This window comes from Cupressus sempervirens, chromosome 9 (genome assembly GCF_028749045.1).
Source record: "Cupressus sempervirens isolate cs-2001-9-10 chromosome 9, ASM2874904v1, whole genome shotgun sequence".
Lineage (NCBI taxonomy): Eukaryota > Viridiplantae > Streptophyta > Pinopsida > Cupressales > Cupressaceae > Cupressus > Cupressus sempervirens.
In genome coordinates, this window is record NC_143126.1 from 9908073 (window position 1) to 10029968 (window position 121896).

At 34.1% G+C, this 121896-nt stretch overlaps 1 protein-coding gene across 3 annotated transcripts; it reads right to left on the reverse strand.

Annotated features, from left to right (window-relative positions):
• Nucleotides 1-57865: 57865 nt before the first annotated feature.
• Nucleotides 57866-97909, reverse strand: CDF1 (cell growth defect factor-like protein (DUF3353)). Of its 3 annotated transcripts, none has more exons than XM_089802870.1 (6): nucleotides 97780-97909; nucleotides 97367-97596; nucleotides 96785-96873; nucleotides 78603-78985; nucleotides 58512-58588; nucleotides 57866-58331 (listed from the first exon to the last, which is right to left on the reverse strand). In XM_089802870.1, the coding sequence occupies exons 2-6, from the start codon at nucleotides 97501-97503 to the stop codon at nucleotides 58193-58195; spliced, it is 825 nt and encodes a 274-aa protein (XP_089658996.1). In that variant the 5' UTR covers nucleotides 97504-97596; nucleotides 97780-97909; the 3' UTR covers nucleotides 57866-58192. The 3 variants fall into 3 exon arrangements, with proteins under 3 accessions (XP_089658996.1, XP_089658995.1, XP_089658994.1); XM_089802869.1 differs by having other exon boundaries at nucleotides 97763-97909; XM_089802868.1 differs by having other exon boundaries at nucleotides 97751-97909.
• Nucleotides 97910-121896: the final 23987 nt, after the last annotated feature.

A 121896-nucleotide genomic window follows, 5' to 3' on the forward strand; every position in this document is an offset into this window, starting at 1 on the left:
TAAGGTCTCGAGGTTCAAAAGTTCATTAGTGTATCTCAAAGTCAAAATGCAGGACCATTGTCAGATCCTCGTGCGTAATGATTCAGAAGTACAGAAGTTCAAGTTCAAGACCTGTCACAACCCAGTCGTTCACATACTGAATAAATCGGTATTGGACTGCCACCTGGACAAAAGCAATTAAATTAATTGCTTAAATTAGAATCAAACAATGACTAATTTTGGTTAAAAGATTTTTTTAAGGAAATAACTTTCTAAACTGTTATAATTTGCATGTATTCACAAGTAACCGTATTTTCCTTTTAAAAATAGAAGAAGAGAAGAATCTTGGTTTGGCAAGCATTAACGATTTGCGAGCTACAGGTTCCTCTCTGTCCCAAATTTTACTTCAAATTTGTAGAAAATGAATGATTAATTCTTCATGAAATGTGCACTTAAATAGTTGAGATAAAAGTCCATTTTTTTATACTACTCTTGGCACGAAATATGGAGTATTCCACCAGTTCAATTGATTTAGTCTTTCAATATTTGTTTCACTTTTCTCCTGTCCTCCTGTTACTGCGTGAATCTCCAGTCCATGCCTAGGCCAGTGGGTGAGTGAAATTATAATGCTTCTTAGAAAACAAGAAAGCCAAAAAAAATACATAACTGTGGTTGATTCAATTCATTATCTAAAATTGAAATTTCTGCCGAGCTTACTTTTATTTTATTTTATTTGAAGCTGACCTGTGAAGCGTATTGCTAAATTAAGAACTCTCTTAAAATGATTTGATGCAATGTAGATTACAGTTTCCTTATGAATGATTGTGATAGGCTATAATTTGTGCACATAGCTATCATCTCTTCTTTATTCTTTTGAGCTGGACAGTGGGGCGACATCATGGTTATCATTTGTTAATTTCAGTTACTTTTTAGATCTGAGATTTAAACTTTTTCTTTTTCTTTTTCAGAACAACATACTGAGAGACATGTAAACGTTCCATTAAAAGTTTTGAAAAATAACCACCACACCTGGATGTTGGAGATTGTTGACATATCATCTCCCTTGTAATTCTTTTGTTGGAAAACTGCTTGTGAATGGTCGTGAATGCCCACCTCTATCCCTCATGGTCTTGTTTGGTATCCAAACTCAAACTAGATCATGTTAATACAATTATGATACCTCGTAATAAAAACAAACTATAGAAAATTGCAAAAACAAACTGATAAAAGAATATAAATGAGCTATCTCACATGAGCAGTGCTTGGATTTGCATGTAGTACTGCAATCCCCCTACACCCACATAAACCAAACAAGGCAATTTGTATCAAAACAATCAAGTTTAATATAATTTGTTGTGAGAAGATAACAAATTGGGCAATAAAGAAGAGAGCAGTAAAGATTAACCATGAGATGGCATAGCAGTTGGGAGACAATATAAACAAAATCAATAACATAACCATAGCAAAGAAGTTTGCGTTGAATGCTTCCATGAAGATCTTTTTTTATCAAGATATAACTGTTATTGCTGGCATGAAATTGTGAGGTCTACATGGTTTTCTTTTATAATGCTTGTAAACCCTTGTCATGTCCAAAATGATAACGAGGTTTGATGCAAATGTGGAATTATTTGTATAAATGCTGCCACTACTTGGCAATATATGTCTACTCAAAATATAATTGACATGATTTAAGTATAGTTTTAATTCTTTGAAATGACTATATAAGTTGACAGCAAAACATAGAATTAAATAGAGTTGTTACAAATGAAATATGGAGTGGTGACCGATAATGAAATATGGCTGTCAGTATTGAGGAATTGCAATATTTTAGATATGACTTTGTCTGATGATAATGTAATATGTGGAAATTTATATTATCTTGTAATAGTTATCCTTGATGATGTGTGAGTATCTATGAAATTATTTTAGGAGAAGTTAGGATGAAATAATAGGTTGGTAGATGTATTTCACTACCTGCTAGTAATATGGTGTTTGAGCTGCTTTGAGCTAAGTTGTTGTTGCATATCTATTTTTCATGCATGGTAAAAGTCCACCTAGATAGCAAGTTCTATAATTCCTTTCCTTATAACATGATTTTGGCTAATGAGTAGACCTTTAAATTAGAGGAAAATATGCAGGTCAAATATTATTTGATGAGTGCATCGTGAGCATTATAGATGCATAATTATGTTAGGTAGTTGACTTGTTTCACGTGAAATAAATAATTGGATTAAGAGCATTGCCTATATTGGATTAGATATCTGGAAATATTGCACATAGAGATAACTAAGTGTTGATATGGAAATATTTAGATCTATTGTACTATTATGAGGTGAAGTCGTTTATTTTTTGGAAAGAGTTTTCCTTAAGGTGTGATATGCCTTCTTGATGGATATATGAGAAGACACCTATTGAGCTTTATAAAATTTCCTATATAATTGATTGAAATATATCATTTTACTTTTGGCTATAAAGATTTATGTTACTTGACTTGCGAAGATGAGTTACTTGTCTGGTTAATTGTAGACTATGTGTTGTACGATTCCATTACTCTTTTAAGTTTTACTTGTTTAGACTATCTCGATGCCGGGTTGGGTATCTTTCATGTTAGGAAAGATTTCGGGGAAGCTTAACAGCTTTGTGGTAGGGTGGAAAAGCACTCTTACAATATTCTTGCCCTTGTGTTCTTAGACAGGTTCTGGAGCTCATTTCAACTTGGTGGTCATGGTTAGACTATTTGGTATCCGGTATCTGGTAATGGTAATCTAGTAACGAAATTATGTTTTCTTAAAAACTTGAGTATATATGTATATGTATCATTTTAGTTAAAGTTAATGATAGTTAATCAACTAATGTTGACTGGTCAATATTCAAAGGACTTTGACTCTCGTTGAAATTTTTGCATTTTATGGAGATTGCTAAAGTGGCATTTGTTTTGCAGGGGCAGTCTTTACATATGGTATTAGAGCTCTTGGTTCCACACTTGGGCCTTGAGTTCACTATGCTAGACATACAATTGTAAGTCAACTTGTTTACTTATGTTGAATGAGTTGATGAGATGGGTTGCATGTTGTGTCTCTCAGTTATGATTATTTTTGACATAGAAGGATATGAAGTTCCTTATGCATGTCATGATTTTGAGTTAAAAAAAATTGCATTCCTTAAAAGATTGTCAAATGGAAAGTTTATGGAATTTATTTCTATTTTATGCCAGATTCATGAAGTTCATTGAGTAACCTAAAATGATAAGTAGGAAGAACATGGATTTCATTTGCAAAAGTATTACATGTTCATTTTGCATTTAGAAATGTGTGATTATCAAGATAAATTGCATGTGATCCATGTGAAGTTTGGTTATGTTCGTAGCGACCCTTGGACACAAGGTGTCGTTAAACATCTACTCCCTCTTGGTGACTAGTGCGAGTCATTGTGCTTTAAGTGAATTGGATTTTTAATTTTATTATATTCGGTTTCATGAACTTGGATGTGATGAAGGACTAGCTTGAGGTTTTATGTTCTTTGTGACCACCAAGCCGCCAATTTATTATGTGAGCTATTTACTTGACTCTTGTTCACTTTTATTTTGGTTTGTATCTCCTTTTTGGACTTTTACTTAAGAATTATGAATCTTGTTTTTAAGATTTCTTTGATCTTGAGGTGGCTAGGGTGTGCGTGCGTATTTTTGATGTTGCTAGTCCTGTGATTTGGAAGTGATTTCATCTATGTTGTTTATTGTGGAACATTGATAGGATGTATAAGGGAGTAGATTGTGAAGAACATGCCATTCTTCCTTTTTGCATTTATCTTATTTATCTTATGCTATTTTTATTATTTTGGAAAGCTTAGCTTCTAGTGTGGGTGCCAAATGTGGACAAACAAAGAAGGTTAGATGCTGTGTATTTTCCTTCATGGAAGGGTGTAATGTAGCAATTATGGGACAGATAGATGGATATCTTCATGTTTTAGTTTCTCTATCTGCCAGTTCTGTAGAATGGATACATGTCTGTTCTTGTTTCTTCTACAGGTAATTCTAGATTTTAAAAGTGCTTGGCCAAGCCATTTTGTTTTCCAGATATTGCAGTTGTACGTGGTTATGCATATTTGGTTTTCCTACTAGGCACATGGTTGCAATGTAGTTTATTTTATTTCCCAGCTACATTCCATGTTTAGACTACTAGGCACATGGTTGCAATGTAGAAATGTTACACGGTCGCACCAGATCCATCCGATCCATCTTGTTCTGGGAAGCTAGACTTCTCGTGCCAGGGTCGAGGAATTCTTCGTGTTAGGAAGAATTTCAGGAAAAATGTCACTCTGTGGTTGGCGAGGTTAAAGCGCCTAGGCCACACTTCCATCTCAAGAAGCAGGTGGGAGACGTCCTACAACTTTGGAGACTGGACTCACTGAAGAACACAATGAAAATGTCATCTCAGTTTGATTGTTTTGCTCATCATTTGAGATGTACTTAATTTCGTCATTATGTGATGATTTAATGGCGTAAAGGCCATACATCACAATAAGTGCTTATATGTTGGTTAAGCACACTATGGTGACAAAATGGGCGTGAGGGCCTAAGGTCACTCAATTGATAAAAATTGGATTAAGTACTAATTCTTGCAGGTGATTGGTGAGCATACCTAGATGATTTACTTAATGGGGCTGATCATATGATAGATGGCACTACACTTGTATGATGTGCTTATTGTTCCATGTTCGACATGTAGGTCGACATTATCTATGATGCCCATTGAGGTATGAAGCTTTACATTATACTTCGTATATTATTAAATCATGCATTTGATGGATGGATTCCTTGGATAATGTCATGTGTTACATTTGAAAATGGATAATTATTGTTAATCCTTGATTATGGCAATGAAATAGATGTTAAGTAATCAAGCTATGGGTTTTCTTATTTATGTGATTCTTGCAAATGATATGTGGCAATTGCTTAGCAGGACATGGTTTTACATACGATAGAATAAAGTTGGACATGTAAGTCAACTTCTTCTGATATTTTCATTTATGGCATAGTCATGTGATGATATAATGTGTTCGACAATTTGGTTGATAATTGGTTATGAAATGTAATATTTATTGCACCTATCATTTCGACATGTAAGTTGGAAAGTAGAATGAGGTTGCAAAATTAAATGGAAGATATTGTATCTACTTGTTGATTCAACTATTTGTAGACGAGTTCGCTAGTTCAAGAGTGCGAGAAGTTCAAAGGTTCACCTTGTCAAGTTTGCAATGCAGTTCAGTGCTGCAAGGATTCATATTTATTTTGATTTCATCATTGATTAAGGTCTTGAGGTTCAAAAGTTCATGAGTGCAGCTCAAAGTCAAAATGTAGGACCATTGTTAGATCCTCGTGCGTAATGATTTAGAAGTACAAAAGTTCAAGTTCAAGACCCTAAATGCAAAATCGGTTCAGAAGCTCAATATAAAGGTTTAGACATTAGTAATTAGAGTTCAGAATATCAGAAGTCTCTCTTTCCCTTCTTAATCCATTTTTAGCAAAGTGTAGTATATAAATGAAATTGGTGTTACAAATGGATATAGAGTATTGCCTTAGATGGTCGAGTGTTGTCTAGTATGTCAATTAGTGATAAGGCACTTGTTAACTGGCAAATCCCCTCACTATGAATCAAGTCACAGTGTTTAAATTAGAACTTTGAAATAAACCATTGAGAACTCATTGCATGGTTGGATGAACATGAGTCAATAGATGATGTTGGGTGGATTACCAAATTGCATTAACACGTGGAATCAACTTGAAGAGACGAGTCAACATGATGGCTTGTTACCTATTTAATCTGCAGTCGGGCTCCTATCTACATAGCTCTATATAATCTTGAGTTGTCTTGCTGTCCCATAGGCTATTTTTAGCCTCGTGGACGTTAAATTTTTATCTATCTATCTATCTATCTATTGAGTGAGAGAAGGTATTGTTAATAATGAGTGCTAAGGCCGTGTATCCATCATCACCGAGGAGCCTCACATATGGGTGGGATTCACCATGAAGTTACAGGCCCATAAAATGCTTGACATGGAATTACACGAAGGAGTTGGTAGGTGCATGACACGTATCAATAAACTGTGTCTCATATCTTAACCCTGCGACTCATTACCAAACTCAAGCCCCTGTTCGGCAGAATGTGAGCATTGCCATGGGAACAACCCAAAAAGTCACAATGATGAAGAGCTTATGTGGATATGATCGATTCTCAATCAGAGAAGATAATCCCGAGAGGCACCGGCTCACATGTTCGTGGTCAATAAATTTGACTCTGCACTAAGGCTTATCACTGAACAGAGTGAGATGCGTGGTTGCAGAGTATCTATTCTCACCATCAAAAGCTATTTCCCAATATGCATTGAATCTGTCATATTGTAATTGTAGTTCCTCAATCCCGAAAACATGCTCGTCTCGGTGACATCGAGAAGAGCTAATTCAAAAGTAATTGCGCTCGGGAGTTTAAGCTTGGGGTGTTCTGGCTGTTATGAAGCACACAAAACCCGCTCATAGGTGGCAATTGGAAAGCTCGGTCGCTATGAACCAGTTTGTCTCATACCCAAGCCATGGAATGTGACCCCATGAGAATGAAGATGTGGAAGCTTACGCGCATCATGCACTCGAACCTCATCTCACATCAACAAGAAGGCGAAAAGAATGAGGAGAACCTGCGGTTACGCCTAGGAACACGGAATGTTCATGGATGTATGTGAACTGTTTGACAGAATGCAGATTGGAAGTGAGGCATGAGCTTCACAGGTATATTTGAACAGTGACCCTGATGGACATCTGCGGTAACAATTCATCTGTTTGGCAAAATGTTTGAATCGTGCAAGAGTCGTCTTAGCATATACCATTAATGGTTATCATGGGAAAAGACGCCTTAACTCATAAGTGCAATAGCTCTGCCATTATTGACCCGAATGGTGAAAGCCCGAAAATCCAAAAACCTTCACATATCGATCCACAGGCTCGAGTTGCAGATATGAGAGTAAAAGTCTTTAAAAAAAGGATGGGAAATAAAAGAGAAGTCCACAATGATCAAAATGAATCACAATGTTAATACATGGCTAGAAGGCATATCAAATAAGATGGCACTTCAATTGTCTCGTGGATTTAATTTGTCATGAACATACCAGATGTCAGGGAGATGTGTTCGACATATGTTAGCAATTTAAAGACAGGTGTGAGCCACTTCTATTTGACAAACCTTTTAATCATCCTTATAAACATTATAAATCATCGTGCTCGAGAAATTAATAAAAGGAGATTATCCTTAAGAGACAGAGGAGCAACCCGATTTAGAAGAATGTGTGAATCCACTTGTCAGAAAGTAAACAGGACAAAAGATTAAGTTTCCATGAAAAATGGGTTTGATTAGTAAATATTTCTCTTCCAACAATAATCAGTTACTAGAACCTTCTAAGAATCAGTTATGGAACCGATTCACGACAAGGAAAGATTATTTATTGCAATATCTCAAAGGAGGGGGTTCTTCTTTCTCAGAAGGGGCAGACTATGTGCTACACGAGAGGGGAAACGTAGAGGGTATAGGGGTTGACAGTTTTTGATGGAGATCATATTATGAACCTTAATCTAGTTTTTAGTTGTTATGCAAATATTTTGAATTCCTAGCATTATACATGAATGTGATTGTTTTTGGATGATTAAAGATTCTATAAATATATTTGAAGATTGTATGCTTTCAATTGTTCTCTTTGGTTTAAGATTGAATTGACATTGAATTGTGGGATCTCTTTTTGCTCTTGGATGCATATATTGTGTATAACTTAGATAATCTATATGCTTGTATTTCTCTTGAATAGTCATTGATGGGAAAAATGTGAATTTCCTTTGTTTATGGAACATTGGATTTACTTTGTTGTTGTTTATTTGATTGTCCCCCTATCTAAGACTAGTGAGGGTAGCCTTCTCTTTCTAGTTAAAAGCATCTATTAAATTCATTCATTGTATATTTAATCAGGGAGTTGTACCCTGCAAAATTCAGAGGAGACTTGCGTAATTCCATTGCAATGCGATCCAACTGTTGGCTCTATTTTGTCTTCAAGTTTGGGCATTTTTGAGTCATCTTGTAAGCTATTTACATGAAGAAAAATCTATCTACCAACACTTGACCAATACATCACCTCAATTGTTGTAAGTTCTTGGTCTATATTACAATGCTCGGTCAATACAAATTGTATTAATGATGCTCAACACTTGATAGTAAAACGTATTTCATTGCCCAATACTTTTCTCAGATTTTCGCTAATGCATCTTGATTCATGTTGATATGGACTTTTAACCATTTACTTGTTAGGAAATGATGAATGATATTTCATTAAGTATAAAGTCCTTGACATACCTTCTTTTGCTCAGTAGATGAGGTGTGATCACTTGATCCATTGGATTTCGTGATATTAACTTTGTTTTCTCCACTGCTTCTAGCTTCCACTATCTCTTTCCATGTTTTCTTTACCTCAATTTTCCCTTTCCCTTTCCCTTTATTGTTTCCATTGTTTGGTCTTGGTGCTCGGGTCCTACAGTTCTTACTAACATGTCCAACCTTAAGACAACTAAAACAAACTAAGTTTCCATTCAACCATTTCTTATAGTTACTTCTGAAATGTGTCTTTATGCAATTCTCTAGAATGTTCCCATACTGTCCACAATAATGACAATTATACCATGTGTTCTAATTCTAATTGTAAGATTTACCTTTCTTAGATGTATGTGTTTGTTTTTTAGATGTTTAGTTAGATTTTGCCTTGGATCTGCATTCATGAGCTCTATGTCCATATTTCTAACAATTATAACAATGTCCTTCAAATCTAGATGTAGTGGGTGCATTACTTTTCTTTTATCAGCATTCATGTACTTGGTGTCCTTGCTTCTTGGAATTAAAACAGTTACCAATAAACTTATGTTTAGGGTTTTGCATACCATTTTTGCTTCTACATATGTTAGTAGTGTGTCCAAGTTTACCACAACGATGTCAAGTAGGTTTGCCTTTGGATTTTGCATTTCTTCATCTCCGTTCTTTGATGACTCTCCTTCCCAGTAGATGAAGAGTGCTTATCATGTCATGCACCATAAGTATCATTGGATGATCTTGGCGATCTCATCATTTCTTCAAAGTATATGATAGCTTCACTTGGTTTGTTCATTCTTTCTAGTAGTTCTTTCTTAGATCTTAACTCATTTCTTAGTTGGTCACTTTATAATCTCAGATTTGTGATCTCCATGTCTTTTTTGCTCAACTTGTGATTTGCCATTAGCAATTGGTTCATGATGTCCAATTGATTGTTTGGGAGCTTTTAGACCTCAAATGATCTTTCTTCAAGTCTGGTAGCCATTTGTTTTTTGTCTTCTTTAGCCATGACTATGTCTTCTTCTACTTTCTTCTTTTGTTCAGTCACTTCACATAATCTTACTAATTGAATTTCTTGTCCTCTCTTGAGTTCTTTGACTTCTTTGTTCAGAATGGTTTTCTTCTCTGGAGTAGATCTACTATTGTTGCATCATTGTCATCAATATTCTCATTGTTAAGCAATCCTTGTGTATCAACTTCCTTGTATAGTGGATCATTTTGTTGAATGACCATTCCTTTTTTCTTAACTCTTATTTTTCTCCTTTAAGTTGTTGGAATATGATTTGGATTTCAATCATCTGGTTCTTAGTGATTTTCCCATCTTGTATTCCTCTATCTTCAAGATCTAATCCTCTCAAGCTACTAGAATTTTCAAGAGAATTGAGCTATGATACTAATTGTTGGAAGTCTTAATGGGTAACAAGATACTGAGAGGGGGGGAGGGGGTGAATCAAGATCTATAATACTTTTCTCCGATAAAACAATTCACACCTAATCTATCTCATATCTCAAATCTTATACTATATAAACATAAACATGTAATCCTAAAATGAAATATATCTAAGCCTGACATCCATATAAAACATCAATCCATAAAACAATGATTTTGGTTACCCATAAACACATCAATATGAAGGTAAAACTGGGGTGGGGATGAAACCCACAAATCTTCACTGTTTCAACAACAACATTAACTTGTTAGGGTTACAATTTTGATCATATCAGATGATCTACCCTATGAGGGATCTACTTTGCTAAAAGCGTTTAAGACTATTAGGTCTTAGCTTGTCAAAGGATTTTACACTTACAATAAAGTAAGGACTCTGTTAGGAGATTTGAAATAGGTCTGTTAGGACCACTTTGTAAGAGATTTGCCCTGACTCAATTTGTTAAAACTGATTCAACACTTGTCATGAGCCCAAATTAGTGTGTACAATTAAAGTATACTTTAAATACACATGCTCTATTTAAATACCTTATTATAATCTTTAATTAATAAATATAGTATTAAACATTAATTTTAATCTATAAATATTAAATAACCTATAATAAGAAAATAAAATATAAACTATTATTATTAAATTAATTATAAATTGAACATTACTACTAACTATTAACATAATGATAAAAGAATATATAATATTATTTAATTAAATATGATATAATATTATATAATATACAATACAAATATCAACATGATATTATATTATAATATAAACTATTTTTTAAGAATTATAAAAAATGATTAATTGGAATGATACAAAATCATAATTAAAATAAGAACATTATAGAGACACTTCCATTTGAACATGACAAGTATATAAAGAATATCAAAAGTATTTCTGGAGATATAGAAGAAGAATAAATAAGATATACATAAAATTCGATAAGATATTTTTATTGTTTATTAGAATGATCTTATTGATATCATCACAGTACCTAACCCTTCAGTTATCTCTGAAAGATTATTACAGATCTCCTCTCTTCAAAATCTCAATTTGATCTCCTTATCTGATACCTCTGTTATATCCTTCACTTCATTGGTTGCACTGTCTGAACTCCTTCATTGTATACTTAGCTTGTTTGCTTCTTCACTTAGCTTCTATTCACATACACACTCCTCTTTATGATTCTAGGGCAGGAACCCTTCTTAAATAGATAATCCTAGAAAGTTATAGATTAGGATCAATGATCCATATTTCATCCTTTTTCCATTTTGCATTCTAATTTTTTGATTGGTTACTCTGCTTTCCTAGGGATTAATACCATCTGAAAAAATGCATAATCTCCTCCTTAATTGTCTCTTCGATCCTTAAATGTCGTGTAGAGGTCGGCTAGAAGGATTTACATAAGTGTTTGTGCAATTACAAACTCATATGTCAATACTAGCTTACTCAGCACTTGAATGTTCTAACGCTTAGTCATAACTAACATTCATTTTGTCACTCAACTTCTACTTGCTCAACATATTCTATTCACTCAACAATAAATGACTTTATGCTTTTTCGGTCTCAACTATCTTACCTTTGACTTGCTTGGCATGTGATGACAAATAAACAAGTCCTTTGTAGCTCAACCTTATCTGGATAGCTCAGTCGTAGTGATGATCCTCCAACACTGGCTTGGAAATGACTCAACTTTAGACACAGATAGACAATTTAGGCTTAGAGATCAATACTAGAATCTCCTGTAAGATATTTTGACAAATAATAGGGGAATCTTGGTTTAGGTTTGAAAGTAGGTTGTAAGTATAGGAGTTAGAATCTGAATACGAGAATGTAGATCTCACAAGTTGGAGGATATTTTTTGTGTCTAAATTAGTGTATTGGCTATAATTTTGAAGACCTCACATCCAGACATGTATGATGATTTTTTAATGAAATAATGAAATATTGATGGTTCTCTCCCCTTTTAGCCATTGTTATGTTGTGATTGCTTCTGTTGTGTGAACTCAACGAGGTTGGATGGTAATTGGGTGAGCCTTGGCCCTAGTTATCATCTCTCCTTGCGTCAAAAATTCATTTTCTTTTTAGTACTTAGAAATGTATCCAAAATTTGAATCTTACATATTAAAACTTTTCCATATTATCTAATCTTCCTTTTATCTGACATGTATTGCATAGGTTGATGAGCTATCTTAAGCTATTCTAAAGCAAGGTATGAATGCTTGTCAAGCTTGGATAATTTCTTTAATAGAAACCCAAAAATTAAGTTTTTTGTGATTGCTCATTTCCAAATTGGGGGAAAGATAGTTATAAAACAAATATTTAGATTATATGATCCACAATATTAAGGCCACTTGATGTTATTCGAGGATTGTTAGGCTCCTTATTCATATTTCTAAAATGTTAGAAAACAAGGATTGAATTTGATGCTCCATAATATAATTATGATGAGATTATTTAAGGATCAAATTGATGTACAATAGTACAATTATTACCCAAAAAATAAATCTGGTTTGTATTTGAATAATTACTTGGAAGAATATTAAACAAAGACAATACTTGGGATCATTCGATCCATAGTTACAATCAAATCAGATAACTTGAAAATCACACACTAAGATTTGATTTCTTAGCTAAAAGTGTTAAATAGTTAAAGTTGACTTATTTTTTTAAGCTTAATATTTTCCTTAGTGTGTGATGTTTAAGGGTGGTCCAATCAGATACATCATAACAAAAATGAAAAGTTGATAAAGAAAGCTAGATAAGAATAAGAAAGTTGTATAAGAAACATAATGATTACTGATAGTTGATCATCAAATTGAAAACAAGAGAGTAATATTCATGCCCGCACCAAGTAATGATGGCAAGTAAAAATATCAAAAAATGTAAAAGATGACTTTCCTTCTTTTCCAAATACAAGAACAACTCCCAATACCAAAATTGTAGAGATCTATTATACAAACAAGAAGGAATAATCCTAACCAAGGTATGAATTCAAAAGAGAACGATATGCAAGGAGTAATTTCCTGCCCTTAGTGGCAAGAGGAGTTTCTCTTTTCACCATTTGGAACCTTCAACATGGTCCTCCATCCACCAAAGACAAACATGAACAACAATATACATACAACTTATACTTGAACTTAACTAAATGTGTATCTATGTAATTGATGTATTTGTGCATAACTAATGCAAACTTACAACTTACATAATTTTAACTCCTCAATCATGTGAAAATGCATACTTCCTTTCATCCAATATCAACATTATGAATGTAACTTTAAATGATTGTTTAGTTCATAATTTTAGGTGCAATGGTCATTTACATATGCATGTAATTGCATTATGCCTTTTTTTAGATAAAATTCACATATATGTTTAAGTGTAGAAATAAATATACATATAACAAATACTCAAATACACATAGCACAACTCAAAAATAAGAATGCACTAGGGTAGTTCACTAAGATCTTTGAGAAGATTCCAATCATAAATTAATCTTTAAGGCTAACTTCTAGTAGAGTTCAAAAGTAACTGACTAAACATCTAAGGTACTATCTCAAACTGGATAATTGGAAACAATTACATCTCTAACTGGGATGACATTCTTGACTTCTACCGTCTATTTGCATAGTCTTATGTTTATGATACTCTTCCCTTGGTCACAATATGGTCCTTCCCGCATCCACTCACATGGAAGGATTAGCTATCATCATCATTGCATTAATATCTTATTAAGATAATGTAATGCCTTGCCTAGAGATCCTTGGAACAAGGATGAAATACAAGACAAGATAAAAAAAATTTGAACAAGTATGAGTGCACATGACAACATCATATGCGGATCTCAAAGTTCACAACAAAAGACTTAACCACCATCCCGAAAACCAGCGAATCTTGAAAGGCCACTACTTAAACAAAATGACTAACCATGGAAAGACACAAAGAAATAAAAATTTGATAACATACCGAATTCAAAATGCAATTCCAAGGCATTCAAGAACACCATAAAGGGTATCCAAAACACCTCCAAAAAGCTTTCAGTCAAAATGAAAAGTGGCCGCTGCCTGCCTGAGCAGGTTTTTCCAAAACCTAGGTTTAAATCAGCACAATATAATACTTTCCAATATCGTACAACCTTTCTAATGACGATGTACAATATAATCAGTGTTTGGGCAATACTTATCAAGAAGGTGTGTGATACTTAACCAATATCGTACGACCTTTCTTCAAGAGGCGTGTGATACAACATAGTGTCGCATGATAAAGTTTACATGGGCATGCAATACTTTCGAGAATCATACGACTCTCCTCCTTTGAGCATGTGATACTTTAATGTATCGCCCAACGTTGATGCGTGGTCGCCCAGTGAAAGAAAGAATTACTCTAAGGGTCCCAAAACAAGGAATAAAACAAGAAATCAAACCTCTACACCAGAGAGTACCAGATCCATAGTTGAGGCAAAGACACTTGAAACAATAGCTACAAGATGGAAACTACATCTAACCATCTAACATAGCAGTGAAGGGAAAGTACAAAAGCTAACATCATAGTAAACTAAAACAACATCACAATGAATAGAACAACCAAACTAAGTACGCAGTTCCTCCCAATTGTAATAGCATCATAAGACCATCATGGGTCCTAGCCATCCCTCACACGTAACATCCCAAACCACCAACTAGATTGTCAAAGCTATCTTATGAGGACATCACTACTAAAATGTGCTACAACATAAGAATAAGGAAATCTAACATGCTAGAAGTAAAGCATAAGATTATCCTACAAATCAAACTCATCATCTATCATGTGCTAAATATCATAATACACAAATGCTAAAAATGAACTAGCATCATCTAACATGATATTCGAGCATTCCAATGAAAGCATAAATCACAAGAAAGCATACTTCGGAACCCAAAGTACCAAGTGAAAACATCTAGATATAGTCGCACTGGGATAGTAGACTATCTCTATACATCGGTCCCCAATAGTGGTGAAGGCAGCTACGCCTCCCAACCATGTGGAACTCATAGTTCCACTCTCATCATGCTGATGGAGATAATGATCTACAAAAACACACAAAAAGAAAACGTCCATGACTAACACTCACACCAAACAATATGATGACTAAAAACAAGAACATAGACAATGCATAAACTACAGATCCTGGTCAGACACTCAATGGGCTACTAAGCAGGGGCTGACATCATGGAGAGTCGCTTGGCATCGACAAGCCCAAACTAGTGTTGGTAGCTTGCACTTTCCTATGAAAGGAGAAAATCTTGAATCATTTTATTATCTTAGTTTTAATACTACCCAATGTTTTTATTTAATTGTCGCTTACATAAAACTTCCTCTGCCAACCCATGGAGTAGTCACTAGGCTGCAAGATAGAAGCCCCTCCATATGCTACCCTACCCTACCCATGCTCATCCAACGATGAGTGCCTGTAGGCATGCATATTTCCAACCCAACCCCAAATAATCATAACTCCAAACGAGAGATTGGGCCTCATAAGTCACTCGATAATGTATATGCATGTACTCGTGTGTGATGTACCACCATAACGAAGATCATAACACAAGGACTAGATAAGAACACAATGCATAAATACACTCAACCGAAAATGGACTCGAGAGGAAAGATGTGACATGCATCCCAAAGCAACATAAAAGTGCAACAATGGTCTAAATGACATCCAAATAGATGATCTAGGTCCACACCCAACATCATGCCAAGAAAACTTCAGAAAATAAGGTGGTTCGCAAAATGAGGTAAAAAATCACAGAATTGGAAAACTTTGAAATTAAAATTCATTTGGTCTTGGGGCAAAAAACCTCAAAAATGCAATAAAATTTGGGTTTGGATACCATATGCAAAAATTTCTAGCATAACAGCACAAAAATGCAAAGCCCCATCCCGAAAACAGAGAATATGTTCATACCTGACCAATCGAGTAGAACCAACAAATAGAAATAGAGGGGAACACTAGTTCTCAGCTTCCTAACAAAATGCTACAAAAAACATAAGCTGAAATGAAGTAGAAACAAGAAAATGGGAAAGCCCTACCTGATAGCCAAAAAGGTTTAAATGGAAAATAGCCAGGTAAAATAAATAAACCGCAAATACTGTCGAAAATAATGACAAAGCAAGGTCTCCCAAAGCTGGATCCAATGAGTCCGTCCTCACGAAGATCCCATGCCCATAGCTCTCACAATGAATAGAAGATTGAGGAATTAAATTCCTCTTTCCATACTTATTCACTTTTCGAGTGAATAATCAATTAGGGCAAATAACTAGCCAACCTAGTTAAACCCCGAATCGACATAAATGAAAACAAGCTATTCCTAGAACTAGGAATTCATCTATGTCAAAGCTTCCAAAAATTAAATTCAATAAAATTTAAAGCTCAAAAACCCAAAATCATAGAAATTTCTTTAACAACTTTCGTGACAATGAAAACCTCTAAATGTACAAACACTCACAAGTCTAATCACATAATGCAAATGAGTTCAGATTTAATTATCACAAAAAGGTTTAATGTAAACAAATAATTAAGGATATGTCGACTATATAGGAACGACATTGGTAAAATATGGATAGCTGAATCACTAACTCCATGTGCCATTGCCAAGGATATAAATCTTGCACATTAAACACATGATCAAGTGCAATTGCATATAATATCATAGCCAAAGAAATAAATGCATTAAATAAATAATTCAATCGTTTATTTAGTTATACCATTTACACCACTCACGTTCGCATAAAGCATAAAGAGATAAGAATGAAGTAAATAATCATAGCATAAAAACCCATCACATAATAGAATCAAAGATATGTCCAAATACCAAATAATCAGATATCATCATATACCTACTATCATCTCAAAATGACATCAACATGCAAATATGATAAACTAAACAACATAGCAGTAAAGCATCTATGGTACTGAAATCAAAGTATAACATCTGACCCTTAGGTCATCTCAAGGTACAAATAAAAAGAGTGTCAAGTATCTTTTGAATCAAAATATAACAAGGTTTAGACTACAAACACAAGAGGCACTACATCCTTTCCCACTAGCATAGACTTACCTCTGGAAGCCAACAAAAATATAGGGGTACAATCCTCTCAGTCGTGTAGCATCTTCCCAAGTCACAAAAGTCTCATCGCTCTACCTGCTCGATGTTCCGACCTCGCAAGGTCAACCTCCACTACTATAGGATACAAATGGGCTCCAAAGTAAGTTGTATGTCCACTACCTATAATGCATCCCAATCAAGAGCATGGGTCACATCTGGATTATACTGTCTCAGAATAGAAACATGAAAAATATTGTGGATGCGCAATAGGCTAGGTGGCAACGCTAGTTGATAAGAAACAAGACCATTCCTCTTGAGGATCTCAAATGGTTCGAAAAAACATGGTGCCAACTTAGAGCCTTTCCCATAATGGATGGGGCTCTTCCTTGGCCATACTCTAAAAAATAACCGGTCACCAACATAAAAGTGGCGATCCAACCTATGGGCATCATCATACTTCTTTTGGCTATCCTGAGCAATAACCAAATGCTCCTTAATACGAACAACCTACTACTCCATATCCTGAAGCATTTTTGGACCCAAAAGAACTTGGTCCTCTAAATGATCCCAATTGAAAAGGTTATGACATAGTCTACTATACAAGATCTAAAAAGGTGACATGCCAAGAAAACTATGATACCCATTGTTGTATACAAACTCAACAAGGTATAAATAATCCTCCCACTTCACTTGCCTGTCCATTACGTACATGAAAAGCATATCCTCCAAAACTTGATTCACTCTCTTAGTCTGACCATCGATCTTTAGGTGATAAGCTCAACTAAAATTAAGCTGCGCGCCCAAAGCATACTAGAGAGACGCCCACAATGCAGAAGTAAATACTGGACCTCTATCTGAAATAATATGATGAGGGACCCCATGCAAACAAATAATATCCTCCAAGAAAACATGCACTACAAAAGAAGTTGTGTAGGATGCTCTCATGGTGACAAATGTGTTACCTTGGACAACTTGTCCACTATCACCATAATACAATCATGTTTACGTGATGATATAGGCAACCTTGTGATAAAATTAACGGATATCGTATCCCATTTCTACTCTGGAATGGTATGCAGCTGCAAAAGACCCACTAGATGTTGATGCTCTACCTTCACTCTTTGGCACTTGAGAAATCGAGCAACAAAATCAATAACATCACACCTCATCCCTGCCCAAAAGTAAAACTATTTAAGATCAACATGCATCTTCTTGACACCAGGATATGTGAAATACAGTGCACAATGTGCTTTCGACAAAACCAAGGCATGAAGATCACCTGACATGGGTACATAGATATGCCCCAAGTGTCGGAGTAGTCCATTAGACTCAAGTAAGTATCCAAAAAATCACCCCAAGGATACGTCCATACTTGATATCTGCCCTCACCTCCTGATACCAAGTGTCAGTAGGCAAAGCCTCTAGGATACGACATCACAAATCCACTCCCAATGACATCACTGATACCTTATGTCACCTCCTACTCAAGTCACTCGTGATGAAATTCTCCTTCCCTTTAATGTAATGCAAATCAAAGTCATACTTGCATAAGTACTCCATCCAACAATGCTGTTGTACATTCAGGTTTGGCTTATAAAGATATACTGCAAGCTCCTATGATCACTATGCAACTCAAACCTGTGTCCTGAAATAAAATGCTTCCATTAGACAAGGGCATGTACTAGGACCGTGAGTTCCAAATCATGAGTGAGGTAGTTAAGATCACAGTCCTTGAGTTTCCTAGACTCATGTGCAATCACTCAACCATCCTGCATCAACACCACACCCACGCCTTCCAACGAAACATCTATGCAAACCATGAAATCACTTACAAGATTAGACACTTCAAGGACTGGTGCACTAGTCAAACACTCCTTAAGAGTATCAAACACTACCTCACACTGATATGATCAAGCATCACACTGATATGATCAAACATACTTCTTCCCTTTTTGGTGAAGAGAAGTGATGGGATGAGCTACTCATGAGAAATTCTTCACGAAGCGACAATAATAACTTGCCAATCCCATTAAACTACAAAGTTATGAGACATTAGTGGGTACCGACCAATCCATGATAGCATGAATCTTCTCTGGATCCATTGTAATTCCATCACTAGTGATGATGTGTCCCAAATACTTCACCTCTGACTGGAAGAATCTACATTTACTCAAGTTTCCATACAACTATTGGTCTCTCAAGCACTGCAATACCTGATGTATATGGACTTCATGCTCCTCCATAATCTTTGAATAAATCAATATGTCATCTAAGAATACATGGCCACACTGATCGAGACAAGTGTGAAATACACCATTTATCAAACTCATAAACACTGATGACGCATTGGTTAACCCAAAGGGTACAACCATGAACTCATAATGCCCATACCATGTACAAAAATTTGTTTGATGAATGTCAACTTCCTAGATATGGAGCTGATGGTATCATGACTTTAGATAAATTTTTGAGAACACTCGTGCTCCCTTCATTTGATCAAACAAGTCATCTATCCTCGGCAAAGGATACCAGTTCTTCACCGTCACCTCATTCAATTGCTAGTAGTCAATGCACAACTGCAAAGATCCATCCTTCTTCTTCATGAAGATGATTGGTGCACCCCATGGGGATACACTAGGACAAATATAGCCCTTGGCCAAAAATTCCTCCAGCTGCAATCTGAGCTCACTCAACTCTTGAGTAGTCATGTGGCAAGGAGCTTGCAAAATTGGCTCTGCTCCTGGTACAAGATCAATCCAAAAATCAATGTCACGTTGTGTTGGTATACTTCAAATCTCATCAGGAAACACATCTGCATACTCACAAAGGAGTGGATGATCATCAAGTGTCACCATACGACTCTCAGCATCCTCAAGGTCACTGATAGAAACAAGAAACAACTGACAACCCTTCCGCACACTCTACTTTAGCAAATTAGCTAAGATCATCCAAAGTGATATTGGTCTCTAAACTCCCAAAAGTTCGACCTGCCCACCTGTGTCATCAATACATTGTACCATCTTATGATGACAATCTATGTTCGCCTAATGGGCAGCTAACCAATCCATGCCCAACACCATGTCATATGATCCTAAAGGTAGGATATGAAGATTCATTGTGGTGGTGAATGTTCCCAAATTCAGAATACAACCACTGACCAAGGAGTCTACAACCACTTTGAAACCTATGGCTAACTCAACCTGCCACCTATCAACTTGATGCACTGCCACTAGCCCACACCATTGAACAAGAGATGGTGAAATGAAAGGATCTGAAGCACTAGAGTTAAACAAAAATGAAGTTGAAATACCATGCAATGTACCTGTAGCCTCAACTACTGTACCTTGATGCTCAGCTTGATGGTTGTCAACCGCCACAAAGACTCGATGATTCCTCCCAACATCTCTGACTGTAGGCTCTGATTTGGTAACTCTCTTACCAGGTTCTGCAGATGGTTAGATAGATGACTCAAAAGATTTATGGACAGGCTAGTCACAAGAATAATAATTTCCCCCATAGTTGGAACCTATTCTGCAACCACCCTGAGTAGCACTAGGATAAAGTGCACTACCCCTACTAGAGTAAACACTCTAAGGAGGATGATCCTACTAAGATTTTTGTCCTTAGCTTTGGTTATCTCCCTTCTTACCTGAGGTACCAAATTTTTTTCCACCTTTGGCCCACGCTCCATGTCGAAACTTATGACAAGACCTACCTTGAGAGGGTGTTGACTAGGTTTGGCCCTTCCCCAAGAACTGAGAATACTATGCATCCTGTCCCTAAGGTTGTGCACTTTGGTTCTGAGAACCAGATTTATTGTTGAACCCCCTGATCACATTACTCTCTATGATCCTTGCCTTCTCCACGACAAGTGCAAGTGTCCTTGGTTGATGAGCACAAACATCCCCAATGATAGAGTCCCTAAGGCCCTAACAAAATGCTGAGTGGTGAGTGCCTCTTCATGCCTATAGCTAGAGTACTATTATAACCCAAGGAAATTCTTCTCATACTGATCTACTATCATGAAACCCTGGTTAAGCTCATGAAACAATAGGAATTTCTCCTTGAACCTCTCCTCAAAGATCTTCCAAGTGAGATCTGCCACATCGATATGAAGCCTATCACTCTCTGAATCCCACCAAATAGAACCATGTTCCCTCAGCTATGTGATAGTACAATAGGCCTTTACATTGGTCCTATAAGGTAGTAAGGAGAAACAATGCGCCATGTCTAGCAACTAGGTCTCAGCCTTGAGTCCTGTCCCCTAGTCATCAAACAACAGTGGTTTGGACCTCTGAAGTTCTTGCATCATTTCCACCTAAGTGAAATCATCATTTTCATTACAACTGCAACCTCTCCATTGGTGCCTTCTACCACTAGGTGGTGTGAGAGAACCTTCCTATTCATACTCCTCCTCTCTATGCTCTAACTGATGGGAATCTCCATTATGAGATCCCTCTTCTTGATTATGATCTTGTTGGTGCTCCTCAACACGAAGGCCTAACCAAGAAAGGATCTCCTATAGCACTGGTGTTAATGTCCTAATGCCATCCTGATTATTGTTACCCTATTCTCCCTCTCCCTCCTATTGTTCCTCTTCCTGGTGTTCTTCTCCATGATAATGGCTATAGGTACCACCCCCACCACCAAGTCTATATCAGGAGGCATCAGTATGGAAGCAATGAGATAAAATAAAAAACATCATTCACAAGCATAAGAGACAAAAACATGAACCAACAAGATATCACAATATCAAACATACAATAGCAATACACAACAAAAATCACAAACATAGTGGAAGCATAACGTAGAGATCCCAATGTTGCAACATGGGCTTTGATACCAGATGTAATGCCCCACTCAAGATCCTTGGAACAAGGATGAAATATAAGCCAATAGATTTTTTTTTTGAACAAGTATGAGTGCACATGACAACATCATATCTGGATCTCAAAGATCGCAATAGAAGACTTAACTACCATCCCAACAACCAACGAATCTCCAAATGCCACTACTTAAAAAAAATGACTAACCATGGAAGGACACAAACAAATACAAATATGATAACATACCAAGTTTGAAATGCAATTCCAAGGCATTCGAAAACACTATACAGGGTATCGAAAACACCTCCGAAAAACTTTCGGTCAAACCGAAAAGTGCCTACTGTCCACTCGAGTAGGTTTTTCAAAAACCCAAGCAATACTTTAAATCAACATAGTGTGATACTTTCCAGTATGGTGTGACCTTTCTAATGAAGGTGTGCGATACAATCAGGGTTTGGAAGATACTTCTCAAGAAGGCATACAATACTTTACCAGTATTGTACAACCTTTCTCCAAGAGGTGTGCGATAAAATAGAGTGTCGCATGATAGAGTTTACATGGGCATGTGATACTTTCTAGTATCATACGATTCTTCTCCTTTGATCATGTGATACTTTAATGTATCACCCAATGCTAATGCATGATCGCCCAGTGAAAGAAAGAATTACTCTAAGGACCAACACAAGGGATAAACAAGAAATCAAATCTCCACACCAAGGAGTATCAAATCCACAGTCGAGGCAAAGACACTTGAAACAATAACTACAAGATGAAAACTACATCTAACCATCTAACATAGCAGTGAAGGGAAAGCACAAAAGGTAACATCGCTGTAAACTGAAACAACATCGCAATGAATAGAACAACCAAACTAAGTATGTGGTTCCTCCCAACTATAATAACATCATAAGACCATCGTGGGTCCTAGCCATCCCTTGCACGTAACATCCCAAACCATTGACCAGATTATCAAAGCTATCTTATGAGGACATCACTACTAAAATGTGCTACAACATAAGAATAAGGAAATCTAACATACTAGAAGTAAAGCATAAGATAATCCTACAAATAAAACTCATCATCTATCATATGCTAAATATCATAATACAAGAATGTGAAAAATAAACTAGCATCATCTAATATGATATCCAAGCATTCCAATGAAAGCATAAATCACAAGAAAGCATACTCTGGAACTCGAAGTACCAAGTGAAAACATCCAGCAACGATTTTAGTGGGATAGTAGATCGTCTCTGTACACCGGTCCCCAGTAGTGGTGAAGGTAGCTATGCCTCCCAACCATGTGGAACCCGTGGGTCCACTGTTACTGTGCTGATGGAGATATTGATCCAACCACAAACTTACATAAAGAAAACATCAATGGCTAACACTCATGCTGGATAGTATGATGACTAAAACCAAGAACATAGACAATGTATAAACTACAAGTCTTGGTCAGACACTCAATGGGCTACTAAGTAGGGGCTGACATCATGGAGAATCACTTGGCATCGACAAGCCCAAGCTAGTGTTGGTAGCTCAAACTTCCCTACGCAAGGAGCACATCCTAAATCTTTTTATTATCTTAGTTTTATAACCACCCAATGTTTTTATTTAGTTATCACTTACTTAAAACTTCCTCTGCCAACCCATGGGAGTAGTCACTGAGCTGCGAGATAGAAGCCCCTCCATATGCTACCCTACTCTACCCATGCTCATCCAACGATGAGTGTCTGTAGGCATGCATATTCCCAACCCAACCCCAAATAATCATAACACCATCAAAGTACAAATGGGAGATCTAGCCTTGTAAGTCACTTGATAATGTATGTGCATGTACTTTTGTGTGGCACACTACCATCACGAAGATCATAACACAATGACTAGATAAGAACACAATGCAAAAATACACTCAATCGAAAATAGACTTGGGAGGAAAGATGTGACACACATTCCAAAGCAAGATAAAAGTGCAACAATGGTTTGACTAACATACAAAAGCATGATCCATTTCCACAACCAACATCATGCCAAAAAAATTGAGAAAACAGGGTGGCACACAAAATGAGGTAAAAACCTCTGAAATTGGAAAACTTAAAACTTAAAACCCATTTGGTCTTGGGGCACAAAAACTTTGAAAATCCAATAAAATTTGGGTTTGAACACTGTATGCAAAAATGGCCAGCATAACGATGCTAAACCCCAAACCCCCAACCCCCATCTCGAAAATAGGGAAAATGTTCATACCCGACCAACTAGGTAGATCCAACAAATAGAAATGGAGGGGAACAATAGTTCTCAGGCTCCTAACAAATTTATACTAGAAATAGAAGCTAAAATGTAGCAAAAAAAAGAAAATAGGAAAGCCCTACCTGACAACGAAAAGGGCTAAAATGGAAAATAACCAGGTAAAATAAATAACCCACAGATACTGCCGAAAGCTACAACAAAGAATGGTCTGCTCGAGTTGGATCCAACAAGTTTGTCCTCGCACAAATCCCATGCCTGTAGCTCTCACAACAAATAGAAGACCAATTCTTCAAAAAAGGTTTCAGAAAAAACTCTCCAATTTCTAAATTGGAAAATTGAAAAGTAAGGAATTAAATTCCTCTTTCCATACTTATTCACTTTTTGAGTGAATAATCAATTACGGAAAATAACTAGCCAAACTAGTTAAACCCCAAATTGACCCAAACAAAAATAGCCTATTCCTAGAAATATGAATTCATCTATGGCAAAGCTACCATAAATGAAATTCAATAAAATTTAAAGCCCAAAAACCCAAAATCACATAAATTTTCTTAACAACTATTGCAACAATGCAAACCTCTAAATGCATAGGCATGCTCATAGGTCTAATCACATAATGCAAATGAGTTCGGATTTAATAATCATTGAAAGGTTTAATTTAAACAATTAATTAAGGATACATCGACCATACAAGGATGACATTGGTAAAATATGAATAGCTGAATCACTAACTCCATATGCCACTGCCAAGGATATAAATCTTGCACACTAAACACATGATCAAGTTCAATTTCATATAATATCATAGCTAAAGATATAAATGCATTAAATAAATAATTTAACCATTTATTTAATTATACATGAATAATCCATTTACATCACTCATGTTCGAATAAAGCATAAAGAGACAAGAATGAAGTAAATAATCATAGCATAAAATCTATCACATAATAGAATCAGAGATATGTCCAAATACTAGATAATCAGAGATCATCATAGACCTATTGTCATCTCAAAATGGCATCAACATGCAAATATGATAAATTGAACAACATAGTAGTAAAGCATCTATGGTACTGAAATCAAAGTATAGCATCCAACCCTCAGGTCATCTCAAGGTACAAATCAATAGAGTATCAAGTATCTCTTGAATCAAAATATAACAAGGTTCAAACAACAAACACGAGAGGCACTACACATAACCTAATATATTAATAATTTATAGTGAATTCTATTATAGCTAACTCCAAATATTTCACATATGAAACTAAACCATCCTTCTAATATTAATTTTATTAATAGAACTAGATATACATAAATAATTCATAACTATAATTTATAAAATTAAAATAACTAAAATTCATATAGTTGTTATCATCACACCTTACTTGAAATAGTTATCATAGTTAGTTAAATAAAAAGGGTCGCAAAAAATAAATGTAACATCTCACTCCCTTGCAAATCATCGTTCACAATGATTGTTCTCATCAATGTACTAATTTAACACCATAAATTTTAGTACACATGTTCAAAGAAAATGAGGAAATCTCTAGAATATATCATCATAATCCTTCTATGTAGCGGTGTTGCCTCCATATTGGTATTTTTGGGCCTTGCAACGAATCACCACATGGTTGTGTAAGTACAACTTATGTACCTTGAGCTCTCTGAGTGGCTTTATCATTACTTCTCTTGGATCTCACACGCACAAGGAGTTTAAATCAATTACACATTCAAAATCTATTTTATATTTATTTAAAGATGAGACATGAAAGACATTGTGCAATTAGATGAGAGATAGAGCAATTCTCTAGGTAACTAGGTCAAGAAATTTCAAAACCTCAAAGGGTCCAACATATTGGGGTGCTAATTTGGACAAGTTTCCAAATTTTATAGAGCTAAAATGGGATTTAACTCTTTGGAGAATATTCTCCCTAATGTCAAATTTATTGGGAATGCATTTTTCGTTAGCATGGATCTTTTGTCTATTGTTAGCGTCAACTAATTTAACTTTAATTAACCACACATATTCTTGCATTTTTGAGAGAAATGACTATTATGTTCTCAAGATTATCCCAATTGATGATTTTTTCTCACCTTCTATCATAGAGTGCTTCAAAGGGTACTGTGTTGATGGTTGATTGATAGGATTTATAATAGGAAAAATCCACTAGAGGAAGATAACCCTCCCATTTATACTACTGATCAATTAGTAGCCTCTAGGCGTATACTCTAAAAATTGGTTTACTTGTTCTCTCTGCCCATATGTATTTGGCTAGTACACTAATCTCATGTTTAATTGACTTCTTGATGCTGTAAAAAAGGTTTTTCCAAAGTCAAGAGGTTATTCTTACATCTCCATCGAAGATTATTTGCTAAGATGCTCCATCCAATAAAAAATTCTCTTGCACAAATTTTATAGTCATTATAGGAACCCCATTTGTCAATTTACCTTGAATAAAAAGACGTATATTTGTTAATTTGTCCACTAAAACCAAAATTGCATTGCTTCTATTCTTGGATATGAGAAGACACTGTAGAGAATCCATACTAATTATTTTCCACCTCTAAGATGGAATGACATGGGGTAGAATCAATCCTTCTTGACATCAATGCTCAAATTTAACTCTTTGGAATTTAAGAAAAGATGCCACAAACCTAGTAATGTCATTTTTCATTCCCTTCTCATTCATTTCCAAAGGTACATTAGTTTAATGCCAATATTTTGGTAACACTAGGATGCGTAAGGCACAAAAAGAGGATTTTCAAGAGCTAGTCATTTTAATTTAGTAAAGTTGGGTACGTACATTCATTATCAATATTTTAAATAGTATCATACTCATATTAGAAACCTTGTATTTGAAATCATGTGAGTCATTCTATAATGCTACTCTTACTTGGTTGTAGTATTGATCTCCTTCTAGGTCTTGAAGGATTCTAGTTCTACAATTGGTACCAACTTTTGTTATCATGGATATGTCTCTTGTGACTTAAGGTATTAATCATCCTATTTTCCTTACCTTAATATTTTTTATTTTGAAGTCATAATAAAATATCAGTTCTAACCATCTCATTTGTTTGACATTAAAGTTAGGTTTAGTAAAAGATATATTTCAAGATTCAGTGATCTGATTTAATCTCAAAGGGTTTGTACAAAAGATAAATTTTCCAGGCTTGAAGATCATGAAAAATAACTACTAATTCTAGAACACAAGGTGCATAATCATGCTCATAATTCTTCACCTCCATTGACTCAAAAGCTATCACTATCCCATCTTACACTAAGAATCCCAATCCTTCTCCAAAGAAATTGAGAACTACCACAAATTATATCAGGTTTAATACTTTGTGTATAGGTATGCTGGTTCCCTGAGATACTTAAAATTTTTTGTGCATGTTATACGAGAGAAGGTCACGCCAGATAATCTATGATCAAAATAATCTATGGTACCTTAATAAACCCATAAAGCTCCTTATTTCCTAGATGTTTTTGGGAGCATGCTATATTATAACTTTGGTCTTGCTTGAATCTACAAGAATATTGAAAATCATATGATCTAGATAGCACAAGTCCTTTTGGAAGAAGGTACAATTTGGATAACTTTCCATATAAATTATGTTCCCTTGGGTATTGAATAATAATCTAAAAATATTGACAATAATCTTGTTCTTTGAGTAAATTAATATGTCATCAAGAAATACTAGTACAAACTTGTTAAAATAGTCTTTAAACATTCTATTTACAAGGTTCATAAATGAAATTGAAGGATTAACAAGTCCAAAGGGTAATACTATAAACATAATGCTTGCAACAAGTTGTGAATTCTATCATATACATACATACATACATGTATGTATCTTTCTCCTTGAGTCTTTCTAATGACAAGATCATAAAGCTATCTTGGAGAAGAGTGTTGTCCCTTTCATCTAATTGAATATAATCAATTCTAGGTCCTAGTTACTATATTTTATTGAAACTTATTTAACATCTTGTAGTTGATACAATGAAAAAGGTTTCCATCCTCCTTTCTTATGAAAATCGTTGGCACTCCCCAAGATGACAAAGTTGGTCTTCTTAATAACTCGGGAAGCAATTTCTATAACTATGTATTGAGTTTCACTAGCCTGATAATAATTGTTTTATATGGTGCTTTATAGATTGTTTATATTTTGAGCATCAGATTAATGGAGAAGCTAAACACCCTCTTTGGAGATAGTCCTTCTAGCTCCTTAAGAAATGCATCCTAAGATTCTTATAGGTAAGGGTATTTTTACACAAGAATATGTCATGCCATGATCTTCTATGGATTAATTTAACATACCACACTTAATTTTATCATTATGATAAACTATCTCCTTAGGTTTTATTTGTTTCTACCATTTCAACTATTAAAATTTGACACCTCATATTTCTTCTAATATTAAGCTACATCTCTGAAATTTGTCAAATCTAAACTTACTATTCCACTTCTTGAGTTTAGAATTTATTTCCTTTTTCATCTAAATTGTCCAAATTTTTGGAAAAAAATCTAATTTCTCTATATGTATCCACAAATAAATCATCCCCACGATTACATTTTCAGGCCCTAAATGTGCTACATATAGATTAATTTTAGTAGATATCTAAGGAAGCTCAATCCTAGCCTTAAACAAACACTACTCCACTCTATCTCCCAACTAGTCAGTGTAAGATATGAAATGTAGTGTAAAGGAACACAAAGTAAACTAAGAAATCAACAAAATAAATCAAAACTACTTAGATTTGGACTACAAATAGAAAGCTCAACAACATTAAAATAAGAAATGCAAATCTTTGCAAGCCCAAGAAGCCTCCTCCTTTGAACATGGATTTGTCCAAAGAGAGAGATATGTAATCAATTTGATAAAGATTCTCAAGCTTCAAGGATGATAGATGGGTTCATCAATAGAAGATGATTGATTTCAAGCTATGAGTGTGTAAGAAAAATTCAACATTATGATGGTATGGAGAATGATTTTGTTCTTTAAAGAAGCATGATGACTTTGTATATTATTGTGGATGATTTGTGAAGGGGAGAGGGCTCAATTTATAGGAAAGGAGAGGATGGAATGGAAGGTCAAGAATAAAACTTTGAAGAATCCTCAAGGATGGTGAAGATGAAAGGAAATGGATGCACATGGATTGTGCTTTCTCAAATGCATAACCTTGTGACAAGTATCACTAAGAAAATGCATGTGAGGGGATTAGGGTTTTAGTGGGGAATGTGACCATTTTGGGGATGTGAAGGATGGTGTAAGAGGTGAATGGAGTGTGTAAGAGAGGTATAATTGCATTTAAGGAATAAATTAATGCATTTGGGTTGAGGAGTGGGGGATTGTGACAAGAGTTGACTTGGGATTTCTTTATCCTCATACTTAAAGTTGTGCAAATGATTAGGATTTCATTAAAATTGGATTTGAGGGTGATAATGATGCAAGTGGAAATGTTAGGAGAAAGAAAATGGGTCACCTAATTAGATGGAATTAATTAGTTAATTAAGTGGGCTTAGTATGAGTGAATGGGTTGGGTTGAGTCTAACCCTGAAGGTTAGGATGGGGTTAAGGATTAGACTAGGGTTAAGATTTATTAAAGGGTATTATTTAATCAAAAGGTTTTGATTTTTAAAACCACTCCTTGTAGAAGGAAGATCTAGTCCTTGTAATAGTAGAGTGAAGATAGGGGAAACTAATACAAATACTGTACACAATTTCATTCTTCTACATTTGATTCGTATGCACTATGAAGAGTTATTTTGTGTAGTTCCTTGAATTGTCTTCTCTACTCGATGACAAGTGGAAGTTTTTCATTTTCAAAAATATTCTTGCTACAGATTCTAAGTCTCGTGAAAGAAGAATAGAAGAAAAAGTTGCAGCTTAATGGATGTCAAAATAGGGTTTTTAGCTGAATAAATATCCCACATTTTTTTGTTGGAAGTATGTAATGGTTTAATAATCATTTCACATGTCCTTTGAGTGGTGTTCCTTGGCTTTATTCATGGAAGTATTTAATGGATTAATAGTCATGGAAGTACAAAATCTCAATTGGAATAAGATGCAATATTTGTGTGCCTTTGTTCTAGGATTTTCTCTTTCCTCAATCTTTTATCATTTCAAAATGATCTTACATATGTCAAAGATTTTTTTTTTTTTATACATGAGGAGAATTTGGAAAATACACATGCTTGTCTTTTATCATTTCAAAATGGTCTTTACACATGTCAAAGATATTTTTTATATACAAGGAGTATTTGGAAAATGTACATGTTTGTATTATTGGAGTCATTCAAGAATGATATGCAAAATAACGATGTGTTTCATTTTTAGAGGCATATAGGGTTCATCATGTGCAATATTGTCATCTTTGTATATATACAAAACATTGCTTATATTTTGTAGGCCTTCTTTGTCCCACCTGACAAGGTTTTCTAGAAATCACATGAAATATTATATAGATAAAGTGTAATAGAACAAAATAGGAGGCTAGAGGCAACGAAAGCAAGAAGGCACTTGTCATCTTAAGTTTGCTTCTCACTCAAAGATGACTATTACATGAGAAAAAAAATTCATGTCCATATAAAGTTGAAGCTCGACAGATCTATCCCTCAAAAGAAGAGGGGTCTGAACTTATTTGCGTCCTTGAAGAGAAGAGGGGACTTTCCATCATGATTGTCCCTTCAAGGAGTGAGGAGGGCATAATTTGGTTGGTGATATGTCAAGCACTGGAGGAGGCGTTAGACACACTTAAATGAGAGGTGGACTTTCAAAGGAAAGATGTCTCATGAGCACACATGTCGGTGGTGATTGTTTCCACAACACTAGAGGAGATATTAGACACACTCATAGGAGATGTGGAATTTCAAAGGAAAGATGTCTCATGTGTAACACTGGAGGAGGCATTAGATACACTCAAAAGAATTATGGAATTTTAGAGGAAATACATCTCATTGTGCAAGGGTAGTGGGAATACATTGGTTATGAAGAGAGCTTGAGGTTTTATGACTAGGAGATCCATTGTTGTGACCAGTTTGGTGTTTCTTGAGAAAACTTGGAGAATGGTGAAGGAAATTCATCAAACTCTCAAGATGGTTGGGTTTGAAACCCTTACAACTTTTACTCTTGTTTGAATCAATGTAATAAGTCAAGAATGTTGGTGTATTACAGTAAAGTAGGTTAGTTTAGGTTAATAAATAAATGTTAATTTATAAATATTAGTTGAGATGTTAAATGGGTCAATTATATTATGGAAAAATATGACTTTATAAAGCCAATGATAAGAGTTGTAACATTAATGAGCTATAAATGAAATATCAATCTATTACTAATCTACTCTTTTTTTTAAAAATAGTGTTATAGAATCTTCAGTGATATGGTTAACTCAAACCACATATGACTTGTTCAACGAATTGCTAATGAAGTGTTTTCTTCTATTGATTTAAGGCTCATTGTAACTAAGTTTCTTGAACATTTGACCACCATGTGATCCGTTACACAATGACTAAAATATAATGTTGTAGAGATTTAGTTAATTCCCTCCACAACTTGATAAAAGTGTACAACAAATGTAAAAACTTTAGCAAATACAACTATTGCTAGGAACACAATTGTGATGCAAACTTCAATGGTGATTTTGGGCCAACCTAATATGCTCCATGTGTTCCTTCAACACCACAAAATTATATTATTCATGACACTCTTTAGTAGACACAAGATTAATAACTAATGAGGGAAAGGAACAAGTTGTAGTTGCCTAGTTCCTCTTGTCAATCCAAATTTGTTTGACTCAAAGATATAGCCGCAAACCATTGTATAGGAATGAATCTATTAATACATGTTGCTTGCATTGAAGTAAAACTATGGTGGTACTACATGGAGTATGTTATTTTCACTACACATAACCAAGACATTCTGATGTGCCCAACTTGAAGATGCTCTCTAACCCATGTTATTTTTAAACCATATTGTTGCGAGCTAGATGGATATATGTTGTCTACATAAGCTATTACTCTATGATAGGAATGAGCTCTTAGAGTCAATTCTTTTTCTAACAACTATAGTTTCACCGCATATTCTCTTCCCAAATATCAAACATTAGTTTTCTCTCTTGAATTTTCTCAATTAAGAGAAACTTGAAACCATTAAGAGATTCTCTATTTTGTTGATGATCTCTGTAGTATTGAAACTTGTCCAAATTCGACTATCATAAGGACATCTTTCAACAATGAAGATAGTATTCTTTTGAAAAATTCTTTTTTTTTTTTCTTTCTTTTTTCCAAAAGTTGAGCCAGCCTAATAATTTACTAATTGTTAATCCTTTCCTTAAAGGCTGGAGACTAAGGTTTTCAATCTTCTATTTCCTATTAATCCTGCTTCAGGAATCACACACATTCCTGAATTTCTTGCTTATGACATGGTCTATTCAAATTTTCTCATTAAATGGTATTTTCTACATTTTATTTTCTATTTTCTTATTGAATGTCTTCCTTTTTCTTGAGAGTCATTTTTTTTTTCTTTCAAAAAATTGAATGAAAATTAGACTCTTTGACATGTGGCATTTTGAATTCCAATTTACACCCAATTTTAGATTTTAGTGTTGGCCAAAATGTGATTATGTGCCCATTTTGTGTTTCTACAATTTGCATGCATGCCTAACATTTATTCTACTTCTTTCTGAATCTACATTTGGTAAGTATGCTTGCACACAGTTGCAAATATGACATTAAAAAACATCCCTCATTCTCTTCCATACTTTGTTTCAATCTTTGTTTATTAGGGTAAATAGAGAAGATTTGAGGAAGCCAAATGTTTGTCCAATTTTTAGGGGTGAAAGTTTTGAGAGAACTTCCTTAAATTTAACTTTTTCCATTTTGACTTGTTAGATGATAGAATGTAAATATACATTTGTATATTTTAGGATTTCATGTAGTAGCTCATATTTGTGTGTCTCGCTTCATTCTATTTTAAAATTTAAACTCAATTCAGCTTGAGGCTGTGCTTATTTTTCTTTGTATGTTAAAGGAATAAACATGCTTGATTTGTTATGGTTATTATAGATAAATTAATAGGCAATGTATTTGTCTTCATGGTTTCACAGTCTCCAAATCTAAAAGGGCACTTTAGAAAATATGTAGGACAAAATTGTTGGAAAAAAGAAATCATATCTTTGAGAACATAGAAGATGCACATAGACACCTTGAACAACTTTTGAACGTAGAAAAATCAACCCATTTTTCTATTCAATTGTATCAATTACCTGTTGTTTTGTTCTAATTTTTTTTTAAAAACAACATATTTTTCAAGATTTCTCGTCTACTAAAGTTGGCAAGCATGTCTATAGTTCAAATCATTTTATCTTAGTTCAAATTTTGATACTGCATTCCATGAACCTCTTCTTTCAATTGTTGAATGATTTTAGGATTACTAAAATTTGATTTTTTAAGAGGTTTTCCTTTGGTCTATGGTTTTAGTTCGATGGATAAAAATATGTCTATCATAGCTTGATTCAAAGTTGAAGAGGTCAATGATAAGTTAGGCGGGGTACAAGATCTTCCTAGATCATCAAAATTTACAAAGATTTTGGTACAAGATTTTGTGGTACCATAGAATCATCAACTTTTACGAAGAAAAATATGGCATGCCATAACCTTTGTAGTTGGATATGAACATTAGACAGGTTCTTATTAGTTCTTGCCAGCAGGAAACTATTGCCATCAATATTTTAAAGAAGTTAAAGAAGATGCTTGAATGTTAAGTGTTGACTGTCCAATGTACATGTTGTCTCATTTCTTATTGCAAGATCAATGCTTTTACAATGATCAAGGCAAGATAAGAGGCAAAGATTGAGGAAATTGTGTTGCCTTTAGCGTTGTATTTAGGGAAACATTGCATTTTTAGTTTTGTATGGATAGCTAACATCTTTTGTCTTTGTTAGTTTTGTTAGCTTTGGACAGCTGTTTGTCCATTTGCTATTATTTAGCAAGTAATTGTTTTGCTAACTAATTGGTTAGATTAGAAACAATATTTGTTAATTAATTGACCACTTTTGGAAACAACTAGAAACCGACTTGGTTAGGGTTGTTAAGTTGTTTTAATCTCAACCGTCGATTGTAAATCAATCTCGGCCGTCGGTTTACCAACAGGAGTAGTATAAAAGGAGGTCAGGGGGGCATTTGGAGAACATGAAGTTTGGAGAAACGTTTGCAGTGTTAGCAAACAGTCTTGCAGTGTTAGCAAGAGCGCAGTGTTAGCGTGGGAATAGCAGTGGGGAATATCAGCGAGATAAATTAGGAGGTTGTTGGAGTTCTGCCAGCGAGAGGCAAGGAATTTTTGTATCTCTTGAATTGCTGAAGTTTAATATAATTCCTCATCTATAGAATTGGTTTTCCCTTAGGGGTTTTTCCAGGGACAATTTGTTCAAAAATATTGTGTTCATTGTGTTGCATATTTCTTTTCGTATTTTATAAGTGAAGTTGCAGTTGTGTTATTTTTCGATATTAGCTGGAAATTTATTTTCAGCAGTTTAATAATCGTTTATGATAGGAGATTAATAATCAGTGACTGCAATAGTTAAATTTTTCACATGGTATCAGAGCATTGTTAAGGGTAGAAGCATTTTGCCCTAGGAAAGAAATTTTGATCTCTTTAGATTTATTATTGCTTTAAACCCTTGAGATGGCTTCAGCTGGTTTGAGAGATCAGGATAGATTGGATGGTGCCTCAAATTTTGGTGTTTGGAAGGCCAGAATTTATTTATTGTTGGAAGAGAATGGTATCAAGGATTATGCTACCAGTGTTGTACCTGTACCAACAGATGCAACACAACTTGCAGCATATAGGAAGGACGATGCCAAAGCGAGAAAGATTATCCTCGATGGTGTCAAGGATCATATTGTTCCACATATTGCAGAGCTAGATACAGAAAAGAAGATGTGGGATGCCATTCTGAATCTATACCAGAATGCTACCACCAATAGGAAGTTGATTCTCAGAGAGAAGCTAAAGAATACCCAGATGAATCAGGGAGAAGACATCACAAGTTACCTCACTAGGCTCAGACTTGTCAAGGATGAGTTAGCAGCTGTTGGAGATAGCCCTAGTGATGATGAGCTAGTGAGAATAACCCTAAATGAGTTTACTAAACAATGGAGTGTCATTGTTCAAGTTGTCAATGGACGAGATACTTTACCGAGTTGGGATCGACTATGGACTGATTTCACTCAAGAGGAGTTTAGACTAAGTCTTGTCAATGGGGCCAACAAGAGTCAGAAAAATGAGGTGGAACAAGAGAACGTTTCCGTAGCGAGTAAAGGGAAAGCAAAGAAGGGATCTAGCGAAGGATCAAATTCACAAAGTGAGAAGAAGAAGAAGGACCTTTCTAAGGTCAAGTGCTTTGGATGTCATGAGTTTGGCCACTATGTCAGTGATTGCCCAGAGAGGAAGAAGGGTAAGAAGCAGGTGGCAGCTTCAGCAAGTGCGGAAGAACTCTCCAGTAGAATGGAAGATGAGTTTGCACTCATAGCTTGTATGGTTAGCTCAACCTCACAGTGTGTTTGGTATATAGATAGTGGGGCGTCATTTCATATGACAGGTGTTAGAGATTACTTCTCCAGTTACAAGGAGGAGGACACCAACATCCAGATTTCTATGGGAAACTTGTCCAAACTCAACCCTGTTGGGAAAGAGACTGTTCAGTTTCAGAGGGAGAATGGAAAGATAATCCCACTTCATGATGTGTTATATGTGCCAGGCTTAGGTATGAATTTGATTTCTGTATCTGTTCTTCAGGATAGGGGGTATAATGTACTCTTTAGAGGGACAAATGTGTTCATTAAGCACAAGGATTGGAAATCAACCATAACTATTGGAGTTAGGAGTGGTCGCCTTTACAGATTGCAGTTTGATACTCCTAAGGCACTCATGAGCAACAGTAATCCTAGAGATCTTGGAGAGCTATGGCATAGGAGGATGGGCCATATTCATCATGGAGCACTCAGATTGCTTCGTGAGACAGTGACAGGTATTCCAAAGGTGAGCACAGAGCATGACGATGTATGTAAGGGATGTGTGTTGGGGAAGTTTGTGAAAGCATCTTTTCTAAGGAGTGACACCAGATCTAAGGGTGTTCTTGATCTAGTACATTTAGATGTTTGTGGACCGATGTCGATGAAATCTCTCAGAGGATATGAGTACTATGTTACTTTTATTGATGATTTTTCTAGAAAGACCTGGATATACTTGAAGACTAAGGATGAGGTTTTCAATTGTTTCCAAGAGTTCAAGGCTCTTGTGGAGAACTCGACAGGAAATAAGATAAAGGTTCTTTGGTCAAACAATGGAGGCGAGTAGAAAGGAAATGTCTTCCAGGAGTTCTGTACTAGAGAAGGAATCAAGAGAGAATGGACTATTCCTTATAATCCATAGCAGAATGGAGTTGCTGAGAGGAAGAACTATTCTATATTGGAGGTAGAAAGAGCTATGCTACATGACCAGGACATGCCCCGTTACTTATGGGCAGAGGCGTGTAATACAATAGTCTACATTCAGAATAGAGTTCCACACAAGGTGCTAGGGAAGATGACACTAGAGGAGGCTTTCACATGGAAGAAGCTAGATGTTAGTCACTTCAGGATATTCGGGAGTTGGGCATATTGCCATATTCCTAGAGATACACGTACAAAGTTAGATCAGACTGCAGAGAGGGGTTATTTTGTTGGGTACAGTGAGACCTCAAAGGCATACAAGATTTTCATTTCGGGGACTAAAAGAATTATTGTCAGATGGGATGTCAAGTTCATGGAGGATAAGACATTCAAGAGATCCAGAGATTTGCCAGCAGATGATCAGAGTGAGCAGCCAACAAAAGCTCTAAGACCAAGTCAAGGGCAACAAAGCTCAAGTACAGTTACCAGTACGAGTGTAGACTCAGTTAGTGAAGATTCACAGAGTATGGAGCAACAGGTGCAATAGAAAATGCATCTAGAAGATTTAGAGGTTGACATTTCATCCTCTACAATTAGCAGCGGGAACCAAGTGGTTCCAGATACACAAAGGGATACTCAGGAGTTTGTGGGAGCTCCTAGGAAGAGTACTAGACAGCGAAGACAACCAGCCAAGTTCAATGACTATGTGACATTAGTTAGTCAGTTGATAGACAGTGAGCCTTCTAGCTATCAGGAAGCTGCAGAACATCAGGTATGGCGAGATGCTATGGTTGAGGAATATTCTTCAATAATGCAGAATGATGTGTGGGAGGTAGTACCTAGACCAACAGATAGGGCTGTAGTTGGATCACGCTGGATCTATAAGATAAAGCATGGTGCAAATGGTAGCATCAAGAAATACAAGTCGAGGTTCGTGGCAAAGGGGTTCTCTCAGAAGGAGGGAATAGACTATGAGGAGACATTTGCTCCAGTTGCCAGGTATACTTCTATACGAGCTGTAATCTCACTTGCAGCACAGATGGGATGGCAAATCCATCAAATGGATGTCAAGACAACATTCCTTAATGGTGAGTTGAAGGAGGAGGTATACATAGAACAACCAGAAGGCTTTATAGCACACAACAAAGAGATCCACGTGTGCAGATTGAAGACAGCATTGTATGGACTTAAGCAGGCTCCTAGAGCGTGGTATGAACACATTAATACATACTTGCAGAAAATGGGCTTTGTGAAGAGTGAAGTAGATGATAACCTCTACTACTTGGTGGTTGGGGGTGAGATTCTCATTCTTGTTCTTTATGTGGACGACCTATTTCTTACAGGTCCACTAGGGCTCATAGTGGATTGCAAGAGGAACCTTGCAGAAGAGTTCGAGATGAAGGATTTAGGACTTATGCACTACTTTCTAGGCATGGAAGTGTGGCAGATAGATGGGGAGATTTTCCTTGGTCAAGGAAAATATTGCATTGAAATCTTGAAGAAATTCGGGATGGAGAATTGCAAAGCCATGTCTACACCCATGATTACAAATTGGAGGAAGGTAGATACATCTAAGGAGAAGGATGTAGATCCCACTTTATATAAATAGTTGATTGGTTTGCTTATGTATTTGGTCAACACTAGGCCAGATATAGCATTTGCAGTTAACTCTCTTAGTCAGTTCATAGTTGAACCAAAGAGAATGCACTGGACAATGGCTAAACATGTGTTACGTTACTTGCATGCTACAGTCGAGTATGGGATCAGATATGTTCGAGGTGAAGGTATCAGGTTGATAGGCTATACTGACGCAGATTGGACATGAAGTACAACAGACAAAAGGAGCACTTCAGGGTGTTGTTTCAGCCTAGGATTAGGAGTTGTATCTTGGTTTAGCAGGAAGCAGAAGTCTGTGGCTCTAAGTTCAGTAGAAGCATAATACATAGCAGCTAGCATGGCAACATGTGAAGCTATATGGCTTCAGAAGTTGTTAGTAGCCTCGTTTGGTCAGAAGGTGGAGACTACTATGATACATTGTGACAATCAGAGTTGCATCAAGTTGTCTGAGAATCCAGTGTTTCATGATAGGTCTAAACATATAGATATTAGATATCACTTCATCATAAATTGTGTACAAAGGGGAGTTGTTCAGCTACAGTACATACCCACAGAGGAGCAAGTAGCAAACATTCTGACTAAGGCATTGGGGAAGGCAAAATTTATCTTCTTTAGAGATAAGTTAGGTGTCCTGCAGAACAACTTCCTCGCTAAGAGGGAGTGTTAGTTTTGTTAGCTTTGGACAGTTGTTTGTCCATTTGCTATTATTTAGCAAGTAATTGTTTTGTTAACTAATTGGTTAGATTAGAAACAAATATTTGTTAATTAATTGACCACTTTTGGAAACAACTAGAAATTGACTTGGTTAGGGTTGTTAAGTTGTTTTAATCTCAACCGTCGATTGTAAATCAATCTCGGCCGTTGGTTTACCAACAGGAGTAGTATAAAAGGAGGTCAGGGGGGCATTTGGAGAACATGAAGTTTGGAGAAATGTTTGCAGTGTTAGCAAACAGTCTTGCAATGTTAGCAAGAGTGCAGTGTTAGTGTGGGAATAGCAGTGGGGAATATCAGTGAGATAAATTAGGAGGTTGTCGGAGTTCTGCCAGTGAGAGGCAAGGAATTTTCGTATCTCTTGAATTGCTGAAGTTTAATATAATTTTTCATCTGTAGAACTGGTTTTCCCTTAGGGGTTTTTCCAGGGACAATTTGTCCGAAAATATTGTGTTCATTGTGTTGCGTATTTCTTTCCGTATTTTATAAGTGAAGTTGCAGTTGTGTTATTTTTCGATATTAGCTGATAATTTATTTTCAGCAGTTTAATAATCGTTTATGATAGGAGATTAATAATCAGTGACTGCAATAGTTAAATTTTTCACAATCTTGATGGGGCCAAATACACTAAGTGGCCATTAAGCTTCTTCCCTTCCATGCATGTGAGACGTGTGGCCAATGTATTATGCACTTGAGACGTGTTTCCTCTCTGCTGTACTCCTTAGTACCAATCTATCCGAGCAGGCTGAAACCGCTTCCTAGAGCAATGTCCCTAAGAGAGCATTGTTTCCTAAAGCAAGCTCTCTAATCTTAGCAAGACCTCCTATGCTATGCTACCATCAATCTCACCAAACAAACAGCTGTCGCTCAAGTCCAAGACTCTAAACTTATCAACCCTCAAATTTTACTCGGAATGCTACCAACTAGAACATTATTGGTAAGGTTCAAAGCTTCCTAAGGCCTTAAGATTCCCAAGATTTGAAGAAATATGACCTTGTAGATTCATATCTAGTAGGATGAGAGAGATCACAATGCTACCCTTGCAGCTCACACCAGTCTAGTCACAAGCAGATAAACTCTCCATTTTCCAGCCTGCAAGTCCTTCGGAGTTTTCAAGAGCTCCCCTGAATGCCTCAAGGGCATCCATATCAGAGTTCCCCAATATCATCATACTCAACAAACATATGGTCATGGAAAACACTAACAGCTTGGAAGATTCCATGGCTTTAAACCTTGGGAAAAAGTGTTGCTAAGTAAAACTGATTTCTAAAGCTTGAAAACTATTCCTACGTAAGCTCTTTATATAACCACCATGAACTCCAAAAACACCATGTTGTGGACTTCAAAAATAAATAAATAAATTCAAATCTCAATGCACCCATAGAAGAATCGGTATATGGACAGACAAAATGTATATGGATTGAAGAATGGCTGAAGAATTGGTATATAGACTCACTAATATATAGATAGAAAAGCATCGAGCAGCCTAGGCAAGGATTGAAGATGATTAAGCTAGTCTGAATGATTTTAGGCACGGCATGCCCTACATCCGATCGATCAATATGATAAGCTACTGATCAATAGTTCAGTCCTCTAATCTAACCAACACGTGTCAACAACAAGAGTTTTCCCAAACAAGGGATCAACTTTGCATGTCCTCCTACATTCTTCCAAACCCATTCAGCTAAAGATTAGTTCAGGCATCTTTACATAGTAGTGCAACAAGCATTACAGCATTTGTAACAGTTCCAGCCAAAATGGAGGCAAGTTTGATAATCATTCCATCAATACCCAGCCCAAGCCGTGCAAAAATTGGTCGACCAGAGAGATTAGTACCAAAGCAGAGAGGTATATCTCGACCACCAATATCATTTAGAAAAAGAGATGTATTTACACAAACCTATCATTGACAGTATGGAGAGCATAAAGATTATAGATATACTAAACACATCATATTTGTGATGTCGAGAGGTATGATCTTTACTTTTATGTTGTCCCCTGAGTCTCTTTTCCTAGTTTTGTAACTTTGATTAGGCTTTCCTCTCCCAACACTGTACAACTCTCGCCTCTTACTACCCTAAAAAAATCTATTGTTGTCATCTATGTGTCAGAAATAACTTACTTTTTCATGGCAATGATTTTTATCAGATGTTTATTAATGCACTATAATTTAGTGCAAAATAGGGCTTTTTCTTTTGGTGCGGGTATTTAATCCTCGAAACTTATAGTAACAGAGGTAAGGTGAGGAGGAGATTCTGTGTACTGAAACATGAACGTGGCATTGCATGGAATGCTACCATTGTTATCAGAGTTATAGCATGCTTTCAACCATTGTAAGATGAGGTAATGTTACCATTGCCAACATCTTGATTTTGGTTGTCAGTTGTAAAAGTTGCAAATCATATGTATTTGGGGTTTTACTCTTTTTCCATGATCTAACCTTTTAAATGCTCTCCAAGCTCAAATGCTCACAATTCTTTTATGTCCTTACGATTATGAAAATTTAGTATTTTGGTTAAAAAATCTAAAGTACATTTTCAGATTATACCACACCTTGCCTACATGACAACCATGAGCCACAACTCTTTAACACATACTTTATATAGAAATAATAAACTATTCATGTCCATTACTCAATATTCATTTCATCATGTCTCTGTAATTATCATCTTTTTGGCTTTCGTAAGAGCGCAAAATCTGTGACCCAGTCTAAATTTTCAATTCTTTGAGTTGTGGCTTCTTCTCTTTAATTTTACTATTCTGCTTTTTTGCTTGACTGTGAGTGTTCCTCTTTTTATCATTTGATGTAGTTCATATCTTGAGAAAGAATGACTCTAGTTTTCTTGGCTTACAATCTGTTTAGAAATGTCTTTTGAATAGAAACCTCTATGATTTTCTACTCCTCCTGTAGCTACTGTGCCTTATTTGGTTGACTCTTGTCTACTTTTATGCAGTAGTTGTGGATTCGTAGCCAATGTTATCTTCTAGCTACCTGGACTTTATCTTTAGCTGATGATACTTTGTGATATTAACAAAAGTGGCCTGAATTGTTGTGATTTTCTTTTATGGTTTTGCTGAGTGGAAAGAATGCTTTTGAACTAATTTCTAGGGCTTCTCTTCTAATATGAACTGCTAATTTGAATCCTTCTGTTCATTGAACATACTATCACATGGCTTACCATCCTCATCTAAAATATAAGGTTACAATTATTTAATCTCAAAGTTCCTTTCCTGAAGCAACTTTCCCTCCTTTTCTTTGCAATTATATGCATATTTTGCATATTTGCAATAATATACTGAAAATCAAATTCATAATGCACCTCAAAGAGGCCTTTTATATTGGGCTTTAGTGATCGCAATTGTTATTTGGTTTGGAAATTCAAATTTTATTGTGCTATGAACCATGTAAAATCATATATTCCTTTATTGTACTTTAGAAAAGTGAAAGTCCAACGTAGGATTGCAGAATACTCCTTTAGATGTTTTTTCAAAGTGAAAATCTAATAGTCAACAATCTGGTTTAAGAATTTAACTATTACTATACATTTAAAGATTTGAATTTTCATTTCCAGAGTTTTCAACATTATTTTAGTTTGAAAGATTGAAAGTCAATATTTATATTCTAGATTGCCAAGTTTATATTCTAGACTACGAACTTGACTTTTGCTTTGAAAGTGTGAAATATTCAGTCACACCCTACTAACAATTTAATGAGATTTGTAGTTCCAAAATTTAAATTACGATCACTATCCTAGTAAGAAAAATGTACAATTGAATTCATATTTTGAAGAGAGTAACACATGGAGATTCATATTTATTGATTGACAATGGTGATTTAGTGCTCATCAACTTTATTTTGTCTTATCAAATATAGATGTAAGATATGAACTCCAATAAACCAACTCAAAGAATCAAAAATTTAGACTGTAATTGCATTTTCCACATCAGTAATAGTGGATTGACAGTTAAATTGTAGATTCACATTTGTGTGAATAAGAAGGATAAACAATCTCTTATACCTTACTAAACAAATCCAGTGTCTCATCCTCTTGTTTAGAAAGAGATATCTTATTAATAAAGACAGACATCATATATACACGAAATTAGATTTATTATAACATCTATATTTCTTTTCTAAATTTTTGTTTCACATGTTGAACAAAATAATTCTATTATTATTTAAATTAATACCTACTTGAGTATTGAAACATGACTGGAAAACCGTTATGCCTCTCGCTCCTGCCTGCACTCTTGCCCAAGGGCGAATTCAAACTGTGACTGCTCCTGCCATGGTCTCTTCGGTCAAGGATGATGTTGTGTCGGTTGTGGTGGGGGGTGATGTGCCGTCCTCTCTTCCTGCTAAGTTCGGTCCTTCTCCTATGGTGAGTGTTGGGTTTACTGGGTTTGGTGCTTCTCACGTGGTGTGTGTTGGGCTTGCCTCAGGGGTTCCTAGTGGGTCTGGGGCCAAGGGGTCAGGGTCTGCTGGTCTTGCTACATATGTAGATGTTGCTGCTTTTCAGGCGGATCTTCATCAATCTATCCCTTCTATTGGTTATTCTTCAAGATCTTCAAAGCAACGTGAGGCTACTCCTGTGAGTGTGACTAAACCCATTCGGGTTTTGTTAGATTTTGATACAGTAGATGAGATTTTCAAACCCGCTGAGGTTTTCTCCTCCCATGCTACTATTTTCCAATTTAGGAGTTTTTGGCCCTCCCTTCCTACCCTTCATGATTGGATTGCCAAGTTTTGGAGGCCAATTTTGTCTGAAGATCTTCAGATTTACCCTGATGCTAAAGGCTTTTTTATTGTCAAGTTTGATAATGCTGAAGATAGAAGGTCTATCTTGTGTGATTACAACTTCTCTTGGGAGGAACGTTTCCCCTGATGGCCAAACCTTGGCATAAGGATTTTGACCCACTTACATAATATTTTAATAAGATAACAGTTTGGGTTAGGCTTTTGAATCTTCCCATGCATCTCTGGTTGGATTCTATTTTGGAATTTTTTGGGGAGGCTCTTGGGGAGTTTCAAATTGTGGATACGGTGACCTCGAATGTTAAGCATTTGACTTTTGCTTGCATCCTAGTTGAGATGGATGTCTCTAAGGGTCTCCATGAGAAGATTTTTCTAGGTTCTTCATGGGGTGTCTAGACTCAAAGCTTGGATTATGAAGGTCTTCCCTTCTGATGTAGGAAATGTCACATGATTGGCCATGTGGTGGCTCGTTGTTCATCTATTAAGGCAAGATCAAAGGGAATGCTTTCCTGGTGGGCAGGTGTTTTTGATAAGCATTATATTGTTACTAAATCTTCATCTATTCATGAGCAAGTCACTGAAGGGTATCTTGCTTTTGATGATTTAGGGGATACTACTGATGTTTTGGCTCAGCCTGTTTTGGAGGAGGTTCCTGTTTCCCGGACTGCTGGTCTTGATGCCTTGAATGTTTCCCTTTTTAGTCTGTTGTCTCTGGTCTTGTTGTTGTCTTTGGACTTGCAGTACACAATGTTTTTGATTTGGAATAGCTGAAAGTGGCCTCTCCTAGGGAGAGTGTTTTGTTGGATGATACTTCTTCTCCGATCTGCCATGTGGACTCCTTCGTTTCTTCAGGGGATTGGCAGAATGATGCGGTTAAGCTAGAGGATGGATGGATAGCGGTAAAAGGAAAGAGATCTAAGTACTCCATCCCTCCTCTAGATAAGAACTTGCGGTCCCACAAGGGAGATTTTAAATCTAAATCTAAATCTTAAGCTCCTTTATTCTGGGTTGATGTCTGTTGTGGTGGGAATTTGTTGGTTTTTCCATATCTTTGCTTGGTGACTCACACTGCTGTATTTGGGCCTTATATTGTTATATCTTTTTATTTGATGTACAAGGTTTTGGGTCATTTCAAAACCTATTTTTACTTAATCAAAACACCTACTTGAATATTGGTTATTTTCACTTGGAGGTTATGACGAATCCTATAGATCCAAATCTAGTTGGTAAGTTTTCAAAATTAATTTATAAGTTTCATGACAAAATTAATGAATTTATTAAGGAAGTAATTAAAGTAATAATAAGATGTTGGTCTGCACCTTTCAAGGACAGTGAAAATAGAGCAGTGCAGGAAGTTACAATGCAGTGTAGGAAACATGTGAGAACGTAATGGAATCTTTAAACTCTTGGACAGAGTAATACATAAATTCAAATCCAATAGGTAAGCTTTCAAAATTAGTTTTGGAGTTTCATGATGACATTGATGAATATATTAAGGAAGTAGTTAAAGTAATAATAAGATGTTGGTCTGTACCTATCAAGGACAGTGAAAACAAAGCAATGCAAGAAGTTACAATGAAGTGCAGGAAACATGTGATAAAGTGATGGAATCTTTACACTCTTGGATAGAGTAATAATACAAGAAAAAAGTTGAACACAGTGATGCTCCTACTTCATAGATTGTCTATCCAAACTATCTGATAATATGACTCATGACTAAATTATAATTTTGTTGTGTATGTGGTATCAAATTGATTTTTTAGTTACTCTTTTACTTTGTTGTCTCTAGATTTCAGTAGTTGTTCATAATTGTAGTTTGTTGTCAACCATTTTTATTTTCTTGAACAACATTAGTATGATTTTGTCAAGCAAAATTAAACTTTTTGGATATGGAATTTGTATTCTATGTTCATGCTTTAGGAGAACAACAACTGAAATTCATACTTATCCTCATATGCTAGGAAGAGATGGTGATTGAAAATCTAATTTTGAATTTTCATTCTTGAATCTTGGCACTGTACCTGAAAGTTGCTCTTGAAAGTTGATACACTTTGTGATTTTTGGGTTTCCATTCTCCTTATCATGACAATATATATGAAGATTGGAACACTTTGTGATTTTTGAACTCTCATTCTCTAGACCATAGTAGTGTACCTTAAGGTTGAAACACTTTGTGATTTTTTTAGCACATGTCAAGGGTAGATGTGGTATCCTTACTAGTTACTGTAGGATTGATTTATGGTTATGAATTGCTTAATATTTGACAATAAATCTGCAAGAGTTTTGAGATTATATGCTTGTGGTTATCTTCAAAGTATTTTTCATAGAAACACATCTTACATATGTCATGTACCATCACTTTATAAATTTGGTGCAAGAGCACCTAGCCATCATATAATTCAAAGAGATCATAATTGATTCTTTAATGATTTATGTTCATTTATATATGTTTCAATGTCATTATATGTGATAGAATCCAATTTAAAAGAAAAGTTGTAAAATGACCCTTGAAAGGATAATAACCATGTAAAAGGTTATTAAATAGTCATTTCAATTTGTCTTTAATGTTTATGCAAAGTCATGGCATCACATTTGTCAAAAGTCTCAAAAGCTTTCAAGAAGGTGAAGAGTTGCAAAAAATGCAACAATGCAAAATTGCATTAAAGTTGTAAAAGGAAGTCCAAAGGTCATGGGTGGTATTTGTAAGGTCTAAAATGAACAAGAAACTATAAAATTAATTTTAAGGTTGAACTAAATCAGAATGGAAGGAATTAGTAACATTTGAAGCAAATTTAGAGTGATTCTAACTTGTTATTTTGATTGGCTTTCTAGTTCTCTTGTTGTTTTTAGGCTTTGTACATCCATGTATAGCATAAAAATGATATATTATCGATATGGTAGCGTAGGAAAATGAATAATCCTTCCATTTCTTTTGGTTTGAGTTTATTTCATGCAGATTTGAGAAAGTTATGAGCATTCTATGGATGATAGTTTTTTCAGATTTTCAAACTATAGTCATATTGAAGCAACATGTATAGATGTTTAATTGTTGTTTCAAGGGATGAAAATTATATTTTTCGAAAGAAGAATGAATCATCTTCATAATGAGATTTATTTGGTACATTTTTGTTACGTTTTGTATAAGTTATGATTGTAACTAATTTTTAACAAGCTTCAACGGAGTCATTGAAAAATGGGTCTCGATGTAGAGACCATAACTTTGGATTCAACCATTGGATATTTCTAATTTTTGAATATGTTGTTTAAAACTAATTGCACCTAATGTGGATGGTTGGATGGAAGAAATAAGATTGGGTTAAAATTTTATGAATCTTTATATGCAAGTCTCGAATGGTAGAATTGAAGTCTATGTTTTCAAGATTGATTTGTCATTTGATGATGGATGATTGTATTGGGAAATATGTATTGATGTCTCTATATTGGTGAATAAATTTTATTTAATATAGAAATACATGACTTATTTGAGGGTTCTTAAAGAGTTTTATTTGATACTTGCATCAAATTGGTAATAAGAGCTCAACAAAAGGTTTGGGAAAAGGTGAGTTATGAGTTTTTGTTTGTTGTGATATGTTGAAGAGAGAACCTGTAGAGTGGCCAAAAGATTAGGTTGAGTGGAGAGAACCTAGATATGAGAAAATGGTCACAAAAGGAGATTTATCTCATGATAAGAGGGTACTATTAGATGCATGGGTTTCATATTGAGATTTTCAAAAAAAGAAGGAAGAGACCAAGAAAAGAAAGGAAGAGAGAAGAAGAAGAAGAAAAGGAAGCTAGAATGAAACAAGAGATGGAAGAGGAAATAAGATTCCAAATAAGGGAACTTAGAAAAGGGGAAGAAAATTTAGAGAGACTAAAAGAGGAATTGAAGAAAAATATGGATAGGGAAAATAGTGATTTGGAGCAACTATTCATTGAAGATACAAAGGTATGTGAAGATGGAATAGAGAACTTGGTTACCAAAGAAGAGAGGAGTTGTCCATTGGAAGGACAAAATGAACAAATTGATGCTGATTTAAAAAGTTTGCAGCAAATAGTTGTTGATAAACCTTATGATAAAAAGGTTCTTGAAGATATAAAAGAGATGGAAGTAGTAGTTGTTGATGAGCCTTATGATGAAAAGGTTCATCAAGATGGAAAAGAGATAGATGTCATGGTTGTTGATGAAAACAAGGGATGGAATTTGGAGTTAAGTAAGAAAGTGGTATGGTCTATCAAAAGGATAATAGTTTTAGCAAGGAAGAAGACTCACGATGAAGCCAAGAGGATAGATATGACTCAAATAGTTATGAATTTTTCTCCAAGCATGGAGATATTGCAACATAAAGATATTGAAAGAAATGATGCAAAGGTTCCTATAGTGAACCAAATTGATGAATTGATATATGAAGAGGTCCCATTTATTTTTCATAATCCATTTATTACAGGTTTGCAGGTGTTCTACTTAAATTATTATGCAGAAGAGGTTTATCAACGTATGAAAATTTACTTGGGTACTTGGCAAGAGTACAAACAAAAAATACTAATGAATTGGAAGACAAAAAAGATGAAGGACAATCCAAGGGACTTTGATTTTATTGTCCCTAGGAGTATGGTGCAAGAGCACCTATAAAAAGAAAGAAAAAGAGGATACATGACGATGAAATAATTTATCTTTTAAATGTATTTTGAATCCATTTGATTCAATATGTAAGGCTAAATAGGGTCATTTGTAATAGATTGTCAAAGTTGTCTAGCATGGTCAAATTATGTAAATAAATCCATGGAAGGGTAAAATGTCATAAAATTGCATATATAGTCTATTTTGATATGTTAGTAGGGGTTTTATAAAGTTAAAAGGTCATTTATGAGAAAATGCAAAAGTTTTCAAATATGTAATAAATTATTGTCACAAAAATTTGACAATATGTAAAGTTGATGTAAAGAGGAAGGTTAAGAGTCATAGGAGGTAGAAAATAAGTTAAAGGAAGTGAAAATGCATTAAAATATCATGTATTGGTCACGATTTTCATAATGTAATGGTTGGAGAAGCTGCAAGAAGAGGTGAAATAAAGAGAAGTTTATTTTTGTGAGTTTTATGATAAATTTTCGAGTTACTTTTCCAAAAATCTAATTGCTATTTGTGTTGGTGTGAGAACATATGAATAGTTATAGACCTACAACTTATATTTTCAGAAATTTTTTTGAGTTATCTTTCTTTTGGTTTTGGTTTGGTTGAATTCTATTAAGTGTTGTAGAAGTTATGATTGTTTTGACGATTGTAGGTCTGAATCTATCCTAGTTTGTTGATTTGGTTAAAAGTTTGCAAAAATGTGTAATATTGCCCTAATAAGTCATGAAGTTGTGATTATGTGGTTTTTGGGTCCTTGTAAACTTTCATAAAATTGGTATTAGATCTAGAAGCTCTTGACAGTGCAAAGGATTCACACCAGGACCTTGTTGGAAAGAAGATGGATATTTGATTCTTGTTCTTGAGTTTTGGTTGTAGGTGCATGTTCACTCGATGCAAAGAGGTGGACATGGAGGTCTACCTAAGGGACCATAGGAGATGTTCCAAGGGCCTTAGAAGAAGGTCCATTTGGTTTCCAAAAGACCCTAGGAGAGAGGCAAGAGAGGACTCCTAGGTGAGGTAAGTTGTTTGTGTGTGATGCAACATGGAGGAGTGAACTTTTGATAGTTATAACACCTTGGAGGCAACCACTTAAATTCCATTGATGAGAATCATAGTTATTGGATAAAAAGAACAACAAAGGCACAAAAGCTAGATGGAGGCAAAGAGACAAAGTTTCTTTTGCAGGTTATCACCACCACATTGCCATTGGACATGGAAAATTTCCAAGCTCAAGAGTATGGTGCAAGAGCACCTAGCCATCATATTATTAAAAGATATCATAATTGATTCTTTAATGATTTATATTCATTCATATATGTTTCAATGTCATTCTATGCAATATAATCCAATTGCAAAGAAAGGATGTAACAAAAATGTAATTGTTTTCCACATTGTCATAGTTAAGGTCCTAAGTGATTTAATATGTAAAAAGTTGTAAAATGACCCTGGAAAGGATAGTAACCATGTAAAAGGTCATTAAATGTTCATTTCAATATGTCTTTAATGTTTATGCAAAGTCATGGCATCACATTTGTCAAAAGTCTCAAAAGCTTTCAAGAAGGTGAAGAGTTGCAAAAAATGCAACAATGTAAAATTGCATCAAAGTTGTAAAAGGAAGTCCAAAGGTCATGGGTGGTATTTTTAAGGTCTAAAATGGCCAAGAAAATATAAAATTGATTGTAAGTTTGAACCAAATCAGAACGAACTGAATTAGTAACATTTGAAGCAAATTTAGAGTGATTCTAACTCGTTATTTTGATTGGCTTTCTAGTTCTCTTGTTGTTTTCAGGCTTTGTACATCCATAATAGAGTAGGATATAGTAGAGTAGGAAAATGAATAATACTTCCATTTCTTTTTGTTTGATTTTATTTCATGCAAATTTGAGAAAGTTATGAGCATTCTATGGATGACAGTTTTTTTAGATTTTCAAATTACAGTCATATTGAAGAAACATCTACAGTTTTTTTTATTGTTGTTTCACGAGATAAAACTTATATTTCTTGAAAGAGGAGTTAATAATATTTCTAATGAAATTTATTTGGTAGATTTTTGTTAAATTTTGTATAAGCTATGACCATTTTAGTGAAAACAAGTTTTTAACAAGCTTCAATGGAGTCACAAAAATGGGTCTCGGTGTGGAGACCATAACTTTGGATTCAACTGTTGGATGTTTTTGATTTTTGGATATGTTGTTTAAAACCTAATTGCACCTAATGTGGACGGTTGGATGGAATAAATAAGATTTGGTTAAAAATTTATGAATTTATGTATGTAGGCCTATCTTGAGTGGCAGAATTGAAGTCTATGTTTTCAAGATTGATTTGTTATTTGATGATGGATGATTGTATCAGGAAATATGTATTGATGCCTCTAGAATCTTGCATAAATTGTATTTAATATGGAAATACATGACTTATTTGAGGGTTCTTGAAAAGTTTGATTTGATACTTGCATCAACATGGCATTAGTAAGATGCATTTCTAAGTCACTTTATACATGACATTTGTAAGATGCATTTCTAAGAAATCTATAGTTACATGACTTACTAGGACTTTCTCAGTGAATTTGAATTTTTAGATACTACATTTCTACTTAAACACCATTATCCTCTTGAAAAATCTTTGTCAATGCAAACACTTCTCCACAAAACCTTTTCTACCTTTTTCTATTTCCCCAAATTATCCTATCAGCAAGGGCAAGAACTATGCTACTCTGCAATCCTTGTTAAATGTTGTTATTTGATTTGTGTCTTTCACATTTGAATTACAAGGATACTAAATTTCGCATGTTTAAAATGTCTATAGATCTAATTTGCATTTTTTTTTTTGGTTGTAAATGTGTTGATTGATTACCTCAATAAAATAGAATGGTTCTTTCTTCATTTTGATCATAGATCATTAAATATTCTTTTTTTATACTATGTAAATTTTAGACAATTTAATCTAAAGACATTTCAATTAAATATGAATAATTATATTTATAGATAAGCATTGTAGTTTGGGGTATCACATTTCAATTTCCCAATATCCATTAGCATTTCAATTCACAATACATCTATAGAAGCAATGATGATCATAATCAATGGTTTAAGCTTAAAGTTTTGTGGTTATCTGTGCTTTTCACTTAAACAATCATTCACATCATGGATGTTGTTGATTCATTTTCCATGCTATCCAGTCTCTAGAAATAGGAAAGTCTTCCAGAGCCATATGGTTAGAGCACTATAGATACAATAGACAAATAGCCAGCCTTTTCCACGTGCAAAAATATTGTATTCATTACCATTGTAATGTTTTGTATGTGAATGGTGTAATAGTCAACCATTTCCAACTCCATAAATATTGTATTGTGTATCATTGCATATTTATATTGCAATGAACATTATTTTTTATGTGAGCGGTGGTGCTAAATTGGAATGAAGATTAGATATCCTAACAACTAAGATGGGTTATCATTTGTGATGATTTTGATTCTGCAATCTTGGTTATGTAAGTTTCTATATATCTATAAGTCTGAAGCATCATGGTAGTCACTTTGAATGTGTATATAATTTAAAACACGCTATTTCTATTATGAAAACAAAGAACCATGAATGTAATGAAGAGAACTGAGAGTTAGAGGTACCAAGTTAAGTGTTTGACCAAATCTTGTGCACTGTAAGCGTGGTTTATGAAGAAATTTTACATCTGAATTAGTAAGGGTTCTTAGAATGATGGAGAACGAATCCCGCTATTTGAGAATATTTTCAATGTGGCAAATGTTGAGGATATTTTTCTACATACTTTATAAATACAACAGAGATAAGACATTTGATGTAGTAAAGGAATGTAGTTTGTAGGCTCGTGGCATTCTATTATCCGAGTAACAATAGTGGTAAAGATTCTTAGATGCTTAAGGTGAGGGAAAGAGATATATTGAGATACACACTCAATTTTGGTAGATTACATTACAAATGGCTCAGCAGTGCAGGATAAAAGGATTTAGAAATTTCCTTATAGGAATAGAGACTAGCTTTATTAAAAAAATACTGCAAACTATGATTTTTAGAGAACTTCATTACGTAGATGTTGTTTGTTGTTGGTTAATAAAGGCACTACTTATGGCTCATTTTTAAAATTCAAACTTGTTTCTAAATTTATCTTGGCCAATCATATGTAATGTAGAATTATAGAATCCACTCCCAAGTGTCTCAACACTTGGCCAATCATATGTAATGTAGAATTATAGAATCCACTCCCAAGTGTCTCAACACTTGGCACATCTTATTGAAGATTTTGAATGCCACTATGGAGCTGAAAAATGCATAGATTTGTTGCAACAAGAAATCAATTTATTATCTAATGTCAGTGGTATAAAATTCATCCAAGGATTATGAATATGGGAAAATTGTACATGATATCAACTAGTACTATCCTAAGGGTTTAAATCCCTCTGGGAAAATTGTACATGGTATCAACCAATACTATCTTAAGAGTTTAAATCCCTCTATGTATACATAGAATATTTTGAGTTATGCACATTTTCTAAAAGTATATGGAGCCTTTCCTAGTTTATATGCACCTGCAACATTATGGGCAATAAATATAGTTTAATTAATATATGGAGTTGTTGTCTTTATTTTTCAATATGGATGCCTCTTTACATTTGAAGATGCATATGCTTAGGGAAGAGCCATTGTTTATCTATTGTCGTGCTTTCTTTTTTATCTTACAAAAGATTTGTTACAACAAGCCATTCCAATGTCTCATTGACATTTTAACTGCTTCAAACATCATTTGATGATCAATAGACTATAATACAACTATATTGTAAATGAATTGCATTGTAGGTACATGCATCAATCATTTTTGCTATCCTATGAATTTTAGGTGATATCTCAAAATGAATTTTAGATGATATCTCAAAATAAATTTTAGATCATAACTCAAAAACCAAAAGTTCTCCATCTTGCTCTTTAGTATGTAGTGTAATATGAGCCTTACCATGGTTGATATAACCATATCATTTATATAACACAATATTGCTTCTCAAACTTTCTAGTAGATGTTACAAATTGCTAAATGGAAAGAGAACATTGAATTGTAGAGAGACAAGGCTGAATGGATCATTTGCATTGATTTTCATGTCGAATAATTGATAATATTAACTACAAAGATAAATAATTGATAATATTGACTACATAGATAAAACTTAGTTTAGAAACGAATTCTAAACTTCATCACCTTTTCAGTGCTAATCATTTTATTCTTTCATTCTTCAGGCAAAATTCTCATCATTTTATTCTCTCACTCTTCAGGTAGGATTACAGGAAACTATGAGCACTTCCAAGAAACTATGACCACTTCCAATAGTAACTGCATTTTTGCTAAATGGAAAGAGAATGTTGAATTGTGGAGAGACAAGGCTGAATTGATCTTTTCCATTGATTTTCATGTGCAATAATTAATAATATTGACTACAAAGATCAATAATTGATAATATAGACTACAAAGATAAAATTTAGTTTAGAACTAATTCTAAATTTTATCACTTTTTTAGTGCTAATCATTTTATTCTCTTTCACTCTTTAGGCAAAAAGCTCATTATTTTATTCACTTTCACTCTTTAGGTAGGATGATAGGAAACTATGAGCACTTCCAATAAACTATGACCACTTCCAATAGTAACTCAAATATTTGTCAAAGTTCTTTTATCCAATCAAGAAGTTCCTCTCCATTGAGGCTTCTAGAGTACATAGAAACCTCTACCTTGGGCTTGGCTCCTATGGTCATGATGGCTCCTACTAATATCTCGTTCTCTCTAGTAAGTTTTGCAATAACTTCATAATTAATTTGGGGTTGTTCTTTCTTATCTACGTTACTACCCTCGTTAGTCACCACACCTTTTCTCTGTGCCCTCTCCATGGCATCTAACCTTGCATTGACATTTTGCAACATTTCATATACTCCCCTATCCTAAATTGTCTTACCACCTCCCCCATTCATTCTTCCCGGAGGCATATTGTCCATTTCTCAAGTTGCCATGATTTTTAAGGTTTTGATACCACTATGATGCCAACCCTATTGTCTGTGAGGTAATGACAGGTAATCAATAACAATCCAATATGATAGCAACCTAACTTGTTAAACAACAAGGAATCAAATGTATATGCAAGGACCTCCTTAATTAACCAAAGAGAGAAAAGTTATCAAAATTTACAAAACAAAATGGAAACCAAGAAAAGACAATGACTAAGCATAGGGACCACTTATTATTCATTTATTTACCATGGCTTTGACATTAGAACTAAATTCAGTCAAACATAGACAAGTGGCACTCAACAACCCCCATTATTTATGCAAATGACTAGAGGAAATTAGAGACTTTGTGGCCTCCATCTTGTTGCACATCCACAAACATATCTTCCCTTAAGTTTGTACTTTCCTCCCTTTCCAAATCGACGTTCTCCAAATAGGTTCAAATCTATGTGGTCCCTCCTCAACATCTAGTATAGCTCGATTCCTCCACTTCCTTCCTCTCTCCAGAAATCAATCCCTCTTAATTTGGTTTCTGATTGCCAACTTAATTTTGGAAGTTAACAACAAAATTCTCATAACTAGTTATTGTCAAACAAGCAACAAGAAAGTTTTGCATAACAAAATCAACATAAAGAAAAATAATGGCAAAAGCAAGTAAAACAAGATTTAAGGGGAAATCAAGCCTCATGTGCATGTGTACCTAACTACATGCATATAGATGTGTGTGCACATGTGTCTATATGCACAAAGAGAGCAGTAGATGTGCACTTTGTCCAATATCGACGAATGACATCTATTTTAAAAAGTTCATAACACTTTCTTGGATCTCTACAAAAGACTTAGACTTGGTCAAGCCAGGTCCCTAAGAGTACTTCCAAACCTTTGCATGCTCAATAGGGTAGTCCACATGCCTAATGAAAACCAAATCTTTTTTGAATATAAGGTGGAAACTTCATTCAAATGACATCTAATGGAAGCAAATTGTACATTACCAAAGCAAATTTTAAATATCCTATATTATTCAAGTCAAATGCAGAAAAATTATTTGGCTAATACAAATGAAAGACCCTTAACTAAATACATGTAAAAGCAACACATTTATGCACAATAAATTTATAAGTCTTTTTAATGATTATCATTAATCACTTGTTAATTCATCCATAGTAATGTTCAACCAGAAGAATAAAATCCCTAAAAAAATCTAAAATGACATATGACAAACAATTTGCAAATTTGTGGTGCGCATTTTACTGTATACTATATGCAGTCCATTAATTTTTTAAGGGAAACTTTATAAAGCTAAATTTAACATTTTATTTTTTTATTGAAGTGACTTCAAGATTAACCAAAAAAAATGCACCTAATAAAATTATAACAATGTTAAATTTTAATTTTAATAATTAGATTAATTGGTGCAATCGTTAAGGTGGTTAGTGAGTCATCAAGAATCCAAGAATGTTAATAACTTGATTAAAACTACATTAAAAGCAATCCCTCTACCACTTTAAATACCGCCAACACACCCTACTCAATGTATACAAAAAATGGAGTTGGAATTGATAAAAAAGGGAGAGATTTAAGGAGGTTTTTTTTTTAATAGCATAATGTAGGAGAGAAAGAAAAGCCCTAATTAAAGCTTGGGCATTTGAAAAAGGTGAAGAGTCAGTTATACGTGTTTTTCTTCTTTGCATTTCTAAAGGGGAACCTGGCAGCCTCAATGGAGAAGACATCACAGCCCAATAATTTCAACAAACCTACTCATCTTTATATAATTCTTTCAACAAACCTACTCATCTTTATATAATTCTTTATACTGTAAAACAACTAAATCAATCCATCACATTAATTAACAATTTAAATAAGTAAAACAATTTAAATAAGTAAAGGACATCTATTTGCATGGTGAATATCAAACCAAATCAATTCATTTCTGCCACCATTTAATCATATTCAATGTCCATAAAATGAAATATATAATAGCCCATAGAACCTATCGAATCTATTGAAGAAGACATGGAAGAAACAAAACGATAAATGGTTCAACAAGTGGAACATTGACTACCAAAAGTACCTAGAAAACAATTCTGAAATTAAAAAATGAGTAGCAAAAAAAATCAAATCTACCGTGTGGGCAAACCAATTAGGTAGAAAAGAAGCCTATTATGTCAAAAAAATTAATCCCACATGCGAACATAACGACAGAAAATATTTAGGAGTTGGGATCAAAGGAAAGACAAAAATCCTAATCGCTCAATTGAGATTTGGTTCCCATCGTTTGAGATGTGAAACTGGAAGATGGAAGACCCCTAAGGAAGAGTGGAAGGACACAATTTATAGATTTTGCAACGAGGGTGTGGTGGAAACATAGTGGCACTATCTGAAAGATTGTACAACATACGAAAACATTTGTAGCCAACACAAAGAAACGTTAAAAGTGAACAACATAAAAGATCTTTTCGAAGGATCAAGACTTCTCAAGGGGGCCATTTTACTTATGTAAATTCACAACAAAAAGAGACAGGTTGGAGAAATCACATTAGACTGACTAGGAATTTTGTGTAGGTTCTTTAGGCTTATGGCCTCGTGGATGTCATTAAAAATCATTCATTCATTCATACAAAAGCCACTAGAAACTGGCATGAGTCATTACATTTCAAGCAACATTCCAACATAGAATAGTCTATCCAATAATTAAATAATATAAATTTTTTATAATTCATAATTCCACTGAGAGGCTTTTTACAGTGCAAGCATTCATCAATATAAACATTTGGTTGTTTTAATCAAATTTGACATTTACTTGAATGTTTTCTAAAATGGTGAGTTAGTAGAATGATGAGTTGACAGGTCACACTTAATTATATTTTAAAAATTAGTAATAATTTATAGTCTATCCATCTATCCATACAACTATAAAGAAGGATGTTTGCTTGCATTTATTTGTGTAACTTCAAATATTGAAGAGCTGCTTGCTAGAACTAATAAAGAAAGATACATAAAGAAACTTCTTACTTTTAAAATTGAAATTGAAGATGTTTCTAAAGTAGTGAAAAACTTTCTTTTTTTCTAATGCGAATATTAGGGGAAAAAAATCATTTAGTAAATACGTAAATAAAAATATAGAACTTATTATTTTTCAATATCTTATTTTTAAAAAGTTTACAAAAGATCTAAAAAAGCTTATAGGAAAATAAGATATTTCTAAATATTTCCATTGCATAATATTTCTAAATTATTTTTTATATACAAGATACAAATTGCTTTAATGTCGAATTAATCTATTGTGCTAAACACATTGCATTGAGAATGCTACTAGCTTATATATATTCAAAGGATATCTCTCGGCTTATTTTATATACATAGAATATGTATTTAAGCTAATTAAATTTTTCTGACCATATTACTTTGAGATTATGAGCCATTACAATGAGGAGAATTAATTATTCAATAAAATTTTGTTAAAAATTTGCATCTATAATCAAGAAAATAACAATGCAAAAGACTAATCTCTGGTTAAGAAAACTGATTAACAACAACCCATTCCTTGCCACGAAGTAACAATAGCTTCGTACAAAAAACGTATCATACAACTTAGGATTCTAATCTATTTGTTTAAAATTATCGTCACGATGCAATAATTGGAATGGAAATTAAGATAAATATGCAACTCAGGCATTTACGAGTGTTCCTCTAAACACCAAGCAATTGTGAAGTCAAAGGAAAGTTGGAGCCGAGAAGAAAGTGAATTATGACATTGATTTGTTTAACCTGAAAATAAATATGATATTATACCCGTATTTCCTCAACTCATTTGGAAAATATGAGCTAAGAAATGCTAAAGACTACTTTACAAAACTCTCTATCAACTCTGATTACCAACTTATGGTTAAGAATACAGGCTCTAAATTCTGTAATAGACACCGTGAATGTCACCAGCTCAATTTTCTATAGTGTGATAAGAAAATTATTACCACGCCAGTTGCAAGATTTCTCACTTCTGTAATCTAATAAAATTTAGGTGAAGATATCTAAGAATGCTTTGACCAAACCCTCATTTTACAAATGTACAGCCCATAAATAGGAAAATGTAAGATATAAGGGAAGTAACAAGTTCAGCCGGCCAGGTCGGTGGGAGTATAAATGAAGGGATAAGTGAGCCGACAAACCACCCAATGACAAACGATCCAAACCTGCCACAAAACCACCCAATGACAAACATTATAAACCATTAGTTTAATAATGCAAATTGTTGACTGCAACAAGGAAATACACTGAGTCCCCTTCAATGTGTGTTTAAATGAAACTGTAATAATTATCTGCATACTTAGACTAGCAGGTTCCAACTTGGGACAGAAAAATGAACTTCTTACCCAATCAAACAAGATCTTCCAATGCTCTTAAGTTTCGTATTCAGCAAAAATATGCAAGTCACCAATGCAACTGCAACCTATAGAAACACCAACAAAATTCGAGTGAGTGACAAGGAATTAACTTTGTCTTAAATCTCATAAACATCAGTAATTTAGCCTACAGCAAAAAGTAAAACCTACTAGAATATCACATACATATCCATCCAGGTTTACAAGCATGTATGTCAGGAATTTCAAGAGAATAAGCTATAAATGCCCCTTTGTGTGAATTAACATACCTCAAGGATATGGATATGTAAAAAAGAACTTGTCAACTTTACCATAGAATGCCAATCCTTCACTGTTACTGGGGTAATCAACAAGAAACTCAGAAAGGTTAAGTGCATTTTTTGTACCTCGAGAGTTGAAAAAGATTAATTTGCTAGGGCAATAAGACGAAAGCCCTCATACAGCAGGAGCTGGAATATATCATTTTCAATCATAACAGAGGATTCAAAGAAGGTTTTCTCCACCTGGGAGCACTAAATGAAGCTGAGTGAACAGCATTGGTGGAAGGGATGAAGCTAAGCAGTGAAGGGAGGTACATGTCATCTTTGCTACCTTGCCTTTCCAGATTTATTAAATGGAAAGAACTAAGAAGTGACTTATTTAAGCCTTTGTTACCAAGCATTTATACCCAAGGCTGAGCATGCACACCAGTATGGGTCTCAGTCCAATACAGATACACAAAAGGTACCGTTTAGTCACACGAGTATGCTCCCAATAAATTATCTTTCCTTGCACCTGGCTCCACCTCTCCATATACTTGTTTCTTTGTTTGATTTTACCATTATCCAACTTGTGCTAAATTTGGGATTAAGCAGTAATATTAAGGAACCTACGATTTCCTCCTGATGAGAGCCATTAATATGGAAGCTAAGTTACCAATTCTGATTCTAACGCTGATGTGGGTACAGGATTCTGATGCATGGATGCGCAATTTTTTCCTGGATTGTGTAATACACACACACAAACACACAAATAAACCGTTCCTGTAACATCCCCTGCTGGGACTGGACTTAGATATTTTTCTATTAAGCTGGTTGCAGACTTAGTTCATAAATATTCTCCATATTCCTCAACTTCTGAATAATTGATTTCACAATGTTAATATTATATATAAAGTTTCCAATTCTTCGAGTCATGTCCTTCCATAAAAGGTATTTATATAAAATAATAATATTAATTATATCCCTTATTAATATATTATAAAAGTAATATATTATGCAATATTTAGTATGATTATAATAAATCATAACTATATTATTATTTATATTATTCTTATTTTATTGATTTATTATTTGTCTATTTTTTATTTGATGGGGATATCACAGTCCTCTCCTCTCAGATTTTGCTTGTCCTCAAGCAAAAAAGTCATCTATAACTTTTCTTGTAGAACCATCAAACAAAACATATAATGCGATGCAAGAAGATTTTTAGTATACATCATAATGCATGAAAACACAAGGCATACACAAAGTAGACATATGAATGCATGAAAACACGAAGCAGACACGATATAGACACATAATACATGTGTTCTTGATTTATGCCTTATAGTTCACTAGAGTAAAGAAGATGATTAACAAAATTTACTTCTTCGATAGAATCCTGCAACCACAAGTGATCATTAGTATCGTGTATATATAAGTTTCAAAGAAAATGTGAGTTGTGATAACTTATAACAAGCCAATCCCATACTTCCACATGAGGTGACCTACTTACCGGAACACTTGTTTTGTTTTACATTTATTATCATTCTTTAGTCGAAAAGAACACTTAGGATGTAAACAGATTGCTTAGGCACCAAACACAACGATCTTCCTCAAGGTTTCTGTGGATCCAATCCCACGATCCCATCTTGGTCAAACCTCAAGACCCAGGCAACTTGATCCCATCTTGGTCAAACTTCAAGGAAACAATAGGAACACTGATCCTACCCATCTCAGAATAACCAATTGGTTGGACTAGTCTGAATACACCTTTGTTCTCTCTTTGTGGCTACCTTTATAGGTAAGTAATAAACTATATGTGAATTAAAAAGGTCATTTTATTCGAATTATGAATTTGGTGTAGAAGGAATGCTAAGATGCAATAGATCGCTTTGACACCAAACTCAACGATCTTCCTCAAGGTTTCTGTGGATCCAAGCCCACGATCCCATCTTGGTCAAACCTCAAGGCAACTATAGGGATGCTGATCCTACCCATCTCGGAATAACCGATTGGTTGGACTTACACAAACCTTTCCCATATTGCATCCCTATTCTTTGTCTTCCAGATAAAATTATAACAGATCTGAGCATGGTATTATTGGAGTAAATTGATGATAGATAACTGGTTATGCACTTACCTCAGAGCTGCATAAGTCTTGTGTTATTAACAGAGTGTTTTTCCTTCTCTGCTGCTGTTATCAATAACTGGATATACCAGATGCAGGCAACTATAGTTGCTTAGTATTTTCTTTGCCAATTATCGGCTGTATAGACCATTGGTGCTGAAAGTGTATATGCTGTTAAGGCAGACAATATATATATATACAGTTCAGGCTAACAATACTCTCCGTTGCCTTCTATCTTGTATATCTTTATCTTTGATAGTATTCATCTGCTTTCTAATGCCTCATGTATAATCTGTACACTTCTCTTATACGTCTGTCCACAAAGCCTATAGTGTTCCAGTATGTTTCCACGAGGATGCTTCATAGGATATAGAGGTTTCTGATTTGAACTTCTTGATGAGTTTTTGGTCAAACAAACTATCCCTCACATGTATGCATTTTACAATTGTTAGAATATACATTTAGCATTACAGTCCAACCTTCCTTCCTATGCTGGGAGCTCTCTTCAATAAGTTTAACTCTTATAACTGTTGTTTCAATATCAGGGATAATTATACAGCAACAACTACAAATAGGGGTTGCAAGCATTTCACTGGCATGAATAAATATGCAGATAGCTTCAAGTGGTCACTTCTAATTTCAACCCTTCACAAATCTTTAGTGACCAACATAACCAATGCCCAACCAATCAATCCTCAGGAACTTTCCAATGCCTAGATGTATTCTACCCAGCTGCTGCACACAACTTTCATTGACGACTACTCACAGCAATCACTGTCATTTGGCGCCATTGATATATATTATTCACTGTTAACGGATGCAATGTTCTTCCTTCAGTACCAGCGTGCAGATTGCTGGAGAGTATTTAATGCCCAGAAATTTCCAATGGCTTCAACATGTAGATTCTACACTACCTCATAAACAATGATGTCACCGTATTGGCTTGGTTGAGAGTTTTGACTAAGAGATTGAATGCTTTTACGTTATTCACTATCCAGCGATAGCAATGGAGGGATGATGCATGTTTATACAGACATATTAAGGATGCCAATGTAGTCAAAATGGGGCTTTCACAAGCAGCATTGACTTGCAAGGAATCCATATCAAGAAAGGATAAATTCTGAAGGAAAAAGTTGACAAGGTTGATGAATTAATAAAATTGTGTGGCAAAATTGTGCTCAATACTTGCATATCACCGTCTATGACATAGAGCATGGGACATCAAAATACATAGTGAATATGGCAATGGGAGTTTATTGTAATACAACAAAAACTAAGATACCATTCAGAGATAAAACAGCGATTTTATTCTGCTGTCTAAACACAGCAAGAAGGTTGGGAGTCTTCAGTAATTAAACTAAATAGATAGAGTGATGTCAATAATGCCAATAGAAGGTTAATTCATTACAAGCCAGTGATGGGGGAATTCTCAGTGAAAAGTTCACTTAATTAGCCATCAGAAAGAGGCAAACATCGTAAAATCTAAACTTTAATCTGTGCCAGATAGCAGCCCAACTTACAATCAACACAACTACGGTCACGATAATAGCAGCGAGTAAATGATTTTGATTGGTTTCCCTTTGGATTAAGGCAACACAGGTACGTCGTCCAAACACAATCTGCGTGTAACACCAAGACTGAAAGAAATATGTCGTGCTTCACAAAAAAGATGGAATTAAAATGGTATTCTCAGCAACTGTGTGTCCGTAAAAGCTTGAGAATTGAATTTTTCGTTGCAGGAAAACCCATCAATTCATTCAAATGGTCTGTTAAAAAATCACTTGGAAGAAACTTGCTCCATATGACAAATCATAAAATATTGTTTTGGAACAAGGATGTGAACTTTTAATGATTCCTCACAAATTATTAAATTTATATATTCTTCAGCATATAGAGTTTTAATCTATTTTTCAAATATAATCCAATGAATCTCAATATCGGCCATTAATACCAACAGGATGGCAAGCTCAAAACTCTGACACCATTTGTAATGTCCCCCGCTGGGACTGGACTTAGAAATTTTTCTATTAAGCTGGTTGCAGACTTATTTCATAATGTTAATATTATATATATAGTTTTCCATTCTTAGAGTACTGTCCTTTCATAAAAGATGATTATATTATATTAATAATAATATTAATTATATCCCTTATATTATTTTATATATTATTAATAATATATTTGTTCTCATATTTTAAAAGTAATATATTATGCAATATTTAGTATGATTATAATAAATCATAACTATATTATTATTATTTTATTGATTTATTATTTATCTATATTTTATTTGATGGGGATATCACAATTCCATAGCATGATACTCACCATTGTTAGTTCAACTTCAAACTTAACGAAGTAACAAATATACAAATTGAAATAACTAATTAGTAAATACTAAATTACTCAAGTTCAAGATTCAAATGCTTGAATTACATAACCAAAACTTAGTTCATGATTCAATGTTGAGTCTTGGTTCATGATTCAATGTTGATCAATCAAAACTCAAGACTCGAGATTCACTAATCAAATTCAGTAATTCAGGATCATCAGGATTCTCCAAAAAATCACATTCTCATCATCTCCTTCTGCTGCAAGACTTGCAAGTTCATTTGAACCAAACATGGTTCCACTTGTACTAGATGCACGTGCACATGGTTCCTCTTTTCTTTTGTTCTATTTCTCTTCCTCCATGACCATTATTTTGTCTGTAAAATTTTCTGGTTTTCAAATCAAAGTTATTGGCATTGGTTTATGTGGTATCATTTATGGTTTTCGGACAGTTTGTGTTTGATACTAAAGGTTGGGCTTCTAAATGAAATTTGCACGGTATCAATCTCTTTACCATTGAAGACATTGTTTGTGCATGGAATCGGTTTGCAATAGATTTTAATGATCTGGTAACATTGCATATGATAGGTTTTCTTACTGCAAATTTTGGTTTGAGAAATATGATCTCCAGGAGATTTTAGTTTGCCTTGTGGAACATGGTTGAGAAAATGAATTTGGGGCTGAAAAGATATCTATTTGAAATTAAAAACTTAGAGAAGCTTATGTTAATAAATTCCGATTTTTGATGAGAGGGAATCGGTTCTTCGTTCCACAAGTCCAAATTTGCAACAGAAAATAGGTTGTAGTACAAAGCTTGTAAAATATGTTTCTACAGTTGGATTTTATTGATTTTCGGATATGTTCTTTTAAACCTAATTCTCTAGACTTCCACCGGAGGGATTTTGAAAATATATTCAGGAAAACAAGTTACAGGTGTCTAATTCAGGAACTATCCAAACTGCCAGAATAGTTATGAGTTTAGTTTGCACATGTTATTGGTTGTGTATGTTTATAATAAAAAGTTTTCAGTTTCATTTGAAATGATTTTGTTCAATAAGTAAATTGTTTGAGTTTGGGATATGGTTGAAGTTATATGTTTTACGAGCCTACAGGAATAAGTATTGGATATGAGAAATTCTTTTGGAATAATTGCATGTCATAACCAAGGTGTAGCCAGTAACTACAATGTGATCTGGAGTGAATGAAATGACAGTTGAATGCTAAATGGACACTTGCTACAGGAATGTGAATGGCTAATCAGAGGAATGCTTGTTTCATATGAAAGAATATGTGATAGTTTAAAGTTTGCCTCTACCTTTTCATTTCAATAAGAGACCATAATGTTCAGTAAGCAGATTTGAAATGTGCTTGATCAAAAGTATGTAGAGATGAATCCACCGTTGAGTCCCTTGAGTGTTAAATTCCTTAAGGAGTGTTCCAGTGTTGATTGCTCTGCACCACTTTGTGCATGAAGTACAATTTCCACAAACATAAATTTATCCTTCTTTGGACCATTATGCTCTTCCTTCCTTTTCCAAACTCTTGTTGGTTTTCCCTTTTGTTTGGCAATGGTATTCTCCTCCATGTTTTGTCTAAGTGGTTTCTCAAAAACACTTGAATAAAATTGGTGTATACGTTTATAATTGTTGCATTATAGCAAATGACATTTTAATCCACTAAAGGGGCAAAGGAATTGTAGTTCCTCGTGAAAACTCATGACACCAATATTTGTTCCAATCAAAATCTCTTGATGCGTCCTACAATCTCTCACTCTATGATCAAATGAATGCAAGAAAAGCAGTAGCCATAAAAAAAGAATGTTAAAACCTGGTCATACATGGTTGTCTCTGAAGAAAGGACTTTCTAAATTTGTCCTTGTTAAGCTTTGAAGTGTAGATCTTTAGTAGGACTTACCTTCCTCCTTGTTTCCTTCCTTTTTGAAAAGATTCTTTAGAGCATGTGTGTAGCCCTTCGTTTTTTCTCCATTTATCTTCTTTGAAGATTTTGTGGCTTTTAAGCTTTGCTTCATAACCAGCACCAATTCTTGATGTAAGTTGACCTTTGGGCAAATAGTTACATCCCTTCCCCACGGCCATATTAATTTATAACCATGATAACTATTTCCTGTGAAATGTGATTATGGTTGTTGATAGATTTCAGCTAATTTTGGTTATGTGAATTTTTAATGAGAATAGAAATGCAAACTGAAATTGTTGATGCAATTTATATAATTTCAGTAACATAAGATTATTGCTATGGCACGGATATCTAATCCTCCCATGTCAGTGGATGCAGGGGGAGAAACATCCCATGTGTGGGGAAAGAGTATCATCAGCATAGAAGCACACAAGAAAACAGTAAAAGCCAGGTTTACATACAAGCCAGAACCTCTACCGTTGCAATTCCTTAGTTGGGGATTGTGGTAAACCAAGTGTCTTGATGCTTTAGTTGTCCTAGGCATTGAGGTTTCTTATTAATTTTGAACAAACCGCCTTGGCAATCATTATTTAACTATCCTTGTTGTTATATCCAAATTTTTGCCTAATTTAACATAATCTCATAGTCATTGAGAATTCATAATAAGTCAATTGACCGGTAAAGTTGTTGAAATATTTGATCATGTGAAATGGAAATTTGGTTGTGCGTTGTTATTTCATATGACATGTTAGCTAATTGTTATACTCGAATTTCATATAACATGTTAATTAATAGTTATGCCTGAAGTTGAAAATGAAAATTATGGAAATTGAAAATGATTATGTGATATTTTGAAATTTATTTGATATTTGAAATGATGGAATTATGTTATTATTTCAAGACCTTTCCTTCTTGCAGGAGCATGGTGAAGGGGGTTAAGTATTGCCAAAATGGGAGTTAGGAATGGAGCACCAGAGCCACTTGCAAACCATTAGGTATGAAACCTAACTACCTTGACCAAGGATGAAATGGCTAGACAAGCAAGAGTGCACAATGGACTATCATGAGCTAAACAGTTGAAATTATAACTATTAAAAAATGATTACCTTCATAATGTTGTTGATCTCTGAACATCTTGCAATATTTATGACATCTTAATATAATCATATTGTATCTATACTCATACTTGTGTGGGTATAAAATATGTACATGTGTGTGTGTATATAAAGCTAATCATACAAGCATAAGTATAAAGGGCGATATCATTATATTAAGGCATGAGTTTGGAACATTATTATTGCTATCATTATTATTTTGGACCTTGGTGATGGTTTTATTATCTTGGCTAAAGCAGCCACCTTCCATACTCCTTCGTTCTTTTCATCAAGCCTTATAATTGTGGAATTGTTTCCTTGAATTTAATTGAACTGATGGCTTTGCCAAACGCCTTGCCACCTCAGATTTTCTTGCGTAACTGAGCATGCATAGCAGTGAGCTTTTTATTCTACACTCACGATGGGATTCATACTCACTTCTCCCATTCTGGTTTATTGTTCTTCGATATTTTCTTCTTGTCCCTTGTAAGGACATGTCCCTTGGGTTCACTAAAAAGGAGAGGCAAGGATGTGGATAGAAGACACACATTTTACACCCAAGTATGCTCTTCCAGCATTACTACCTTTAGCGATTTTATATCAGGATTAAAATGATTTCCAGAATTCTACGCCATTCTCCAAGAACATTTAATATTCTGTCCAGAATATCTAAGGACCATTTCCAACAAGGTTGAAGGTAGTATATCAGTATTATTTCATCAGAATTCGCAGAAAACTTACAAAAGCAGTTAGTAGCAACAATTAAATGTCAACTATCATTCTTTTCATGCTCTCAGGAAATTAAAAGTTGGTAATAATTCAATTTCATATTAGGTAATTAGTGAATATGTTTATTTTAATTAAGTTAGTAGAGTTTTAAATGTTACAGAAATGGGAATATTAACTAACAATTTTATACTTTTTTCATTCTCCAGGTCTTTGTTCAATTGAGCACTTGTTTTCTCCAGAACTACTTTCTCAAAAAAAGAACTCAGACTTTAGCCTCTCACCATTTTTTCTTTTGCTTTCAATTGGGTTTGTACCTCTTCCTCTATTTTATGTGCTTCCTCAATTTAAACTTTCAAATCTATGATCTTTGATTCTTCGAGATTTTGTGACAGTTTTGCCTTAGATTTACTATCCTCTTGAATCTGCTATTTTTGCTTTGAATTCTCCTTTCTAAGCCTCTTGATCTATTTTCAAATGAGTTCTTCCAAATCACCTTCTGCATCTATTTTCTTGAATTCTTCCTCTTCTTAATCCATCTCTTCTTTTCTTTCACTAATGAGCCATGTCTCTTTCGAAGATATCATCTTTCATCTTGGTTGCCTGGTGTATTCCATTAGTCATCCCATCACTTTCGCTTGGTTTTATAGGCAATTTTCGGTCAATGCTCTACCTGACATTTTCTTTTCTTCTTGCCATATGTACTCCCCAAGATCAACCTTCAAGAAGGCAGACTATATTCAATGGAATCAACTCTTATACCAATTGATAAGTACAAAATTATACTGGTGTAAAGGGGATCAGTATAATACAGTCTTTTACTTTTTCATCTCAATGATCATAATAGCATCAATTGCACAATATACTTAACACAAGAAGAACACACAATTTAAATGGAGGTCCTCATGGGAGAAAACAACCATAAATATAGCTTATATAAAAACAAGTTTACACAAACATCGTAGGCACCAATCGATAGGAGACACTAATCCTCAATTCCTAGGCACCAACCTATTAGAGACACCAATCTACACAACTCGCAAGCACCAACCTACTGAGGACACCAATCCCAGCAATTCATAGGCATCAACTTAGAAAGGGTTACCAATCTCTTCTAAAATGGAAAGCACTAACCTCTCTGATATCTGCTCCAAGGCTTCTCTTATTTCTGTTCCACTTCTGTATTAATCTTTGCTCCAAATTTGTCTTGCATCTCTGCGCAAGTTCTCTTTATATATTTTTTCTGGATCTGCCATATAACTCTGTTCAAAGTCTGAAATACAGTCTATTCCAAATGATGAATTTCTGATCCAAATTCTACCTTAATCTTTGCTCCACATCTGCCTTATATATTTCCTCAAGTTTACCTTGTATATCTGCTCTGAATCTGCCTTAGATCTTTGCTCAAGGTCTGCAATACAGTCTGCTCAAAATCAATGAAATTTCTGATCAAAATTCTGCCTTAATCTTTGCTCCAAATCTACTTTATATCTCTGCTCAAGTTCACCTTAAATCTCTACTCCGAATCTACCCTATATCTCTACTCAAGGTCTGTTCCAAATCAGGTATAATACCTGTTACAAAGCTGCAACGATGATAGCTCCAGGATCACATGAATGTCATTGCATCGTCCATGCTAAAACTGCTCCAACTTACATCAATAAAAATCTTCAATAGCCTTCATATTTTCTGTTCTAGGTTTACTCTTAAGTGGACTGATATATCATTTTTCCTATGCCTTTAACCTTCCACTTTATCTTTAATTAATATCACTCATGTCTTCATCAAACAGACCTGATCTTTCACAAAGGAAATGAAAAGTGTGTTGACTTAATAGGGGAAGTCAGACTCTTCAACAAATAAACTTACTTTAATAAATTTTATTTCGATAGGAGACACTAATCCGCAATTTGTAGGCACATGAAGGATTCGCTGCCTCTTGTAAGATCACTGCATTATAAACTGTAATTAGTGCACTCAACAAATCACTAACTTCATAAAGTAATTGCTGCCTCCCAACACATTAAATACTGCTCTCCTTTCCTTAATGATATTCAATACTCTTTAATTTGTTATTAGTAATCTTAATATATCATACTTCTTATTTGAAACTTGGGTGATTAATTTAATTTGTATAAGTCTTGGAACACATGCCAAAAGTTGTTGGTCAGCAAAGAGTATAAGCATGTGTTAAATTTCTAACCATGTTAATCCTACAAGTCTGACAGTACAGACCGTACCCTCTCTTATGGATAATATATCCTATGATTGGCATTTAATAACTTATATATGCTTCTCCTATAGGTGCCGGTGATTTCAAGAGATGTCTTTGTTTGTTGGTTTACTAATCTAACACTTAGTTAGTAATTATTAATCTAAGTCTACTTAAATCGCCGACTTAGGAAAGGTCGTAACTATTGACAAGTTAAGGGTTATGTCCCTTGAGGGACATACCCTCTACAAAGGATATATATTTGGTTGTGGACTGCAGTTTATGGAACACACAACACACAACAGTCTGATTCTATAAGCATCCTACTTCCAGCGAATAATAAGTCTGAAATATTCTATATTATCAGATTGATAATAGAGCATTGGATCTGCATTCAAGATAATTATAACTTCATCAAACAATCTGAATATTTATAGAAAGAAAAAGACCATTCTCAGCCATTCAAACTGAACTCAAAGTCTGATACAAAGTGCAAAGAATTAGCAGAATCTTTACATGGTATCAGAGCCAAGTTATCAGATCTAAGGCTCTGCAAAATTCAGTTATCAGACCTCATATATGTTCAGTAGTTTTCTCCTAAGCTCATCAATTGATAAGTAGGAGATAATCACACAGTTAAATCCTGATAGCAATATCACAATTTGACTTGCTGTGGAAATTATCTCCTACTTATCAATTGATGAGCTTAAGGGGCTTTCTAATGAATGGTTCATAAGGATCAACACTTGGTGAAGGTTTTGCAAATGGGGTTGCAAGCTTTGGGTTTAACCATGGAGGAAACTCCGTAGTTAAGTGTGCTCAAGCTGGAGTAGTACTGGAATGGGTGACCTCCCAGGAAGTCCCGATGCTTCACCCTTGTGAGCATCACCTAGATCCAATGAGTGTTATGTGTTCCATTTATTCTCATGAGAGATGGATTCATGTAGAATCACTACTCATGAAACATGGGTCAATGAGTTTGACTCAAAAATCACATAGTTAAATCCTAATAGCAATATCACAATTTGACTTGCTCTGGAAATTATCTCCTACTTATCAATTGATGAGCTTAAGGGGCTTTCTAATGAATGGTTCATAAGGCACAACACTTGGTGAAGGTTTTGCAAATGGGGTTGCAAGCTTTGGGTTTAACCATAGAGGAAACTCCGTAGTTAAGCGTGCTCAAGCTGGAGTAGTACTGGGATGGGTGACCTCCCAGGAAGTCCCAGTGCTTCACCCCTGTGAGCATCACCTAGATCTAATGAGTGTTAAGTGTTCCATTTATTCTCATGAGAGATAGATTCATGTTGAATCACTACTCATGAAACATGGGTCAATGAGTTTGACTCAAAAATCACACAGTTAAATCCTGATAGCAATATCACAAGTTTTCTCCTATCTTCAATGGCATACACAATCGAACCCGAGGACAGGTTTGATGGAAAAGAACACTTTGAAGCCTGGAAATTCAGAATCTTGATGATTCTTGAAGAGAACAATGTTAAACAATTCGTTGATGGAGCATCCAAACAACCCCCTATTGAACCTCACAAATCCATATGGAGCAATGGAAATAGAAAAGTCATTCAAATCATCTTGGATGGAGTTAAAAATGATATCGTACCTATGCTTATGAAACATCAAACTACCTATGAGATGATGAATGCATTATGAAATGCATATGAAGTAAACAATGCAACTAAGGTTCTTGCACTAATAAGACAACTGAATCACATCCAGATAAAGAAAGGAGAATCAATAAACTCTTATTTCCTAAGAGTTGCCGGCATTAGAGATGAATTATCAAGCATAGGAACCATCATCAATGACACTGAACTAACGCTCATGGCTATAGATGGATTGCCAGATTCACAGGAAACTTTCACACAAGGAATAAGTGCTAGAGATCAGCTTTCGGACTTTAACAAACTCAAGAATGATTGTCTTCAAGAAGAGTCTAGAAAACTAAAGAAAGGAGAGAAACCAAAAGTAGAAGATGAAGAACTTCACGTTCTTAATGCAAACTCCTATAAGGGCAAGAAGAAGCATTTCAAAAAGAAAAGGGGAAATCAAAAGAATGGAAAGCCCAAGAAAGATCTATCTAAAATAAAGTGTTTCAAATGTGAAAAATTTGGACACTGTAGATCTAATTGTCCTGAAAATTCCAAACATCAGGCAAATTGTACTAATGTCATTAGAGAAGAAGATACTTATGATCTTGAGAACCGTGTTTTGTATTCCTCTCTATCAAATGAAATCTCAAATAAGGCATGGGTAATTGATAGTGGATCTTCTAGACATATAACAAGATACAAAGAAACTCTAGACTCTTTATCAGAGAAAGTTAACGGTGAAGTTACCATTGGTGATAACTCTGCACACTCAGTTGAAGGAATTGGAAGCTGTACTTTGAAACTAAAAACAAGAAACTCTTCTTAAAGGTCTACTCTATGTACCAGGGATTAAAAGAAACCTAATCTCAATTACAGCACTTGAAGATGATGGACACAATGTTGCATTCATGGAACGCAAAGTATTAACTTGGGCTAAGAACTCTTCCATCAAGAGTTAATTGGTCAAAGAAAGGGATATTTGTATGAGTTGAATACAGAATCTAGTCGATCCATTCAAGTCCTAGTTTACAAAGCTGAAGATTCAAATGAAATATAGCACAGAAGATTAGGGCATCTAAATTTTAAAACTTTATCAACTATGGAAAAGATGGTTACTAGATTACCCAAATTAAATAAAGATCACCCTAGTATTTGAAAGGGGTGTGCTCTAGGTAAAAGCACTAGAAGTCCCTTTCATGACAGTACTAGGAAAACAAATAATGCACTAGAATTAATTCATTCAGATTTATGTGGACCTATGTCCGTTCCTTCTCTTGGAGGATTCTGGTATTATATCTTGTTCATAGATGACTTCTCTAGGAAAACATCGATTTATTTCTTAAAATGCAAGGAATCAGAAGAAATCCTACAAAGATTTAAAGGATTCAAAGCATTAACTGAAAATTTTTCAAGATATAAAATTAAAACCCTTAGAACAGATAACAGAGGAGAATATACCTTAGACTTGTTTAAAAGGTTTTGTAAAGAATCAAGGATCAAGAGGGAGTACACTGTTCCTTATAACCCAGAACAAAACGGGGTAGCTAAAAGAAAGAATAGGACAATTATAGAAGCTGCTAGGGCTATGATTTTTGACCAAAATCTAGAATACTATCTTTGGGTAGAAACCTCTTGTACTGCCGTATATATTCAAAACAGAAGCCCTCACTCCTATCTTAAAGATAAAACCCTTGAAGAAGTATTTACTAAAGTAAAACCCAATATAAGTCATATCAGAATTTTTGGATGTCCTGTATATATTCATGTTCCAAAAGAAAAGAGAACCAAGTTAGAACCCTCTAGGAGGAAAGGTATCTTTGTAGGGTATAGTGAAACTTCTAAAGCATATAGAATTTTCATACCTAGACAGAAAACTATTGAACTTAGCAGAGATGTAATCTTTGAGGGAGATCTTGCATTCGAAAGAGCCATAAGTTCTGATGAACCTTCTCCTTTATCGAGTTCTGAAAGAAATAGTGACTCTGGATCCCAGAGGGAGAACTTAGAAGAGATCAAGGATGAAAGTCAAAATATGAACCTTGAAAAAAATTCAAAGAAAAGACCACTTTGGGCCATAAAAACAATTGAAGCAGCTCAAGACTTTGCTGCATCTTTACGAATAGTCAGAGAAAGTAAAAGACCTAAAAGATTGTCTGGTTATACAATGAATATGATTGATTTATCCAAAACAGAGCCAACCAATCCTTCTGATGCTATTAAACATTCGGCCTGGAAAGAAGCTATGATAGAAGAATACCAATCAATTACAAAAAACGATGTTTGGGAAATTGTTCCAAGACCTAAAGGAAAATTTGTTGTTTCTTCCATGTGGATATTTAAAATAAAGCATGCTGTTGATGGTAGTATTGAGAAATATAAAGCCAGATTTGTAGCCAGAGGATTTTCAAAAAGAAGGGATTGATTATGAAGAAGCCTTTGCTCCTGTTGCCAGATATACCTCTATACGAGCAATCTTAGCAATTGCCGCATCAAAGGGATGGAAGGAACATCAGATGGATGTAAAAACAACATTCCTAAATGGAAAGTCTTCAGAAGAAGTCTATCTAGAGCAATCAGAAGGATTTGAAACCCATGATCCTATCGCATTTGTTTGCAGGCTCAAGAAAGCTCTCTATGGACCTAAACAAGCTCCCAGGGCCTGGTATGAAAGGATTGATAAATATCTCACCGGCTTAGGATTCTCCAAAAATGAAATTGATCCAAACTTATATTATAAAAGAGATAAAGATGATATGGTAATTCTAATATTGTATGTTGATGATTTATTAATCACAGGTGATGATCATCTTATAGATCAGTGCAAGAAAGATCTAACTAGAGAATTTGAGATGAAAGACTTGGGGCTTCTCCATTATTTCCTAAGATTGGAAGTACGACAAAATTCTGACAGTATCATATTTAATCAAGGAAAGTACACATCAGATATCTTGAAGAGATTTGGAATGTGGAATTGCAAGAATATGTCTTCTCCAATGGAAACTAATTTACATAAACTTAAAGAAGTAGCTGCAGAATCACCTTCCATGCATTCTACTCTCTACAGACAGATGATTGGGTCCCTAATGTACTTAGTAAATACAAGACTTGATATTTGCTATGCTATTAATGCCTTAAGTAAGTTTATGTGTGAACCGAAGGAGATTCACCTAGTTGCTATTAAACACATTATGAGATACTTACCAAGCACTCTTAATTATGGACTCAAATATGAGAAAGTTGCTTTAGACTTGCATGGATTCACTTACTCATATTGGGGTGGAAGTGTTAAAGACAGGAAAGGCACGTCTAGATGCTGTTTTAGTTTAGGATCAGCTATGATATCTTGGATATGCAGAAAACATTCTTCAGTAGCTTAGAGCTCCACACAAGCCGAATACATTGCAGTAGCGATGGCCTCTCGTGAAGCAATCTGGCTAAGGAAATTACTTGTAGGATTATTTGGGCAAGCCATGAATCCTACAATTATTCATTGTGATAATCAGAATTCTATCAAGCTCTCAGTGAATCTAGTTTTTCATGACAGGTCCAAGCATATAGAAATTCCTTACCATTATGTAAGAGATATGGTAGACGGGAATTCTGTAAAATTAGAATACATTTACACTGTAGATCAGACAACAGACATACTCACCAAACCTCTATCTAGAGTAAAGATAGAACACTTCAAGACGAGACTTGGTATGGTTGAGTTGTAATTCATTTGTACTCTCTTGATTATTAATAAAATAATTTTATTCTGTCAGGCTATTGATTGTTATGGGCTCCACCATTTGTATTCATTATTTTAAGAGGTGACCATCTCTAAAAAATAATGAATACTCGTATAAAACATTATGAGAGGTGACGATCTCTTAGATAATGTGCTAAACAGTAGAGATCTACTATAAGATCTAGATGAGTTCAAGATCATATTGTGATGTTGACATTGCTATGTTCATGGGTCACAAATTGGATAAAGGAAGAATCTTGGTATTCTCCGGGTTTATCCTGTATTCTAGTAGATCTTAAAACTCAAGATCGTGTTATGATATGGAAACACCAGTTTCTATGAAATCATAACTTCGATAAATGAAGAGATTACCCTTCAGATTTATCCTGTATAATATCACTAGTGTCAATGATTTGTCATATCACAGGTTTAAGTAATATGACTTTGTATCATGTGTTCAATGATACCACATAAGACACAGACAGATATAGAGTATTAATTCTTGCTTACTCATTTGTATTGATGATTGCTAGATATAATATCTCTCTGTAGGATTATTAGGTTAAGAGGGAGCATTAAATTTCTAACCATGTTAATCCTACAAGTCTGACAGTACAGACCGTACCCTCTCTTATGGATAATATATCCTATGATTGGCATTCAATAACTTATATATGCTTCTCCTATAGGTGCCGGTGATTTCAAGAGATGTCTTTGTTTGTTGGTTTACTAATCTAACACTTAGTAATTACTAATCTAAGTATCCTTAAATCGCCGACTTAGGAAAGGTCATAACTATTGACAAGTTAAGGGTTATGTCCCTTGAGGGACACACCCTCTACAAAGGATATATATTTGGTTGTGGACTGCAGTTTATGGAACACACAACACACAACAGTCTGATTCTATAAACATCCTACTTCCAGCGAATAATAAGTTTGAAATATTCTATATTATCAGATTGATAATAGAGCATTGGATCTGCATTCAAGATAATTATAACTTCATCAAACAATCTGAATACTTATAGAAAGAAGAAGACCATTCTCAGCCATTCAAACTGAATTCAAAGTCTGATACAAAGTGCAAAGAATTAGCAGAATCTTTACAGCATGTTCATGGGGTCAGCTACTTTGTCTTATGCAAATATATTTAAAATTAATTATTTCTTGTTTCATGATCACTAGCTTAGACATCACAAACCTCTTCACATAATCAATCTTCTTCTTGGACTAGTGAATTCCTTCGTAACATAAATGAAAGCAATCAACAATCGTGTTCATGCCTTTGACATCAATGGCAGCTATAATATTTCCAACAGTACCAAATGATTTTCTATTAGCATTTCCAATGCAGCTTAAAAAATAATGGAGTGGTATTCTAAAATTTCTAAGCAACTTGAATCTTTTACCATACTGGATTTAAAAATTCTATGCCCTTCAGAGATTTAAAAAATTAACAAATGCATGCTATTACAAGTTTGCAATAGCATCTATTCTTTATGGCTTTTACAGAAAGGGAAAATATTTATGAGCATCTTGTGATATTGCTATCGGGATTTAACTGTGTAGGCTTTAAGTCAAACTCTTTGACCCATGTTTCATGAGTAGTGGTTCACACAATCCATATCCCATGAGAATGAATGGAACACACAGCAATCACTAGATCTAGGCGAAGCACTGAGACTTCCCGGGAAGTCACCCATCCTAGTACTACTCCAATTCAAGCACACTTAACTACGGAGTTTCCTCCACAATTAAACCCACTCTGCTTGCAGCCACATTTGCAAAACCTTCACCAAGTGTTGTGCCTTATGAAACATTCAATAGAAAGCCCCTTAAGTTCATCAATCGATAAGTAGGAGATATTTTCCATAGCAAGTCAAATTGTGATATTGCTATCAAGATTTGGCCGTGTAGTTTTTGAGTCAATCTCATCGACCCATGTTTCATGAGTGGTGGCTCACACGAACCCACCTCTCATGAGAATGAATGAGTGCTAAGTGTCCCATTCATTCTCATGAGAGGTGGGTTTGTGTAAACTGTCACTCATGAAACATGGATCGATGAGTTTGATTCAAAAACTACATAGTTAAATCATGATAGCAATATCACAATTTGACTTGCTGTGGAAAATATCTCCTACTTATCAATTGATGAGCTTTAAATTGAATGGTTCATAAGGCACAATACTTGGTGAAGGTTGTAATGGGCACCCCTGGATGTCCCAAAAAAACTAAACCAAATTGTAATTACTTCAGCAGTATTGACATAATACTCCAGCCCATGCTTTCGAACTTGCTGCTACAATACTTTGTCCTTCAATCAGTCCACTACCTTCATAATACCATTCCCTCAAAGCGGCATAAGCGTCGGACAAGTAGTGAAGAAGATATGAGCAAAATACCAAATCTGCCTGTAGCCGGAAATGCAACTAAACTACCTGATAATGAAGCCAATAACAAAGAATTCCAAAGGCCAAACCCCAAGGGAATGACGTCTAGAATGTTACAAGAGAGGATAGACGTCCTCAAATGCCAAGAACGGAGCTGCAACTCACACACCAATTTCTTCTCATATTCAACCTGCCTAATGAAGCCACAAATGCTTCCTTTTATTCTATTTCCAAGGGTCCGCTCAACTCATATGGGCAATGTGGGATAAAAGATGTGTAATATATAAAACATATATTAAAATACCCCTTATGTCTCCCTTGGGTACACATCACCATAAAATAAATATTAAAGTAACACTTTAATATTTTACAATTAAATTAGATGTTACTTTAATAAAACTTCAGGGATTAAAATGTATTAGCAATCGGACTCCGAATAATGCGAGTGATAGCTCATCGAAAAGCTCTCACCGAGGAGTATTGAATTCAATCACCAAAATTGACCTGCACTGTGTCCTGCCGACTTACTAAAAATAGTAAGTATGCCTGAAACTGAGTAAATCAACTTCGTTTTGGCCCAAACTGGAAATGACTAGGCCAAAACACTCCAGGATCCCATTAAACCCTTCGTTAGCCCTCGGGACCATGTAGAACAAGGCTAACGCACACACACTTGGTCAACTGCTAAAATGGGGACATTACAAAGGTATAGCAAATGAGGTTGCAAGAAGAGTTCCAATGAGTGCTAAGTGTTCCATTGACTCTCATTATAGATGGGTTTGTGTAAACCACCACTCGTGAAACATGGGTCAATGAGTTTGACTCGAAAACTATACAGTGAAATCTAGATAGCAATATCACAATTTGACTTTCTGAGGAACCTCTCTCCTACTTATCAATTGATGAACTTAAGGTGCTTTCTATTGGATGGTTCATAAGGCACAACACTTGGTGAAGGTTCTATAAATGTGGTTGCAAGTAGAGTGGGCTTAACCATGAAGGAAACTCTGTAATTAAGCACACTCGAGTTGGAGTAGTATTGGGATGGGTGACCTCTCAGGAAGTCTCGATGCTTCACCTCTATGAGCATCACCTAGATCCAATGAAGGCTATGTGTCCTATTCACTCTCATGAGAAATGGGTTTGTGTGAAAGATGGATCAATGAGTTTGACTCAAAAACTACATAGTTAAATCCTGATAGCAATATCACAATTTGACTTGATGTGGAAAATATCTCCTACTTATCAATTGATGAGCTTAAGGGGATTTCTATTGAATGGTTCATAAAACACAACACCTGGTGAAGGTTTTGCAAATGAAGTTGCAAGCAGAGTGGGTTTGACCATGGAGGAAACTCTATAGTCAAGCGCGCTTGGGCTGGTGTAGTGCTGGGATGGGTGACCACCTAGGAAGTCCTGGTGCTTCACCTATGTGAGCATCACCTAGATACAATGAGTGAGTGCTAAGTGTTCCATTCATTCCCATGAGAGATGGGTTCCACTACTCATGAAACATGGGTCAATGAATTTGACTCAAAAACTACACAATTAAATCCTGATAGCAGCATCACAATTTGACTTGCTGTGGAAAATATCTCCTAGTTATCAATTTTCAAGCATCGATCAGAACTTAGATATAATATATCTAACATAAGAAAAATAAATTGACAAGAAAGAAATATATAAAAAACAAACCTGGAATACAGGTCCACCCTCAGTAGATCTGAATATACTCCATACTCCAATAATTAAAAACAGTGCAGCTCTATTCTGGATGACCTTTTTTTCAGGAATCTCTACCGACTCAACTATATTCTTTACCCAAGGAGGTGAGTCATCTACTTTTTTCTTCAACTTACTTTTCAAGTTGATTTTAGACTTTTTCCTCACCCTGAAACTGGTCATCATTATTTTTTCAAAAGCAGCTTCTATTGACTCAACACTTCTCTCATGTCCAGCATATTGCTTAATAAGAAAATTCCGAGCTTCCAAAATTTCATCCTCTGTAGCATCCCTATCAACTCCAAGACGTTTATATGGATCCCATTCATTAACACGAGGAAATACTGGATGGTGATCTGCAAACAGTTCACTGAAAGTTGATTAATATCGATTTCAAGGTCTATAAATCTGCAAATAATCCAAAGCAAGCTAATAAAAGTGGTTGTATCACAAGGATAAATACCCATGGGATATAATTCAAAATAACAAAATAATAGACATGGAAAAAAAGCTTCAATAGTTAGCAAACTAGGCACAGCAAGAAAGGTACACAGCTCACAAATAAACCACAGTACTCATTATTTTTTCTGCAATCACAGGTGGTTAAAAAAACCTCTAAAGCATCTTTGCCTTTTACTTTGCGAAGCCCAGTTATAAAGTCCATAGAAACACTTTCTATTAGGAATGGGTAGTGGTTGAACCCTTGTGGGACGCCTGCTAGATGGGTTTGTTATGCTGTATTCCTTTTGCACGTCAGGCAGTTTTTTACATGTTTGAGGATAACTTTCTTGAGGACTTCCAATGAGTGTCTTCCCTTGAATTTTATACCCTTAAATTTTATAGTATCCTTGGTAGCTGGCTAAGGAGTTGTCATGGCATTCTCTAATGATCTTCTCTTTGAGCCTAGTATAAGATATAGCCTGTGTTTATCTATAATGAGTTCTTCCATTACTTTACATCCCTCATTTGGTAGATTTTCTTTCTAGGATGTTATTTGTTTGGGGATCCTTGATATATTCAGCAATAATTAAGTTTTTCCAATCCACTGAAATGCTGATTATGGTGCACAAGTAGGGTTTGTGGGATAGTGCATCAGCTCCGCTGTTGTTCTTTCCTTTCATATACCCTACATCAAAATTAGAGGCTTAAAATTTTGCTGACCCAATTTTGTTGATGGTTCTTTGAATCCTTTTAATTAAGAAAACCTTCGGTTGTTGTGGTCAGTTTTAATTTTTACAATCAACTTCCCAAAAACCAAATATTATCCAAACTCAACTAAGGCATGCATAATTGTAATGTCCCCATACTGGACAGTACATAACTCTTAAATTTTGTGAAGTATCTAAAAAGACAAATTTGCATGACTGTCACATATGCTATCGATAATAAATATGCAAGAGTATGGCAGACCAAATGCATAGGTTCAATGAAGGAAAACATCAGGAGCACATAACAAAGCTGAATGAGCGACAATTCAAGACTTCATATCAATTATCATCAATGATAACAATGTCCAAAGCAGGCTGATAGACAAAGGATGGATAGTATGAAAGTCACTACGAATAAGTCAATGAAATACTGAGCAAAAGAAGACAATCATCCACAGTCAGCATGGAATAAATGGTGATTAAACAGAAAGAAGGCACTCAAAGCATCTGGCAAGTACCAAGAGGAAGGTGACTTGAGAAGATATAATAATAAAAAACAAAACACCAAACTATTGACAATAACTATGTTTCAATGCAGTTAAGGTAAGAATGAAGGTTAGTGGAATTCATGGTGAATACTATCAAATTATCAATAATAATTAATGAATAGGCAAAAACGATAAGTCAAAAATATAACATCAGTCAAGATTGGACGAACATGGATTAATACTCAATACCAATTGACAGTAGCGATTCATATTTGCTGTGTATCGAGTCATAGTCAGAGTATGAAGGTTCATGATCTGGAAGCGTACAATATGGATATAGAAAAGATGGTTATAACAAACCATATCAATCAAGGAATTACAAGGTGTGATTACTGTATGGCATTCTATAGGATGAGGATTGCTGGAATAATAAGTTTAGTCGAGTGATGATCAGAGATTTGTCCACTCAGCAACTTGCTATTAATCATTCTAAGAATTAATCAGCGGTGATGACAAAACAATGGCCACCTCATGTTATCGAATACGATATCTATTATAATAATTATGATTATAAATTTATATTTACTGCAGAGATATGAAGAGAACATAAACTATGAAAACAAGAGGCAGTAATTGTTAAGATTATAGCTACAGTCGGATTGATTTGATCTTAAGATGCATTCATATATATATATATATATATATATATATATATATATATATATATATATATATATATATATATATATATATATATATATATATATATATCAGATGTTAGATTGTGATTTATATTGTTAATATATATATTAACTAATAATGATCAATCTTGAAGACATGTATCCTACTCTTCTATTTATAAGAGTTTGGGATCTGCATTTGAAAAATATCAATTATAACGGCAATATTATTACATTTGCAGAGATCCAAACTGTTAACATGGTATCAGAGCAAGGCTGCAAATGTATATTGTTTCTCTTTTGAGAGGGAAGTTGAGATCCATAGAGAGTATTGGGCATGGAGGAAAAGAATTAGAAGGGTATACTCAGAAGAATCTATAAGAAATGGTCAGTGAGTAGACACAAGAATCAACTGATCCAGGAAGGAGGATATACGATCAGAGAAATGATCAAACAAAAAGTATATTATAACATTTACCAATAACAGGCGAGAGATGCAATCTTCATCCGATACAAATGTGGCATCCTATCCAGCGAATGAGAATCATTGATTCAAAAATAGCCGGCATGACAGACCAGACAGGAAGAAGATTCAAAGTACCATCACCATCACATGGACTCTTGTGGATAGAATTCATATATTGTAACAAAAATGTAAGAAGGGCAAGGAAATTAAGTCACACGGGAGTCCTTGAAAACATATCGTAGCCCATGGAAATTCTATATGCAGGAGCGACTATTTATAACTGTCATTTGCAAAGGAAGTATAATTATTGTTAAACAATAGGAGAGAATCAAAACTAACTTCATCGTAACCCATAGCTTTATTATGTGTGACAGTTCAAATCATGACTATCACAGACAGCTAATGCAGCGACAGTATAACCCATGTTGCAGACACACTCGAAATAATAATTCAATCAGCATTTCAGACTCTTTAGATATGTAGTAGAGAGAAGATGTCGAATGAGGAGTTAAGAAGTATCTAACATTGCTAAATACCACATATCAACAAGAATTCCATAAGCTACGTAACAGTATGAATAAGAGGCAACAGTATGAATAAGCTATGTAACAGTAGCATTAAAAGAACCGGAGCTAATAAACAATCAGAAGCAACTATATCGAATGGAAACACATGACATATAAAGCCACTAAATATTGAAGGATCAAATACCATCAAACGTAATTGCAAAGCAAAACATATTTTTTAACAGATTGAGAATATTAATATTGGAGACCGTGGATGGTACATTGACTGTGACCTGTGAGTAAACCTCAGGCCCAAGCTTCATAGCCATACTAGGCTCTTATTAACTTTATAAAAAATAAATAAAATTAAAGGAAGAATAGATTTATTCGGTCGAACATAGGAGGTGGGCCTGAAACCTAAATTTAGGGTAACTCTTCCTAAGATAAAATATAATGTTTTACCTTTAACATAGCTTCTTTTATATAGTAAGATGGCCCTTCTTATATTAAGACCATGTAAAAGAATAATAAAATTATAATCATTAATATTAGTAATTTTGTGAGTAAATCTGAAGGACCTTTTGTGATAATACACAATGGATAGGGAGTGTGCAAAGGGGGAAGAGTAAATCTCTCATGTTGCAGCAAGATAAGCCTACATAGATTGTGTCTGAACTCAAGCAACTATAAATCTAGCATCCATTACATGATTTGATGCATGAGGGACTATGGATGTTACTCCAAATTTTTAATAGTACAAACTAGAATATTTACAAGTTATTTAACATGGTATAAAGAATTGGAAACATAGAGGAAACATTGACAATAATTATAATAAGATAAAGACCATCGGAGGACTGGTCATTATATACGGCAGTCCACTTTCTTGATAGAAATAAGCTCCAGAATTGAGAAGAAATCACAAAAGTACAAAGAAGTGAGAATAAAAAATTTTAAAAAATTAAAAAGATAAAAGATAAAACATAGAGAATCAAGTGCAGATTCAAAGGCAACTCAAAGAAATATTATTTTATTTATATGATAGCAGAAAATAAATCAGAATGAGATGATAACTTTATAGCTCCCATAGAGACCAAGTTAATCTTGGTAGAGGATATCCATTATGGATGTCAAGTTTCTAATGAAGAGAACTCAGAGATTAGATGGCATTCTTGATTGAATGTCGGCATTCCAAATTTGGAACCCAAGAGAGATTTGTAGAGGATCTCTTTGAGAAAATGTAACTTGTAGTGGTTAGTCATATGCATATGTTAGAGATAAGAGCCTTGGTTGATATGATTCAATCAACCTTCGGTGATTTCGATCATATTGATTCAGAGGGAGTAAACCATGTTATGAAGGATCCTCCAAGTGATCAATAAATTGTAGCAATCAAGAGGACTGTAATTCATGCAACTATGTGATTTTAATGGGCCTACCCCTCGTGTACATCATGAGAAAGTGGTGACTTCTAAATGATGTCACTTGTATTTGCAGAAGCTACTGCAAAGAAATTTGAGTTGTTGCGAGACGTTAATGAAGTTTTTTTAAGAATTCACTTGAACCATCTCCGGGTCTCTCCTTGATGAATGAAATTTGAAGTATGAGTTGTAGAGTCATTCATGTGGCACAATCATACTTAATCAAGATATTGGCGTATTATGGACGAGTTTGATAAAATGGAAGGACATGTTCGCCTCTACTGATAAACTAAATAAACGCTTGGACGAAAAGAGCAAATTGGAACTTAGAAAGGAGTTGACATATTTGATACAAAATTGTTCAAACAAGGTAAGAATGAGTGCAAATTTTACATTGTGGGGGGAATAATAGTCAATGTTCCATTTCCACTCGAACTTTATTTAGAGGGGAGATGTTCCATTCTCAAATAATCTAAAAGGACAATTTTTGAATCTTCATGTGCAGATAAGTTTATTTATATCTTTTTCATTTATCTACTCTTTGTAATCTCTCTCTTATTTGTAATTTCTATACATACCATAAAGGGTTAATTGCCTTGATCTTTTCCTTTATGTTTGAGGATGTTCTTACAAGAAAAGAAAGTTGGTACTTTACACATGCTACCAAATATTGTGCAGACTCAACCTAATGACAGTAGCTCCAAAGCCCCTGATGATCAAGATGGATAAAATGAGGCTCTTGAAGCAAACTTCTTTCATGATTGAGATTATGAGATGCTTCTACATTAAGAGAGAGTAAGACACTTCTTCGAAGGCAGTACAGGAGATTAGAAGATTGATACTCAAAGGAAGTCTAGAATTATATGTGTGACTGATTAGAAGATTGATACTCAAAGGAAGTCTAGAATTATATGTGTGACTACATGATTTTGATGGGCCTACTCTTGAGTGCATCACGAGAAAGTATTGACTTTCACTAGAAAAACAAAAGATTGATATTAGATTCAGAGTGAGTTCGAAAGACAGCCTTGGGTGAAGAGAGCTTTTGAGGAAGGAACTACAGGACTTGACTTCCCAAGATCATTGTTCAAAGGGAGAAATTTTTAGATAAAAACCTTTGTGGATGATATCCTCTCTATGAGGAGAAGTTCTAAGTAAAAGTCTTTGTAATGCGCTCTCCTCTATGAGAGAGAAGTATGAGGTGAAAACCCTTTGTTCCACCCTCTAGTAGCAACTATGGTGGGTCCACCCTCTGACTTGGTTCATGGTGGATATCATGTGAGTTACTACATGATGTTGTTGTGATTATGTCATGAAAGGTGACGATCTTTCATTGATGTATATATTTAGAGGGGAGCTATTGAAAGGTGACGATCTTATCAATAGTTGGACCTGTTATCATAACAAACTACATTAAGTTGTTGTCCCCGAGTGCTAGAAGTTATGATAACGAACAGAAGGTAACTAATGAAAGGTGACGATCTTATCAATAGTAGACCTATCTCCTAACACCAAAATGTGTTGGAACAAGTGCTATCTTGGTTCTTTGGGCCTGATCTTGCTGGCCAGCATAACTTAAATCTATCATAGACCACACTTAAAGGTGGTGTTCAAATCTTGTAATCAAATTGCTTTAATTCTCTCTTTGTTAAAAAGGGAGTATTGAGAAATTTAGCTTCGTAGTGAATTGAAGCAAATTCCATATGTAATATATGTTAATATATTTGCGAGTTGATGGAATTTTTGTTGATATCTGTAAATATCACATTGAGATGATAGATCTCCATATGTTTGAGAACATATTGTGTTCCATAACAAATCCTCCCTAGCTAAGAGGGAGTGTTAAGATTATAGCTACAATGGGATTGATTTAATCTTAAGATGCAATGTTGAAACACACACACACACACATGTTATATTGTGATTTATATTGTCAATATATATTAACTAATAATGATTAATCTTAAAGACTTGTCTCTTCATGTGACATTGCTCCTACTCTTATATTTATAAGAGTTTGGGATCTGCATTTGAAAAATATCAATTATAACGGCAATATTATTACATTTGCAGAGATCCAAACTGTTAACAGTGATTAACATAACAAAGGGGTGTGATTTAATATAGTAAAAGCCAAGTCTCAAAGACACAATAACTATCAGCTACAACCTCCATTAGACTCTCTAGGAAAGTGTGTAATCTCCATAAGGCATAAGACACATCTCATCCAAAGCAACTCTTCAGCAATGAAGGAAGATATAATGAAGCAAGATAATATGAGGTTGTTCACAATCATTCATTCAACATCAGATTACAACTTATTTCTCCTGCAGCCATTTTAGATCTGCTTAGTTGAGTGCTTGCCTAATTGGCACAATCCAGTTGCAAGCAATTAACTGTCAATCAGAGAAGACACCATAGCTACAGAAGTTAATAGTTAAGATCAGAAGTAGCAGCCTTATTATTGTTGCAAGGATACATCTTCATATCTGAAACAGCAACTTTATTGATATAAGTGATATCATGGTCCCATTATTGCATATACAGACAGATATATCAGATACAGCAACCTTTTTGTGATTGTCTAATCATAATGACATATCAGACACATCACCATAATCATCATTGCAGAGTATACAGATGTATCAGACAGCATCATTGAAAGGAGTCCACTGTATGGTTTATATTGTTATATCAAAGAAAGCCGAACTATACATCGGCAGATTAGAAAATATATAATATTTGGATACAGCAGTGATTCTTTTATTAACATTGGCAGATTGTGCATAGTATAAGATAATATTACTTGTTGCAAGTCGGTTTCTTTCCCTTTCCAATGCTCTCTAAGAATATCTACTTAGTTGTATCCACTATCTTTCAAAGGATGGTAGGAACGATGCTGTGATACCAATTATTTTAGGTCATGCAATCATGTTAGAGAATATTGTAAATATAATTCATAAGATGAATTATTATTTCTGCAAGGGTTAAGGATCAAATAACACATAAGTGCATATATATTTATAATCCTCTTAATCCATTTACATAGATCATGTAATATCTATAGTTCATTTTTAGAATTCAACTATAATGGGGTTGAATGAGGGAAGAATAATAGGGTGCCAAAAGCATTCCTCACACAAAGCCTAAGGGCAGATACAACACCCCCCTTGGCCCACATGTGGCAGGACACCATCCATCTGAGATGGGGTGGCCTACCAAGTAGGAGCTCATCTCCGCCCTCCCAATTCATTTTACCTTATTCAACTGCCTCTGATTGTGACTTCTCTTAACTCAATTACAACAATTAACTATCATAGGTTGGAGAGGAAACTACAATAGGGCACTTGAATATTCTTCTTATCTAAGCTCCAATGCGGGATACTATATCCCCCCTTCGCCTACATGTGGCAAGATGTCATCCATCCATCATGGGATGGCCTGCTTAGAAGGGAATTTCATATCTGCTCTCCCTCATTGTATTTCCTTATTCACCTCCACATGATTGCTTGTAGGCAAATACATAACATTTTGTATTATTGACTAACAAAATATGTTAAATATACTACAACAACGGATACCACAGTATTTACTATATCAGCCAAATTGCTGAATGAAAATGCAGGTTCTTATAATAGAGATAATCTGCTCTGAATTCCTTTTTATTGCTCAATCTTCACTGATGCCTTCCTTCAAGAGCAGTTTTCCTTTTAATAGCCTTCAATTAGTAAGGAAGGTTATGTTCCTTCCCACAGTCATAGCCCCTTTCCATCCTTCGCTTCTTAACAAATTGCTGTCTTGATGAAATTGCTTCCTAACTACAGCTAATAACAAATCTCTGTAATCATGTGAGGTCGCTGCCTTAATGAGCTTATTACTCAATCATAATTTATATCATTTGTGTATGTGTTGTACAGAAACCACTATTAGAGTAATTATTTGTTTGCACTTATTAATTAAATCACTTTGATTTAATTAATTAAGTTGCCTATTACTCTAGTTTGCTTAAGCTATCTTGTAGGTGCATATAATTAATATTTTATTAATTATATTGTGCAACCTAGCTTTTTTAGGCTTTAGGTTACCCTTTTCGGGTTTCGATCTCTTTTATAAGGATTGATCTCTTTGTATTTTTCATTATGAAGATCCGTTGAATAATATTTTCTTCGTCTGAGTTTTTCAGATCAAACCCTTGCCTCTTCTTGTCTTTTTCTTCTCCGTGAGAGGTTTTCTGCATGCAGATTTTCTTGGGCTTCGTGGATGTGTTGTGCGCTTTTGCTCAAATCCTACATGGTATCAGAGCCAAATCTACTGTAGCTTGTTCGGTGTTTCAAGAAAAAGGGAGAACAAGGGTTTGGCAGATCAGATCTGGTGTTTTTTCGAGCTTTTTCTGAGAAAATAGGTGGGTCACTGATTTTCAGAGCAGTTTGAGGCCAAATAGACCTCACGGATGGATTCAAAAGGCGTCAAAACCCCCGTTTTGATATAAAATTTGTCTGATTTGGACAACGTTGATTTGGTAGGCAAAATTTTTTTTGCTCACAGGGTCGTACGACCCTTGGCACGCAATCTGAGGCAAAAAATTCCAAAAAAAAGCAAAAAAATTTGTGCACAGGCATTTTTAGCCCGCGGCAGTTAGTAAACTGCAGTGGAACTGCTAGCGGTTAACCGTTGCAATCACCGCTGGTAGAAACCGCCAGCGGCCCGCGGCTCCGCCCAGCAGCAGCGCTCCGCCCTTCCGCCACCCCGGCCGCCGCTCTGCCGGCGGTGCAGGGGTGGTGCTCTTTTTTTGTTTTTATATTATTTTTTATTAAAAAATAATAATTTTTCATGCATTTTTAGAGGCCCTGTCAGTTTTTCTTCCGTAACTTGAGCATACGGACGTATTTTTTCGATCCGAAAAATGCGTCGGAAAGCTGGTTCCAAAACGGAGATGATGGTACAAGCGTTTTTGGGTTTTGATGCAATTTGGTTGCCTATTTTGGCAGTCAAAGCCGAATGTTCTGTTTTGCACTTCGGGAGGCGTATCTTGAGCATTTGATCTCCGATTTCGGACTTCTTTATATCGCTGGAAAGCTCTTTCTGTGCTCTTTCCAATAATGCTGGTTGTTGTTCCAGATTCTGTTCCAGGCACATCCTATTCAATCTTTTGTGTTTTAGCATTCTAGTGGATATCCTGTTTGTTTCAGGTCCGGGGATCGATTTTGTTGCTTCAATTGCTTCGTTTTGGGCTCTACCTTCTTTTGTTTCAGCCTTATGTTTTTTCTGATCATTATTGATATTCATTGCAAGCATCTTTATGAAACGCACTGAGATAAAGTGCCACTCTTGCGTTTTGGGATCCTTTTCATCATTGTGATTCGTTGTACTCGCACTATTTTATAAAGTGCCATGGGGAGGATAGTTGTTTGCCGCTTATAGGCCCTCTTTCTCTTTTGCCTCATGCAGTGTCGATGACACGTGCCTTTATTGGTGTCTGTACCTCACTCTCGATGTGTTTGTTTCCTGTGTTGTAGGAGATTCTTTAGCCCACCTTTTCAGCTCTCTGTCACCTCACCAGCATTAAGGGGGGGTTATATTGTTGTTCTATGCTTCTTTGGTTGATGGTTCGTTGGTGTGAGCTATGTATTTAGTACTTGATCCTACATACTAGGCGATTGCAGTGGCTGGCTACCTATGCATTTCGGTGAGATGGATCATCTACCATATAGACACGCTCGGTTCGTGCCTTCTATTTCCATGGAGGTTCTACAGATCAACATTTTGACAGAGTTTTGCAGTTCTTCATGCTTCAGTGATTCTCTTCTGATCCCTTTGTTCCTTCTTCTGGAACATTCTTTGCTATCTCTTCTTGGAGTAGGGTTTTTCCCATGTGGTTTTCTCTATTTCTCCTCTTTATAGAGATTTTGTTGTGATTGGGTACCTGATCACACCTTGTTGCCGGGACCCAATTTTCCTGCTTTCATAGCTATGCTAGGTTAGCTTACCTCCTGAGCTTCGCTTAAGGGGGGGTGTTAGAGTAATTATTTGTTTGCACTTATTAATTAAACCACTTTGATTTAATTAATTAAGTTGCCTATTACTCTAGTTTGCTTAAGCTATCTTGTAGGTGCATATAATTAATATTTTATTAATTATATTGTGCAACCTAGCTTTTTTAGGCTTTAGGTTACCCTTTTCGGGTTTCGATCTCCTTTATAAGGATTGATCTCTTTGTATTTTTCATTATGAAGATCCGTTGAATAATATTTTCTTCGTCTGAGTTTTTCAGATCAAACCCTTGCCTCTGCTTGTCTTTTTCTTCTCCATGACAAGTTTTCTGCATGCAAGTTTTCTTGGGCTTCGTGGATTTGTTGTGCGCTTTTGCTCAAATCCTACAACCACTATGTATACACCAACCTTATTTCAATCCTAGGTCAGATTGATCATTTTATCTTTGCTGTTTGTTTGGGTTTGATTTAGATTTCAGAAAGTTTGGAGTAGTCTTTGAAACAAGACAATTTTGTTTTACTTAGAATGGTGCAAGCATTTGTTGTCATGGCAGCAGTATGACAATATTATAAGCCAATTTACCTTCTAAGGCCCCCAAGAACACTGATGGCATACCAACATTGTTCTTACAGCTTACCAGTTACCATACTTTAACTTGTTCAACTACACTTCTGCTGAGAACTCACATCCTAAAATTTGAAAACAAATCAACAAAGCGACTACTAAAGCTACCGGAGAAGTAATATTCCACAGGGGTGTAAATCTACAGAGGCTCATATGATGCTTCAAATAGAGAACCCCGACAACATAGAACTTCAATCATAATAATTCCAAGCATTTCATTTTCCTAATGCCTGTATGTGGCATCTGTATGGTTTTGGACCTTGGGTCTTGTTGAACTAGTCATTAGGTGTTCTACACAGGATAGATTGAGATGCAGCCTACATGCCAAAATATTTTGGCTGTAGCAGAATAGTTGAAGTATGCCAATTACTAGTGCCTCTTGTGACACCTGATTGACCAGATGACCCCTTAACTTCTGCCTTTCTTTTGTACTTCTTAGGTTCTCTGTATTCTGCTAGCTCTTATTGTTTTTGTTGAATTGTCTTACAAATTTACTGAAAGTGTCTTTCTCAATTTGACTCACAAACTAAGATTAATGACTCAAAATAATATTACTCTCATGATCCATTTCTAATAATCCTCTCCTTGAACATAGACGAGCAAAGAAGAAATGAAAAAAATTCATTGCATAGGTAGCCTCTCTGGCAACATTTCAGAAGCAAATAAATTACAACTATTCATACAAAGATTGAAGCAAGAGAAGGAGACTAGACATTTCAGCAGGCATTAGAAGAAAGTAAAAGCAACAAGTTTGCTTCTTGAAACATAAGATATCTAAGCTCACACATCAAACGATGATACTTTATAATTGACCAAAGTAAAATACACTTTTGCTTCATAAGATAATGAAGAGAAGAAGGAATTCCAATCAACCATAAAAGGTAACGAAAATAGTTGCTAAAATAGTCACAGATTCGATGAATATAAGTGACAATAATCATCTTCAATCCAATTGAAGTTGAAATTAGCTATTTGACAGAATATTGCCGGGAAGAACCTAGAGAAATTTACAGTACAAGTTCAAAATATATTCAACTGGCACGTCAATCTGCACCGAGCTATATCCTGATAAAGATCAAAGCTTTAAAAAAGTTATCTAATTACTTATCATCACAAACAAAGAGATGACGATTAAGAGGAAACAGAATATGATATAGAAAGAAGTTATAAAGGATGAAGGCGCTAAAATAAGTAATACACTTAACTATCTCATGAGCTTATTAAGACATGATACTACTGAATCATTACAATGCAGTGAAACTATAAGAAAAATATACTTTATCTGAGGCAGTTACAAAAAACACATAAAAATCTCTTGTTGATGGGATAAGAAATAGAAAAAAGATTGTTAGAGAGAGAATTAAATGGCTTAACCTCTAGATGGCTTTTAGAAATTGTGACTTTTAGAAATTGAACTTTGAGGGCACCTCTCATGGCAACCAGGGTTCGATGGAGCAGGTGTGATTCTTCAGGATGCTTTTATTCATGGGGGATCTTTCTTTTAAGGTACACAAACTAAAATGAAGCACAATGGAGAGCAGCAGTTTAAAGTATTTCATTGCAAAGGATTGATCGTGGAATGTAACTCCTCAAGTATAATATTGAATTCACATAAGCAATCTCATCCTAATGAAAATTTCACAGTACCATAGAAGAAGTAAATGACATGTGTGCCTCCTTGAGCAATACCTTTTTCATGCATTGTTTTAGAAAAAAATTTAGCCAAACATAGTGTCAATCAATAACCTTTCACTGCTTTGACCGTGATTGTGTGGCAATGTAGGTTGATTTAGAAAATTTAATTCAAAAAGATGGTACTTAACTTTTGTTTACTCTCCCTCTTTGTGCAGTGTCAGGCACCATAGCCTCTGGGATAAGCATCTTTTCGTGGGGCCTCCTTTGGATACCATATCTTCCCTGTCTAAGTAATGATTCACAGATCTTTTATGAACAGCATGATTTATTCTCATTGCACCCCTCATGCAACGTTTTTTTTGGGGGAATGAATTAAGGATTTTCAGTGATATAGAGATGGCTCCTCCTCAAAATATATTACAGGCAGTATCATTCCTATCCATATGTGGATAGAATACCAAAAAATGGGACTGTAATTAGTAATGACATAACAGAAAATCAAGATTAAATTTCTTTTCAGAATCATTCTTAGAGTTGTCATGTGGAATATCAAAATAAAATTTCATCTTTCTAGGTAAGTTTATATTTATGAATCATGATATAATCCAATTATCACTCTAAGTTGGAATTATTGTTTTAGGGTAAAAATTAGAAATGTCTAAAAATGGGTATATTACATTTTCCAATTAAAGATGATGTGGAGGAGAAGTGTGAGAGAAGTGAAGTTAGTGATGCTGTGGTTGGAGCTATCACTGGTTACAGGGTCTTGTAGGCTTTCAGCTTCTTGTAGTATTTTGGCTCTTTTGTGTTGTTTGAGATTTTGAAGTTTGTCTTAGCTTTTCATTTAAATTTGTCACTTCTGTGGCTTTGCAATCTTTTATACCTTTTGAAATGGAATTTAATAATAAAATTAAAATGTGAAAGAATTTTGAAATAGAATTTAAATAATAAAATTAATATGTAAAAGAATAAAACTTTTAAGTTATAAATATAAAAGAATATATCTAAATATAACCATAACTAAAATTTAGTTAAGTAAATGGTTAAAAGGCATGACATGAAAACCTGTGCCTTCCTAAAACATGAGATGTAATTATGTAAAAGGGAGAAGAGACCTTCATTTTAAAGGGGGGAGGATGGAGGAAGGAAGAAAAAATGGAAGATGTGAAGCTTTAATATAGGAGAAAAGATGAATAAGAAGAAAATAAGAAAATTGGTTCTTTCAAGCAGAAATTATGAAGGGCTGTGACTCTGTCAAGGGGTGTTAATTATGGAAGGTTGTGACCTTTGCACAGGAACAGACATTGGGTGGTGAGTCTCCAACATATTGGAAGATATAAGGGGGAGAAGGTTTTGTTGGAGGAGATCATCCAAGGGAAATCAATTTGGGGAATATTATATTACTCTCGAATGCAACCATGAAAAGTGGTGACTCAATGCTTATGAAAGGTGGTGACCCTTTCACCAATAATGTATAAAGAAAAATTTATTCTGAAATGGAAGACAGATAAAAGTTCAATCAAATGATCATTGAAGACTAAGAAGAAAAAAGGCAGTTTCTATACTTGTCCAGTTCACGAGTATGATGTATATTGTAATAAATTGTATGATAATCATTGAGCTTGCATCTGATATGGAATCCTCCATCTTGCTGTTATACATATTATATTTTACTAACTTGTTTTATCTCTACCTAGGTACACTATGTCACACATAAAGATCCCTTTAAAGGTATAGTATATATAGAAGATGCAAGTAGGTAGGAGGCCACATGAGGAGACACCCCAAGTGGGGCTAGGAGGCTGGATGAAGGTTGTCATTTTGTGCTCTTGAGCTTGGTGGAACAGCTTGAGGCACCTTGTACGATCTCCCTATTACAAGTAGTGATTGTTGTTGCACCAAAAGATTCACTTGTTGATGCATGCTAGAAGCGCTAGACTTATAGAAGACACTAGAGGCTATTAAACCATGACATGAATCCCAAAAAGGAATGGTGGCGCACTATCAACAATACCCCTCCCAATGTTGTTTGTCGCGGCTTGCATTGATTCGAACTTGTGATCAAGCTCTAATACCACTTGTTAGAAGTAGTGATTGTTGTTGCACCAAAAGAGCAACTTGTTGATATAACCATTGGACTTATAGAAGACACACAAGGTTATAAAACCATGTCACGAATCCACGCAAGGGATGCTTGCGCACTACCAACACTCCCAACCAGTGCTCGATAATGACAATAAATTTGTTGGATAGAACTTCAAAGGAATCATGTATGCAAATTTGAAAATTTACAATAGAGAATTCTATTTGTACAATGTCAGCGTATATGTTAGTTTATTTGAATATACTAACCTGGTTGAGGGACCTATACTAAACTAAAAATTTCTTATTCCCAAGCATTATTCAAACCTTAACAAGAGAATTTTAGGGAGGATTAAGTTAAGTCTCAACAAAGAGCATTAAAAATGGTATCCAAGCATGATCATTCCATCCTATAGGGTTAAGAAAAAATCAAGAAATGCATTCTAGACAATAAGGATCTAACAATGTGTGTACTCGTGTGTATGCTTTGTTTTAGCATATATTCATGTGTATACTCCATGTCTTTATCGATTCATGTGTTTTCTTTTTGTTTTCAAGAGTATATCTCGTGTTTGGTTCTATATTTCAGTTCATCTAGAATATGAGAATAACTATAGTGAAATGCGTTGAGTTTTTCGGGAATTTGATTGTGTAAGAATTTTTAACATCAACGTTTTGGATCACACACAGTGATCCATCATCAGGATGAAGGAGTGCAAGAGAATAGAAAAAAAAAGTGTTCTCTTGCACTTCTTCATCCTGATGATGGATCACTCCAAACGTTGATGTTAAAAATTCTTACACAATCAAATTCCAAAAAAACTCACATGCATTTCTAATGGATTGTAGAAATTTGATTACTTTAACTATAGTGAATCAAAAGATGAGAAGTTATTACATTTGAATTCATAGATGTGAAGCATACTATCGTGCAAATATTGGGTCAAATCGCTATGAGGCTGTTATAAGATGACCTTTTTTTAGACTTCCAAAATGATGAGAAAAAATTCGTCTTAAAATTGCAAGCCTTGCATTCTCAATGTCTTGGTTAATATTAGAGTAACAAACAATTTTGGGAAGGGTGGATTTTAGTGTCCCCTTTTTTGAAATCGGATGTAATAATAAAATTAAAATGTAAAAGAATTAAAAATATAAAAGAATAGGTCTAAACATAACCATAACTAAAATTTAGTTAAGTTTAATGAATGGAAAACAGGCATGAGATAAAAAGTTGTGGTTCCCTCAAATGTGAGATATAAAAGGGAGAAGAGGACTTCATTTGAAAGGGGGAAGGATGGAAGAAGGAAGAATGAAAGGAAGATGTAATCTTTCATAGAGAAAAAAGATTAGTAAGAAGACAATAAGAAAATTAGTTCCTTCAATAAGCAGAAATGATGAGGGTTGCAACTCTTCTAAAGGGTGGTAATTATGGAAGGTCGTAACCTTTGCAAAGGGGCAAACATCATGAAGGGGTCTAAGGGGGAGAAGGTTCCATTTGAGATCATCTAAAGGATTTCAATAAGGGGAATATTATATTACTCTTAAAGACAACCATGAAACGCAGGTACTGAATTCTTAAGAAAGTTGGTGACCCTTTCACTAATAATGTAAAAAAGAAGAAATCATTTTGAAATGAAAGACAAGGACAAGACTTCAATCCAATGAGAATTGGAGAGTGAGAAGATAAAAGGCAATTTCTATACCTGTCAAATTAAATGGTATACTATATATTGCAATAAATTGTATGATAATCATTGAGCTTGCATCTAATATAAAAAATCTTCCACCTTGTTGTCAATATTCATATTATATGTTGTTAATTTGCATTATCTTTGCCTGTGTATACTATATCACATATGGAAACATTTAAAGATTCTCATCCATTGAGTTATCTTATTATGGAGGGAAGGTATGTAGGATAGAAGTAGCTAGGAAGCCACGCCAGGAGAAACAACCCAAGCAGGGCTGGCATTCCAGATGAAGGTAATCATTCATGCTCTTAGGCTGGGTGGAACAGCTCGAGGCACCTTATCTGATCTCCCAATTGGTGCTCCACAATGACAATGAAATTGTTGGATAGAACTTCAAAGGAATCCCATATACACATTTGGAATATCACAATAGTGAATTCTATTTATACAATGTTGGATTATATGTTTAATTATTTTATGATTCTAACCTAGTTGTGTGACCCATTATCAGGAGATCACAGTGACAATTTCCTATTCCCAAGGATTATTCAAAACTTCAAAAGAAAATTCTAGGACAGTTTAAGTTCCAGTATTTATCTTATGATTCTAACCTAGTTGTGTGACCCATTATCAGGAGATCACAGTGACAATTTCCTATTCCCAAGCATTATCGAAAACTTAAAAAGAAAATTCTAGGACAGATTAAGTTCCAGTAGGGGCATTACATTTCACTTCAAAGGATCCCAAGTCGAACCCTCCTTTAAGTGTCAAAATAAGATATATAAGATTGAAACTACCAAACAGAAGGCTAAAACCCAACATTCACAACACAGATAAAAGACATTCAGGTAAATTTTTATGCCTACAAATAAGCATCCACATTCAATTCAGTAAGGTTTCTCATAGCTATAACTCTAGCATAAGTTTGGCCATGTTAAGTAGTGATCATAAGGCATATACAACCATGCACCATGTCTATAACTCTTAAGAATGTGCTCCCAAATTGCCACATTCACCATTAACAGCAACCTCTCGGACTGTAAGCTTGACAAAGATTTAACAAACATTTTTTTTATTTTTCTTTTTTCTTTTAAGTGCTCGGTAAACTTTTTAACCTGACCGGTGACATTGGCACAATCTGTCCACAGGCTCTACATGAAACACTTCTGACTTGGAGCTATGAACCAGGGAGGCTACAGATGGGGGACCTTATCCATTTATTACATAGCTGAGGCCCAAACCCACAAGCACACTGGATCAGCGAAGACACACACCCGCAATCACACTGGTCTGACATATGTTTGAACTTGGTGGGACAACAACAACACCACTTCCCCAACACAATAAGTGGTTAATCCCCTGATTTAACAAACAAAATAAATATAAATATAAAATTCAAAAATTTAAAAAGAACAGAACTGACCCATTTGACCACCAAATGAAGCATCCATTGCAGCCTGCAGACGACATGGCCGGACACAGATTTTCTTCTTCTTCGAAAGGCCATTGTACCTGCAATTGAGCTCAACATTCAGCTAAGAATAGTATAAGCATACGAAAACATAATGTGCATTGCAAATTGAAATCTCGTTAAGATTTATCTACTGCTCATTATTCAGCGGAATCGTTAAGCAAGTCCCGTTACTCCAAGGTCCCGTGCAAATCACGGATGAATTTTGATGGAATAGAAATTCCCAGTACCGTGGTTCATATCTGTTTTTGGATGGTGTTTCTTTCTGCAACTATCGAGCTAACATGCATAGAGTGCAGGGCAGTGCAAATTCACTCCCATCAAATTGTAAACCATGTAGACCCTTCGGTATCGTACCGAGAAAGCGATATACAGTTTCTTGTTTTTTTAGTGTGTATTTTTTCCCCTTTTCTTACTTTTGCTATCGCCTAACACATGTACACATAACAAAATAGATTTATTTTGGCTCACGACGAACGATTTCAATCAATGATAGATTGCAAAAAAATCAATATATCTGAATAGAACACTTGCCTTTCCAAAGCAGATTTTGGTCTGTACAGCCATGTAACTTTGTTTATTTGGAAACCTAATTTTTTAGGACATTCCTTTCCAGCATGAAGGGTACTATTTGCACATAATGTTCGGGAAAAAGTTAATGAAGTAGCCATTCTGAAGCACGGTAATAGAACCCCTCCTTTCAGCTATGGATTTCAAGTCGCGCACACTTTGTACTAACTATTTCCATCAAATCATCGCAGGTCCTGAAGGGTTTACACGTGAGATGCATTTAATGAGTGATGGCTTGAAAACATAAAGATAAAAAATTACAGATTCTATTTAGTGGCCAACGAAAATTCGATTCGATGCATAGACAAAATAATCTCTTAAGAAGAAAAACTGTCGTGAAAATACTACAGAAATTCTAACTCGGGAGAAAAACCCGCCTCCCCTCCCAACAACTTTTCAGAGTCCACGAGGAATATCACTGCCCAACCATTCAGACATGGATAGCAATTTCCTTAACCGGGGCTTCTAATTCAATCATCCATGCCCGTTTACCCTCTGTTTTTAAATATTTTGGATCCCTCGTTGATGCATTGTCTTTATACTAATGCATTAATGGAACACCTATATTCATTACGATTGAATCTGTATTTTTTTCAATTCATTAATTTTTATAAAAAATCGCTTCTATTCTTTTTAGGCTTTACGTCAACAAGCTAGAGGAAAGTTTAAACAAGAACAACGGAGATGGGGTTCAATTAGCTAATTAGGTGATAATAATAAAGTTACTCATATATATGGATGACCTTATTTTAATTATTGAAACAGCTGAGGGTTTGAAGGAAGGCTTAATATCTTTTGTCAGCTGGTTGGGATGCAAGTGAACAATAGCAAAATCAAAGAGATGATTTTTTCTTTGAAAATAAATAAAAAGTAACAAAACAATTTCCTTTTTTACGACAACCCATTAGAGACTATGGAGGAGTACAATTATCTTGGAATCGACTTTCATAACAAACTTAGCTAGAAAACTTGTAGAGCAAAAAGAATTTAGGAAGGATGGAAAACATTATATTCTTTCCAAAACAGATGTAGGAATGCAGAATTATGGGATAGGAAAACCAAAAAGATACTCTTCGGTTTGTTGGTTACCTGGGTGATCCTTTATGGATGTGAGATTTGGGGCAGCAATATGTCAGATAAAAAATGGAGACAAATAGAAAGAATCTAAAAACATTTAATCATCTGTAATCTCAAGATTAAAATCATCATTCCTTAAGAGATCTTATCGACAGAAACAAATGTTTTTCCATTATAGGTTGTTGCCATGGTTCTATTATTATGTTATTTCAAGAAAACTCAAAGAATGAAAAAATAGTGATGGCCTAAATTGATCATAGAAGAAAGACTTGATAGAAGAAAAAAAACACGTGGATGAAACAAAATGGCAAATGGATGGAAAAGTGGAATATTAGTAGGCAAGAATGTCTAGATAACAATGAGGGAATAAAAAAGTATGTGAATGAAAAGTTCAGGAATCTAATATGGTTGAACAAAAATGACCAAAAAAGATTATTATATCAAAGAATTTAATCCAAAGAGGGAGCACATGGAGAAAGCATACATAGGAGCAAATATCAATTGGAAAGCAAAAATGCTCATAGCTCAACTTAGAACGAGTTCCTGTCACTTGAAGTGTGAAATAGGTAGGTGGACACTACCAAAGGAAGAATGGGAGGAAAGAATATGTTTATTTTGCAACATGGGAGTGGTGGAGACAAAACGACATTTTATCATGGAATGCCCAACGTACATTACATTTGCTCTGGCTACGACAATATCCTAGCAATTGACAATTTTGAATTCTATTTTTGAGGAAACACAGCTAGACATGACAACAAATCTAATGATCAACATTAATTGTAGAAGAATGGACCTAACGAAGCAGTTTCAAAAGACTTAGGGTCCTCCTACGCTCTCAAGTGGTGTGCTTTTCTAGGTGGTCCCTTAGGTTGCATTGGCCTCGTGGACATTATTAAAATTTGTCATTCATTCATTCTTTCTTTCTATCGATTTATGTTGGACAATTATGAAAAAAATATTATATACTAGCATTTGCACAAAAATGTGGTGCAATGGTAATGTGGATAGGAAGATGTACAATATATTGGGGGTGAGGGGAAAATTGGAAGAGTGCATTCCATTGTAATTATAACATCCCTTTTTTTGTGATTCATGATATTTGCCATAAAAATGGAAATAATAAAAGTAAGATGTTGTGTTGATATTGTCAATCGGAGCGCAAGAGATTTTTTATTTCAATATGCATGTTAGATTCTTGAAATTAGCTCACTTTAGTTGTTATCTGCAAAAGAGATAAATTTGAAAACACATGTAAACTATATAGACATAGACACAATCCAATTTTATAAGAATAAACTACAAGACATTTATAGAACTATTGTATAATAAATGGGTAGCGCAAATGTGACATAGGTGTCAGATGAGGCAACTATGGAGGCAATTTTTACTTTGCATAGAGAGCACCGTTAAAGGAGATTCTTCAACTTTTTCAAAGTTCAGTGGTTTAAAAGATTGCTAAAGTGCAAGAAAGTTGATTTTGTTGTGGTTATTTTCGATTTATTGGGCAATCACTTTATGGAAGTTGAACATCATTTTCAACTTAACATGGACATTATCACATTAATTTTGGCATGGGGCTTAAAGTTAGTCGAGGAGGTGGAAACCATGAAATGGATAATGAGATCATTTGTTGATGAAGACTTGTTAATTGGGCTTGATTCGATCTTTGAATGGGCAATAACTTGATGAAGCAATATTGTAAGGATAATAAGTAGAAAGATTCTAGTTAAATTTTGAGTTTTTTTCATACAAGGGGAAAAGCCTTAATGGTGTAAAATGGTAGGCCCTCTCCACCTTTGCCCTCTAGTTGTGAATTCACCCTCTACATAGATATAAGATGCATGTGAATTTTTAAAGTTTAACAAAATCATTATTATTACCAATCAAAGAAATAAATTAAAAGATAATATGTTATATTTTCTAATATGTTTTTTTGCTATTGCATATCAAGTAAATAACAAGAGAGCTTTTACAAAGTCTCAATGCCCAAAATGCCCAAAGAAAGGTTCCAAATCAGCTACTATCTAAGATCTACCCACCTGTAATAAAATAGCAGTCATTATGACTGCAATAGAGAGTCCACATCCCTATAATCATAAAAAAGAACAAGGAAATCAAACACATATATTCTTCATCTTCCTCGATGGACTTCGTGGCGGTGAAATGAGAAAGAGAAGACATAAAAGAGATTAGTTGGGATCTCTTTATCCTCTGCTTGCCTCTTCCAATTTTCTTCCTCTTCAAGCTTTTGAATGAAGAGTGCCAAAGGAACATGAAACTCATTAGTATCTTTTACGGAGATATAACCATGCACTAAATCTTTTTTTTCCAATACACTTGGACCATCTTTTAGCAATTGAAGGAATTGCTTTTCTTTGATCTTAAATACAACTACGACCTGCAAGGCAACATCAACATACATGAGTCTCCTAAAAAAATTCATTATTCCTATACTTCCATAGAAACCAGAGTATAACATAAGAAATAATAGACCAAAACATGTTACACCATTTATTGTTGCCATTGATTTTTCCACATATTATGTTAACAAATGAGAAATTGCCATCAAGTTTGAGATCAAACAGGTTCCATATCTCCTTAGCAAAAATACAAGGGAAAGAAACATGAAAGACACATCTTGGTTGTCTACAGAAGAAACAAGTATTCCTAATATGTTTATATATATATATATATATATATATATATATATATATATATATATATTCAAATTGAAGTATTTTGAAAGGATTAACTAAGCTTACATTTTTCAAAACAAATATTTAAAAAGACTCATAAATTATTATATTTTCTTTTTATAATATGATTAAATTTAAATGATTTAAAGCTAAATATTTATGACCAACTCTAATGTATAATTCATTAAAAATTAAAAATTAACATGTTTTAATATGATAATGTTTAGTAATAATTCTAAACTAAATATATTAAATAGATTTGGTAAATGAACCCAAAAGATTTCCAAACCTCAATAAGAATACTCATTTCACATATTAATCATTTTTAGCACCAATTCAAATACAAATACACTTTATATCTCAGGTTTTGTTGTTTTCTCAATGATTGGTTATTTTCAAACACAAGGAAAATTGGTTTCTTTATTTACATTGAAATAAAGTATTATGCCAAGTGCATGCTGGTTGTCTATTGGTTTATGGTATTGCTCTATCTTTCTCACAAAATTTTGTAATCACTTGTTAAACATTTAGGGCCCGTTTGGTGAGCGGAATAGGAATACGTATTCCAAAAATTTTGAATTCCTTGTTTGGATGCACCAAAACGAGATTGGAATACAAAGTAAAATAGGAATATGTATTCCAATTTTGGCCCAAAAATGGGTTTTGCAATTCCACCCAAATAGGTGTTATTGGAATACGTATTCCTATTCCTATTCCATTTTATTTATTTTAGAAAACATAAATTTTCAGGTCCACGAATTCCCATCAAATATTGGCTGAACCAAATGGAGAACAGGAATATGTTTTATTCCAGAATACGTATTCCTATTTTGCTCACCAAATGGGCCCTTACCTACATAAACTAAAAATGGCATAATTTCCATTCATGTTCCCAAGAATGGTAGAGTGAGCCAATTAGGCACATTGGATTTCAACATCTAATGAAGAGCAACGACTGATTTTTGAATGTCAGACATTCATTATTAAATTATTAAGTATTCAAAAGAGTTGATGAATATTACATTAGTTAGATAATTTAAATCTGTCTTCTTAGAACCATTAATGCGATGGTATGTTGAATTTCTTCTAGAATAAATATTGTCTTCTGATAACTTAGATGACACACATCCTGAATTTGTTAAATTATTAAGTATTCAAAAGAGTTGATAAATATCACGTTATTTAGATAATTTAAATCCATCTTCTTATAATCGTTAATGCGATGTTAGGTTGAATTTCTTCTAGAATAAATCTTATCTTTTGATAACTTAGATGAGACACATCCTGAATTTTGTCTGAAAACAAGTCATTGCTTAGACGATAATACTTTTGTGGTTCTATGAAAAACAAGCAGCATTTATGGAAGGTGGTATAAACCATAGGAAATGATCAGTGACAAATTTTTAGTAGAGGAGTGGAGAGCATGCCTTGCACTTCAAAGCAACAATAGTGAAAAAATAGAGGTTTGGTGGTTTTCGTGTGTGAGACTCGTTTCAAGGTGTTAGACAGGTATTTTGAGACAATAAATGAGATGTATAGTACCGAGCTTGCTCAAGAGGGAAAGCAACCAACTTAATTAGCCAATAGGCTTTTAATGTGGGATTACCCTTGTACTTTTTGCTTGAAAATTTTGTCTTGCGCAGTGAAACTACTTTATAAGTCCCAAAACAACCTTTAGAAATCTGTAAAACTATTTTGTGGTGATCAAAAAATCTGTTCACGTTAAGAAAATGATGTCCAACATTATATATTTTTTATTTTATTTGAAAAAACTCTTCTTATCTATTTTTTAATGAGTAAAATAATTATTACTAATTATCTTTTTATTAATTAATTTAAAATTTAAAATAAATAATAACATTATATAAAATAATAGTAGGATGGATAAAATTAATTGTATAAAATCTAAAAATTGTGTTTTTTAGGTAAAAAAGATATGTACATTTTTGTGATAAAGTATAGTATAACAAGTTTATTTCTTCTTTAATTTAATTGTTCTTTCAACAATAAAAGCAAAAAATTAATTAATTTTTAATTAATTAAAATAATTATTATAATTTTTTGGATAATATTAATATTCCAAGTATAAATCAAACTATCCTTGAAAATATTCGTAAGAGTAGATCTGTGACTCACAATAATCAAGTAGATAAACTCATCTGGGGAGCATCTAATGATGGAATATACAAAGTTAAGCTAGGATATGATCTAATAATATTTCACAAAGATGGGATAATATTGATATACCCTTGGATCTATGTTGGGATTCAACATGCCTACCTAAGGCTAGTATCTTTCTTTGGGCGGCAATTCAAAATCAAATTCTTACAGTTGATAGATTCATTAAAATGAGATTTGAAGGACCATCCAAATGCAGTCTATGCAAAAATGAATTTGAAGATATGGAGCATATTTTGTTTAAGCGCCCTTTGCGCAAGACTATTGGTATTGGGTTAAGAATAATTTGAATTGAACTTCCCCTTTACCTTAGGATATCAAGGAATTTCTTAGGGGTTGGCCAATTAAGAATAGGATAAGTGTCTATGAGAAATTATGGAATATTATACCTGCAATCATTATGTGGAAAATATGGAAGGAAAGAAATAGATGAATATTTCAAAATTTAGAACTTAGTAAGATAACCTTTTTCAATAATATCGAGGCAACTATCACAGAAGTTATGAATTTCCATCTCAGGAACACACCCAAGGCGGAAGGTACATTCTCAGCATGGGATGAGAATATGAGGAAAAATTGGCTTCATTTGATTAATCTTCCCTCAGTTTATCCTAAAAAGGATAATATAGCTAGGAAAGAATGTAAATGGGTAGCACCTCCGATAGGATGGAAGAAATTAAACTTTGATGGAGCTTCTAGAGGGAATCCTGAGAAAGCAGGATTGGGCTGTATAGTTAGATCATAAAACGAAGATTGGATATTAAAACAAGCTAAACCATTAGGTAATGTAACTAATAATATAGTTGAATTAGAAGCATTAAAATAAGGATTGAAATTAAGCATAAAAATGAAATAAAAAAGTTAATTATTGAAAGTGATTCACAAATTATCATAAATGCAATTAGAAAGCGACAAACACCGAATTGGATATTAAATGCTAAACTAGAAAGTGTACTTAATTTTATAGATCAATTTGAGGAGATTAAAGTACAACATATTTATCATGAAGGGAATTTAGACGCTGATAAATTGGCAAATAAAGGAGTGGAGGGAGAAGACTTTATATATTTAGCTGAACATAATTAAGTTAAGTAGAATACTAAGATTAGAGAAAAGGACAATTTAGTAGAAATATGATGCACCTTTATTAGAAGCAATTATTAGACAAACATTTATAGCAAAAAAATCTACTTACGTTTATAAGACATCTGAGAAATAATCATGAAACGTTAAGTATAGTCCCTTTTAGTGTATCTCAATAATTCCACACATATATAAGTGGGCATCAATCAATGCTTAACAACCGTGAATCACCATCTATTATTTAAGGCTCAAAATACTAAATCTTTTTACAACTCCTCTTTCTTATCAAACCCTATTGTTTATCTATGAGCATGGAGTTGGCTATTGCCCTCTTTCATGCTTTGGAAGTGAGGACAATGACGTCTAGAGGGGTTGTCAAACACGAGACGTGGAATAGGATCATTAACTCGGTAGATGATGTTTTTAGGTTTACAATCTCTTGGGCAATTGGGGAGAGGTTGTTTAATTATTCTCCTCTTAAACTCATAAGTATACGATAAGAATAAGAAGAATCAATGAACATCTAAAATTATTGAATTTAGTTAATATAATTTTGATGAATCTTTTCATTCGCACTAGATAAGGACCTCAAATATCTAATCCACTCTAAGTATAAAATGTAAACTGATCAGGTAATGGGATGACATTCTAGATAAAGATTCACATAAAGCATATTATGAAATCTTCTTATTAACTCTATTGGTACAATTTAGGATTCTTATTGTATGAAGAGTCTCTCAGTATGTTGATTGGTCTCTTTACTCCTCCCATTTTTATGATCTATATGTTATTACTTGCTTCATCAAATTTTGTATTAAACTATATGAAGCTTCATATAAATTGAAGTATGCTCCTTTTAAACTGTATAATACAGGTTTTCGGTCCCGGGCAAGACTAGAGGTTTTTTTGCTCCGTTCTTTCCTACCAATGCCTACTTGAACGGAGAATTCTGTAAATTAAATTAAATTTATTCAATATAATACAAGGCTTCAATCATTTACTGATTAAAAAAATATATTATTATAATTTTTTTTATTAATTAAAAATAACAATTTTTTTGAATGAATATAATAAAATAAAATAAAAATGCAATGATAACATTTAAAGAAAAAAAATTTAATAACATCTTCAAAACTTTAAACAATAACTTTAGGATTATTTTTTATATTAAGAATTAAATAAATATTTTCTCTAAATTTTTATTCTTATAAAAAAGTAACTATCATTTATTTAATTAATTTAAACAAACTTAGTATACTCAAGTTAAGAATACTTTTTTTTATAAAAAAAAATAAATAAATATTTTTTCAATGTTTTTATTAAACCACAAAATAAATATCGTGTATTTAATTACTTTTAAAAATTCCATTAAATTTTCTCTAATAGAAAATGTATGTTGTTGTTAACTTTGTCTTTTTTATTAATCATTTTGAAAATTAAAATAAAGAATAATATTGTATAAAATAATAGCAGCATAGATAAATATATTTGTATAAATCTTAAACTTATATTTTTGGGGTAAAAAAGATATGTATTAATCAAATAAAGTATAAAAAATATAAAATATTATAATTGCAAAAAAAACTCATTCTAATTAAAATAATATCCTTAAATGTATAAAATAGAAAAAAAATCTATATGCAATGATAATATCTTCACATTAAAAAAAAATTTATAATAATATTTGAAAAAATTTATATACTAAATTTAAGATTACTTTTTATATATACAATTAAATAAATAGTTTCTCAGTATTTTATTTCCATAAAAAAACAACTACCATCAATTTAGTTAATTTAACAAACTTAAATTTAAGATTTTTTAATATTAAAAATTACATAAATATTTTCTTTTCTTAATATAATTTTTTTTTATCTATTAATAAATAAAATAATTTAAAAAGTATCTTTTTTATTAAATTAAAATATCAAAATTAAAATAAATAGTAATAAGATATCTAAATCTCTAGAATACTAAATAAAATAGATTTATGTGAAATAAAACAAATATTTATTGTTGAAAAAATATTTTTTTAAATTTTATTTTTGCTAATAAAACTAATTTTTTTTAGTTTTCAAATAATTAAAATAATTAATATAAGTTGTATTTTTATTAAATAAAAGTACAAAAATTAGAATAAATAATATAAGACTCGTAACTCTCTAAAATAATAAATAAAACAAAAATTTCTTTTAGCAATACCCACATATCAAATGTCATGTCTCCAAATACCGAAAAATATCAACAAAAAAAATAGAAATAAAGCTTAGGGACTTCTTTTGGAAAGGAACAAAAGATAAAAAGAAATCAACTATAATCTGATGGGAAAAGATTTGTAGGCCAAAGAAGCAGGTGGATTAGGAATCAAAAATCTCAATTAGCAAAATGAAGCCCTAGGAGCTAAACAAGTTTGGTGGATGTATCAAGAAAGAGATGGCAAATGGGCTAAAATTCTATGTAGTAAATACTTGAATGCAAATGATGCCTTGTCACTCCTGAGAACAAAGAACCCCCCAAAAGGGTCAAAGGCTTGGAACTTCATGCAAAAATGTCGCCCATTGATCTCTAATTACATTACTTGGGACCTAGGTAAAGAGGATGAAGCTTTATTCTGGGAAGACTCTTAGAATGGTTCCCCCTCAAGATAAACTGAACTTATCAGCCATTGCCAAAAACATACTAACCTCTGAATGGGGGATTAAGGTAGCAAATTACATCCAAATGTAATATCCTCCCCTGATTTGAACTTTGACTTGTAGAAATTTAACTTAAGGAATATTGTCAAACACTTTGTATGCAAACTCATAAAGCTGATTTCCTCAATAAATTGCTTTCCAATGAGTAGATCTACGAACAACTATGAAGTGACATTAAAATGCATAATACACATCATAACATTTTCACAAACACTTGGCACACATTCAACAATATATGAAAAATCTGGAAACTCTTTCAATCTGCTGATAAAGGGTGATTTTTAAATGTAGATGTGCACTTACAGCTGCCTTAAAGGCTGTAACAACTATTCAGACTTGTATTCAACAATTATTATGCAAAGTATCAAAATTTGACAGAAGAAACCTGGAATTAGTTGTCGTAGTATTTTGCAGATGTAGTCGACAGCCTTCCAAACTTCTAATCAGCCGAAAAAACAAGTAAACTTGATTCCAACACTGTTCACGCCATACTGTAGCAAAATACTGTTCATGCCGACTGTAGCAAAATACTGTTCATGCGGCACTATAGCAATAACTAACTTCAGATCTGCACCTCAAACCCTTGTAAATTTCTTTATGCGAACGCCCCAAATGAAACCCAGTGTGTTTCCTAAAGTGAAAACACCATTGATCCTCCTGACTGTTTCTTCCAACAGCGAAGAGAATGCTAGCAAAGAGGGATTCCGTCCTCCAAGCCCGATAATCAGATATCCAGCAACATAACATTAATCTTCATCCAAGCATACCAAAAAAAAAAAGCTCTTCCATTTCTTTTATAGTGTTCTCACAAGAGCTCAATCCTTCGTTTTCTCAATGTGGGATAAAACATAACTCCCTTTATGTACCTTATGTCTCCAATGTGTTATAAAAATAAAGGGAACTCTTTTAATTTAAATATTTCCCACAAACTATAGTCTATGCATTAATAAAGTTAAATATTTAAATTTAACTTTATAAAATGGCTTTATCAATGCACAACAAATCTTATCAATGATAAATAAGTCTTCTTGTCGATTTTAAACAATTACGATCGACATACCACTGTGACTGAATGTCCGGCCATGTCCAAGATGACTTACTATAAATAGTAAGTATGCCCAAAGTTGCCTCAGAACCCCTCAGAAAGACCTACAACTGAAACTGTCTAGGCCAAATGGCCTCTAAGCCCCTTTAATGTCCTAGTTAGCCTACGGGACTATGGGGAAATAGGCTAACGACAACATCATGTTATGAATGCTAGAAAGGGGACATTACACCAAAGCACGACAACCAATATAGAAGTAATCTGGAAATGGAAATCTCTAGACAATATTAGGACTTTCACTAGAAGAAAAGGAGAAACTAGAGGTAATTCTAGGAGATCGTCTGATCAATTACGTGGATAGGAAAGACAAACTGATTTGGACAGCTTCAAAAGATGGAATATACAATGTAAAGAAAGGATACAATCTAATAATCAATTCCCAAAGATGGGAAAACATAATCATACATTTAAATTTCTGTTGGGACCCAATAGGTTTACCAAAGGCAAGTATCTTCTTAAGGGCAACTATTCAAAATAGAATCCTAATAGTAGATAGATTTAGGAAAATGGGATTCAAAGGCCCCTCAAGATATAACTTATGCAAAGAAAATTTTGCAACAGTAGAGCACTTATTTTACCAATGTAATTATGCTAAAGAATGTTGGGATTGGCTTAGGAAAAAACTAAATTGGACCACTCCCCTTCCTAGGGATCTAAAAGACCATCTATCTGGATGGCCCAGAGGCACCAACAAAAAATGTATGGCAAACTTTGGAACATCACTCCTACTATACTCATGTGGGAAATCTAGAAAGAAAAGAACAATTGAATATTTAAAGAGATGGAACTTAGTGTACCCTTTATCCTCAATAAAATAGAAGCTAGCATAATTGATGTAATGAATAGTGAGTTAAGAAAAATAGTTAAAGAGGAAGAGACATTCACAGAATGGGATGCAGATATGAAGAAGAATGGGCACCACTTAATTAACCTACCATTAACCTACAATTAAAAAAGAAAAAAAGAAAAGCCAAAAATGAATGTAGGTGGGAACCACCACCAATAGGATGAAAGAAACTAAATTTTGATGGAGCCTCAAGAGGAAACCTAGGGAAAATGGGTATTGGTGGTAAAATCATATCAGACTCTGGAGACTGGATCATGAAAAAAGCTAAACCCTTAGTAATGGAAACAAACAACATTGTGGAACTATAAGATTTGCATGAAGGGCTATTACAGAGTCTCAGATTGAAGATCAAAAGAATCATCATTGAAAGGGATTCTCAAATTATTTTAAATTCTCTAAGAAATAGAAAACTCCTAACTAGATCATAAATTCTAAATTTGAGAAAATCCTCAACCTTATGGATAAGCTCAAAGAAATAGGATTAAAACACATATATAGAGAAGGAAACTCAGAAGCAGACCAGCTAGCTAATAGAGGAACAAATGAAGAGGATATATTCCAATTAGCTCCAGAACCTCTTTATATTGAAATATCTTAACTTAAATCGACATCTAGCTAGTCCACCCCTTTTCGTCAACCTCCTCAGGTATGACATTACCAAATTTAAATATATAGTTAGTGACATTCTAAATACACTATCTTGCTAAAATTAGTAGCAATGAGAAAATAATAAAGTGGGCCATATATTGTAATCATGTTTCATACTCCTAGTTTTGCTCACGTTATGTAATGATTATCAAATGATGTTTTTTCTCCCTCCTTTCTAGATTATTCTTGAGCCTTGAAATGAGTATTTAATACTCGACTTTGGGTCATTTTCAATCACTCTCGATTTATGGTTGATAGGTTTTAGAGTTTCTTAGGGATTAAGTATGGATTCAACCATCTATCTGTATCATGCTCTAGAGGTACGCATGATGGATTTTAGGGGTAATTTCAAGCCAGAGAGATGGAACATGATACTAAACTTGGTAGATGACATGACTAGGGTCACCATTAGTCGGGTGCTAGGTGAAGGGGTCTTCAATTATGACTACACCTAGAGAACTAATAGCAATATGTCGAGTGTCTAGCGACGACCAAAATAGGGAAATGGGAGATCATCCGGCTCTATCAGAATATTTTGACCTAGTATGGTCAGAGGGTTTAGAACACGTGGTCCTTAGTATTGATGATAAATTAAGGGTTCCCATGCTTGAAATTTATATGTCCCACCCACCCTGGGAGTCTGGAGTTAGCTGTTGTTCCTAGGCATCCTTCCTTGATCATTCAAGAAAATATCCATTTCTACCAGGAATGGCCTAAGATGGAAGCAAGAATTCACTTCCTACTTCACTGGAGAGGAATTATGGAGGACCCAAACAAGGGATGGCTCCTTCATTATTTTCAAATTTTTGATGCCTGCATTCAACCTAGAGTAGTATTTGATGACCTCAATGTTTTGGATTTCTGCTTGCCAAATTTGTACAAATCTAGCAAGGAAAAGACAGACTTCATCTTTCCACCATGATCTAGGGAAAAAGATGTGGATGAAGCTGTCGAAATCATCATGGTGTCTTGGAAAACGAAAGGGGAAATATGAATCTAGCACTCTTCCGAGAAGTTTTTTTTTTGGGATATCTAGGTCCAGTCTCTATGTTTTGCTTCGTCTTTTGTTTCAAATCGACAACACTATTTTTGGCAGGTGAGCTCTGCTTTCTTTAGACCCCTCATATTAGGATATTTTTTGGTTAGATTTTATGGCTCCCTAACTAGGTTGAGCCCATATCTAATAATGTATATAATATGAAGTATAATAGAAGAACATTTCTCAGCACAATTCATGATCTCTGTCACTTAATATTGTTTATCTTTTCCTGTTAGCTCTCATATTAGAACTCTGTATCAAATGTTTTCTCTTCTGGTGCTAGGCATTGAAATATTATCATTTTAATTTATTTGTTCTATCCTATATGAATTATCTCTCAGGACATTGGTAGTTTTAATCTTTGCTAACAAGTTGAGTCTTATTTCTGCCTTGGTTTGATAATTTGAACAATTTATCACCTTCATTTTCTTCTAACATTTCGTGGCTTTAAATTAGATAGATTCAATTTTCCCCTACCAGTTCAATATTGACCCTTACGATGCAGGGTTTTTCTTTTGTAGTCTCTCCTTTCCTTTTTTTCCTTAGTTTTTTCATTTCTGTTGAGCACTCATCACATGGGTTCTTATGCAATTTGTCAGGCATATCTTTGATTTTGATTGCTACAATTTTTAATAAACAAACCCTTAATATTTTATGGACTTTGAGAACTAACCTTTAAAAGGAAGCTTGGTGTGGTTTGGAATGCAGAATATTAGAAAGGAAACAAGTGCAAGGAGTTAAGGAACAAAAGCTTCTAAATGATCTTAAAAACATAGTAGCTCCAAGCATAAGTTCTTATAATTAAGAGGATATCATAACATAATGATGTATAAAATTAGAATGAACAAGTTAAAAAGCTAAAACTTGGGTATGCCCCTTTTACATTTGTAATTTATATAAGACCTTGGTCCCAAGCAAGATTGAAGGTTTTCTTACTCCGTTCTTTCCTACTAGTGCCTATTTGAATGGAGACTTCTGTAAATTTCAATTATTTAATTAATATAAAATACAAGGCTTGGATTGTTTACTGATAAAAATAAATAAAAAATATCTATTTTATTATTATTTTAAATTTTCCTAAAAATTATGCATAAATCTTGTCACGTGTTGAACTTCTACCTATAAATATAGCGTAAGAGGATTTCAAATAACCACAAATTTGAGAAGGTTCATGTACTGAAAGGTATTTGACATAGAATGAAGTTCAAATTCAATTTTATTTGTCAATATTTATGTAGTTGTTTATTTCGTATAGTTTTAAGTATTAATTGTCCATTCAATATATTGATTACTATTAAAATGGAACAATTGTTGCAAGCACTGATATTCAGGATTTGTGAGTTTGTGTTTCAAGCCCCTTTGAATAGACCCAAGATATTTTGTCAGAGACAACTTGTCACTCGGTAATATCTACTTGTGTTATAGATTGTAATAATTTTTTGGTTTACTATGTGGTATGATTTTAGGTTCAAATTAGTCCTCTGAAGAATCTTACTATTATTTTGAATTCAGTTTTAGTAAGTAATTATTACATGGATGGTTGTTTTTTCTTGGTGTACTAACCTTTACTTTTTTTGCTTTTCAAACCTTTTGATCATGATTTAATGGCTTTGTATGTAGAATATTTTATTAGCATCTCTATGATTGATATCAAAAGTAGATTGTGATAAATACTTGGTTTATTTGAGCTAACTTCGATAAGAATTATTTTCCTACAAATGAGAGCCTTTAAGTAGTGTTACTCTAATTTTATCTTCTTATCTGTAGGTTTGCAATTATGTGGAAAGATTAGGACAGTTAGTTGTCAATTTTTTTTTCATACCTCCTTTGGGATGAAGGGGAGTTCTATGTCCAAGATTGGATAACAACATGTAGGAAGGGTTCACTCGATAGTTCTCAAAATATTAAACCATCAAGCGGGAAACTACAAAACATGAAAGGACACTTTAGGTTATGCTCTAAATTATTATTTTTGAACCCAATAGTTTGTCACTTCTAATCATCATGTTTCCTATGGACAAAGTAATGATTGTCAAAGCTTTAAAAGGAAAACAACTATTGCCTCAATACAACCATGACAAATGGCAATGGAGACAAGAAGGTTTTATCTTAGAGGCATCCTTTAATGTCACAATGAAGGAGAATGGACTTGATGCTCCCTATAAATTTGAGAAGAAAGATAACGGATGTTGGTTTCTCTAGAATTTTCACCAATTGAATAGGTCGAGATACATTTCCTTTTCTTGATTTTTTGGGTCCATCCACCATGACAAAAAATTGCAAAGTAACCTATCTATTGGGAAACTCTATTTTTCATAATATGACTATAGGAGCCAGGAAAGCTCTTTGATTGGGGCAAATGGTTCACGCAATAGGAATTACCTAGATAATTTGTTCAGTTTTACACAATTAAGCATATAGGTAGTTAAGTTAAAACATGCAAAATATTGCCTATTGGTTATTCCCTTGCACCTCCTATGGCCCAAGTACTAGTTATAGTTAGCTAATAGACTTCTAATTGTAGGCTTTCCTTGTACTTTATATGATGAAACTTGTCTCACATTATAAAACTACTCAAAAAAGTCATAAAACAAATTTTCCCAAATTGTCAAAGCCTCTTTAAGACAAAGATATCTATTGGTCTTTTTTTATTTATGCTTTATTTAGTCATTAGACTTGAAAAATTTAGGCACCTGTTTTATTTATTATTTATAAAATATAAATTTAAATATTATCAATAAGAAAAAGAATTCAAAATATCTATACTTTATTATTTTCAAGTCTTCTAACAAGAATACCTTTTAATATTATCTTCTTTTGTATAATATCCTATTTTTTCTATTTAAAAAAGTGAAAAGGAAAAAATATTAAAAAGAAAAAAATAGCTTTATTCTAATTCTTCTTCTTTTTCTTCCCTTTAAAGGATTATTTTATTATTTATGTATTCTTATAAAATAATAAATAATAATGACATATATTAGACTTATTTTTTACGTTGCAAGACTACATCACAAAACCTAAACCATAATAATGTCTACTCTTATTGCATAATATAAGACAACAAAAAAAAAATAGACACTAAAAAAAGGTTCAAGCATCTTCAAACCAATCTCTTCATTTATTTTCACTACCATCATCATGAACCCTTGAACCTAGTATCATCCCTCTATATCATTTTGCAGCAAGAAAAATCAAGCTTGGCACCCATGTGCCCTCCTACCTCTCCTCGATCATCCCATCTTTGGGACCCTTCTTGGAAATTCTCTAGTCAAGTCATTTTTGTCCATCTCATGGCATTGAATCGTAGCCTTGAGTTTCTCCTAGGATTTTGAAATGTCTCTTTTATGAGCATCCTTATTCACTTTCCCATCCATCTTGCAAATGAAATTATTCCAAATTATTTTACCTCTTTTTCATCAATTATCCCTTTATAAATGTCCATTGCAACTCCTATAACAACACACTCCAAGATTGAGTCTAGACCTAACAACAAATCTGACAATGGAAATATTTTCTCCCAATTCTATACGCCATATGATGATCATGGAGATAATATCAAGATTCATTTTGCATGTAGTTTGTTCCCCATGAATTTCTTCCCCAAGACCCCAAAGGTAGCTTCAAGCACATCTTTCTCTTTATATCTTAGTAACCTTTACAACCTTTCTTTGCTCATGGGTACTTCAAAACTTATTTGTTGGTTCTTTGTGGTGACAAAGAAGTTTGCTTCCATATTTAGACTCTCCTAACTCACAAAACTTAGTTAAACTTTCACCCAAAACTAAAAACAATAGCAACTTACGTCAACATCAACACAATCTTTTACACAAGGAAATCATAACATAGCAATATTTTCTCCTAAAAAATTTGGTAATCAGATCACCTCATTTTGTAGCTTATCATTTTATGTTACAATCTCTATTCATGCTTAAAATCCCCATGTAAAAAATGTTCCTTACAAGGTTAGAACTTTTGTAGATTTCTAAATTCTTTAATCCCCCAATATAAACGAGAATTCATTGATTATTATCACCAACCTTTGCAAATTACCTCTTCCATGGAGAGAGAAGCTTTAAAAATGCCTTTCTCCAAAAAGGTCACCTCGACAATGCTTTTGACCTTTTTGCCAATATCAAAAATGCAATTGTCACCATGTAACAAGAAACTCTCCATATTCAAAATTTGCAAGTTTCTGACATCTCTTAATTACTTCTTTAATTTTAACATGCAACTATATCACTTTCCCACTTTTGTAACCAAAGAATTTGCCAACATCAAAAAATAAATATTGTTGCTTAAAGAAATAACCTAAACCATCCATGTCACTCAATGGCTACTTCATGAAACTCTAGAAACAAAACATTTTCTAACTCTGCAAGGCCTTGTAAATCTTCCAAGCTCATATCCTTCATCCTTTCAAACCTTAGATATCACTTTAAGAGTTTTACTACTACAATAGTGCCCTCTCTTCTAAAATGGATTACCTTAAAATTCTCAAAATAATTCAAATTTTTAACTATCAACTTAATATATCTATGCAAAATTTAAGCTGTCAACCCTCCACTTTTAATTACCTAAATTATTATTAATGCATCTCTCTCCATTTGTAAAAATTATTAATTCCTAAACTCTGAGCTACTCTAATAGAAAGAAGATCTGTGTTTGCTTCAACATCATCATTTGTGCCTATCTTTAATCTCTCTATTGTAAATTTCATAATTTGACCTTTCTCATTCCTAATTACAATCCCCACTCTAGATAGTCCTAGATTTGATTGATTTGCACCATCAAAGTTCACCTTATGCCAACCCATAGCTAGGGGTTCCCAAATTGGACCTAACTAATCCTTCTTGTTAGATGAGTTGTTTGACTATGTCTCATGCCTAATCTTATGGCCAAGCAAATATGTTGATTTATCACATCTTCCTTTATGAATGTCAAAGAAATTGAATTACATTGTGATGTTTTTACACAAATAACCTCTTATATAGCATGATCTATTATATCTTGCATCCTCCCATTCATCCATTAACATTCTATGACTCTTCTTTTCAACATTTCCCAAACTACCAGTGATAGGATTTAGATTCATATGCTTCACAGAGAAGACTTTCTTTGGAGAAGTGGCTATATTTGAAAAAACTCTTTTAAGGGAATTTAACATTGATCCATGCTAGTTCAACTTCTCCTTTAGATTATAATTTTTTTTTCTACTGAACATAGTAGAAGAAGATGATTAACCAACTCCTCTTCCTTTAGACACATCACATAATTTTCTAGACCAACAAAGACAAGATGCCTCTATTAGCATGAATGTCGATTCAATATTCCTATGGGGGAGTATGTTAGCATTGGTAGATATATGATTCAATGCTTATGTATTACATTCATGACAATGTTTGTCATTGATGTCAACATGTACAATATTTTGTAAAGATTACTAGAGTTACACAGGACGATGCATTTGATGCACTCAAAGGATTACAAGTTAGGTTCTACACACTTGAGGTGATATTTAGAGATGTTACAATTATTTGTGCAAACAAAAATACGAAGATAGGTCAGAGTTATGCAATGTTTTTTGGAGATAGCTTTCAACGAGAGTTTATGGAAAAAAGATACTGGTAAATCAGTTGTATCTTTTAGTAGAGATGGAATTGTGTTCAACACATTTGGAAGATGGTTAGAGACATGTTCAAGATAGCAAAATTAGATATGCACTTTGAGCCGACTTATGAAGTCTAGGTTCAACATGTTATTTCCTAGGAGATGGCTATTGATTAAATCATTATGGGAAGTGTTAATTGTAATGTAATGTGTGATTGTAATATCTTAATGATGTCCTATATTATTCATTGTAAATTGAGAAAGCCTCAAGGTTGACTAAATACTTGTTTTACGACATGCTATAAAGGAAAAATTATTTCCTTTTGGTTAAGTATCCAGTACAGATGATTGGTAATCAGTGAGATCATTTTGTTAGTTATGCAAGCTTGAACACAAATTTTGGCTATGAGAAGTGTAGAGATTGATCTATTGAGGATGTACTATGAGCTTCAAAGGAACTCTATTCATGAAAAATTTGTTTAGTCAATTTAGAACTTGGATATGTTATCTTGAAGATTGACAATTTGAGGCTATTTGAACAATGGGTTTAGTTGTCCTCCTTTCAACTCCTAATAGGGTTGGCATCTTCTAACAAGGATTCAAAGTCTCATAAAAAGGACTCATATGTATTGATTGTATATTATTGGCTCCTAACAAAATCCATCCTTTCACAAGGAATTTTTATATTAGCACATCATCTTGTGGGCATCATTCCCACCATGTTTTCCCTTTGATCAAGGGTTTCCCTAGTTAACATATACAGTGCTATTTTGCATGGTTATCTTTTAATGGTTGTTGCATTTGTTGTTTACATGTTTTAGAATTAATAAAGATATTGAGAGTTGTTTACATATTTCATAATTACACGTTTCCCTCAAACCTGCCCCTCCCTTTCCGTTAGATTTTCATTTTTTCCCCAGGCTAGTAGGGGAATTTATCTTTATCACTTGCTCCATTCTAGAAAAATGTCCCCATCCACTGATTGATAGCCTTAATAAACCTACTAGGAATATTCAAACACATCATAGAGAAGATTGGAATTGCATAAATGTTTGACCTTAACATCCAAATCCTTTCAACTGAGGTACAAACACCTACTTTCCACCCATCCAATTCGCTCAAACAACTATCCACAACCCCTTCCAAAATTTGAATTTATTTGCACCATAAAAAAGTGGGATTCCCAAATATTTTCTTGACAGATTACCCACTCTTCTTCCTATAACTCTACATATTTACCTCTGTTTTGAAGTGCCAACATTGAAGAAATATATTTATTATTTGTGTTAGATTACTCTTTGACCCAAAGGTTGTTCATAATCATCAGTTTCTTTTATCACCCTTGCTTCTCTAACATAACCCTCTTCTACTATGAGTGTGCGAAATTGCATATGTGAAAGTGGCTCCACTCCTCGCTTTCATTGTTCCTCATGCACTTCTTCAAAATCAGCCTTCTAGGAACCTCAACAATGATGATAAATAGAAAGGGGAAAAAGGACCACCTTGCCCAATTCCTTTGTTTGAATCAAAACAATCTTGGGCCCCCCATTAATAATTATTGAGAACCTCTAAGACATAATATAAATCTTTATCCAATTAATCTAATTAACATTGAAACCAAATTGTATCAACACATGTAGAAGGAAATCCCCATTTACCTCACACCTTCATTTCCATCCTTTCATTTTTAGCCAATCTAATTGGAGTGGACAACTTCATGTGCCATTGTAAATGGATCTTTTGAGGGCAAACCCAATTTGCTCATTAGATATTACATAAATCCATAACTACCTTGAGTCTATCAATTATAACTTTGGGAATCACCTTGTAGATTGTATTACATAAGGATATTGATCTAAACACATCAAAAGATGTAAGCCACAACCTTGATTGGAATGAAATCTATTAATATGTTATTAAAATCTTTCAAGACAAACCCCCCACATCTATATTTTTCAACAACATCCAAGATGTATGTAGCTAAAATATTCCATAACTTGTGATAGAATGGGAGAGGGAGCCCATATGATCCTAGGGACTTATCAATACCTAGCACAAAAAATATTTTCTCACATCCTCTAAAGAAATAGGTTCTATGAGCATTTTATTATGATCATCGTTAACACAACTAGGAATTGCATTAAGGATTGGATAGGGGACATTGTTAGGCTCAACATCACCATTAAAAATGTTTGATCATGTCTACCTCATACATATATTAGATTATGTCTACCTCATCCAAGTGGGTGTACAAAGGTGAAGAATTATTTTATAAATTAGATATTTCCCTAAAAATATTGCCCTTACAAAATATTTTTTCTTAAAAACATATAAAACATAAATGTATATTGAAATTGAGTACAAATCTTAGATGTCTTGATCACAGGGATATAGGGTATATAGGTAGTATGGTGTTAATAACTCATCTTCAAGGTTCATACATACTAAATATTAGATTGGCCTTTCTTAAATATTAGTTTATATATTTTAGGTTTGCTATTGGTTTTCTGTTCTGACAGTTTTGTATAATAGTTTATAATTGTTATTGTTGTCTTTTATAAATTTGCTTTGTTATTCTTGAAGAGACAATTCATGGGAAGTAACAAATACTTTCCAATTTCCAAATATTTCTATTTTGTTTTCGATCTTGGGCCAATAGTGGTATCAAAGTATTGACATAAATCAACATGTGAAGCTTTTGTTATTCTTGAAGAGACAATTCATGGGAAGTAACAAATACTTTCCAATTTCCAAATATTTCTATTTTGTTTTCGATCTTGGGCCAATAGTGGTATCAAAGTATTGGCATAAATCAACATGTGAAGCTTTTGATTCAAATGAAATCAATTTTTTTTTTTTCATAAAGATTTCTGCAACATGATTCCTTTGCTAAATCTTGGCAAGTAAATTTCAGCAATTATTTAAACTTGCAATATGTGCAAATTGTGTTTTTATTTTGACAACATAATGATATATTGTTTCATTGATTGGGGAAACATTATTTGGAAAAGATAATTGGATAGAATAACATAGAAAAATAGAAAATTTACACTTATCTTTAATGGTTATGGTAAAAAAAATGTGATGGAAATACTTAGCCTACAAAACCAGTTAATGCTAAAGAAAAAAGAAATTTGGCTATATAAAAATTTAAAAGCTTTGACTTTGATAAGGGCTTCTGTTAATGGAGAAGTGTATCCACATATACCATGATGCATAGTTTTTTGGGATTCCCTTCATAAATTAAAAAATTAATTTGATTCTCATTCAGAGTTAGAGTTTATTGAGTTACTATTAAAATTATTTGATCTTGAGTTAAAGAACGGTGATGTTATGAGTCTAGCTTATGAAATTAGAGCATGGTAAAAAAAGATGTTGATGCCACTGGTGGCGAAGTTGATTATCTCACAACTTTTATTAAAGCACCTCTTCCAACACATGCCACATATCTAAAGTCTCTTCAAGCAAGAAACCAATTGAAAACTATTACTTTTGATCTATTGATTGAAAAGTTAGAAGAGCGGGAGAAAGTATTTGGAAGGAAACTATTACTTTTGATCTTATTCCTCATTTAAAATTTAATTTATTATCACTAGTATTGATTTGACAACAAGAGTACTCTATTATGTTAAAAGATGGCCAAGTCTCTCTAAGTAAGTGATCTAATAATCATGTTGTATTGAGTAGATGTGAGGATCTAAGATTATTAAAATCAAATGGCACTTTTTCTCTTTCTATTTTTTTTGCATCTCTTACTGAGGAAGGTGGTCTATCTGCTACTATGTTATGTCATGCAACCTTTGGGCATTTTTGTTATGATAAACTTCATATCATTAAAAAGAATGGTGTTGATGGCTTGCATGTTTTGCCTAAATCAATTGACAAATGTAAAGCATATATTATTGCCAAGTAACATATAATTTTTTTTCTCCCTCAGTCCACTTGGAGAGCACAAAGAAATTTGCAGCTTGTTTGTTTTGATTTACGTGTGCCTTTACCAATAACTTCTGCAGGTGAATATTAGTATTTTATATTGTTCATTGATGGTTATATATTCACATTGCATGGATTTATTTCTTGCAGAAAAAATCATAAGCTTTTGAAAATTTTAAAAGATTTCATGTTATGATTGAAAACCAAGCTAAATTTCAAATTGGTACTCTTCAAACAAGCAATGGTGAAGACTTTACTTCTCTAGTTTTTGAAGATGATTTATGTCAAAATGGGATTCAACATCATCTAACTATACCAGGTAGTCCATAACAAAATGGATTTGTTGAATGAATAAATAGAACCATCATGAATATAGTTAGAGCTCAATGTTATATTTTAAAGGAATCAAGTTGCATTTTTGGGCTAAAGCAACAAAAAATGCAGTCTATCTTCAAATAGATCTCCATTGTAATGTCCCCTTTTATGAATAGTCCATATTCTTACCAAAAATGTCCACCTTTTCCTCAATGATGAGCCTTTGAAAGATGAAAAAACCCTTTTATATCCAATTTGATGAATGGTACGACTTTTGGTAAAGATGTGTCTATTAATATATACTATAATATATTTTTGATTTGTATTATATTGTCCCCTTTTAGATCTCCATTGTAATGTCCCCTTTTATGAATAGTCCATATTCTTACCAAAAATATCCACCTTTTCCTCAATGACAAGCCTTTGAAAGATGAAAAAACCCTTTTATATCCAATTTGATGAATGGTACGACTTTTTGTAAAGATGTGTCTATTAATATATACTATAATATATTTTTGATTTGTATTATATTTTATAAACAATATATATTAAGATATTTTTTTTTAAAAGAGGGGTAAACACTTTGACCTAGAGCTATGAACTAGTGAGGTCACAAATGGTGGACCTCATCCCCATTAGATTTGAACCTTGATGGCAAGGATAACAACTCAACAACTTAACCATCACAACATGCCACTATTGGCAATATACATTAAGATATTATTATCATATATTATATTATATTTTCTTTCATTACTAATTTTTCATTATTATAATATTTTAGTACATTGTAGATTATATTAACAAGATAAATTATTATTATATTAATAGTATACTCTAATCAATTATTTTATAATCATTAATGATATATCATTTACTTGTTTATATATCTTTTAATTTCATTATAATTATATATTTCCATCATATGTTATACTAACAATAGAATTACAATACAGGAATAATTATTTATGTTTATAGTTAATGATATTTATTTATATATTTATATATTAAGATATTTGTAATTATTATCTATATTTATACTTATTAATATTTGAACTCTATTAATTTGTTATATTTAAATCCTACTTTGAAGTTGGATGGTTTAAAATGAAGATTTCAAATAAGGGGATATGACAGTCCTCCCCTCTCAAAATTGCTTGTCCTCAAGCAATGATAGTTTCTATAAATCTTTCTATGTAGATTCAAGTTAGAAATATCAAGTATGCACTTCAGTGTTGGAAAACACAAGATGTACAAAAGGTAAACA

Bases quoted from the DNA above. Each gene is read 5' to 3' on its own strand.
- CDF1 (XM_089802870.1), bottom strand. From the start codon at position 97,503: ATGGCTACTTCATTAACTTTTTCCCGAACATTATGTGCAAATAGTACC. The intron at 96,874-97,366 runs GCAAGTGTTCTA...GCTCAATTGCAG, and splicing joins CCAAAATCTGCTTTGGAAAG to GTACAATGGCCTTTCGAAGA. The intron at 58,589-78,602 runs GTTTGTTTTTTA...GTGTTTCTATAG, and splicing joins AGGGTGGACCTGTATTCCAG to GTTGCAGTTGCATTGGTGAC.